This window comes from Choloepus didactylus, chromosome 12, assembly GCF_015220235.1.
Source record: "Choloepus didactylus isolate mChoDid1 chromosome 12, mChoDid1.pri, whole genome shotgun sequence".
NCBI classification, from domain to species: domain Eukaryota; kingdom Metazoa; phylum Chordata; class Mammalia; order Pilosa; family Megalonychidae; genus Choloepus; species Choloepus didactylus.
Window position 1 is genome coordinate 102,740,234 of NC_051318.1, and position 144,179 is coordinate 102,884,412.

A 144,179-nucleotide genomic window follows, 5' to 3' on the forward strand; every position below is an offset into this window, starting at 1 on the left:
ACTCCTTTGAATTCTTAGGTCATAATTTTAGTTTTTTCTGTTCCTCATTCACTGTCAAAGTGTCAGCCTACTCACTATTACCAACAAAGTACCAACGTACTTTTCAGGTGCTTCTAATCTGATGCAGACACAGGAACAAGATATCTGAGATCATAAAATCATATATAAAACAAGAGTAAATAGGCCTGGAGGGAAGCCTGATAACCTCCCACATTATTAATATACATGAGCTTTGAGAATGATCCAGAAGAAGTGAGGGAAGCTAGAAAGAAAATTGAATGAATCATTGGACTTGATTCTTGAAAGAGTCTCCTTTGAACAGGCAAGTTAAAAAAGCATAAGATTATTGTTCTTTAACTGAGGTATATTTCACACATAATAAAATGCATGGATCTTCAGTGTACAATTTAGTAACTTTTGACAAATGTATAAACCAAGACACAGAGCATTTTCATCACCCTTGAAAGTTCCTTCATGTCGCTGTCTAGCCAATGCCCTGTTGATTCCCCCCACCCATGCACATCCCGTGGCAATCATTGTTTCTGATTTCTACTACTATAGATTCATTTGCCTGTCCTTGAATTTTACAAAAAATGGAATGATACAGTATGGTTCTTCAATGTCTGACTTCTTTTGTTCAATATAATGTTTTTGAGATTCAAATTGTTGCATGTATTAGTGGTTTGTCCCTCTCTCCCTCCCTTCCTTCCTTCCTTCCTTCCTTCTTTCCTTCCTTCCTTCCTTCCTTCTTTCCTTCCTTCCTTCCTTCCTTCTTTCTTTCCTTCCTCCTTTCCCCCTCCCTCCCTCTCGTCCTTCCTTCCTTCCTTCCTTCCTTCCTTCCTTCCTTCCCTTCCTCCCTCCCTCCCTCTCATCCTTCCTCTTTCTTTTGGAGACTTTCTTCCTGGAGCTCTCCAGTGTCCTATTTCAATCAAGTACTATGCACAGTTATCCTGGTACTTACCTTCTCTGGATATTGGGAATTCATTTTATTTCTCTCCTATGTTGAGCTCTTCTTCTATCTTGGTTTACTCCCTCATTTTCATAAAGAACATTATCCAGCAACTTCTTGAGAAAAAGAAGTAAAATAGAAAGCAAAAATATTTGATACCTTTGTGTCTTGATGCATAGTTCAATTTAGTATAGAATACTTCATTGGAAAACATTTGCCCCTATATTTTGAAAGGGTTGTTCCCTTGTCTTATTGACTTTAGAACTGCAGTTGGGAATCCAACTCTGAATCTAAAGCTGCTCCAACACGGATTTTTTGCCAGCTTCCTTGTTTTGAGCCCTTAACCCTTATCCCCACTCTCTGTGGAATTTGGTGCAGCCAGTTGCTCAGCCTTCCTTGGTGTTCTCTGAAGCAAATCAGCTTCTTCCAATTGGCATTCCTTTCCTCAGGCACTTAGGTTCCGCCTTCTCTACTTTCCTAAGTCAATTCCCATTCCTCCATCCAGGAGCACGAAAATACGCACCCACCAGAGTGGTATGAGACTGAATGGGCACTGACTGTAAACAACCAATTTATCATATCAGTGTGGACTAGTGAGTACAAACGAATAACTGCCCTGCCTCTATCCAATTTCTATAATCCAGATTCTTATGATGTCTCTTTTTTATTGTTTTCTCTTTTCCATTCTTCTTGTTCTTAGGTGTTTACACCTTTTAGTTTTTCTCTAATTCATTTTGGTGGGTTGTCAGTATGGGTAGAAATAAACCCATGTGTTCAAAAGCTATGGTTAGCACTGACATAAAGGTAGACATATAGACCAACAGACTGTAACTGAGAATTCAGAAATAAATCCATACGTTTATGGCCAACTGATTTTTGACAGGGTGCCAAGTATATCAATTGGGGAAAAGAACAGTCTCTTCAACAAACGGTACTGGAAAAACTGCATACCCGCTTGCAAAAGAATGAAGTTGGGCCCCCACCTCACACCATATGCAAAAATTAAATCGATAAAGGACCTAAAACATAAGAGCTATAACCATAGGACTCCTAGAAGAAAACATAGAGGCAACTTTCTTAACCTTGGATTTGGTTGTGATTTCTTGGATATGACACCAAAAGCACAAGCAACAAAAGAAAAATAAGATAAAATGGACTTCATCAACATTTAAAACTTTTATACATCAAAGGACACTATTGAGAAATTGGGAAAGACAGTCTACAGATGGAAGAAAATAACTGCTAACCAAATATCTGATAAGGATTTAATATCCCGAATATGTAAAGAACTGCTACAACTCAACAACAACAAGACAAACAACCCAATTTAAAAATGGGCAAAAGACTTGAATAGACATTTCTCCAAAGAAGACATACAAATGCCAATAGGCACATGAAAAGGTATTCAGCATCACTAGTCATCAGGGAAATGCAAGTCAAAATCACAATGAGATACCACCTCAAGCCCACTGTATGGCTATTAATAAAAAACAGAAAATAATAAGTGTTGTCAAGGATGTAGAGAAATAGGTACATTTACACACTGTTAGTGCCACAGTAAAATGGTGTAGCCACTGTGTAAATCAGTCTGGCAGTCCCTCAGAAATTTGAAAATAGAAATACCACATGGCCCCGCACTCCCACTTTCTTGATAGATCCAAAAGAACTGGAAGAAGGAACTCAAACAGATATTTGTTTGCCAGTGTTTATAGCACCATTATTCACAATAGCCAAAAGATGGAAGCGTCCGTCAACAGATGAATGGATAAACAAAATGTGGCGTATACACACAATGGAATATTACTCAACCATAAAAATGAATGAAGTTTTGATGTGTGCCATGACATGGATGAACCTTAAATATATGTTGAGTGAAATAGGCCAGGCATGAAAAGACAAATATTGCATATTTGTTTATATGAAATACCTAGAAAAAGCAAATTTCATAGAGAGAGATTAATTATAGGTTACCATAGGATGGGGATGGAGGAAAGGGTAAAGGAGAGGGAATTATTGCTTAATTGGTGCAGACTCTCTGAGATGATGAAAAATTTGGGGTAATAGATTTTGGTGATGGTAGCCCAATATTGTGAATGCAGCTGTTCTAGTTTGCTAATGCTGCCAGAATGCAAAACACCAGAGATGGATTGGCTTTATAAAAGGGGTTTATTTGGTTACACAGTTACAGTCTTAAGGCCATAAAGTGTCCAAGGTAACACATCAACAATCGGGTACCTTCACTGGAGGATGGCCAATGGTGTCCAGAAAACCTCTGTTAGCTGGGAAGGCACATGGCTGGCGTCTGCTCCAAAGTTCTGGTTTTAAAATGGCTTTCTCCCAGGACGTTCCTCTCTAGCAAGCTTGCTCCTCTTCAAAACGTCACTCACAGCTGCACTGAGTTCCTTCTCTTTGAGTCAGCACGTTTATATGGCTCCACTGATCAAGGCCCACACTGAATGGGTGGGGCCACGCCTCCATGGAAATATCCCATCAGTTATCATCTACAGTTGGGTGGGGCGCATCTCCATGCAAACAACCTAATCCAAACGTTCCAACTTAATCCCCACTATTATGTCTGCCCCGCAAGATTGCATCAAAGAATATGGCTTTTTCTGGGGGACATAATACATTCAAACTAGCACAAGCCCTAATAATCAGAAATGCAAATGGTGGTGCTGATGTCTGGGACAAATTTCGGCAAGTTATTTCTTTAATATCGTAGAACACTTCAAGTATAAATAATATATAGCCTTGCAGCTACTTCTGCATGGATATGCAGCTCCGCATGCTGATTTCAGAACCCAGCTTATTCCAGCTGGTTCTAGTTCCCACTCCCTGTCCTCTGTTCTTGTCTGCTGTCGTTGGCCCATTCCCATCATCTCCAGAGACACCACCTCAGGGGGCTCCAAGTTCACCCCAAACTCACAATCATTCCTTAGTCCTGTCATGAAAATTTCTTGCCAGCTTTGCTTTTTAAAAAATACTTTCAGACATTGTGCTTTGCCAAGCCTGTGTAACTTCTACATAAAATTAAAAAACAGTTGTGTAACTTCTACATAAAATTATAGACAAACACCCCATCCTCTCAAACTCTAGAAAATACTCAAATTCCCTGAAATTACTTAAAAATTGTTTTAAATGGGGGGGAGGGTCCTCCTTTTTCACTTGAATTGATTTTTATCAAAAATTTTACTTAAAAAAATCATGAGAGTTAAGCCAAGTAAGAGAATTTTGGCTAGTTATCCTGGCCCCCTAAACGTGTCCTACATAATACCCATGAATTACTCACAATGTCATAAACTGGAAAAGAACACCCCAAGTGAAAAACGGTGGTACAGGTCTAGAGCATTTTCTTTCCCTTCTTCAGAAGCCTCCTTTAGCGTTAAACCATGTTTTAAATATGTGAAATTTAAGTTAAAAGTAATCATTAATGCCTATATAAAAAAGTATATAGTGCCTATATAATAAAAAGATTTTTATTCGTAGGATTTTCAACAATCCTTACTATGAATATCACCTTAAGAATACTCAGAATCAATTGGTTTTTAAAAAGTTAGCTCAAGCAACAACAGCTTTGTCAGAATGACATTTTTACAACTGTGAGTGAGGAGCCCACCATTGTAAGTTCCTGCTGCTTCTCATATTTTAGGAAGGACTTTTTCCTGTTCTATCCAAGATTTGAAATTGAAATTGTTTTGGTGAGATACAGAAATCAAAGTTTAATTTCATGTATGACGTTGCCATGTTGCTGGGTAAGAAGACGAGCACAAAAGCAACCAAGGATCACCTTGTGTGTCCTTTAATAGTGAATGATCAGCAACAGCCAAAGTCCAGCCAACAGAAAACATTGCTCTGCTTTGATTTGCTTGAACCAGATGTTCCAACTGGAAAACATACGCTGTGGGGATTGCGCTAGGGGAGGACAACATCTGGACTTGGCGGTGATAGAGTGGAAACATCTGGCGGCTCCCTGGTAGCAGAACTATGTGGCTCTTACACTACGGAGAGCTGTGTATCCCATGGTTTGTGCCTTGTTTTCCTAGTAAACAAAGCCCATTTTCATCTGATGAGCTTTAAAAAATATTTTATACTCCAAGAACTCTCCAAAGGAATTATACATATTTATCACAGGATGTCATAGTAATAAAATGTTGACTGTTAATAAAAATATCCATAAGCACTAAACAATTGTCTCTCTTTATCACCTTTGTTTATTTTCTTTAGAATAGTTTTACTTATTTATTTGGCTCTTTCAACCCATCTCATAACTCAGTGGCATTAATTATCTTCACAATGTTGAATTACCTTCACCACTGTGACCAAAACATTTCATCACCCCAAACACAGATTCAGAACCCATTAACCAGTAACTCCCCAGTCTCCCTCCCCAGCCTCTAATCCACTTTCTGTCTCTATGTATTTGCCTAGTCTAGATATTTCATGTAAGTGGGATCATACAATATTTGTCCTTCTCTGCTTTAATGAATATAATAAAGCATAATGTTTCCAAAGTCCATCCACATTGGAGCATGTATCAGCACTTTATTCCTTTTCATGACTGAACAGTATTCCTTTGCATGTATATACCACATTTTGTCTATCCATCTATCTGTTGATGGACATTTGGGTTGTTTCCACCTTTTGGTAAATAATGCAGTGATGAACACTGGTGTACAAGTATCTGCATCCCTCTTTTCTATCCCTTTGGATATATATCTAGAAGAGGAATTGCCAGTACCATTTTCTTTTTAATAGAAATATTTTATCAGATTTTGAATGCAGGTTTGTGTTTAATTTACTGTCTACATCCATCCCCCCCCCACCTCCCCAAATAGAAGACAAATAGCTACAAAATGATTTATTGTATGTACTATGGGAACTCTGGTGCCAAATCCTGGCTTCCATACACTGAGTGAGTGCTCTTGGTTGAAAAAGTTACTTAATTTCTTTGTGCCCCACTTTCTCCATCTGTAAAATGAGGCTCTTAGTGGGACCTGCCTTCTTGAGTTGATGTGAGAATTGAATGAGTTAACAGAATAAACACATTATTCTGTTGTTATAATCTTGCAGCAGACCTTTTTCATGTAGATAATCTATAGATTATGAAGTTTTTACCCTTCGTTTCAGTACCCAATGTGATGGGAAATCCCGAGTTGCCTTGTGGTCCAATGGAAATGACATGGTTTGGGAGTGAGAAGATATGTGAGCCCTTCCTCTGCTGGAGGTGGCTGTGTGTAACCTGGAGCAAGTCCTTACCCTCTCAGCCTCCTCCATGGTGCAAATTAAATGAGATGCCTGAGCTGCCTTATCTAATAGCACTCAGGCTGGCAATTAGAATGGTTCTTGATTATTGAAAAAAAATGCTTGTCACAAACTGTAGCGGGAAACAAAATTCTTACAATAACTAAAATAAAGGCACAATGCCCATCAGTTCCGAAAGACTGGTTAAACCTATTTTGAAGACTATAAATTATAATTTTAGGCCAGTTTGACACCCGAAGGCCTCTGATTTCTGCTTCCTCTGAGCCAGGGTCCCAGTCTTCAGGAATTAGTCACTCAAGTTATATAAATCAGTGAAGTGAAACAATAGGGAGTGCTAGAATTTGTGGAAAACTGGATTATATGGCTGCCGTCAGAAAAGGATTCAAATTCAAAAATATTTAAACCATGTGCCTTTCCAAAAGTCATCTGCAGGCTGAAGTGTACCTGCAGGCAGCCAGAGTACAACTTTTGTTTTTTTAAAATGGTACCCTCACCAAATGAGGTTTACATCAACTCGTGCTCAGACTTTTCCTATGCTGTATTATGCAGGTCTTTGCTAATCTTCTCTTACTAATTCCCTATGTATTTATTCAGGTTTGGCTTTTCTCTCCGTTTGCATCTAGCAACGGTGCTAAAGCCACCAGCAGTAAAGCCCTATTAAGGGATGTGGTTAGCTGCTTCTAGGAACTCATTAAAGCTATGCTGGATGGAGCAACAGCTGGTATTCAACATTCCTACAACAGGTATTTATAGCGAGCCTATTCTGAGCATAAGGAAGCATCCCAATGGCGTCTAGGGCAGGTGTTTCCGTTTTTTACCCCTAACTACCCAAGAGGACTTGCGTTTAACAGATCAAGTCATCAACTTCCTTTCTTACTCCCTTGGATAAACTGGTGCCTTCCATTTATCAGGAGCAAAACGTCTTTTCCTTGCTACCTCTAAGCAAAATCATTGCAAATCTGCTTCGAGTCCTGCTGTTTCTAAGCTTGCTATGAAGTTGTTCTGGATTCTGTTCAAATCAACTCAGCCAGGACATATGCATCACCAGGACAAAAGGCTGCCTTTCCTCCTGGAGTTTGCTTTCAAAATGACCACCGGTGACTCTGCTGGACGTTAAATGTATACACAGAACTTGAATTGCACTAGAAAAACAGACAAAACATACAGTGCTGATTTCATGATGGCAAAACGTATAAATTGTCTTGACATCACTTTAGTTGCACTTCCATTATTATTATTTTTTATTCCATCCTGGAACTCCTCACCTTACAGTTGAAGAAACTGAAGACTGTGGGGTGATGGCCGCACAGAGGCCAAGCTCCTGGGCCGACAAGCCTGTCCAGGGAAGCTCCAGGCCTCCTCCTCTGTGCACTGAATGGCGATCACCAAATGCTGGGCCATGAGGAAGTGTCTTAGGAGCATTTTAAATATGAATACCTTGTTAATTATGAGATGCTCATTCAGCAGAATAGTTTTCCTGTTCAAGCTAATAAATTTGATTGAGTGAAAACTCTTCGCCTGGCACTACCCTATCCACTCGGTTCATGAAAGATTCAAAGGTAGTTCGCTCTCTCCTAGGGCTCACAGTTCCTTGAAAAGACAAACATGTTAAACAACAACAACAATTACTACAATGCAATCAGTGCTGTCACAGAGGTCCTTAATCTTGGGAGGGGGCACAGGATGCTTGTCTTCCCTGCCAGGGGAGATCAGAGAGCCTGAGGTGCCCCCCACATGGACAAAGCATGGAAGGGTGACTGTGCATCGGGAACAGCACATACAAAGTCCAAGAGAGGAGAAAGGGTGTGGCTCATTTAATGAACAGAAAGTGGTGCATGCAGAGTGTGGGATGTTTTTGTCAGGGTGGGAGATGGGCTGGATCTTGAAGGGCTTGTGCACCATGCTAAGAAGTCCAGATGATTTCTGCAGAGAGTGGCATGGTCAGATACGCATCTTTAAAAGAAAGCTCTGTCTGCTGTGTGAGGGATGGATTGGGGGAGAGCAAGACAGAAGGAGAGGACTGTTAGAAAGTTAATGAAATCGTTCGGGCAAGAGATGATCAGGCAGCGCAATGGGGATGGAGCATGCAGGGATAAAACTACTGGAACTTGATGACTTACTGGATGCAGAGACTGGTGAAGGAAAGAAGTTCAAAGTGACTCCTACGTTCCTGACTTGGGGGATTGGTTGTGTGGTGGTGTGTTGCCTCAATATATGTAGTTCGGGGAGAAAAAAGGATCCAGGTTGGAATATCCATTTTGAAACGAGAAGAAGCACAGTCAAGAGCTCCCTCCATTAACTCCATTTTTTGCTATGAAGTTGGAAGCAAGAACATCTATTAAGAGAACAAGGCACATCATAAGAGTCTCCCCTGAATGCCTCTTTGTTGCTCAGATGTGGCCCTCTCTCTCTAGCTAAGCCACCTCAGCAGGTGAACTTACTGTCCTCCCCTGTACATGAGACCTGACTCCCAGGGGTGTAAATCTCCCTGGCAACACAGGATATGACTCCCGGGGATGAATCTGGATGAGACCTTATGGGATTGAGAACATCTTTTTGACCAAAAGGGGGATGCAAAATGAAATGAAATAAAGTTTCAGTGGCTGAGAGATTCCAAATGGAGTCAAGAGATCACTCTAGAGGGCACTCTTACGCACTATATAGATAACTCTTTTTAGATTTTAATGTATTGGAATAGCTAGAAGTAGATACCTAAAACTATCAAACTGCAACCCAGTAGCCTTGAGTCTTGAAAACTATTGTATAACAATGTATCTTACAAGGGGTGACAGTGTGATTGTGAAAGCCTTGTGGATCATACTTCCTTTATCCAGTGTACAGACAGATGAGCAGAAATATGGGGACAAAAACAAAATGAAAAATAGGGAGGGATGGGGGGATGATTTGGGTGTTTTTTTTTACTTTTATTTTTTATTTCTATTTTCACTTTTTGGGGTGATGAATGCACAACTATATGATGGTACTGTGAACAGTTGATTGTACACCATGGATGACTGTATGATATGTATCTCAACAAAAAAAGAGTACAAGGCACATCACCTGATGAACAGAAGGGCAAATGGTGGTGTATACAGACAATGGAATACTGAGCTGCTACAAGAAGGAATGGAGTTGTGAGGCATGCAACTCGGTGAATGGACCTTGAGGACAGTATGTTGTGTGAAATAAACCAGAAATGAAAAGACAAACATTATAACACCTCACTAATACACACTCTGAAAATTGAATCTGAGAGCACAGGTTATCAGAGAAAGGCTTATGGTAAAGGTTCCTAGACTGTAAGCTCTTACAGCAGTTACATCAAACCCTGAGTTGTAATGGTTATTTCTAAATTCTGAGATGCTGAGCTTTTTGTGTATAAACTGGCTGGTCCTTGGAACTTCAGGTATCTGTGTGATACCTGAGACTCACAGCCAGAGTTTGGCAGCTATGAATGTCAGCCTTACCCCATGCAGCAAATGTTGAAGAAGCTGAAAAAGAGATCAGATTTCATTTAGAGATATGAAAAAAATGGACTTGGTTAGGACTAAGGTACATCAGACTAAAGGGTAAAGGATGATAATGACGGTGTTTTAAAACTTCAACTTCTGTGTGGGACCAAAGGAAGAGATGTTTATTTGGTGCAAAATCTATATTGTCTGTAGCATACTATATAATTTAACTGGTATGGTCAGTTTATTCAAACAGCATGCTTATATGGAACTTTGAATAGGGAGTGAAATCTGGTTGGTTTGTAAAGGTTAGTGTGAAGTCCCAATACATTCCAGAGTAATTTGGGCAGAGAATAAAAATGTATTTGCAAAGCCCCCTTGAGGGACTGGGGGAAAATGCAGAAATATTAAACTTCCCCACCTGGGGAATTACTGATATTCTCATCAGCACTGGGGACTACCAATTTAGAAGGCTGGGCCCTCGTTCTTGGGACTTGCCCGTATGATGCTTGTTACTGCTAAGGAGAGGCTAAGCCTACTTATGATTGTGCCTAAGTGTCAGCCCCAGAGAACTCCTTTTGCTGCTCAGATGCGGCCTCTCTCTCTAAACCAACTCTGCAAATAAACTCATTACCCACCCCATTATGTGGGGCATAACTCCTACGGGTATAAGTCTCCTGGGCAATGTGGGACATGACTCCAGGGATGAGCCTGGCCCTGGCATTGTGGGATTGAGAAAACCTTCTTGACCAAAAGGGGGAAGAGAAATGAAACAAAGTAAAGTTTCAGTGGCTGAGAGATTTCAAATGGAGTTGAGAGGTCATTCTGGAGGTTATTTTTATGCATTATAGGTATCCCTGCTTAGTTTTTAGTGTGTTAGAATAGCTAGAAGGAAATACCTGAAACTTGAACTGTAATCCACCAGCCTTGATTCTTGAAGACGATTGTATAACTACATAGCTGACACAGTGTGACCATGTGATTGTGAAAACTTGTGGCTTACACTCCCTTTATCCAGTATATGGACAGATGAGTAGAAAAATGGAGACAAAAATTAAATGAATAATAGGTGTTCGTTCTTGTATTTTTATTCTTATTTTAATTTTTCTTGGCATAATGAAAACATTCAAAAAATTGATTGTGGTGATAAATGCACAAGTATATGATAGTACTGTGAACAACAGATTGTACACTGTGGATGACTGTAGGGTGTGTGAATATATCTCAATGAAGTTGAATAAAGAAAAAAAGAGTACAAGGCTATTATCAGGGCTGGGGGTTGTGGGTGGAGGTTTACTGGTTAGGACAGAAACAGTAAACAAATAAATATATAAAATTTCTGATTGTTCCCATTTCTCTTCATGTTTCTCCCCTCTGTCATCTCTGATCATTGCCCAATACTTTATTTCTTTTCCCATCTTTCTGGCTAGTTTCTGTTAGCTTTATGTTTTTTTTAATCAAATAAAATAGAAAGATCCCCCCCAAAAAAATAAAAAATAAAAAATAAAAAATAAAAAGGGCCAATGTGTAAACTGAAATGGAAGTTGAGCCCAGGGAGAAGCAAAATGGTAGCCAAGTGGCCTGAGAGCTCGGAGGATGGCTGGGCCAGACACTGGACCCTTCACTAAAACAATCCCATGTAATGCTACCAACAGTCCTGCAAGAAGGTATTATTTTTATTTTAAAAATGAGAAAATGGAAGTCCACCGTGGTTAAGTAACAGGTACAGACACAAAATGGGATGTGGTAGAACCAGGATTCCAAAGACAAGGAATTTCCCACCAGAATGCACTGCTTGAGATACAAAGAGGCACGGGATCTGATCCTTCCTCTCAGATCTCACACACTATTGGAAAAACGGGCACATGATAACTATAAAGGAGATGAATGCTAAACAGGTTTATGAGCAAAGTACGGTGGGAATACAGGCTTGTAAAAGTTCCCAGGCAGCTGTGTATTTACGGCAGGCAGGGAGGGAGAACAAGGAATTACAAAGGCAAAATATTAATAAATCCTCATGATGACACAATGAGTATCCTTCACTGCCCCCTTATTTTTAAAATATGTATCCAACATTTATGATTTAGAATGAGAAATTTCTTAAGTTTATATTGAGTTGGATATTATGAGCCTTATTTGCTGATTTTAAAAGTAGAGAAAGAGTTTGAATTGTACATTTAAAGTGAACTGCTTCTGAAATACCAATTGTTTTACATTTCATGTAAGGAATGGGGGGAAATAAGACTATAAATTAGATACAGATATATAGATATAAATATATGACTTATTTTTGCATAAAGAAACACTGGAAGGACAAATCAGTCTGAGGTGAAGGTGTGAGGGATGGGATAGAGAGGATAGAGATGTAAGCAAGAGCTTTCTTTTTATACAGTTTTAATTTTTGAAATAAGCAACCCTAAAACGGAAACCAGATTGAAATAAGTTAACCAAACTGTGTATCAAATCGGTAAGATAACCACAGAGTGATAAGAATTATGAATGACTTTTTGAACATAGCACTGATTATACATCTTAGTGCTATATATTCTGAGGGCAAAAAGAATTTCAAAGACATCTTGAACTTTATTCTGTACCTTTACTTTCAGAAGTAATTGCAGCATTTTGATTTTGAGACTATTGTGTGTATATTGTAGCATAAAGCATTTAATTAAATATTTTCATATTAGGAAGCAAGATTTTGAGTGTAAGAAAACAGGTATACAAATGTCAAATTATAGAAGCCAAGAAAAAAGTTGTAATGTTAAATCTGAATTAAAATATCACTAGGTGCTCATGATTTTTAAAAATATATTTCTTAGTGTTGGCCTTTGAAAAGGCCATAAGCAGTGGCAGAGAAACACAAGTTGAGGCTAGAACATCTTAATATGCCCAAAATCAAGAAAGCTCTGAAACACTAACAGGGACGTGTCAAAAGGACACAGATGCCAGTTTGAAGATGCTCCCACTGGCCAAATTCAAACAATCTGGACATCAAAAGAAATAACTGATTGTAAAATATTAATTTTTTTAAAAAAATTCCATGAGTGAATGAAGAGAGAAATTATAACACCACCTCCTTACTCTGAAATTTGGTAATTAAATGGGAAGAATTAAGCATTTACTTTTCCTTGTGAGAAGGAACCATAATTCGTTCTCAGTTGATGATGGGAAACTCTACAGAAGAATGCAGTTAATAAATGTGGAAAGAATAATAGAAACCAAAAATCACCTCTTTGTGACCCTCAATAAATTAGTTGATTCAGGCAAGGATTATAAATGCATGCTAAGACCATTAGGTAAAATGTGGAGGATCAAGATAGTCACACAAGGAAATGTATTACCCATGGATTACTTACTAATTGCAAAGGAAAACAGATTGTTGAGAACTGTGAAGGAGCTGAGATTCCACCCTGCTAGCAAGCTGACAAATTAGGCTGCCACAGCTTCATGAATGTCAGTGAAAAAATCCCAGATCCCTGGCTCGGTGACAGTTTATCATACACAGTAAGAGCTGTACCCAGAGCAGTAGCAATTTTTGCACTGGTTCTCCAAAACCCACAAGGCAATGCAAAGAGGACCAGATAGCACCTGCACACACAGTGGATTGGATAACAGGAGAGGAATCCTGAGATTAGAGAACCCTAATCTTTTATAATTGGTAGTAAAAGCATGCCAGCCCTTGGCTCCAGAGACAGACACCACCTCTACCTTCAAAAGATGGTCCAGAAAATAAAGGTTGGTGCCTTGCTTGCAAGAAAGCAAGAGACCCATGGAGAATGGTCTTTCAACACCTGTACCCTTACAGTGCAGAGATCTGGCAATTGTCACCTTGCTCAAAGGTTCAAAGCAAGCATCACTACCAATGGGACAGTTGTGCCTCCCACGTGATGCAACACGTGGGAAGTACACAAACTCTCTAGAAAATGTTCTTGTCAAAAGCCTTCAAATGGAATCCAATCAAGGCTTTTGACATCACTTCTGAGTTACAAGAAGTATGGGAATAGAGGAACAAGTTAGCACCACCAGGCAACAAACAGATACATCTACATTCTATTAGACAACTGGCATAGTCAATTTAAAAAGTCAGTGTTGTGTGGGATGATGTAGAATAAAAGAAGGCATAATCAAATGCCATGCTTGGATCTTGGAGTCTCGATCAGGAAAAAAAAGGCACTATCAAAGTCATTTGGGGGACAGTTGGGGAAATTTGAACACGGACTGGGTATTAGATTATTTTAGGGAACTTTTCTTAGGTGTAGTAATAACATTATGGTTTTGTAGAAGAATGCCCTTATTCTTAGAAGATACACTTTGAAATGCCATGTATGTTTGTATTTTCAAATTGTTCAGCAACTGAATTACATGAAATTGTTTATATTGAGCCATTTTTCATTCCAGTTTCATATTTTCAACCTAGTAGGTAAATAAAACAAACATAGCAAAATGTTAACAGTTGTTGAATTTGGTGGCAGATGAGTGTCATGGTGCTATTCTTTCAATTATTCTAATTCTTTGAAATGTATCTTAATAAAATTTTTTAAAAAAATTAACGATACCAGCTTGATATCAAAACTCACCAGAGTAAATCCTGCCTTTGTGCAAATGATGCCAAAGGAAGGAAGGTTTTTGTTGGGGCTGGGTGTGCTGGGGAAGCTTTATCCTATCCATATTCCCCTCCCCATCAGCCTCCCCCGCCTTCTGCCACCCCTATGAGCATAAACCCTACCCAAGAACAGTGTGCAAACCTGTCAGCACAAGCCTGCTTAGTAAAAGCCTCCTAAGCACTAGATTTTGGCTCCAAAGCCCCACCCATCAGATGCTATGTGACTGGGCGAGGTGTTTGATTCCTCCAAGGACTCTGTATTAAGCAGATCTGAGGAATGAAGAGGAAAAGGGAGTATACGATGACTTCCAGATTTCTGGCCAGACTGACACCTCAGGAAGAGGAGGTGCAAGCTCTCTGAGGGCTTGGGCCAAAGGACTCAAGGAGAAGAAACTTTTACTAGAAGTGCTATGGGGACTCAGAGTCATCCAATTTTAATATCGACAGAATGGGACTTCTTTTTGTACCCCACAAGCTGATGAAGAGAAAAAGAGCAAGTATGTTTGTTTTTCAGATGTTCCACAATGAGCACATATCACTTTCTCTTTTAAAGAAAAACGTATTCTTAAATTTGTAGAACTTGATGTAGAACTTGGAAACAACAAAAGCTCATACAAGCCAAGGAGTGTAATTATGAGCTGAAAATTGGGTTTATAAGTTTATACATTTGAACTTATAAAATAAATGTACTACAATCGATTTATAAGAATAAAATGCTACCTGGGTGTGTTTTGGCAGCAGCTGAGGGAGAAACAAACAAACAAAAAAACGAGAATCCATGGTGAGTGACAGTAGCAGGAAAGGCTGGATCAGGGGCACCAGGCCTGGCAGCAGAGGTGGCATCCGGAGAAGGTGGGCTGTGAGGGACAACCGCAGCTGGAGTGCCAGGAAAAGCTGTACACAGGGCAGGACAGCTGGGGGTACGTGCCATCCAGGATCCCCCAAGGAAGGGGAAAAAGCCAAGAGGGAGAGGTCAGAGATCCAGGAACAAAGTCTACTAATAACAGCCATAGATTGCGCCTCGATTCTAATTTCAGGCATTAAAAATAGATTCTCTCTGATCCTCACCAAAAAAAAAGAAAGAAAAAAAAATCTGTGAGGTAGGGTTGCTATTGCTATATTTAGTTTTTTGTTTTGTCAAGGGAAAAATAAATAAAAGGCAAAGGCATTTCAATAGTACAGGAGGACTTATAATAAAAAGCAATTGTTCCTTGCTTACTATTTCCCAGCCTCAATCCTATTTGCCAGGGACAACCCTTTTAACCTTTGTGATTTTTAATTCTCATGCTGATGGTCTCCGATTGTGTAAATATGATCAAGCTGCTTTTTTATGACGTTACTTACCGATTCTTGCTCTGACAGATAAGAATTCAGCTTGCTTGATATCAACCCCACCCACCACACACATGATGCTATTTTTAGTTCTATTGTTCTCTTTTACAACTTTAATATCCTTAAGCATTTGTTTTCAGTTCTATCAAATACTTAACAGCACCTCTTGGCTCTCTATTTTGTGAGGAGGGTATTTGCGCTCCTACTTCTTGATTTCCCACCTCTACTTCTACCACCCAACTTTTAAAAGCTATACTTCAACTCTTTTAGATTACCATGATTGAAAACATTTTAAAGTATTATATAGTTTGTCTTGAGGTTGAGTCTGACAGCAATCAATTAACAACATTGACACTGTTATGTTTATAAAAACTTTCATTCACAGCAGCCAAGCAGTGTGCTGTGATTAGTTTTCCTTCTCTGTGCCACTCAGTTACTCAAAATCATCATTAGTTTGCTGCATATTTGTACCCATGCCTTTCTTTGTTGTTTTGTGTTTTGTTTTTCTCGGCATTTTCTTTTCTTGTTGGGAAAGGAAATCTGCACCACCTTACCCATTTTATCTATTGCTTAGAAACCATTTTTCTCTTTGGAGCCCACCGATTTCCTGTTGAAACTTGATTCATATTTGTACTATGACTTACATTATGACTTTTCTTCTAGAGTCCTTTGTTTTTTCAGTAATTTTTATTCGCTTTTCCTATTTTCATTCATTCTTTGCCTGTAAGTATATTTTCAAAGATCCTAAAATTTTCTTTGAAATCCCCTTCTTTCCTAGAGCACCTTTGCTTGCTCAAATATGAGCTAGGGCTAAGTCACCCACACAGCTGGAATCCTGGGTCACATCTACTGTTTTACTGATAGAGTGCATGCTCAAATAACACCCCAAAAAACGGTGTGTGGCAGGTAAAATTTTGAGTCGTTGTATGTCTAACAATGTTTTTATTTTGCCCTTACAGGTAGACTGGGAATAGATTTCCTATGTTGAAAATCAATTTTCTCTGGTCACTGTAGTTATTATTCCACTGTTTTCTAATGTAGCTGACAAGAACTCTAATGCCAGGATGATTCTTGTTTCTTGTAGGGGTCTGTCTCTTTCTTCCCCCACTCCTGGAAAGCTTTAGGAGCTTCTCTGTATTTGTTATTCCAAAACTTCCAAATGATGTGTGCCCTTTTCCAATCCTCGTAGTCAACATTCAGAAGGCCCTTTTTATGTGAAAGTGTGTGTCTTCCTTTAGTTCTAGAAAATTCTTTTGTGTTATTTCTTTGGTATCTTTCTTCCCTCAGTCTTTGTTTCCTAATTCCTACTAACCTTTTATTGGACCCTTTCTGATTTGATCCTCTGTGTGTGTTCTTTTTTTTTATATGCTCATATTTTACATATTTTTGCTTTAAGTTTTAGGAAATTTCCTCTAATTCATCTTACACTCTTTCATTGAATATTTCATTTCCAAGGGTCCCTTCCCATTTTATGATCCTTTTTTTATATAGCATCCTGTTCTTATTTAGTAGATCCAATATAAGTGCACATCTCTTTCACGATATATAGTTTTGTAGGGTTCTGTCTTTAACCCTTCTTCTAGTCCCTGAATTATATGTTTCCCCTGGGGTCAATTTTCCTCTGCTAATCTTTAGCATACTGTAGGCTTTTCTAAACTGTTTGGTGATTCTTAGTTGCCAGGTCATATGTAAGAATAAGACACGAGAAAGGCTGAGCAGGAGCTCTGAGCATGAGTGGAGCTTGTTGGCTGGCAGGATCCATTTTAGGGTGAGAAGTCAAAGATCTGCTCCTCTTGCTGGGGCTTCACAAAGGCCAGAATGGAAATAGCTTTGAGCTGGAGTACCAACTGTTCTAGTTTGTTAATGCTGCCCTTTTGCAAAACACCAGAAATGGATTGGCTTTTATAAAGGGGGTTTATTTGGTTACAAAGTCACAGTCTTAAGGCCATAAAATGTTCAAGGTAAGGCATCAACAAAGGGTACCTTCACTGGAGAAAGGCCATTGGCATCCCCTCTGTTAGCTGGGAAGGCAGTGGCTGGTGTCTGCTTGCTCCCAGGTTGTGTTTCAAAATGGCCTTCTCCAAAATGTCTGTGTCAGCTTCCAACGGCCATCTTCAAAGTATCTGTTTCAGCTGCAGCTCCTCTTCAAATGTCACTCTCAGTTGCTCTGAGGTCCTTCTGTCGGTGAACTCCTTTATACGACTCCAGTGATCCAATTAACACCACCCTGAATGAGTGGGGTAACACCTCCATGGAAATTATCCAATCAAATGTTTCACTCACAGTTGATTGAGTCACATCTCCATGGAAACACTCAAAGGGTTCCAATCTAATCAACACTAAAACCTCTGCCTCTACAAGACTGCATTAAAGAATACGGCTTTTTCTAGGGGACAGAATATATACAAACTGGCACACAAACGATGGCTCCGGCTGGTCTAGTTTTCCCAGAAAGATCCTTAAATGTCTTTAGAAACGTCCCCTCTGGATCATTTGTTGGTTGGTTTTGTTTTTGGCTGAGGTTCTTGGCACCAGAGTGGAAGATGACTGTGTCATATACAGATCTTGGCTGCCTTTGGTCTTCTCTTCACTTTTGTCCTCCAGCAACTTCTTGAATCCTCTACCGCTGCAAGGTTCTCCCGCACGGCTATAGTGTCTTCCATTTAGTGTTCTTCCATGCACTGTGTCTTCCAGGAATTTACTTAAATCACTCATCCTCTGGTTCTCTAAACTGTTTTTTGGTATTATGCTTTTATATTCATTCCTTTCATCTTATTTTAATTGGGTCTTGAGAGGGAGAGGAAATAAATGTGTGCCCAAGTTTCCATCTGGAACTGGTAGCTTGGATAGGTCTTGTTTTTCCCAGTTTGCATTTTGAGCACAGAGGCTCGGGATGATTAAGTGACTTGCCTAAGATCACACAGCTAGAAACGGAAGGGAAGGGCCTGGATAAAACCTGTGTTCTTTCAACTCTGCCAAACTTCTTGTTGCTCAAACCATGACTCAACTGGTTTGGCCTGGAGTCACAAGGCTTTACATAATAGTGTAAGTTTGAAATGCCCTGTCCTTCATGTATAAGAATGACCCAGAAACCCAAACTAAAAAGTGTGCAGTATCATTGAACAGTTACATATCAAGAATAAAATGAGAAGTCATCAAAGTCATAAAACAGCAGTTATATATTCTGTGGGTCAGGTTGGGGTGGAGTAGAAATTGAGGAGATAAAATGGCGAGGATGGGCTGGATTATCATTTGGATGGCAGTGGCGGGAGCTTGGCAGTGAGTGTTGCCAGCTCTCTACACCCACTTAGATGGAGGTCAGACCAGGGAGCACTAATCCCCAAAAGTGGTGCAAACTCTGGAGCAGTGGGGTGAAGAGTAGAGACCACTGGAAAAGGAGAGTGCCCCATCCCCTTGGGGCCTCTCTCTTATACATATTCAATACTTACTGAATACTTATTGACTACACCAGACACTGCAAGAGACTCCAGAGACCCTTTTGCCTCCAGCCAGGGTAGCATCCCCAAAAGATGAGGATCCCTTCATTGGTGGAGATCTCCAGAAGTTAAAATCCCACCACATCTCATAGGAACACACCCCATGAATAACAGTTTAAGGTTTGGAGCTTTACATAGAATTATTCCAGTTCAACCACAAATAGTTTAAGGACTTTCGAACAATTACCCAATAAATCTCTTCAAGCTCCTATTCTACACCAAATACTGGGGCTAGGACTTAGGGACATCGTGCTGAAGAATGGGAGATTATTTCTAATGCAGTTTGATGTTTATCCACCAAAGGCAAGGTTGAAGCATCTACTTATCTCTTTCTGAGAGGCAGAGGCCAAATGAACTTAACTTCGAATGCAGAGACCCACTCTTGGTTAGATCCTCAGTGAACTAGGAGCTAGGTGGACAGTGAATGTTTTATACGCTGGTATTAGTTCACTGCAATATTAATTCAGGCGCATGATCCATTATAGAACATAATAGAAAATGTTTCTGTTCATAGTGATTTTCTTTATTCTTCACCTTCCCCATAGGGGGTTTGGCCTCAGTTTGAAGCAATAGGGAAATTCACTGTGAAATGTGGAATAAATCAGCCTGTACCCTCTGTTCTCAAAGGTTGGCATGCAAGCCTGTGAACTTGAAAAGAGAACAAAGCTTTCTGGTATGATAAACAAAGACAATGGAAATTGAAAAGCCGGGTTTCCTCTTCTTTGCATCAGCACATACCATATGTCAGAAAGCTCTGAATAATCTACCCCTCCCATTCCTGAAAGTTAGTTATTATCAAAGCATTTCCAAAAGGAGACATATTTTACTGTCCATTAAAAATGGTACAAATGAGGTAGCAATGCATCAGATAGAAGAGAAACTTGTAACACTACAATGTTTGCATTTGTGATGTTTTCCCCCATCTAATTCCACTCTCTTGGATGGTCGTTCCAGGAGGCTGACATCCTGATAAACTAGAAAAGGAAGATGGAAAACGTAGTCTAAAAGGCAGAGGCGGGTGTGGCGGTTATAGAGGTCGCTGTGAAAAGAAAGGAAGGTGCAGCCAGTCAGCCTGGGCAGATAAGTAATTAGTTTGGTTCCAAGGCTGGAAGGAAGGGAGTGCACACAGGGCTCCAGATGACAGACTCCCAAAAAAGGCACCCCGCCTTCAGGTTCTTCTGTTTAGCCCTTACTTCCAAACAAAGCAAGCGGCAAGACCAGTCCTGACATCTCAGCAAGCAGCAGAAAGCTTTCTTCCTCTGGGAAAACCTAGGAGAGGCTTCTCTCTACACCTTCTTGGGCAAAAGGACCAACCTTTCTCTGGAAGCACCTCTAGTTTCTGCTCCTGCAAAGGCTGTGATGGCAGAGTGCAAAGAGGATGGCCAATTTAGAATAAATAAAAAAGAGTTAACACTCTCCCTGGCCTGAACCCCAAATTCCTCTGCTGTGAGATTCGGCTGGAAGATTGATGAGGAAAACCAGCAAACCAGAAAACATTTTTCAATTAAAAACGTTTGAACTGTAAAATCAGAATCTAGCCTACTTGCTTTCCATATACCTGAGATTAATGCATGCATTTTCTGAATAAAATGGTAGTTATTTTTATAAACATGAATACACTGGTTGCCACATGACACCATGTGGGGGACCCCGACATCATGATGCCAGGTGGTTTTCCGACCAGCACCCACTACCCATTTTCCAGCTGACGCCTTCTCAGCAGACAATAGCTTCCTTTCCAAGATCCTTACTATTTGCTCAGAACAGTGATGGATGTATGGTTAGGTCTTCATTTGACTCACTACCTCAATAACCAGCTTCTTATCTCACTTCCCCAAAGCAGAATTATGTCACATAATTTAGTGTCAAGTCACCTGAGCTCTTCATTGTATTCAAAAACCTTCACTAAAGTATCACCCAACTCTGGCCCTAAAGTTCTTCTGGAATATCTTATGGTTTTATCATGTCTAGGTAGTTTAGTACCTAGATAGTCGTAATTAACTTAATTAGCCAAATATGAAAGCTGTTCATTCTTCTCTCTGAGTCAAATTCTTATGTGTTTGTAGTTTAATAAATTAAAATTCAGAGTTGTGTTACCGAGTTAACTACTCCAGCCCCGATTTTGAGTTGGATTTCTCCATCAAGTTGGGAACTGCCAACGCAAGTCAAAGCATTTCATGGTCAAAAGACACATCTTGTCACCTTTCATATCCACCTGCGAGACCAAGCCCTACTTTACTCTTGTTTAAATTTTATTGTCGTTACGAATAATAAACCAATAGAAAAGGCTGATAAAGGAAAATGTTCGGGATCAATAACTTCTTTCTTGTGAAATAAAACACGTGCCCAGGCACACGTGCTCCTCTGAGCTACTTCCTCTTTACCTTCTGTCCCACTGCACAGAGAGTTGTGCAAAAATAATCCACAGAAAGATGTGGACAAGGGACCCGGCTGTGTAGTGTTCCAGGCTGATTCCTGGCTTAGATAACCAGCTTCTCCACACTAAGTGTACTCGTGGTTTCGTCCTCTTCGTTTGACCCGAAATATCCAGGGAGGTCGAGCATTCTCTGTTCAGCCTCAGTGAGGCCAAAGGATGTATTGTCATAGAAGGCGAACTCGGGGTGTGCCGGGAAGCTCTGGCACTTGCCTTTTCTGCACTGAGAAGGGCTCGGAGGACTGACCCTCTGGCAGTTATCGTTGGGGGAGGTGGGGGGAGGGTGCTTCCTTGAAACACTCCTGTGACTGGGGGACGGTCCCCTCCGAGACCTGGGGGGCTCCGTTCTCTCAGTTCCTGCCACGAACCGTGCCTGACGATCCCCCAGGTCTGGTTTCCTCGCAGGCTGCCCCGAGGTGTGGGATTTAGGGAGGGGGCTCAGAGGACCACTGGCGCCCCCTGCTCCTTGGAAAGGCTCCAGCTTCTCGGGAAGCAAGTGGGCGCCCCGACTCTGGGGTCTCCATCGGCCTTCGGCCTGGTCCCAGGTCCGAGCCCTGGAGCCGTAGGCGGGTGCCTGCCGCGGCGTGAGAGTGGACATGCTCCTCTCCCTGAACGGCCGGGCCTGCTTGGCTTCGTGGAAACTAGCTGTCCTCCTGAAGCGGGAGCCCCCGGGGTGGCCCCTCTCCGACTGCGCCCCTCTGCTGCCCACGTGCTCCACCTGCCACTTGCGGACCAGGGTCTGGCTGGGGCTCACCGCACAGCTGGCAGGAGAGGCGTTAAGATCCAGCCTGGAGGGAGGCCCTTCTCCAGCGCCGACCGCAGGCTGGTCCAGAAACGGGGATCTGATGCGGAACCTGCGGGCCGCAGCCTCCTCCGGGCTCTCCGCGCCCAAGGCGGGGCAGGCGGCGGCGCCGACGGCCGTGTCTGCCAGGGGGCTCTGCGACACGCGGTACACCTTGGTGGTTTCCGTCAGCCCCCTCCGCTTCATCTCCTTCAGCTGCTGCTGGGCCAGGCGGTAGCTGAACAGAGGGGGGATGATCCTCTGCGCGCTGGACGGGAGGCTCTCGCTGCCGGAGGCGTCGTCCTCGGGAGCCGCCGGCGCGCCCCGGCTGCCGGTCAGGGGGATGCCCGCCTCCCCCGGGCTCCCCGAGGGCCCGTCGCCCCCGTCCGGGAAGCTGCCGGCCTGCTCGCTGCGTTCGCAGATGTCCTCCTCGTCCGAGTTCTTGCGGAAGCTGGGGGAGCGGGTGGAGCTGTGCCGGGCGGGGGTGCTGCACCCGGGGGTGCGGCCGAGCTTCCTCCGCAGCGTGATGAGCACGGTGGCCGCGATGATGACCAGGCACAGGGATATGCCGGTGACCGTCACGATGTTGTTGGACGTGGTGGGACCCTGGGGCTGCAGAGGAGACGGGCTGGAGGGCTGGAAAGCTACAAAACAAAAATGCAGAGAGCAAGTGAACTCCCCAGGATTGTTTCCTCTCAGTGGTTTTAAGGTATCCGAGGGGCTTGGTCTAATTATCTAGCACTGAAAGAAGGAAAGAAGCAAGGACTAGAATTTCTGGTTTTACGCATTGTGACGGTGAGCCTGATGCGTCAACTTGGCTGGGCCATTGTATCCAGTTGTTGAATCAAACGCTAATCTTGGTGTTGCTGGGAAGGTATTTTGTGGGTGAGGTGGTTAATGTCTACAACTAGTTGACTTTAAATAAAGGAGATGACCCTGCAGAATGTGGGTGGGCCTCACCCCATCAGCTGAAGGCCTTAAGAGCAAAGAGAAGAAGAAATTTGGCCTCAAGACTACAGCATGCAATCCTGACTCGGTTTCCAGCCTATCAACCTGCCCTGCAGATTTCAGACTCTAGACAGCTACATCAACTCCTGCCTGAATTTCCAGTCTGCCCACCTGCCCTACAGATTTTGTGCTTGCAGTCCCCACAATCATGAGAGCCAGGTCCTTAAACTAAATGACGAAATAAATCACCATAGATAAAGACATAATTTATATGTATAAGCTATTGATTCTGTCTCTCTGGGGAACACTAAGTGATACACACAAGTATTTCTGTTGGCAGCTGAAGCCAAACAACATCATCAAATAAACACGGCCGAGATCAAGATGCAAGGAAGGGAGGCAACTCAACCTACAATCCAGGCTGCTGCTTGCTCAATGTTTTCGCCTGCTGAAACATGTCTGAAATTTTCTACATGGAAGCTGCGTGTAGAAAATTTCAAGATAGAAATCAAGATTTTCTGTTAAGTAACATGTAACATGGGATCTCTGTAGTTGAATTTATCTTTGAGATGTACAATGGAAAATTCTCACCAAGTACAAAAATTAACATGTACAATAACTTTGGTAGTCTGTGCCTAAATTTGCACATCTCAAGAGAAATTAAGAGACGAAAATAAGGCATGTGGCAGTATAATGCACTTCTCCCTTCTAATATCCAGAAACTGGCTTTCCCAAGGTGCCTCTGCTGTCTGCTCTTTCTCAGTGCTGTCCACTCCCCTTCCTAAATTTATTGTCCTTCCATGTAGGGTTGATTTTTCCTCTTCCCTCCTCTCTCAAACTGGTTTGTCCCACAGTCATCAAAAGGTTTCATCGAGATGCAGAAACCACCTGGGCCTCAGCCTGTATTGTCACCGTAACCCCTTGTTTTAGCTTCCCAGGCTGCTTAAAGCAAATACCATGAAATGGTTTGGCCCCAATATGGTAATTTATTAGCTTACAGTTTTGAGGCTGAGAAAATGCCCAAATCAAGGCATCATCAGGCAATGCTTTCTTTCCAAAGACTGACTGCCGGTGATTCTTGGCTGCTCTGTCACATGGTAATGCACATAGTAGCATCTGCTGGTCTCACCCTTCTCTTCCAGGTTTCATTGATTTCAGCTTTTTGCTTCTGTGGCTCTCTCTCTCTCTCTTTATTCATTCCATTTATACAGGACTCCAGTAATAGGATTAAGACTCATCCTGAATGAGGTGGGTCACACCTTAGTTGAAGGAGCCTCACCAAAAGGTCCTACTTACCATGGTTCACACCCACAGGAATGGAGATTAATCTTAAGAATGTGTTTTTCTTTTTCTAGGGTGCATACAGCTTCAAACCACCACACCCCTGGAAGCCTAAGTCCAACTAATCCCAACAGGCCTCACCTCTCTCTCCTCCTTGGTCGCTGACCTCAATTCAAGCCCTTCCCATCACCTGTGCTGTCTCCCCCAACTCAATCTTATCAACACGCAGTTTGATGCTTCATCTCCTGGACCCATTGCTCTTCTCTCTCCTTTCTGCTGTACCCAGTGAGACATGTGATAACCACACTTCTCGACATCTTTTACTTTTCCACAAAACTCTCCCTTGCCCCTTGTATTCCCTAAGGCCTGGATGTCTTACAGAACCCAGCTTCCCTTCCACCCTCTCAGGTGGAAACTCCAACAGGGCCAGGAAAAGGGTGCATTCCTCAATATCATCATTCCTGGTTGTCATTTTCAGCCAATACTCCTTCACCTCCATGTAAAACTTCTACTCCTTTGATGTAGATCACCTACCCCCCTTCAACAGTCATTTCTCAACCTCCTGATCTCCAGCCATCACTCTAGCACCTCCATCCCAGCCTTCCTCACCGTCTGCTGGCTGCTACCATCCTGGGTGACTTCGGAGTCCACTGGAGTGGTCCATCCAACATGCTGTACCTTTTCATTGTCTGCAGCTGCTCCTCTTGTGAAACCTTAAACTTCACAGCCCACTCCCTGGCTCTTCCTGCCCCTCTCACTCACCGGTTATTCCACCTCACTGAAACTTCTGATTCTACAGCCCCTCTCATCTCTCCCCATCTGCTGGCAACCTCCTGGCCTCACTTCTTTCCCTAACCAATCTAGACCCTCTTTTTCCAATATCCTCCACTTTCTTGACGTTGAATACTGAGCTCTACCTCTTTCCCTGCTCTGCAGCCCAAGTCCAACCCTAGATGAATGCAGACATCTGAGTTCTCAGCTGCTGCCCCTAAACCCTGAGCATTAGTAGAGCAACAATAGTCTGCCCCTACAGACTCCCAGCATCTAGCCTCATCCTAGGCCTCAGGGCCGTCCAGCAATTCTTCCATGGATCCCTAAGCAACTCTATCTTCCATTCCCTACAACCTCTGCTTCAAAGTTCCACCACTCTCCTCAGTCCCCCTACTCAATGCCCTTCCTCGTGAGACTCCCAGGTCACACGCACACAAATAGAAGCCGTCAGGCAAGTACACCCCAGGTTTCTTCTGCCATCCTTTCCCCCTCCCCTCCATAAACTTACCAGCAGGCACAGCTTTAATTACCTCTCTCTGTATGGAATCAGTGGAAAAGGTGAGTCCACCAACAGAGAGATGCTCCTTCAGCCACCCTTCATCAGGTGGATCTTTCCTCTGTACCAATCATCTCTGGGCTTCTTCTCTTTGTAGCTCCTTTCCTTCAGCATAGAAACATGCTCAAGCTTTTATCTCTTTCAAAAGACCCTTCTCCCATCCTCTCACTACCACCAAACCTTGCACTTTCTCTTCCCAACCAAGCTCAGAGAAAGAGGGATCTGCATTTGCTGACCTACTGCATCCACACTGTCACTTCTGTCTCCTGCAACCCGCCCCCAGGATTCCAATGAAATGGCTCCTGCTGTGGTCTGGGTATTTCAGTCTTTACATTTCTTGACCTCTGCAGCACTGGCTACCATTAGACACTTCTTGCTACTCAACCTTGGTTTCAATGGTAATGATCACTTCTGTATTTTAGCGTTCTGGTGGGGGCTTACTCTCTGCCTCCCTGACATAGCAATCTGTTTCTTCTGGCTTCTACTACCGTGTCCAAATTTCCTTTGCTTATAAGGACACCAGTTATACCAGATTAAGGCCCACCCAGTTTAATTTGGTTTAATTGGGCCTCATCTTGATAGGATCTTCGGAGATCCTGTTTACAAATGAGTCCACAGCCATGGGACCAGGAGTTAGGACTTAGGCAAGTCTTGTGGAGTACCTGATTCAATCCCTAATACCTCCATTCATTGCCTGTACTGCTCCCTTTGCCAAAACTCCCTTTCTCACCAAGTTCACAAGGCAGGTCTTGTGGAGTACATGATTCAATCCCTAATACCTCCATTCATTGCCTGTACTGCTACCCTTGCCCAAACTCCCTTTCTCACCAAGTTCACCCAGATGACACCTACTCAGCTCTCGAACGTCAGCTTGAATATCACCTCCTCCAAGGATGGTGATGCTTCCAGCATGGGTTATCACCCTGCAAACTGCCACAGAAGGCTGGGGATACCCTTACCATTTGGGGCCCTATATTGTACTGTGTACTAGGCCTGTAGATGTGTCTGTCTAGCTACTATATTATAAGCTCCTTCGAGACAAAGACATGTCTTATCTAAATATTCTCAACCTCAGCCAAGTGACTTGTGCATAGCTGGTACTTGACAAACATCAGGTTTAATTAATTGATGGATTCATTGGTTATTAAAAAGCAAAATGATCCATATTCCACAACAGCAATGGACTCTTCCTCCTCACTTGTCAAACAAGTAAGACCGAGTTAATACAGAACTACACTCAGACCTTGGCATTAAAAGGTTTGTTTAAAGCCAAACTAAACTCTAAACTCCCTATCAGGTGGAAAGAGTAGCATCATGAAAGCCTTGTTTCTTGATTTATCTCTTCGGTCACCTGCAGGGACTGTGGATGGCCTTTGGCAGCAGCACCACTAAAGCACATTACAAACTCTCTTCGCTCAGCTGTGTTACTTTTGAACCCTGGCTTCCTTCAAAACCTCTGCTGGAGCAAAGCCCCAAAGCTGCTGGCCTTGCCCATCTCTGCCTCATCTAGTCTTACCTCCTTTACCTCCTGATGCTCCACAGCCTGCAGACAGATATTTACATTCCCAAGGAGTGGAAAAAGAGGTGGAATAGGAAAAAGAGAAAACCTGGAAGAAATGACAGCTTTCATCTACATAAGCATTCATCTGAGACCACGTATAGGGGTGTCTGTGGCATTCACCCTGCTTGATAATTTATAACATACACATTTCTTGTTCCTGCCCTGTATTAAAGAATTAAAAGGCCAGAACATGAAACAATACATTTCCTCAAAAATTACTGCTATTTCTGGGTTGCTGATCCTTCTAGAAAGGCAAAGTATTAAAGAGTCAGATTGAGTCCCCCTGTTAACTAGCTTCCTTATCTTGGGCATGTCGCTTAACCTCTCAAACACCCAGCGTCCCCATCCTTCATGTGGTGATAACGGCATACTACTTCACATATGTGTAAACTCTCAAGTTATGAACCCAGCATAACAATAACTACCTTGTAGACTTCTCGTAAGGTTTAAATGGGATAACATATTAAAGTGTCAATAAAGGATATTACTGTCACTTTTAAAAGTACAGTAGAAGCCAGTGGCAACTGATTGTTAAATGTGAGTGTTACAGAACTCAGGATGGAATATCTCAACACAATATGCCATCCCAGGCTTGAGGAGACATGGTATATTTGAAGGAACTGATATACAAGAGAGGAGTTAGAGAAAGGGAAGGGGAGACAGAAAAGAGAGCCTTAGAACACAGTAGAAGATATCAGTGAAGGAAAGATGGATTTAGGGTGGGATCCACTGTCAATGAAAGAAGAGAGGGCAGGCTTAGGGCTGGGAGGCACAGTCTGGGTCTGAGGCTGCAATAGGAAAAAGAGAGACGAGAGAACGATGTTCTCAGGGTGTTGGAATGAAGGGAAAAAGGCCTGTGACGTTGGCTGGAAAGAGGAAAAAGTGAGAAGGATTTTCTAAGGTCTCAGGTGGAAAGCCAGCTGAGACATTGCCAGTGCCTGTGGTTTTGGCTGAAAGGTGCTGTGAGATCAAAATCTAGAGAAGTAGCTAAGTCCTCCAGATCCCTAAAGGACAAGGAACTAGGGGTGATCTTTCAACCTGGAACTGGAGAGTGGATAAAAGCAGGACTTGCCAGTAGCACTTTATCTAAGGGTCAGGACCAGAACAAAAGCCAGCAACTAAGGGAGGGGCTGGGTAGTGTATCAGGAGTGAGACGATGTGTAGAAAGAGCAAAGATCATTTATTATTGTAACTGGTGGTAGATAAATGGGATTCGGCTCCATGAGCAGAAGGATACCCAACTGAGCCATGTGAGCGCCATGTTCACAGACCACTGACATCAAATACTCATTGAGCACCTACTGCGCTGAGTCCCAAAGGTGCCTGGAGGATGAGGAGAGGCCCGTCCCCAGGAGGTGGCAGGAAGAAATCTCCCACTTCCTCCCAGGTAGGGGTGGCGAAGAATAAACCTGGGGCCATCCAGAGGATAAGACAATGTGCCTAGCCCCACTGTGACAAATCACAGTGTCTGTGCAGTACCTTGGGCTTCTCTGGAATGATGGGGAAAAAAATTAAAGAAAATGTAAAATTTTCCACAATTTGGCTTGGGGGAACCAATGGAGGGAAAAATAACAAAAAAAAAAAAAAAAAGGGAGAAGAAATGATCATCTCCCCCATTTTTATATTTTTAAAAATTATTTAATATGTCTGAATCTTTAACTTAGATATACTTCCCTGTCAACTCCCGATCTTTGTCTTATAATTCTCCTGTCACCACATTAGCAGTGTCCTCCCAGTTACTCCCAGTCTTGGATGCAGTGAACAAGCACAGGTTTGTTCCAGGCAATAACAGTAATGGAGGGTTATATGGCTTCCTGGAGAAGAAACTCCCGAAGGAAGGAAGAAGACCTACCAGTGCACTCCTCCAGGGAACACAGGGAGGTCTCCAGGGACGCTCCAGGGCAGCCAGGTCTGGAGGGGAAGGACATGAGGCACACTCGGTGACGCTCCCTGACGCCATCCCCACACGAGGTGCTGCACTGGCTCCATGGCTGCCATGGTCCCCAAGTTTCTGCAAAGACATACATCATGCTTTTAATGCTACTTCATTTGAGAATCAATATTTAACTGCACCCAAATGAAGAAGCAAAACTCAAATCTCACCCCCCAAGATGGTGAAAACTGGAAAAAGTGTCACTTCTCAGCTGGGTAAACTACAAAATCATAACCTTTCTAGAACCCATCAGAAAACCGAGGCCACAAAGCAACCAACTAGTCTGAAATCTAAGGTAAGACAGGCTCCTCCAAGGAAAGACAGGACATAAACACTTGCTTTCCTGGGGCAGATGCTAGGGACTATCCAAGCTGGTGAGAAGAATTTAGCTAAAATTCTTCAAGAATTGCTAAAAGGCTAGTGTGGACTAGCATGAGAATACAGAAACCCTGGGAGCCAAAGTCACATGGAAAATTTGTACCCACTCCCACGCTCTTCTCCACAGATCTCACCAAATGCTCATAGAAAGGACTGAGGGGAAGGTCCAAGCCCAGAGAAAGCCTTCCTCATGGTGGAGGCATGAGAAAGGAAGGAGTGGCATTGTTGGAGAGACCCAAAACTTCACCCAGATTCTTCTCCCCATGTTTCTCTATAAAACAAAAGCCTTAAACCATTGGGGGAAGGCAGCCAACCCTGCCACCCTAAGAGCTTAGGTGAAGACCCATTGATGCTGGGAATGGAAAAAGAAAAAACTCTCCACCCTTTGGAAAGAGCAGGAAAATATCCTGGGTCGAGGTCATTAGAGATCTTCTACCACTGGGGAGGGGTAGGATCACAAGGAGGGGTCGTATCTGAAGCCCAGGGGCACAGCACTAGCCTAAGACTGAGGCTGAACCAGAACAACAGAGAAATCTCTCCCACTCCCTACCACCAGGCTAGCACACACCAAGTATTAAATAACAACAATGTACTGTGAGAGGTGAGAATCCCTCTGATGTGCATGACCAAGCCTTAAGGTGAAGGTGGAACAGAAACACTGGAAAAACCCTCTGGCAATCCTTCCCCTACACTAAAAACAAAGAATAGAAAAATTTGAAATCTTTGGTACACTGAGGGAAGCCATAACAACAGCAAATCAAAACCCAGTTTCACTCCAGACTTAGGCCCCATACTAAATGCCTAGCAAAAGTAAGGTGTGCACATTTCCAAGCATAAATACCATTCACCTCAGTGTCTATGGGCCTAGTAAGATGTTCCACTTTCAACCAAAAGTTACAAGACACACAAAGAAGCAAATAAAAACAAAACAGTACCAAGAGAAAAAGTCATCAAGGAAACCAGAGTAAGACATGACCCAATACTTGGAACCATCAGAGAGGGAATTTAAAATAACTGTGATTATTTATGTTAATCATATGTTAAAGGTTTTAGTGGGAAAAAAGTGAACAATCATGAACAGATGTAAAATTTCAGCAGAGTTAGAAACTAAAAAGAATCAAATGGAAATGCTAGAATTAAAAAATATGATAATAAAGATGAAGAATGTCTTCTACAGGCTCATCTGTAGACTCAGCTCAGCTGAGGAAAGAAACAGACTTGAATAGAGGTCAATCGAAATCACCAAAACCAAAACACAAAGAGGAAAAAAGTGCAAATAAAACATAACACTCAAGAGTTGTGGGGCAACATTGAAAAGTCTAGCATACTTGTAATTGGAATTCCAGAGAAGAGAGAATGTGACAGAAGAAATATTTGAGGAGATAATGTTCAAGAATTTTCTAAAATTATGGAAGACACCAAACCACAGATGCAAGATGCTCAGAAAACACAAACCAGGGGAAATACAAAACAAACATAAAAACTTAGGCATGCTACGTATTCAAACTGCTGAAAAACAAAACCAAACAAAATCTTGAAGGTTACTGGAAGGCAGGAGTGTGTGGAAGCATATCACATACCTAAAAATAAAGATCAGAATTACAGCAGACTTCTCATTAGGAACTATGCAAGCCAGATCACGATGCAAGATGTGACAGTGGAGTACTGAAAGAAAAAATCTGTCAACCCAGAATTCTATATCCAGTGAAAGTATCTTTTAAAAATGAAGGTGAAATAAACACTTTCAGACAAACAAAACCTGAGAGAATTCATTACCAGAAGACCTACACCTCAAGAAATGTTAAAGAGAAATCCTTCAGAAAGAGACAACATGATACCAGAGAAAAAATTTTGGATATATACAAAGAAATGAAGAGTGCTGGAAATGGCATAAATAAAGGTAGATATATAATTTAATTGTTCTTATTTTTAAATGCTCTAAAATATAACTGACAGTCTAAAGCAAAATAGTAGCAATGGATTATGTGTTTATGGCCTATATAGAAGTAAAATGGATGACTACAATCATAAAAAGAATGGAATTGAGGTGAATTGGGAATGTACTGTTAAAAGGTCATTGCACTATGTGTGAAGAAATATATTATTTGAAAGTAGACTGAGAGTAATTAAAGATCTATATTGCAAACTCTTGGATGACCACTAAAAAAATGTTTAAAGTGTAAATAAAAAACCTATAGTGGAGATGAAGTAGATCACAAAAAAAGTCAATTAATCTAGGAGAAGGCAGAAAAAAGATGAAAAAGAGAAAAAGAACAGATGGAACAAATATATAACTAGCAAGATGGTAGATTTTAATCCAACCATATAATTATTACATTAAATGTAAATAATCTAAACACACCAACTAAAAGACAGAGATTGTCAGATTAGGTTAGAAAAGAAAGATCCAACTATATGCTGTTTAAAAGAAACCCAATTTAAATATAAAGACATAAATAGGTTAAAAGTAAAAAGATGGAAGAAGATATACCTTACAAACCTAATCAAAAGAAAGCTGAAGTGCCTCACACATAGGGGACTGGTGGTTTGATGGGCTGAGCCCTCTACCATGGGATTTCCCTTGGCAAGACTGTTGCTGCAAAGGAGAGGCTAGGCCAGCCTATAATTCTACCTAAGAGCCTCCTCCTGAATACCTTTGTTGCTCAGATGTGGCCCTCTCTCTCTAGCTAAGCCAACTTGGCAGGTGAAATCACTTCCCTCCCCCCATGTGGGATCTGACACCCAGGGGAGTCCATCTCCCTGGCAACATGGAATATGACTCCCGGGGAGGAATGCAGACCTGGCATCATGGGATGGAGAACATCTTGACCAAAATGGGGATGTGAAAGGAAATGAAATAAGCTTCAGTGGCAGAGAAATTCCAAAAGGAGCCAAGAGATCACTCTGGGGGGGGCACTCTTACCTTTTTTAGGTTCTAATGAATTGGAATAGCTAGCAGTAAATACCTGAAACTATCAAACTACAACCCAGAACCCTTGAATCTTGAAGATGATTGCATAAAAATGTAGCTAATGAGGGGTGACAATGTGATTGGGAAAGCCATAAGGAACACACTCCCCTTTGTCCAGTGTATGGATGGATGAGTAGAAAAATGGGGGCAAAAAAAAAGCACCCAGTGTTTTTTTCTACTTTAATTGTCCTTTTTCACTTTAATTTTTATTCTTATAATTTTTTTGTGTGTGTGATAATGAAAATGTCAAAAATTAATTTTGGTGATGAACGCACAACTATATAATGGTACTGTGAACAATTCAATGTACGCTTTGTATGACCTGCATGGTATGTGAATATATCTCAATAAAATTGAATTAAATAAAAAAAAGACATGGGGTGAATCCCCTAGCAAGCCCACACTGTACACATGGTGTGACCAAGAAATAAACCTCTGCTATTATCAGCTATTAAGATAAAAAAAAAAAAAAAAAAGAAAAGAAGGTATAAAAATTCATGACATGTAAAAGTCCAGAGTAAGAAGAATTCCTTCCACTCATGCTGCCATCAACCAGGTTCCCCCCCAAAAAAAAACAACAACAAAGAAGCAGCTGAAGTGCCTATATTAGTATCAGACAAAGTGGGCTGCAGAACAAGAAATATTACGAGGGATAAAGAGGTACATTACATAATGATAAAGTGGTCAATTCAATAAGAAGCCTTAATAATCTTAAATGGGGATGTACCTAACACCGGAGCTTCAAAATAGAACAGTCATTATTGACTTGTAAATGCTAACCTCTCCTCCAGGTGACATGTACTCACTGCCAGATAGAATAACTGAATAGTCCCCTATAAAGACCTACCCTAAGTCCCTGCTCTATCAGTGTGCATCAAACCCAAAGACCTATCAGGTAATACTAACACTAGGCACCTCTGCCTAAAAGTCTCTTCACATCCCACATTCTCTACAGACAAAAGCTCATAATGCAGTCAAAGGTATACAAAGCACTACATAAACACAAGGTGAACATGAACGGCAGATGTGTTCTCAGATGAGACGAGTGGTGCAATATTAGGGGTGAGTCATGGAATATGGGTTCTTTACAGCAATGAAAAGCCTCTAGAGATTTTCACAAGAGTGGGAACATTACAGACCAATATCCTGGAGCAACATCAACTGAGGTGTGGTAATTATGTTCCATCCAGAGGTCCAACTGGATACAATATTGGTTCTGTACCTCCCAGATCATCCTGCAGCTCCTCATATGGCAGAACAATGAGCAGGCTTTGTCTTAAAGGTTTCTAAGCTGTTCAGATACTAAGCCCCTGTGCTTGCAAAGCTTCGGGAGTCTCAGATTAAAGTCTTCTGAGATAAAGTGCTGTGATTTATTTTTGAAAAATCTATTTGGAATCCCACTATTGTGAAACCTAAATTGAAAATTTAAGTCCATATATAGTTTATCTTTCCCTTGTGCTCATATTTAAGACCACAAAAGACAGAATCACAAAAAAGTTAAAGAAACCTTTTGTTATTCTTTCCTAACTCTCTTTGACTTTATGAAAATACAATTTATTTAAGTACATAATGTTATTTGTCATAGACTAAAACCAAGAATTTCATTAGTGGGGATCAGAAAAAATTAGTTTTATAAAAGCATGATTCTTAATGTCAAAAATCTCATTTAAAAATGTTAAGTGCCTTTTCCCTTGGAAATAAAATCATGACTGGGTACAATAATCAATAATAAAAAACATTTTAACTATGTTTCTATACCTTTCTATTTCCAAATCAAATTAAATCACTGTAATTCTATAGGAAAAAAATTCTACAGGAAATTACTCAGATGAAAAATTTAATCAGTCAAATTTTAAAATGCCTTATGTAACTCTATCCAATCCCTACAGCTCTCTGCTAATAACTTTGAGGAAAATACTTGGCTAAATGGGAACTCATTAACTATAGTTCATTTATTAGAAATGAAGAGCAAGACAACCAATATGCCAAAAAGTCTTACTTCATGAATGAAAGAGCTTTTTGTTTTGTTTCGTCCTGTTCAGATGTCCATGCACGTGATCATACCCTACAACAAACCTGTTTGGCCAGACTAGATACCTTTCAGTCCACTGTAGAGAAATATTAATTTTGGTTGAGCACAACTTGTCTGGAATGTGAAAGGGGAGATTTTTCCCACCCCTAAGACAATCTGAAGGAATAACAGCCTATGAAATATTCAGGTCTGCAAGACAGTTTACATAAGAGACCAAGATACCTAAACAAAACATGCTCATAAGAAAACTCTGTAGACACGAACAAGTAGCTAAAAGTAGTAGTGGGAGCAAAGGCATCTGGGACACAGCTCTAATTTTCTTTTCACAGAATAAGGCCCACTTACATTGAACAAATCATGCTTCTGCCTGGGCCAGTGGTCTCCAAAGTGGGTTATGTGTCTTTCAAGAGGTGTGAAGTCACAAGATGCACCATTGAGATGAGGAAGGAAAACACTAGAACCTTTTTTAATCTAAAAGTTTTATATCATTTAGGATTGACTACTGGTTGTATGGGAGGCAGTCTAGAATAGTGGGAAAAGCAGACTCTGGAACCAGCCTACCTGGGTTTATGTCCTGGCTCTACTACATAAACACTGTTGACCTTGGGCAAGTTACTTTACATGCAAGTTATCTTCACATGCCTGTTATTTCCTCACCTTTTAGAGGTATCAGGTAAAAATGGGTAAATGCTCATAAAGCAATTAGGCCAGTGCCTGGTGCCCACTAATTACTGTGTACACATTAGCTGTTCTTACTTCGTCAGATGGTCACATGCTGCATCCATGTCCTAAAGGAATGCCAAAGGAAGGGTGGAAGGGTTTACTGGTTCACTATGTGGATGGTATTACTAGTTCATGCACCTGCAGAGACCTGTGGTGTGTCATAGTGACCAAGGGTCTGATTAGATTTGATTTTTAAATTATATTTTACTGTTTTAAGTAAACTCACAAAACGAGTTTTACTTTCTAAATGGCTTAAAAAGACACTGGGGGAAAAAGGAACAACACAGATTGAGGATAATACTATTACTGCAAGCACCTGCAAACAAGAAAACGACTGCATACTATTCTTGATAAAGGCTCTTGTTATGTCACATAACAAAGTAAAAATAAGACCATCTAATAGGAGAAACAAGCAGATGGCCAAAAATTTAAATGTCAAGACAACTGTGGAATATGGATTTATACCTTCCATCATTAATTCTCAAGTTCACCTCAAGTGCATATTTTCCCTTGAGATATAGGGTCCATAATCCTTTATCTGAAGCCCTGGGGGCAGACATGCTCAGAATTTCAATTTTTTTTTGATTTTTGAAAGTTATTTCAGTGCCTGTGCCATACACAACTAACATCCCCCCAATGGAAACTCAAGCAGCAGCCCCTAATCAAATTAACCTTTCTGCAGAGAAAAATATAAATATTCATACTAAGTAGGATAAATAAAGGCCATAAATAGTCATTTCTGGCAACATCCCTTATGTACTTGCCGTAAATTGTTATGTATATAATATCTTAAGGTCTTAAGACATATGTATAAAAAGAGACAAACACATAAACCAAATCATTCCATTTTTGAAAAGAATAAATAAGAAATTCAGCTAGTCAGTGACACATACAAATCATGGTGGGTTCAGTGACGTCCCTGAATTGTGCCATTTGACAAGACGGCCTTTACTGGTCAGCGTTATCGATCTCAATGGAAAATGAGAAGAAGAGAACTCAGTTGAGTCATAAATTTATATACTGAAAGCCCAGGAAGGCACTGAGGTTCCTGTCACTAGTATAAATTTCATTTGTCCACCAAACGGAGGCAAAGCCAATGCTTGTCTGCCACCACAGAGAACCTGGGGTCTCCAGGAGCTTTGAGCTCCTCCAGATGATCTCTTTGCTCCTTTCAGCTCTGCTGTTTGGGTTGTGTCCAGTTGCTGCTGCATGGCTGCATGGGTAGCTCCTGACCACCCTCAACCTGGGCACACAGAGAATGACTCTTCACTCTGTCTTTTCTAGTATCTTCCCTTGCTGTTGCCTCAGAAGCTGCTCTGAAAAAAAATCCAGTCTTCAGACATTGTAAGGAAGAATCTGTGGAAAGCCTACAGCTTAGAGAACCAGCAGGGCGGACCTCCTGCCCCCAAAGGCCTTTAATCAAACGGCCTAAACTTCTTTACTTCCCTTGGCTAGTTTCTATTACATTAAGTCAATTTGAATTTTTCCTCCTTAACGAGGATCTTCTTTTGAAAAGACAAACACATCTTGGATGATAAGATTAGTTCAATCAAATTCTTTTCCTACTAATACTTAGCTGAGACTAGCTGTATCTAAATTTTCAATTCAGTAAGCATATTTTGAGCACCTATTAATGTGCCAGGCATACTAAGTGGGCCAAATAAAGACCATAAATATCTTCAAGGCAATGTAAGACAGGATTTGCCACCAATCTGTGGGGGAGAAAGACATTAAATAATGACAGAAGTGATACATGCCTTGATAAAGGAACTACAGGATGTTCTGCCAGCTTACAGCAAAAGAATTCGCCCTGTCTGGGGGCTGAGGAAGGGTCACCAAGTGGAGACTTGGGGGATGAGTTGATGTTAACTGGGTGAAGCTGGGAGGAGAACGTTCCAGGCCTAAACCCAGAAATGATGACTGTGAGCTGGGCAGCCAACAATGGAGGGCCTGGGACTCAAGGAAAGGTAGTGGATTCTCACCCTCCTGTCAAAGGAGTTGGCTGAAAGATTTTCAGCAGAGGAACAGCCCTGACCTGGCCTGCATTTCAATCAGTCCCTCTGGCTGCAGTGACAGAACAAAGTGGACAGAGGGGAACCAAGCAGGGATCTGTTACAAGAGTCCAGGTAAGGGATGATGAAGGCTTAAACCAAGTGGTGTCAGTGGACCTGGAGAACAAGTGGAGAGCCTGTGACAACAAGGAGACAATCTATAGGATGCAGCAATCTACTGTTTTATAGGAGGTGAAGGAGAAGAGGAAGACTCCTGAGCTTCTGGTTTGAACAGTGACGGAATCATAAATTGAGGAGGAGGTTTGGGGGCAAGATGATGAGCCTAATGCCAGACACGATGCTTTTGAGGCACTGGGGAGACACCCGGGGGGCACGGCTATGCACAGGCACTTGGATGCAGGGGAAGGTCTGGGGAGGGACGCTGACCCGGAGTCGTCGGTCACTGGGTCCAGGGGTGTAAACGAGATGAACTACCAGGTGTGCGAAGAGTAAGGAGAGAAGAGGATTCTAGAAGGCCAACACTTAAGGCATGAGACGAGGAGATGGAACTGGCAGGAGACCATGAAGGGACGGCCAGAGAGGTAGGATGTTAACAAGGTAAGAACGGTTTCACAGAGTCAAGACATGACTATGCCTAGAAGGGAAAGTGGTCAGTGAAGATGAGGACCGAAAAGGGTCCCTGGGTTTTGGGACCTGGAAGGCACCGATGGCTGCCTTAGTGAGAACATTTTCAGGGGATGGATATGAGGTGGATGGGCTTGGAATGGGTTAAGTGAATGTGAGATGAGGAAAAAGTGTAAGCAACTCTTTCAAAAAAACTGGAAAGAAAGAAGGTGATACCTGGAGGAGAACATGGGCTAGAAAGAGAGTTTTCATTTTGTTTTTAGATAAGAGAATGAAGAACACATCAGTGCTGATGGGAATGGTCCAGTATTTGGACAGAGGAGAGCGAGGGGGTAATGATTAACAGGTTCCGAAAATGAGCACAGGGGCTTGGGATCCATGGGGGGTGGGGGTGGGGATGTTGACCTTAAATTGGAGGGGTAACATCTGCCCCATCACGACAGGAGGGGAAGAGGAGAGGAGCCGCCCCATGCCTGCAGAGTTGCACGTATTTGGCTGGGAGGGTGAGGGAGTCCCCATCCAGTGGTTTCCAGGAGGCAAGGCCAACTCAGAGTTAAACAGGAGGCAGGGAGTGAGGTCTGAAAGAGCTGTTGAGAGGAGCGGGAGCACGAGCTGCCCAGGACACCATGTCAGGGTGCACGGAGGGCTGAGCTGGGGGTGGAGGCACGGGTCTGCCTGGGTGGGACCTTCTTCAGTGGCCTCAGCAGCTTGGGAGGAGCAGGGTAGCAGACGGATGGCTGGACTGATGCAGTCCTGGGCTCTGGCCCGGCAGGTGTACCAGAAGGACAGCGGGGCAGCGGGGTTTAGGATCTCGGTAGGAGAGTGAGTGGAGGGATGGACCATGGAAGCCAAGCTGGACCGAGAGGTAAGGGCAGGCAGGGAAGTGGCCAATGGCTGGGGAGAGTGTCACGTGGATAAATTCGGAGCAGGGAATGCTTGGAGTTACAGAAAAAGACAGTCAGAGGCTTGGGGCATAAGGGGGCCCTGGGCTTAGTGGGGCTGACAAAAGCAGTGGAAGGTAAAACAGGCATGCAAGGGAACCAGACAATCTTGGGTCAAATTAAACCATTTGTTAAGACCAGGTTGACACCCAGGAAAAGGTAAAGAAAAGCAAACAGGAGCCCAGGAGATGGATGAAGTTACAATAACCCCACTTCTTTGTGATTTGGTAGGGCATACACATGCAGAACCTGAAGATGTTTTTAGAAATCTTGTTTGAAATCTCACTGAAGAGGCTCAATTCCTGTAATGAATGAATGAAGCGGGAAGAGACATGCTCAGCTAGAGGAAGCCAGAGGTTACTAAATCCAAGGAGGCCAAGCTTCCATTTGGGATTTAACTTTAAATTTCAATTGTACTTGCCATGGACTTGCCATATGATGTGATAATACAATTTTTAAAATCTAATGTAATAATAGCTTCCTTTTACTGACTACTTCCTATATACCAGGCCCTATCTGTTAAGAATGTTACATGTTTTATCTCATTCAATCCCTACAACTCTCTGAGGTGGGTACTTTTATTACCTACATTTTACTGGGGAAAAGTGAGAACCAGAGAAGTTAAGCAACCAGCCAGCATGGTCTCTTTACCAGGACTCTTAATTTTGACATAAAGGTGATAATGTCAATTGGGACATTTAAGAGGGGGTGAACCATACAAATGACGGTACGGTTCAGAGAAAATTAAGTTCATCTAAATTCTAAATAATAATTTTGATTACAAAAAGGCATCAATTTGATAATTTTTTCTTAAAAAAACTCAGTACCAACCTATAGTTCTCTGAATTAGCATGCACTCCTTCTCCTTTGCAGAAAAATGGTTTCTGCTTGAAACGCCAAAGTCAAAGCAGTATTTATTCTTCCCCATGTCAAACAAAGTACAGTTAAAGACAGTTCTCCTCTCTCCCAGGTTCAGGCTGTTTTCAGCCAGCCGAACGGTCCTCTCCTCGGGACGTCTGGGAGCCTCCTTGAAGACAGCAATCACCCCTTGGACAAAGACGCACGGAGGAGGCCGCACCGTCACCTCCACCACAGACTCGCACGTGAGTTCTGGTACCATCTCCAGTCTGTACCCAAATTTCTGGGCCAGGTCGATGGGGCCTGCTGAAGTAATAACCGAGTCTCGGCCAAGCAGCTTCAGCACCACGGTGACATAGGCTTCTGGCCCCACAGGTGCACAGCCGAATTCGACCCATTGGCTCTGAGAGAGCTCTGTCCTTTTGCTGGCTCTTATTTGCACGGGCTGTCCCTGGTGCGTTTTGGCCTCGGGAAGGCTGTTGGTGAAGATGACATCTACCAAGATGTCGGGTTTGTCCACTGGGAAGGGGCAGAGTGGCTGACGGGTGGAAAAGCTCACCTGAAAGGTGCCCTCCGCAGCCTGGGACGTCCGATTTAGGTCGACATGAAAGGTGGGCCACTCTGCCTTCAGAAGGGCACTTTTCTCCCACCGGGGGACTGGAGTGCTGTTGTCCGCTGCTTCTGGAGTCATCGTGAACCAGTAGTTACCAGCCTCCTTGAAGTAGAAGCACTCGAACTCGAGTGTTCCCTGTGACTGGTTGGTGAGGAGGGACTTGATAGTAACCGTCTGGTTGGTGTTGGCCTCCAACAGCAGGATAGAAACATTCCTCAATGTTCCGTTGGCACCACTGAAGTACTGGAAAGCCACAGACACTGTTTTGTTGCTTAGTGCTACATGGCCTGGCTCTCCCAAGAGGAGATACTCAGCTTCTCCGAGAACTGAAAGGAAATGGTCAGAATTGTTTTTTTTTTTTTTTAAAGAGTATTTAAACAGTGCTATTGGTTAACATGGATGAAAATGGTATTTTAAACACAAGAGAAGTTTGAACTGGGCCAAGGGGGATGTAAAGCGGTGGTGAGTGCGGATGTTGGGAGCTGGGCACTGAAACTTCCCATCCTAAAGTGGCTATGCTCCTTCATCTTCATCTCTCATGCTTATATTTAAAACAATGAATTCATTATAAATACACCGGGTTCACAAGAACAAGGGTAACAACTAACAGGTCTCAGGATAAAAATCCAACACCTCGCATTTCTTGTTTTAATCATTATCTAGTCTTCAGGTATTTGGGGGGAAATGGATATACAGTGAAGTGAGAGCAAGCTTGATTTTAAATGATACAATGCAAACTGCTCTAGGGCTCTTAAAATGTTAAGATGTAAAATTTACTTCAAAGCTATCATTTCCTGATATTCAAGAAAAATACTTGGGAATTTGTACCAGCAAAGGAACCAGTGCCCATGGGTTTGCAAGGGGAAGTAATTTTTGGGTGGGAAAGCAATGCTGGCACTTTGTTCTACATATACATATTGGAGAGTGAACATTTATGAAATAACTAGTCATGTCCTTGGTACTTTTAAAGACATTAGAGTAACTGGAATTGGCCTATATAGCAGGCCTCCCAAGAATCATTCCATTGGATCAATCATATCTTTTTAAAAAGATTACCCATCAGAGCAGCTGAAGTGAAAAGTTGAAAGAACACAAGACACACAAGAATCCTTGTTTCTATTTTGAACCCTATCCAAAGACAGAATTTGGCAAGACAATCATTAGCTGGCTAGGGTAAAAAACAATTCTAGATTTAAGGCACTGCCGGGGGTGTGAGGCATTTTATATTACTTTTTTTTTTTAAGAGCTAAAAACACATTTAGCATGAAATTTGAATCACTCATGAAGAACCCCAGAAGCACCTTAAGAGAATCTGGGGTTGCCAGGATCACAGTTTAAAAGGTACTTCATGAAGGGACAGCAACTTTAACACATTTATAAACCCCACATTTATGTTTCTTTATTGATACCAACATTAGATAAACTCTATACTCACCATAATCACAGAGTACCACCAACAGTAGATTTGAAAAGTCTTTCAACATTTGTTTCATTCTGATCAGCAAAATCCCAGGTCTTTGGTCTCCTCATGTCCTTTCTCACATCCAAATCACAATTTTTTTTTTTTTTTCAGGAACACCTGAAATTAGGAACCTCAGTAACAACAGCTGTTTCATGTGATTCTTATGACAGGAATCATGAAATGATAAAACCATTCTAAAGAGTTAAAGTTCCTAGGGTATACTGAAAGGAAAATGGGGAGGAAAGTAATTTTCTCTGGGGAAATAATCTGTAGTCATTGACATCCCTCTCACTGCGTTATAGCTCACCTGCTAAGAGCATCCAAGTATATTCAGCACCCAAAAGATGAACTTTGCAAAACACCAAGTCTCTTATCTTTATGGCACATCCTTAAGTGTAGAGTTTGTTATTTGCTTAATTTCATGGAAGTTAATAGCCCATCTGGATAATGTATTTTCACATTACTTATCTGGTCAATTTACTACATTCTGCCAAACTTCCATGTCGCATTGCGCCATGTAGACCAAAACCCTCCTTGCCTTGCTTCCACAAATGTGCTTATTAAAATCTCTCTTGCAAAATTGATGAGTATTTGGACTGCCTCATATTTTGATGCCTAGGAGCTACATGAAAACCAACCAGCCTTAAAAAAAGAAAAAATCCTCAGAGCATTACACTTCAATGTGAACTCTGTGTGGCCCTGCTTCCCTGCTTTAGGGCAAGCTAAAGAGGAAACAGATAAATAAAAATTATCACCCTTTATCAGTCTTCCAATACCTGTTGTTGCTAGCATGCATAAGGGGACAGATGATTCAGGCAGCGCTCTTCCAGACAGCCTAGTAGGGTGCCCTGTGGTTCAGAGTGATTTGTGATGAGTGATCTGTTATAACACTTCGCTGTAACAGACTAGAGAATGAGGTGATGGACATTTAAGGGCCAGATTTTTTTTCACATTCAAGTCTTGTAAACTAGGGACTAATAAACATAACCAAATATATATTTTCTTAATATTTACTTTCCCTTCACTGTCCACAATTAATATATTTTAATAAGTACATTTATTTTCCAAATATATGTATGTTACATCCTTTCGGGTAAGAACAGAAATTAATGCTAACTGAAATAACCCAAACTTCAATGACAAGGAAACTGGTGTGTTTCCATTAGCTTTCCTTTGATAAGAGTTAATTGCACAAAGGAAACACTACTTCCTGAAAGGAAAGCAAAGATCTGAAGTTAATTATGCTGATTGTTAGTGCTACCCGCCCCGCCCCCCCCCCAACACCCAAAGGGGGAAAAAATCAGTTTGCTGGAATTGGCTGCAGATTTGAACGACTCCTTTCCTTGAACATGGATAGGGAAAGGTGAGGCCCTTGCAGAAAGCATCATCATATCTGAGGCAAGTGTGGAGACTTAGGGCAATTAAAATGTTTTCTTTACAGTCACTGATACTCAGTAACCAAAATAAAGGGAAGCAAAAGATCCCAAAAGGTGAATTTGCTTCTCCCAAATTGCTTGCTTCCCCATGACAGTCATTTTTTAAAGCCCCAAAACACAACTGATGGTGTGATCATAACACATTTTTCTTCTCTATGAAAATGCCCAGCAGCATGTAGAGTTGTGTGATCATCTACATTTAGAGTACTTGATAAACTGAAAGAAAATTGAATTATAAAATAAACCAGACTGCCACCTGTAAATCTTAATATGGATTTTTAAAAAATGTTTTCAGGCTTCAGAATTAAATACTGAATTTTTACTAGCTTAACCACCAATTTGAAGATGTTAAAAGAGCACCCCAGAATGGAATGGAATGCTGGGTAAGGAGCATTCCACCCCCACCCCCAGAAGATTGCATGCCTCTTTAATTTTCTTTTCTTTTCTTTCTTTTTTTAAACTTGTTTTACCTTGCTTGCTTATTTTCTTCCCATTGGTTGTGCCCAATACCACAACTGGCCATTTATGATGTCTGGCTTGAGAATTGTTTTAAGAAGGTAAGAACTTAGGCATACTTTAAGCGCATTCAAAAATACTCCTGTATAGCATTCATATACATTAACATTTACAGAAAAATTCTAAATGCATCAACTGAGGGGGAGAGGAGGAGGGGCGGGAATATTCTCAATGGCCAACGGCATCGCGCCAAGCTCCTGACCCTAATTTTTGCTGAAACCAGCTAAGATAAATGCTTCTGTAATCCTCAGTGTCTTTCACAGCTGCAGAAATAAATGAATCACTCCGATGTCCATGGGACCAATGACTTGTCAAGGAACAAAAGTTTAAAAAGTTAAAAGAAGCAAAGCGATTTTCTCCCTTGTAACAAACATGCACATGCTCGTGGGTGTATAATACTAATATTTATTAGGAGAAAATTCCTAATCCCAAAGCAGCTCATGTAAGCAGGCTTATGTATAATTCAGTCGAGTCTGCTCCGCCCTGATCGCCAGGGCGCCGCGCGCACCCGCCACCTCTTCCCGGTTCTGGAAAGGCCCAGAGGTCAAGTTCAGGCTTGGAAATCAAGCCTTGCCCCTGTCGTCAGCATAAAGATATCTCAAAATAAGGATCGTTGTTGAAATGCTTACTTGTCACACTGCTTGCATGCTCCCCCGCCCTCCACTCGTAGGAAGGATTTAGTTTTAGAAAGCAGCCAACATTCTGAAAAGCTTAGTATCCCAAGACGCGATTTTTCAAGTTTCCAGAGTCCCAGTAATTTTGTCCCAACGCCCAGCTTCGGGCAGTTTCACTCCCTCGGCAACACCTGCGCGAGGGGAACGCCCGACTCAGAGCGCAGTTGGGATTCCCTGGAGAGGAGACAGATGGCTTTTTAAAGCGTGTCCCCTGGAGAAGGAGGCGGCGCAGCAGGGAGCGAGGGCGCTGGGCTGGGTGCTTCCAGGGTCCGCCTGCCTCCAGCTGGTGCTTTCAGGCTGCGGGGAGGCGGCGGGCTCCGGAGCCAGTGCCCGAGTCCGACGGCGCCGCCCCCGAGGGACCCCGGCGCACACGCGCTCCCGCAGAGCCGCGGAGGGGGTCCTCTTACCTCTCGGGTCTGCCGGAGCGTGCGGGCCTCACCGGCCGCGGGACAGGGCGCCGAGCATCCCGCGGTGCCGGGACTGCACGCCCTGGCCCCGCCTGGCGCCCCTCCCACAGACCCGCCCCCGACAGCGTGGGGAGGGCGGCACCGGAGGGCGGGGGGATTGGGGACGCCTGGCGAGGTCCGCCGGCCCGCCCCTTCTGGCCAGCGCAGCCTCTGCCCCTGCCCCAGCTCGCCGCTGCTGGACTGGAAGCCGGGCGGGAAGCCTGCGGGGCTGTCGAGGGCCCTGCGAGGACGGGGCGCAACCCCAGTATAGGCAGATCGTTCCCCAAAACACACACATACTTCCGCAGCCGGTACCCGGGGCTTTAGGGTGAGCCAACAGTGTCTCCTGACATTTCATATTCAATCACTTCTCCTTGCAGTGTCATTTTTCTTTCTTTCTGAAAGACTACCAGAGTAAGTCACTGACATGGCATAACGTGTGGGCTCCCCCTTCCCCCCAATTTGGTTTCCCAAATATCATTTAAGAATTTCAAAAGTAAACAGTTCAGATAAAGTCCATCTTCATTTTCCTTCCCCTGGAGCCTTTATTGGATATTTAATTTCAATTAAAAATAACTAAACATTAAAAAAAAAACCCAAACCCCCACAAAAAAAAAAAAAAAAAAAAAAAAAACTAGTCTCCAAGTGTTGTCTTTTTTTAAAGGAAAACAGGATTGGAGAGAAGCTGTTTAACAGTTGCATTTGTTTTGAGTACACTGTAATGCATAATAATTTGCTATTTGCCTTGCTTTTACACAAAATACACCATTAAGCAGACAACTAATTTTCGGTTCTAGAATCAGAGCACCGTTGTGGCTTGCTGGGACGGGATGACTGGAAGAGACCCGAGGAACTTTCTGGGGTGACAGATACCTTGTATTGGTTGGAGTGTGAGTTACATGTGCTTTTACAGTAGTCAAAATTCATCCTACTAAGATCTGTGCATTTCACTATATTATTTTGCCTCAGTTTTTAAAACTTTAAAAAATATACCATTTGCAGGCCCTTGAATCTATCACTTCATCTCTTAAAGGCTGGCACAATTATTCATTTACATGATAACAGAAGTACCTATCTTGTCAAATAATTCATACTCGTAGTACTAATTAAATCCATCCAAAGTTTCAAATACAGCTTTAAGGTTATCATCCAATTTTCCAGCAGAATTTAATTGGGAAAGCTATGTTTTCAGTTTTATAATCATGAAATTATTCATCGACTCAAGTTGTGATTCCTTTTCAAATACTTGCCCAATTCCCTGGCATTTTCAGTTCTGACGGCAAAAGCTCACTGGAAAGAGCAGGCTTTGGAGTTAAAGAAATCTGAATTTAAACTCCAGTCTTGCCTCTGTAAACTTGTGCAAATTACTTAATCTCTCCTTCTCTCCACTGTAAAAGGCACTACAATAATTACATTGAAGTTTTGTGATAAAGTGACAACATATAGAAAGCAACTTGCACCCCACTTTTCCCAGAAAGCCACTCTTGGTGGGTAGGAGAACCTAAGTCTAGGTCCTTGTGGCTGGATCAATTTGGTCAGTTTTTAAAAAACAGCTTTGAGTTGCTTGGTGATTTTTGTCTAAATTAGAGTCCTTGCCAAACTATATTACTCTCTTTACTGGGCAGTTAAGATACAGTTTAACCTTTTCTAAAAGAAGGGAAATGAAAGATGAAGGGAAAAAATAAAGCTTTTAAAAGAACAGTGGTATGTCTTGTCAGTATTGAATTAAAACTAAGATGGCTGGCAAGATATCTTCAATTCTCTTTTTGGGTTACTGGTATAGTGATCTTGTGCAAACTGTAAAATTTATACACTATCTCTCTCAATAACTCGTTCATACAAATGGGGAAATCTCTCATTTCCCTAGGTAATACCCTGAGATAAAAGCTGTAACTAATACGTGATGATTAGAACATGAATGACCCTATTTTCACACTGTGATGCAACAGCTTATAATAATAAGACCTTAGAGGTGTGTACAACTTGCCTTTTCTGGAGTGCTTCCCGCATCATGGATATGTCCCACATCATGGAATTTGAATAAGACAGCGTGGATCTCAGACAAGCTGAGCTAGGACAAATCTGGCTGAGAAGCCTTTTGGGAAGAGGGGAAAGGACACAGATTTAGGTTTGCCTGTCAACACATGTTGTAATCCCCAAGCCACTCCATTCACTTAATACTGAACTAGGAATCTACCACGTACAATCACTGATCTAGGCCAGTGAGAATTCACAAGAAGTGCTATACGAAAAGTTCTTGAGCTTAAAGGAATCCATTTTCTCTATTTTCTGTAGCAAGAAAACAATTAGAGGACAAGACAAAATGTAGTCAAGTTTATGGGACAGATAGTAACTCATACAGAAGTTTATAAATAGGAGAGATGCGGGCCCAGAACAGAGACTTTCCAGAGCAGGTGGGACAGGGTGGTGTAGGGGTGAGGCACGTGAGTGAGGAGGAATAATGAAGGAAGTTTGGACAGACAGAAAGCTGTGTCCCAGGGGCGCGAAGGGACACAGCTCCTGCTCTTCCCTTGACCAATATGTGCTTCTAACGCCTTCTAGGTTACCAGGCTCCTCTCCCACAAAGCCTTCCCAGGTCCTTCCATCAGAACCAAAGGCTCCTTCCTCTGTTCCCCGCGGCATAATCCTTGTGCCCCTGCCATGGCACTCACTTCGTTGGTCTTTGATTAAGGTTGCTCACACGTCTACTTCCCCGACTAGGCAGCCCTCTTCTTAAGGGCAGTGCCCCACAAAGTTCCTCACACAAAGGTGACATGTATTCAAAACGATGTTTAACTGAATTGAGTTACGGGCATTAAGGCAGGATAAAATGGAGACAAGTTATAAATGTCTATACTTCGGAGTTCATTCACTGAGCAAATATTTACTGTGTGCCAGCCTCTCTTCTAGGCTGAGGATATATCCATGAGCAAACCAGATATAAATCTCTGCCCTTGTGCAGCTTACACTCTATATTCATCATGGGGGATGAGATTAGCAATAAGCTTACAGAAAAAAGAAAAAAGACATGCACATTTAAATAGTAGCAGAAAAAAGAAAAAAGACATGCACATTTAGTGTCAATAATATAATTATTAAAACTTTTATGAAAATATACTGTTGATAGTCTTCAATATATATTATATTCACTATAGTTGTAATATATCCATACACACATATCCCTCTATAGCGATGTAACTGCAAGACTATAGATACTGAATTTTATTGGCAATTTAAGAAATTTTCAAGGATAATTTTGAGCACAGACTCGATTTTGTCTCTAAAAGCACAGTCCTTATAACCTAATGACCTTGTAAGTTGTGACTCTACTGTACCAAAATGAAGACTGAGACTGCTGGGCTAAGGAGATCCAACTTAAGTATTTGAGTGTGAGAATGATGCTCAGTGATGAGTCCGTGTTCTGGTCAGATTAGTCTGCTACCAGGGAACAAGAGATAGCACGTTCACATGAAAACACATGGGCAATTAACAGTGGACTTCACATCAAGAGTTTTTTGAAACTTCAGGAACCATTCCCATTCTTTTAAAATAACCCAAACAGGAAGGGCTTGATGTTATAAATATTTATAATCAATTCTGGATTAAAAAGTCTAAAAGAAGAAATCTTAACATACTGGCTTATTCTGACTTTAAGGTTTATCATTTTCATATATATATTTTTAAAAGTACTTAAAAAGAACACCAAGTTCGGAAAAATCGTTTTTTAATTTTGCAATAAGTTTACTATATATATATACATTAATACCAATCATTCAACCCTGAAAACAATCTTCACTTATATAATGTAAAAAAATTTTTTTTCTTGACAATAAGTGACTAGAAATATTCCATTACCATAAAGCTAGAAATAGATTTTTTGCTCCTCAGAGCAAGGTTAGGAGACCAAAAGTAATCATTATACCAGTGGAAAGCACCAAGACAAAACTTTTTTGCACTTAGGGCCTGATTGGTTGTGGTTAAATATGACCTCTACCAATAGTAAGACTAGAATAACAGCTTATTTGGAAAAAAAAAAAAAGATAATAATACATACAGAGGTCTAGAAACAATGAAGAATGCCCACTTGAAACATAAAACAATAAACCCAATCATACTTTTTTTTAACTAATGTGACATTTTCAAAATATATTCATGTCACTTTTCTTCCTCTTTAATTCACTTTATGCAATTATGATTGTGCCATTTCCGTTAATCTGTTGTCACACTAAAGCAAATCCAGTAAGTTATGTGGATTTGCTGTAACTATTACATCAGAGCTAGATCCTCTAGTTCCATCTTAATTGCAATTCATTCCAATTGGTGAAACAGATTATTTACTTATCTTTGTAATTTTTAAAAACCTGAGACAGATGAGATAGTGTGTGAAGTGTGTGTCTGTGTGTCTGTGCGTGTGTGAGACAGAAGAGTGACATATACAAGTTGTTTACACAATGGCCCAGCTAATCCCTGACAGGACTAGGCAGCCAGACACTCAATTAGACCCAAACAAACCTGAGGCTGTTCACTGGGGGAATTAATGGATCGATCATGCCACCGAAGAATCAGTGACAGGTTTGGAAAACAAAGCCTAAAGTTGGATATACAGCCATGCTGGAAGTCACCAGGCAGTGACAGTGGCTTTCCAGGCGGGGTTCAGGACTGACTGTGGCTGCCCCTGGAGGGATTCCCTGGGTTGGCAGCTGAGGATCCCTGGACCCTCCCCAAGGGGCCCTCTGCCTCCCTCTGGGAGAACGTGACAGGGATCCCAGAGCCTCAGCCCAGGTGTCTCTCCTCCGAGTCCCCATGTTTCTCTCAATGCAGGCCCCTGCAGAGGCATGGCACATCGAAGAACCATCACCACCCTCTCTTCCAACTCAGTCTGAGATGGGCGTCCCTTTCTGTGCCCATGGGGGTCCCTGAGTTTGAGGCAATGCCAGCAAACTGTATGCCATTTAGCAGTGACATATGGAGTCAGGCACGCCACTCTAAATCTCAAGCAGTCGAAATTCAGTATTAGACGTTCTTGTTATCTCAATAACACTTTTTAACAAAACAGTTTCTCCACATAACTTACAATATGCAGGGCCAAGAACAAAAGAAAAATTTGCTGAAATGTGATAGAAAGATTTTTTAAAGCTCAGTGCTGAAATTCCTTAAAGGAAGTAAGAAGAAACATTTCTTTTCTGTTTTCTGTTTCCTTGCCCTTGGCTTTGAGGTAAAAGAGCACTAAGGATCTGAGGTTTCTGTTAAGCCAGTTAAAGGTGCCTCCTGCCCAGGGACCCATCGCAATCTCAGAGAATGCCTGGGCTGTCTACCCCCCAAACTTGAAATCATGCATCTGGGCATGTCTACACAGCTCTTAATTCAGTGTCCAAATCCACAGCATTTTTGAAACAAATGGTATGGTTGCATTCTTTAAATGCCAGCCATGAAATCATCACTTAAAAAAAAAGAAATTAGTCATATTATACGTTCATAATCAAATAAAATTCTCTCCTTATTAAAAGGTACTTTATTTGGTCTGTTGAAGACATGCCTATGACTGTTTCTGAAAGCCCTTAGGAGGAGCCTGACACTGCATTACGCAGTTTGTTATTTGTTCCCATGTTCTCAGGTTCTCATAAGGACAACTTTTTTCCTGAAGATCCCCCAAATGGGCTCATTAGATACAGGGAAAAACTTCATTTAGAATTCAGGGAATTTCTGTTGCATGAAAAACACTGGTCTAACTGCCCAAACATGCAACTTCTCTTTATCTGACCCCAAGAAATAAATTCCCTTTTATACAAATGGTCAGATTTGAGGATCAAATTAAAATTCACTGTTTCAAGTTAAACTCTGAGGGTTCTACACAATTATGACATGATTTTAAATTCATACTGGCATTCAATTTTTTGTATTTTCCTATTTTTATCCTAAATAAGCTTCGTGGACCATAATATTTAGGAAGAAATTAAGAATTTTATATTATACTTTGAAATTCCAATGAATTCTCAGTTTATCAGGATTTATCTCTTAGCTTAATGCCATACAACTTCTACATGATACAAGTATATGGATAAAAAGTATTTCAAATACAAAGTCCTTAGCTCTGTGTCATAAATAGATTTGGATAAAACCGCAAGCCTTCCACTGAGTCATCTCGGCAAAGATGGCCCATCTTCTCTGCAAGAAGCAACCTAAGAATAAAAGGGGGAAAAAATCAATCAGCTATCCCATTCAGAAATACACAAACAAATTGTAATGAAGCATAAGGACCTTATTTACCGTTCTTTGGCCAGCAGGACAGACATTCCCACAAGCTTGGCAAACTCTTCTGATGTTAAGGATCCCTTTTCTGAAACCTAGGAGAAAGGGACAGCAGAAAAAAAATGTGATAATTTAGGACATCTGGGTACTAACCTATGGAGAATGCCTACCATATTCCTAGGAAATAATTTTCTGGATTTTCTTCTAAAGTCCACAGAATATTCATGATTGAACTAAATCTTCTTCACTAACATTTAATTTAGAAGAGCTGGTAGCTATAGAACAAATATAGTAGAAGGTAAAATATCAAGATGATATTTTATCAGTAACAAAGGCACTCTACTAAAGCGTTAAAAGAACTAGTCTCTATTCTGAAAAGAAACGTGTAACAAAATTTAATTGAATGCATATTACATGCTCCAATGAAGAGACATTACATACAGGTTTAGTTTAAAATATGTGGTAGAAATATCTACGATCTTGGTGTTTTCATCCGGTTTAAAATAAGATGTATAATAATGTGAGTTATTCAAATTATACGGGCTCACCACAGAAACTGTGAAGGCAGTAATATTTCAAGTATCCTAATGAGTAACACAGCAGTTTGGCCCATAAAATCTGTCTAAACTACAATTGCTTTTCATATTTTTTGAAGCAATTCTTTCATGAAACAACTTGCGATGTTTTATAATGTTGCTTATGTAGTTACTACTGAAAGAAAAAGTTCAATTAAGTGTAACATTCTAATTAAAGTTAAAATCTTGTTCTCAACACTAAGCTTCAACTGAAGCTTATTTATTCCTCACTAACTAATTCTCCTTATATATATGATTTTTATGAGTGTCAATAAACATGAGTTTCAAAAGAGCTTTTAAAGTATAATTTTGAAAGCTATTTATTGTTAATGATTAACTGTTTTTAACTGGGTCTGAAACATTACATTTCACTACAGTCAAATTCAAAAGGAAATCCTGTTTCTCAAGTTTCCATACACGAGTCTTCACAGCAAGCGCTAATGACTGAAGGAAGCTGGGTCCACGTACTGTCTCTAGGGCTGAGGCCACCATTTCCTCCTCCTTGTGGGACTGAAGCTCAAGTACCATGACGCCACTGTCAAAAACTCGGAGCCTGAAAACCACAGATGGGAGAACAAAGCAATGACCTACCTATGATTGTCAGTCACTAAGCAGGAGCCAACACTTTTTACTTTCTTTTATGCCCAGGTATGAGGGCAATAGTAACACAAAAATAACATTTAAAACATTAATGACCACCAGCAACTATGGCATAACTAAAACTCATGCATAAAAATAGTTAATAAAATTGTAAACTAGAATCTACATGTTAAAATACGTCTGGCTACATTTTTTTGTCCCTCAGGATAAGAAAAATGCAATTTACAGCTCAACAGTCACACTTCTAAGTCTCCAGAGACTGAACACAAAATGTCCAGAAGAAGAAGGGCTGGTTATTCTGACCTCATGGAACGAGTCCACATTCTTGTCTCATGCCCCAAATTGACAGTCTGACTCCTGGATCCCTTATGACACACACAGCCCTGATAAAGATGGAAGCTGAGATGACAGAGGGTGCTTCTGGTGCCAGATGCATTCTGAGCACAGCATATAATTTCACAAGGGCAATATTTTGGCTCTCCACGCAGTATGGCAGATGTGGCAGGGCTCTCCTGTCTACCCTACGCAAACATCCTGTGAAGGTTCCTTTACCTGAGAGGTAATTTCAGTGCTTCTAGCATCTTGCATGCATTCACTAAATCTTCTGGTGAGAGCAACTAATGGGGAAAAAAATTCAGTTTCCATTATAAATTAATAGATCAATGCTATATAATTATAATGATCACCAAAACAGGAGAGGAAGTAAAAAAATGACAATTTATCAAGGATTTTAGATGACTTAATCACTAGAAGTCACAAGAGTTAACAAAGGAGTAATGAATGTCCATTAATTAAAGAGAAATAAAACAAGTTACATATACAATTTTAAATTTTAAAAAAGTAAAAAAAGTTATAATATAATAATATACTTTTGACCAAGTAGATCCAAAATAGTATCAACTCAACCTACACTCAATATAAAAAGTTACTGAGATACTTTACACTTTTCTGTTTTTTTCTCTTTTTGGCACGAAGTCTTCTAAATCTGGTTGTAAATTCAGCACATCTCAACTAGGCTTAGCCACGGTTCACAATTCAAGTTCTCACTCACGCAGGACGCAAGTGTGCCACCTTTAAAGTTTGGCACAGTGAGGTGGTGACAAGCAGGCCTCGGAGTCACACAGATTCTAGATGTACATCTTAGCTTTGCCCTTTATTAGCTTCTGGACCCTTGAGCAAATTACTTAACCTTTCTGCTCTTTGGTTTCCTCATCTTTAAAAAGGGAATAATAATACCCACCTCCTAGTGTTACTGGGAGGATTAAACGAGACAACATACACAATGACTTTCACACGGTGCCTGGCATAGTTACAACGATGACAGTGATTTTATCTTGGAATTTTAACAGTTTGCATTTGTTTCTGCTTTCCTGATTGCCAGGCATTTTTGCAAAAGCACTTTAACTCTGTTAAGGAAGGTTGTATTGTTGTCTTCATTTTAGATATGATGAAATGGCTCAGAGATCAAAGAACTTGCCCATGTTCGCTCAGTTAGGAACAGATAAAATAGGGCTCAAACCCAGGTGTTTTTACCCGAAGATGGGGCTATTTGCAACTCCACCACACCAAGGCTATCCTAGACTGCCTCACCTCCACATTAACATCTCAACTCCTTAAGCCCTGTGACTAGCTGGGTGCTCGATTAGGTGTTGGGGAGGGAAAGTGAAGTGGGTTGAGATGGCCTTCCGTCCTTGGATGCTGCTGGAGGAGGAGGATCTCAGGCTGCAAGAACACAGGATGGAAGAAATTTGATCTCCTAACCTTTCAGAAATAAATTAGCTGAACAAAAGTCTCTGAATCTAGTAACAGAAAATACATGCATAATAATCCACCTTTGATATCTTAACACTCACACATGTGTATGTATGTGTTTTATTTGATCATTTGGATGAATGAGTTACATAACACAGTCATTCCAACAATCATTTTTAGGTAAAAACTACTATCTAGATACATTGGAAAACAGAGATACATCATACAAGAATCCTTCCTTTAAGAAGCTAACAGCTTCTTAAGGGAAATAAGACAACATATACATGAATAACTCTACTCCTGGTAAAAAGGCAGAGGAGAACAAGAGAGCCCAATACAGTGCCATGGGCATTCAAAGGACAGAAAGAGCATTTCTAGCCAGCCAGGCTTTGTGAAGGGGGTGGTGCCTCAGCCATACCTTAAAGGGCCCTAAGATCTGGACACTTAGAGAGCAAAAGGACAGTCCAGGCAGAAGGGATTATATAAATAAAGGCACAGATATAGTAAAGTACAGGATCAACACAGAATTAATTAAAACAGGAATAATTCAGCTGTGTTGGCTGAAACACAGGGAGTCACAAAGAAAGTTTAGAAGCATAGTCTGCAGGACAATCATTGAGGGTAATGAGGGCTAGATTATTCTAGCCCTCAACTGAATTTCCCATGTGGCTAGTGCAGACCCACTGAGAGTGTTTGAGACTTTAGGCAGATCTATCTGACAGTGATATAAAACTCAGTGGAGAAGGGAGAAAATGAAAGTAGGAATACCATGTAAAAGGCCACTTTTCTCATTCAGGGAAAGGGAATATTTCTGTGCCTGAATCTGCGTGGTGGGCAAAGAGGGAAGGGGCAAGAGCGTATCACAGACATGTCAGGTAGGAACTGCTTTCTAACAGGTGGCACGATGAGAGATGTGCGTCTACCCCAGCTGCCTCGTTTTGAGCCCAGGTGACTGGAAGGATCAGAAGAGCAAAATGAGGGAGGGAAATGGGCTCACAAGCAGAGCAGGCCTGGAGAAGAATGAGCAACCCAGATGGAGTGGTGGCAGGGCGCTCAAGACAGCTGCTGGGGCGGTCTGGTATGAGGACTATGAGCCATGGCTCCAAACTCCGGTCGACTGCTGGTTCCCGGTATGGCCTTGGTCAAGTTATTTAATCTTCCTGAGCCCCAATTTCCTCATCCCCAAATTAACCCCAAATGGGGACCATAAAATTAGCCACCTCACGGAGTTACTGGGAAGGTAAGTGAGCCAAGAGGAGCAGAGTGCTCAGTAGCGTGCCTGGTGGAGTGTGAGTCCTCTGCAATGGCAGTTAGGACACCTTTTCAAACAGGCATCCAGAGCAGGGGCTCAGCTTCTGGGACTGGAGTGAGGGATGGAAAGATGTGTGTGAGTCACTTGCACGGAGGTGGCTGCTGACACCACAGCACTACACCTGACCATGATTTCAGAATGCGGAGGCTGAGATATCTGGGTGTGGTGGGCAATGGTATTGAAGGGCAGCTGCTGCCCATACACAGCCAAAGGGGTAGGGTGGTCTCCCTCTGTATTTCACAAGGCAGGCTGGATCCAGCCAGGTTAATTCCTTTTGCAATTAACTATCACATTGAAAGGGCCTCAGGCACCACCTGATCTCTCACAACACACACCGAATATTTGAGTTGAAAGATATCACCCAATCCAAACTCAGAAAACTGAGTCCCAGAAAGGTTGAGTACACTGCTCAAAGTCACCTAGCAAATCACTGGCAAAACCAGGAACAGACTCTACCTTCTGGATCCCAGAGCCATATTCTTTTCACCGGGTCACACTGATTCTCAAAACAGGTTTGATGTTCACAACTCTTCCTCAAATTGTATTCACTGCAGGAGAACTTGTATTATATTGAGAAAGTCTATATTTAGTTAACAGAACATCTAAACATTCTATTCTTACTTCCATTCCTCGAGCACGGTTTACTAAACAGTACACCTCCGTCAGAGACATTATTCCTCCTCGTTCCTGTTAAAATATAGAATAAAAAAGTATTATATTATAATTAATACCAGTTAGCATTTCTTAACAGAAATCAGTAAATTATTTAAGCTTTTAAACACTATAATTACACTCTATTTACATTTATATATTTACACACAGGAAAACCTAGTCAGGTACCACAGGGCATTTCAAATTCAACATTTAATGTTATTATTACTGCTTTAATATTCACTTATATGATCAAAATGAAAAGAGGGGCACTGTGTCATGTTGCAGAATGTATATTTAAAGATTTTTAAGTTATTCCAGCTAGTAAATAAAGATGAAATTATAGAATGAAATAAGAATATCATCCTTCTGCCACCCCTAATGAAACAACAGGCTAGGTAATGATAGTTCGTGGCTGCTAACATCACAAAACAAGAGAAGCATTATGTACCTCCTGATGAAAGCACACAACACTGTTTATGAAATATTCTTGCCAGAAAATAAAAAAGGAATCTCTAGATAAAGCTTCCAGTTCACAGAGAATACACAGGAAGACAGCATGTTACCACCACAGGGATACAACCAGCAAAAGTCAAATGAGGAGAAACTCTACACGATAAACAACTTGTTTCTTTAATAAACTGCAAAGGGCAAAAAGAGAGGTGGAGAAAGGGGGAACCTAGGGATTTAAAAACAAAAAACTCAAGACAAATCAATCACCTGCAATGTACTCTGATTTGAATAACCCAATTGCAAGAGACAATTTAAACATTACCTGGATATTTGATGATATTATTTTTTATTTTTTTTGGTGTGAAATGGGATTATGGTGATGTTTAAGAGTCTTTCTCTTTTATAATTACATACCACAATATTTACAGATAAAGTAATGTGATGCCTGGGATTTGCTTTAAAATGATTATGAGTGAAGGGCTGGTTTACAGAAGAAGCCAGGTAAATGGATATGTGTGGAACCATTATACCATTCTATTTTGGTATATGTTTGAAATATTTTATAATTTAAAATTATAAAGTACTATAATTTAGTACTTTAATAAAGTTTTGATTGCCTGAATAATATTAGACTAGAATACAAATTTATAATATGAAATTACTAATTACTAAATAGTGTACTATATGTTAGAGAATATGTGGGAATATAGAAAGAGATAATATATTTCCTTTGGAAATAAGAAATAAAAAAACTTCCTTTCAAATAGATTTAGAAAGCTATACCTATCTGAAATGGAAGTTGAAAACAATTTAGAAGGTTGCTGACAAAGAATCATCACTAAGCACAGTGACTTAATTTATCTGAAAGAAAAAGTAACAGGATGGTTGAAGAGTAAGAAAGGAGTTACGCTCTTAAGATTTCTGATGACAGTGAGAGTTTCACACAGGTTTAGGTTTGGCGTTTACCTCTAAAGGTGCCTGTAGTATTCCAACCAGCTGTTTGGCCAGCTGCATGTGGTACTGTGTGCCTGAGCCGTAGGTTTCCCTGGTAACTGGATTAGCTATTCCCATGCTTAGCAAGTAGGATTTAAACCTGATAGTCTATAATGAGAGGAGAAAATATACAAAAATACTATCTAGAATTAGCACCCCTCCCCAACATTCCAAATCTTTCAACAATAAATTCAATAACACACAATCATTTATTTAACCATCTCTTCTACTAGGTTTCCATACTGTGAACTACAAGAACAGAGCTCCTTGAATAAATTTAGATCTTCTTGTTCTCCTATCTTGGTATCTCATACTCTTTTTATCTCACAAGTCGGGCCAGAGGAGATTAAGATAACAACTATGGTATATTTAATGCCAACCAAATGATACAACCTAAAACTTAGAAAAGAAAATGGCTGTGGCCAGAGTGTAGACAGATTTAATGAATCAGGTATGATATCATTTCAATACCTCTTGTTTCCTATACACCAAGAGAAGATACTGAGATAACCTTCATTCCTACTAGAACTAACCAAGTTTTCATGGTCAACACTTTCTTTTAATTCTTTCATTTATCCTCAAGTCCTAAAAGAAAGCACTACGCTAAGAAAGAAAAAAGAAAAACTGATAAACCATCAAAACACCATTGCATTATTTGTGTAATTTGGTTTCTACTGCTTTAAAAAAGGCAACCTATTTACCTCATCTTCTGTGATGTCACCTTGTTTGTCTTTAATTTTATTAGCAATTGATTTTGATAACTCCACCATTTCCTTAGCCTGTCAAGAAAATAGCAAAAGACCAAAAGGAAATAATGTCCCCAAAGGGTCTGGTAACAAAGTATATTTTCAAAACTGCATCATAGTTTGTATGAATTAAACAGGCATAAATGGCATATACCTTGATCATTAGCTTGCTGAGGTCCTCAAAGGCCTGAAATGAGAAACAAATATTTGTTGGAATCTGTCTAAAGGGTTAAAATGTTTCAATGCATTGAAGCACTCCTTTTCTATTTTCTTCACTATAATAAAAACTTATGAAATTTTCTTACCAGTATCAAACTTATTTATATAAATATTTACACAAAAAAATATATCTACCTCACTCTAAGAATTCAGTTTAGTTAAAAGAAACCATAAATTTTCCAAAACAAACCGCAAAATCTTTTCAAATTTTCAATGAGAAAATAGCTATTATTGATTAAACAAACAAAAGGTGACATCAGTTATAGTTCAGAAAATATTATTTATTGTTCTTTGACAAACAAGCAAGAAAATTTTTCATTGTTTTTTTCCAAAATCATTTCCTGATAGGAAGTTAGGAATCAAAGGCATTGTAAAGCTTTCCTGTTGAAAGAGGCAGTATGCAGCTGGCAGGAATACTTCTCTGGGCATAATAACTTTGGTTTTAATAGCAGGTGTGATATAACTGAAGCAGAAAACCTCAGCCTTTGAATATGAACAGATTATACTTGTAGCTTTGGGTTATAGTGGATATCACAAAAGAAAAACATTCAAATATCACTGAAAAGTATCTAACTAAAACTCATGAATTGTTTAAGTCACTACAATGAATAACCACTTCAAAGGCTTCCCTTCAAACTAAATCAGACATATTTACAATAAATTATTTCAAGTGATCAAAAATATACTTTCAGATTTATATCTAATTGATGTGCATAAATGTTATTTTTAAAAGTCAATTAAGAAACTTGTCATTAATTGAAAAATTTTTCCATCTACCTAGAATAGTGGTCAACAGGCTTTGATCGGCTTATGCCCATCTTAATAACATGCAGGAAGGTATCCTCCATCTGCAAAAGGATTTTGCTAAAAGAATAGACTGCTGTGTAAGGTTCTTATGGCCAACTCACTAAGGCTAATACAGAAAACAAAGGGGAATGTGCACACACCTAACAGGAATTTCCTCAGATAAACAAAAGGCTTAAACACTGGATTCTTATCAGCCACAAACAGCAGATGCAGGAAACCTTTTGTGGGAAACTCTGGGCACCAGCTCTCAAACTAAGTCATTTCTAACATTTAAATTGAAAGCAAATCACACACCAACCTAGTTTTCAAAAATAAACACACAAACCTTTCACACATTTGGATTTTTACTTCTAATATATAAGGTACTAGTATATATTTTTATACCTATATAAAGAAAACCAATAAGACAACTTTAACAAATTTATATGGTAAATCATTTTATTATATTATATTTTCATAGGAAAATTATGCCAAAAGAATAGTGAAGTCACATATAATACACCAAATAAACCTTGTTTCTTATAAATGTAGTCAATAAAAAATATAGATATTTTAGTGCCTTAGAAGAATTATCTACAAAGTATTTTAAGTAATTATAAAACACAAAAGCTTCCTCAGTTTTATTCCTATTATTATTCATAAAATTTGGAATTAGCCAAAGGTCGAAAAACTACCTACAATAAAAATTAAAGCAATATGGGTGCAAATGCAAAATACAGTTATCCTTTCCACATCGCAGGGGTTAGGGGTACAGCGCCCTTGGGATTTGGAAAATCTGCATAAAATTTTTTTGGCCCTCCCTTCATACCAGGAAGAAATCTGAATTTTTTTGTTTTATGGGGTGTTTACAGTATCTTATTGTAAAATTTGTTATATATGTATATGTTTTATGCATTTCTGAGTTTCTAAACTTTTTCTGTGTTGTCTGCAGCTTCTGCAAAATTCCCAAAGAATTGCCGTTTAATTTCTTATGCTGACCCATGATATATATATATATATTTTGAAACCACAATGGGGAAAGTTGAGATATGGAAGGGATAACTGTAGATGCACATACCCACTCTTGTGTTTTATCTACCAGTTTATAGAACATTTTATCTCTCTATGATGTCCACAGTCAAATTTCCACTCCAATTTTGAGAAAAATGGCATCTGACATGCATTATTTCTCACTTTGTCATTACTTTGGTTACTAGCTTCAGTAACTATTAACAAGCTCTTGAATTTTCTGTTTTAGTAATCTTGATTCAGTGCCTTTGCATATGCTGTTCCCTCTGCCTGCTCATCTTTCAGGTCTTGACTTTGGTGTTATTTTGCTAACGAACCTTCCCTGACCCCAGTGGAAGTTAGGGCCATTTTATGTGTTCCCGTGGTACCCTGTATTTCCCTCTACCATTGCATTTCTTGCACTGTAGATAATTCGTGTTTGCCTGCCTTGGTCTAGCATGTCACTACAGCATCCGAAGCATCTGGGGCAAGGCCTGGCATAGAATAGAGAGCAAGGACTACCTGCCTGCTGAATACCTCAAAGACCCACATGATGAGAGTACAATGCTTGTGTAGAATCCTTTGAGCTATGTGATTCCATGAAAATTAGATGGAAATAGAATAATGTATTTCATAAATTAATAAAAACATTAATTTGAATGTAATACTAGGTTAGTAATACAAAATTAGCCGCCTGCTTCATGCCCTCTCCAGAAGTATCAACACAGAAAGGATGACAATGAAAGTCACTGAAAGAATACAGTGCTAACACCTTCTCCCTGAGATGGGGAGTGCCATGGTGTGATGAATTGGGCACATGCCTATAAAGCAGGATCCCTGAGTCTTCATCACCCTGGCTGCAAATCTAATCACTAGCTCTGAGACAAATACCTCTGTGGATAGTAAGAACTCTTCTAATGCCAAACTGTTGCAATTTTATGGCTTTCTGTGGCTCCTGGATGTGAAATTTCCTAACTGGCATAGCATTTTGCTTCCCATGCTTTCTCAGTTCAAACATCGATATAATCCACAATTGACTGATTGGCGGAATTATAATTAAAGGCATGTAACTCTCTCAAAAATACTAAGTAGACAGTCAGATACAGCTCTTCTAAGGATTTCTGTCTGTTTTGTTGCCTCTCATATCCCAGTGCCTGGAACAGTATGCTCAATAACTATTTGATGGACAACAACATGAGTCTGGAGCTGCAAGGGCCCGGGCTTTTTCCTCAACCTCTCCAGACCTCAACTCCCTCAACTGCAAAATGAGGGTTACTTCGTTTCCAGGTGTTCTCTCAAGATTCCTCACAACTCCTAAATTCTAACCACAGGTTGAGCCAGGGAGACATCAATTAATTAACAATACTACTAATTTAATTAAAAGATCTTTCAGTTTTAATTTTAGAAACAGGGCACCCAGGAAATGTCAAAAGCTGGATTGCTGAAGAGAAATTAAGTTCTTTATGATAACAATAGCTAATTTATTGAAAACCTACTATACCTGGCTCTGCATTAGGTATTTTACATACTTTATGTTTTATTGTCGCAACAACCTGGAAAGGCAGGTATAATCACATTTACTTAATTGAAAAGAAAACTGAGACTAAAAGAAGTTAAGCAATTTTTCAAAAAGGGATTCTGGAAAGATGGTGGCTGTGACAACATAGTTTTTAAATCTTTCCAAATCCCAATATAAAAACAGGGTAAATGGATCGCAAAACCAGGCAGGACATCTAGATCATGAAATCAAAAACTCATAGACAGCATATAATACTTCAGAACTAAGTGGCAAGATGCCTAGAAAATCCCATGATACAAGTAGATAGGGGCAAACCACCAAGAGACACAAGCCCCACACAACTGCAGCATCTACACAAGGGAAAGAAAAGGGGAGCAATAGGGCGACTGACAGCCCTGAGAATAAGAGAACCCACAGAGCCAGAGGTATTCACTGGCAGGTGCAGCAGGCGAATTTGAGGACAGCACCTAAAACTGGGAGGTATTTGCCAACTCTAATAGTGGGTGGGTAGCAAGGGATCCTCAGGAGGGCTGAAAGGGCTAAGCTGTCTAGACCTTATAAACTCTCGAAACTGACCCACCAGGCTTTCCTTCCAGGCCAGGAACCCACAGCGGGGAGAAACTACTGCATCAAAAATAGAGTGGTCCTATATAACTACTTTTTAAATCATACCTTGAAAGATATGTTATATTTTACAATACAGAAATAACTGCAACTGTGGAATTGTAACCCATAACAGTCTTTGAAATTTGCTCTCTACTTGTTAAATTGCACTTGGAAAGTTATCACTTCTATGTATATCTGTTATATTCTACAATACAAAATATGATTTAAAAAAAAAATTGAGCAGGTAAAGTTAAGAGGAAGGAAAAAGAAGGTCCAGATAAAAATAAGATGCAAACAGAGCCAGGAAATCACAGAAAGCAAGACACCATCTTTCTTAATGCCATATAAAAACAGCAGAACAGGGAGCTTGGTGAAGTTAAAAAAAAAAAAAAAAAAAGCTTCCCTGAACTTGGCTTCCCTCTAAAAGTTCAGGAAAACTAATTTCACATAAAAATTAGCAAAAGCAAAGTAACGAGATCAAATCCCAAAGTTATTAGAAGAAAAAAGAAAATGAGGAGCAGAATAACATTCTACAGACAATAAAAGCCTGCTAGAAAGACATACCCATAGATCAGATGAAAACTTAAGCCTCTATTTCAAAATGAGTTTTAAAATGTTAAAAAAATTAGACAAGTTTTCAAAGGACAATACAAACCAGAAACAAGGTGACAGGATTCAGGAAAGAATTTAAAATAAAAGAAAAAAATCATTTTAGAAATAAAGACCACACTAGACAGAACAAAAGAGTGAAGATAAGACCGTAAGAGAAAAGAGATGGTGAAAAAGAGGAAAAATTTCTAAATAAAAAGTGAAACAGAGAGAGAGATAAAAAGAATTTGAAAGAAAGTCACAGATTGTGAAGACAGGTTGTGAAGCTGCAACATACAGCTAACAGGGGTCCCTGAAGAAGAAACTCAAAGCACTTACTGAAAAGTGTAATAGAGAGAAACGTCTCTGAAACAAACAAACAAAAATAACTATAGACTAAAAAATCACATTGTGTATCTGAGTATAACAGCCTAGAATGACTAACACAGAGACACATTCTAGTAAAATTACTGGACTTTAAAGAAAAAGAGTAAGTAAAGAAAACACTTTGGACATCTAGGCAAAAACAGCAAGTGACTTATAAGGGATCCAGCTGCCAATATGCAAAAATACACAGGCCCAAGCATGTACAACTGTACCATAGTTGTGCTTTCAGCAAAACCTAGACCATGGGCTCTTAATTGGTCAATGCCTTAGTTCCTCAACAAGTCTATATTTGGAACTAATGGGCCTACAATAGGTATTCAGTAACTATTTGCAATCTAGCTTTATTTGACATGTTTTTGAAATTCTATGATAAATTCTATTTACAAACTATTATAAAAACTGAAGAATTACTTTATAGCATCTTTTTATAAAAATCAAAGACCATTTTTGTATAAACATGGAAAAACCAATGATATGTTTAGCTGTATTAACTAACTATAAAATCTAATGCATGAAAGGTTTTCTGAACTAGAGTTCTTTTTCCTTTACTTGAATTTTCTCATAAATGACATATGAACTGTACAAAACAGTACAAACTCAGGGATGCCTTGAGATGCTTTGAGCCAATCTTACTGTCCGTGTCTGATTCCTGAGTGAGATCAACAGCATAAAATCATGTGGTGTCTGGCCAGGGTTGATGGCCACAGAACAGTGTTTTTCTCTCAGCTAAGTTAATCAAACTTCCAAAAGAATTACACAGAGGAACTTGAACCCATTGGGAATATCCTCCAATCAAGTCCTTCTAGACTTTAAAATTTACAAACAACATTCTTTAATATTTCCTAACATCACAGAAAACAAATTGGCCTTTCTTTTTTATTCCTTTTTATAAAAATGCTTTTAAAACATGTTTTGGTTAAATTATGCCAATCTGAGATGGACCCAATAAATACAATAAGAGACTGTGATTTCAGGAAAACTAAATATATTCCAATTACAAAACGGAATTAGTCACCAGCTGTATCCAAAAGAATAAACACAAATGACTGAAAAAGATGGCTGATCAGAATCTGTGTAACATTTACCTCAGAAATATTTTTGTCAGTTTCTTTTCTTTTTTCTTCCAGTTTCCTTTCAATACCTACAATTCCTACAGCCCTTATTCTTCCTGGCTGAAAAACAAAAGTAGAAATAAGAAATACAAAAGAGGAAGGAAACAAAATCTTTTGTAACCCAACCCACTGTGTTATCAATGGCGGGAAAGGACCCACAAAGAAGCAAAGAAAAACAACAGACCATTACATCTAGATTCCTTTCAAAACACCTCTTTGTCAGTCTCCTACTGTACATAATGATCTTCAAATCATTAAAGAAAAACTGAACATACAATAAATGGCATATTTTACCCTGTATTTTAGAAACAAATTAAATATTCAATTCATTTTTGTACCTTGGCAAATGATTCTGTATCAGATTTTTAATAGGGTATCAAACGTGCAAAAAACTGTAGTTAAAATACTGGCACTTGACAGTTACTATATACGCTATAGTCACACATTTGAGTGCCTTTGCATAGTTAGTGATTAATTTACACGGGCCTGGAAAATGGTGCCCAGCAGTGTTGTCTCTCACATGTTGCTCTGGTTGTGAAGAACAGAAAGCAGTGCCTGGAATCTAACATCTACCACCCTCAGAACTGGGAAGAAGACTGGCAAGTCTGCTAAGCAGTCTTCTATGTTTACCAAATATCCACTGTCTATAGAGCACTAAATTAGATGCTATGAAAATAAAATTTTAAGAAGGATAACTATTTTGCTTCTGGCAAGTTCTATAACCAGAGTCTTTTCCTTAATAAAGAAGGCAAAAAAAAAATAATAATAATAAAAGTAAAAAAAAAAATAATAATAATAATACACAGTTGAAAATACTTTGTATTCGCAAACTAAAAATACCTGGTGTCCTCTACTTGTTTGTACCGACTGGGAAACTGGCATATTCTCCCATCTTCTCTGTGTCATTTCCTCTGATAAACGCCTGTAAAACTGTTATGTACATACATACACTTTAAGTGAGTCGGGTTGCAGCATCCTTGTACAAATCATTACTTTAAACTTCTTCAGTTCAAAGGTCTGTTCAGTCATTTGCAACAAGTTTAGAATTCTCAGGGACATCAAAGGAAATCAAAGGAAGTTCTTTTCTTGGATCAACTTCAGACAGCACAAAGGAAAAAAGAAGAAAAGAAGGAACTGACCTTCTATATAAAGTGGGCTATTCTCACCAAAAAGATGAGTGATAAGGAAATAAATGGATTTTAAATAATCCTGCATATGTGGATTGTTTCAATCCTGCATATGTGGATTGTTTCAATCCAAACACAGTGCCAAGAAAAATATACAACCATTTTCCAAGAAGGAAGCTGAGAATAATTTGTCTAGTTAAAATTCGAAGGCAGAAATTAGGGCCAAAACGTGCCTACACTCACAAAAGGATAAAATATATTTTTCAAGTACAGTGAGAATGACTTCAGTCAGGAACTTGTATTTGTTTAGTGCCTACTGTGTGAGGAGCACTGGGTGAAGAGCTATAGCTAAAAAAATAATTTATTATATTACGGGGAGATAAATACAATAGTAAAGGCCTTAAGAACACTTGTATAGAGACCTATCAGTCAGAACAAATAAATTATTATTGTGTGGGATAAGAACTTAAATGACTAAGTCTGAGGAGAGTTAATCAACACAGACTGCCTCATTTAAGGCTGGTGACCTTTCAGACACTGAGGAAATTTAATTTCACTGCATTATACTCCGTCCCTTTAGCCAAATTATACCACTGAAAACTGTATGACAGCTGCAGAAGACAATTTGGCAGTTCCTCAAAATATTAAGTATAGAATTACCATAAGAACTGACCATCCCACTTCTAGGTATATACCTAAAAGAACTGAAAACAGGGACTCAAATAGATATTTTCACACCAATATTCACAGTGGCATTATCCACAATTGCCAAAAAATGGAAACAACCTAAGTGTCCAACCAATGAATGGATAAACAAAATGTGGTATATACATGCAAGAAAATATTAATGAGCGCTAAAAAGAAATAAAGTTCTGATATATGTGATAACATGGACGAACCTTGAAGACATCATGTTGAGTGAAATAAGCCAGACACAAAAGGACAAATATCATATGACCTCACTAACATAAAATAATTAGAATAAGCAAACTCATATAGAGTCAGAATCTAGAAGATAGGTTACAGGGTGGGAGCCAGGAATGGTGAGTTAAAGCTTAAAATGTACAGGGTTTCTATCTGGGAAAATGGAAAAGTCTTGGTAATAGATGGTGATGATGGTAGCACAACACGATGAATGTAATTAACAGCACTGAATCACATATTTTAATGTGGCTAAGAGGGGAAATTATACATGTATATATGATACTAAAGTAAAAAACTAAAACACAGTGAACCCTAAGTTAAACATAGACTATAGTTAACAGTAAAATAAAAGTGTGCTTTCATCAATAGTAACAAATGTACCACACCAATGCAAGGTGTTAATAATAGGGTGGTATGTGAGAATCCTGTATTTTATGCATGATTTTTCTTTAACCCACAACTTTTTTAATTAAAAAGGAATAAGTACATAAACTTTCTGACTAGAGTGGTCTCGTGGCAGAACCCAGCATACTTCCAGCCTCTGCTACTTTTTTGTGACCACACCTTCCTGCTTCCATCCTGACTGGAACCTAAACTTCATATTCTCCACTCTCTGATGAGGCTTAAGATGTCATAAAATTTTTATTGTAAAAATATGATGAAAAGACTTCCGGGGAAAATGGCAGAGTAGGGAGCTCCAGGACTCAGTCCTTCCACCAAAACAACTACTGAACAGGGAGGAACTCTGTGAAACAATGACTTTGAAACTCTAGAGGCCAGAAGAACACGGATACATCATCCAGGGAAAAGTGGGAGGAAGAGACACATAAACTATGGTAAAGAACGGTAAATGGCTCTACCCACAGTGACTACTGGGCTAAATCCTCACTCTCACAGCAGACCATGGCAGAGTCCCGTCCCTGGCTAGCTGCTGGTAACAGAAAGGGATGTCGAAGTACTTTCCCCCAAGAACAGAGGGTCAGTGTGGCTGATTGCTGATTACCATTTTTGATTAGCAAATTTGGATACTGGGTGCTGGCTCTAAAGGCAGCCACTATTCCAACCCAGCCCTGACAAAGGTGGCAGCAGCCATTCTTTCAACCCTCTCCAGACAGGTGCACAGGCAGTGGAGATTCAGACATGGCTCTTCCTCAGGGCTGCAGGACACAGTTGGTAGTAGGGCTGCATTTGCTGGACAGGCAAGAAAAGCTCAGTTTTGGGGAGCCATCAGAGAAGTTTTTGGAGCCTTTCCTGATCCCCTACCCAGGGAACTTTGGAAGTGGTCTGCACCCCCTTCCAAAGGGGTCCCTGGCTCTATCTTGTCTGCGAAAGACTGACTTAGGAAAGTACCTTCGACGTGCCTTCCTCCCAGAATTTGCCCTCCAGGCAAAAGCTTGAAACAACAAAAGGAGTATAAGAAACTATAGAGGCAGATAATCTGGAGCAAAGGCTTACCAGCTTTCAATACCCTGTAGAGGGAGGTCTGTCTCCTGGGAAACTAAACTCCTGTAAACAGGAGAATTCCAAAAACCTAACGAGCAAAAGCCCAGGACAAGACAGGGAAATCCCTGCACACTGCATTCATCTTGGGCAGACCTTCCGGATAGTTCAGCTGAAACTCAAGAAGATCTCTGTCTTTTCACCAACTGGTTACAAAATCAAGAAAGACATCCCAGGGAGTACATTCCAGACTTAACATTTCAAAGTAATAAAATGTACAATGTGCCACAAAAGAGTACAAGCCAAAAAAAGATACAGGAAATGATGGCCCATCCAAAGGGAGAATAAAAATACAGAAAACAACAATGAAGATGAGTATGTGGATATGCTGAACAACGCCTTTAAAAAAAATCTTAAAACTGCTTAGGGAGATGAAGGAAAGTACAGAGAAAGAACTAAAGGATATCAGAAAAACAATGAGTGAAAAATATGACTTTAAGTAAAGAGACAGAAATTTTTAAAAAGCCAAACAGAACTACCAGAGGTGAAGACCACAATAGCTGAAATGAAAAATACCCAGGAGGGTTTCAAGAGGAGAAGGGAGCTGGCAGAAGAAAGAATCAATGAACTTGAAGACAAGCCACCTGAAATGAGACAGGTGGAGGAGCAGAAAGAAAAAAGAAATATTAAAAACAAAAACAGCCTTACACAACCCTGGGACATCATCAAGTGTACCAGTATACGCATCACGGGAGTCCCAGAAGGAGAAGAAAAAGAGTAAGGGTAGAAGGAATATTCAAAGAAATAATGACACAAAACTTCCCAAACTTAGCAAAAGACGTGAATATATACATCCAAGAAATATATAGAATACCAAAAAAGGATAAGCATGAAGAAAATTACAACCTGTCATATAGTGATTACATTATCAAATGCAAAAGACAAGGACAGATTTCTGAAAGCTGTAAAGAGAAAAGCAATGTGTTATGTACAAGGGAATCTCAAATAGAATAACTTCCAATTTCTCATCAGACACCATGGAGGCAAGAAGGCAATTGGTTGAAGAACTTAAGTACTGAAGGAAAACCACCAAGGAGCAGCCAAGAATTTTATATCTAGCGAGGCTGTCTTTCAAAATGAGATTAAGATGTCTGCAAGATGGCAGTTAGGAGAGACAGGGCAAAAAAATACCTCTGTTGAAAATACTAGATAAAAGCCAGAAAGTCACCCAGAACACCAGTTCCAGTGATGCACCAGCTGGACAAGTTCTGCTAAATCCACAGGGACCATGCACTTGGTGAAACCAGGAGTCTGCGTTCTGAAATGAGTAAGCCTGCTGAATATCTGGCAGCCACACTGTTGTGTGAGGAAACTGTGGGTTGGCATTTGGAGTTGGACTAGTTCTTTTTTAAAAACCCAAAAGCGGCTGCGGATACGGCAGCGAGGACTGTGCAGGGAAGCGTGGCAGGAATGGCATCTCCACAACCTGTGAGCATGCCTCAATATCTGACGTAGACGATAGCCTTTCATGCACATGCTGCTAACTGTCTCGGAGCTAGGAAGGCAGAGGTTAGCCAAAAGGGGAAAACAACCCACGCCCCTTACAGCCATCTTCCCGGTGGGCTGGGAATACTCCTGCCCAGTGCCAGTGCCACAGCCCAGAGCTGCGCCAAAAAAAACCATACAACGGGAAGTGTTTCCAGCAACCTGTGCACATGCCACAATATCTGGCGTGAACAATAGCCTTTCACGCACCTACAGCTAATTGTCCCAGAGCTAGGAAGGCAGAGCAGTGTGAAAAGGGGGAAATTAACACGCCCCATTCAGCCATCCTTACAGCAGGCTGGGAACGCCCCTATGTGGCCTGGCGGCCCAGAACAACCCTCGAGGGTCGGTGAGCACTTGTGATGTAGCACAGCCTTCCCTCAGCAGAGGCCGTAGAAGGGTATGGCTTGACAGAGGGACCCATTTGGAAATCCCAGGGACCATACGCCAATACCAAGGACTTGTGGGACAGTGGCAGAGACAATCTGTGGTGAGACCGAACTGAAGGTTTAGACTCTTGGAACAGCCTTAAATCTCTGATTGTTAAAGCTGCCCTCACTCCCTAACCACTCAGACACACACCCCATATTCAGGGCAGACACCACCAACTACACATGCAAAATTGGTGCACCAATTGGACCCCACAAGAATCAGACCCCCACACACCACAAAGACAGAGTTGGGGAGAACTGGCTTGAGGGGAAGAGGTGGCTCGCAGATGCCACCTGCTAGTTAGTTAGAGAAAGTGTACACCACCAAGCCGTAGATCTGACAAATTAGAGAGAAGTCTTTGAATTAGCCAACATATCCTAAAAGAACCCTATCAAGTTAAGCAAATGCCAAGAGGCCAAAAAAAGAAAATTTTAAAGCATATGAAAAAAACAGACGATATGGATAACCCAAACCCAAACACCCAAATCAAAAGATCAGAGGAGATGCAGTACTTGGAGCAATTAATAAAAGAACTAAAGACAAACGAGACCATGGCACAAGATATAAAAGACATGAAGAACCTAGAAGAGCATAAAGAAGAAACTGCAAGAGTAAATAAAAAAATAGAAGATCTTATGGAAATAAAAGAAACTGTCAACCAAATTAAAAAGATTCTGGATACCCACTCATAGTATAAGCTTAGAGGAAGCTGAACAATGAATCAGAGACCTGGAGTACAACAAAATGGAAAATGATAGAACAAAAGAAAGAATGGGGAAAAAAATAAAAAAAATTGAAATGGACCTCAGGGATATGATAGACAAAACGTCCAAATATAAGACTCATTCGTGTCCCAGAAGGGAAAGAGAAGGGTAAAGGTCTACTAAGAGTATTCAAAGAAATTGTTGGGGAAAATTTCCTAAACCTTCTACATAACATACACAAAGCATAAATGCTCAGCGAACTCCAAATAGAATAAATCCAAATAAACCCACTCCAAGACATATTCTCATCAGACTCTCAAATACTGAAGAGAAGGAGCAAGTTCTGAAAGCAGCAAGAGAAAAGCAATTCACCACATACAAAGGAAAAAACATAAGACTAAGTAGTGACTACTCTGCACCCACCATGGGGGCGAGAAGGAAGTGGCATGACATACTTAAAATTCTGAGAGAGAAAAATTTCCAACCAAGAATTCTTTATCCAGCAAAACTCTCCTTCAAATTTGAGGGAGAGCTTACATTTTTCACAAACAAATGCTGAGAGATTTTGCTAATAAAAGGACCTGCCCTACTTGAGATACTTACTAAAGGGAGCCCTACCGACAGGGAGACAAAGAAAGGAGAGAGAGATATGGAGAAAGGTTCCATAATATTAGATGAAGATGCATTTTTTAAGCCATATAGTGACCACTGAAATATAAGTTTGGCTTTATTATCATCACAGTCATCATAAGATACAACCCTATATTAAATTTTTAATTCCGTATTTCAGAGAGGAATAAACAGACATTGCAGAATGGTGACAGTATGAAGGAGAAAACATTCCTGGTATCACATCCTATTCCATGCTACCATTTCTTTCACTCTATTTCAAAGGATAACTCAGGTTTATGGTATGGCATTCTTTCTGAAACACTAGAAGTCAGAAGATGAAGATACTTGCCTCAGTTTTCTGACTTGCTGATTGTAAATGTGGTCATCTCACTTAACTTGTAAGATGACTGTTAGTTTCCTAACTGATAAAACAGGAATTAGACTAAGAATAATTAAAAACTATTAAATTTAAGTCTGAAAATAGAGACTTCTTTTGAAAATCCAAAGGAATACTCTCATACTTTTCGAGAGCATTGAAAAATGTGTATTCTCAATTATGTTTTATTGGTTGGTGTAGACTAGATGCCATTGTCTGGAGATAGGCATGGGATATATAGAGCAAAGGCATATAGGGAGCAGTGTTGGTGAAAATGTCTATTTATATGTGGAGAGACATCTGTTATTGTAGTCAATGAACCACTAAATTTAAGTGGCAATTATTAACTTATATTTCATACACTGAAACAAAAGAACATTATTTGTGGACCCAAGATTTGCTATTTATTGCATAGTTAATGGAAAATACTGAACCATTTTAGCTTCTGAGTTCAGATAGAGGGTTTGGCAAAAAAAAAAAAAAAAAAAAAATCTATTTACTCACTGATCCCTAAGCTTATACAGTTCACAGTGAGAATTCCTATAAACAAAATTATCTCAATGCATTTAGTTCCCTGGTTCAGATAAAAATAATTTGAATAGCAAGGGTTATGTGTAGGCATGTTTGTAAACATACAAAGGAGGAATAAGGGGAAGTATTATCTGTATTCAGATTTATTCTGCAACCTATGTATGGTGAGAATAGTGCAAAAATATCCTCATCTGTAAAATTTATAACACGGCCACTATTTTTGTGATATCAAATAAGACGACTATAAATACATGAAAATTAAATACTACTCTGAAACTAAAATAATAGAGGGGCATACAGGGGAAAAATAAACCTATTGCAAACTAACTACAGTTAGTAGTATTTTAACGTTCTTTCATAAACAGTAACAAATGTACTATACCAATACTATAAGTCAACAATGGACGGGGGGTAGTTAGGGGTATGGGAGGATTTGAGTTTCCTTTTTTTTTGTCTGTATTTCTTTTCTGGACTAATGAAAATGTTCTAAAAATTGAGAAAAAAATTAATTGTGGTGATGGATGAACAGCTGTATGGTGGTTCTGAGGGCAACTGATTGCACACTTTGGATCTTTGGATAATTATATGGTATGCGAACAATCACAGTAAATAAAAAATTAAAAAAAAATGAGATTAAGACAGTCTCAGATAAACAAAAGCTGAAGGAATTCATTATTATCAGACTGGACCTACAAGCAATGCCAAAGGCAATTCTTCAGACTAAAAGGAAAGGACACTAGACAGTGTTCAAAGCTGCACAGAGAAAAAAAGGCCTGGGGTAAAGGTAACTATTTGGGTAATTATGAATGCCATTATTATTGTATTGTTTGATATGTAACTCCACTTCTTACAGGTGCTACAATGCAAATGCATAAAAAGTAATGTTAAATCTAGGCTTGTGGACATACAATGTACAAACATGTAAGTGGTGACAAGTACAAAAAAATGGTGGGAGGACAAAGTCGTATAGGAAAAGTATAGGTGTATGATATTGAAGTTAAGGATGTTAAATTAATATTTAGGGTGTTAAATGTTATCCCCATGGTAACTACAAGGAAAACAGATGAAAAATGTATCCAGATAGAAATGAGAAGGCACTCAATATGGTACAACACAAAAAAGTAAATAAATATAAAAGAAGTCTTAAATGGAAGTGAGGAGCAAAAAGGCAGACTTACAAAGGATAAATAGCAAAATGGCAGAAGAAAGTCCTGTATTATCAGTAGTGACTTTAAATATAAATGGATTAAACACTCCAGTCAAAAGGTAGAGATTGGCAGAAGAGATAAAAAAAAACCATGACCCAACTATATGCTGCTTGCAAGAGACTCATCTTAAATTCAAAGATACATGTAGGCTAAGGGTGAAAGGACAGAAAAAAAAAAAAAACATGCAAGTAGTAACCAAAAGAGAGCTGAGGTGGCTATAATAATATTACATAAAATAGACTTTAAGTAAAAAACAGTTACGTGGGACAAAGATGGTCATAATATACTAATAAAGGGGGCAATGCAACAGGAAGATGTAAAATTTATAAAAATATATGCACCTAACAGAAGTGTCGCAGGATATATGAAGCAAATACTGACATATTTAAAGGGAGAAACTGATGGTTCTACATTAATAAAAAGAGGCACCACTCTCAATAATGGACAGAACATTTAGTCAGAAGATCAATAAGGAAGTACAGGTCTTGAATGATACACTAATCAACCAGACCTAATATTTATATAGAACACTGCATCCAATGAAAAGGGAAAAAGCATTCTTCTCGAGTGCACAGGATCATTCCCCAGGATAGACCATATGTTGGGTCACAAAACAAGTCTCAATAAATGCAAAAATGATGAAATCATAGAATGTATACTCTTGGACCACAACTGTAAAAATTTACTAATATGTGGAAATTAAATAACATACTCTTAAAATAACCAGTGAGTTAAAGAGGAAGTCAGAAGCAAAATTAGGAAATAACTTGAGGCTAATGAAAATACAACATACCAAAACTTGTGGGATGCAGTGAAGGCAAGGCTGAGATGGAAATTTATAGCTCTAAATGCTTATATTAAAAAAAAAGAAAGACTTCAAATCAGAAACCTAACCACAAAACTGGAAGAACAAGAAAAAGATCCCAAAGGGAGCAGACGGAAGGAAACAACAAAGATTAGAGCAGAGATAAATTAAATAGAAAACAAAACAACAATAGAATCAACAAAACCAAAAATTGGTTCCTTGAAAAAAATCAATAAAATCGAAAAACCTTTAGCTAGACTGACAAAGGAAAAGAGAGGATACAAATAAATCAGAAATCAAAAGGGAGACATTACTACTGATCTTGCTGAAATAAAAAGGACTATAAGAGGACACAATGAACAACTGTATGCCAATAAATTAGGTAACAGATGAAATATACAAATTCTTGAAATACACAAACTACCTACACTGACTCAAGAAGAAACAGATGATCTCCACAAACCAACTACTTGTAAGGAGATCGAATCAGTCATCCAAAACCTCCCAACAAAGAAATCCCAGGACCAGAGAGCTTCACAGAGAAATTCTACCAATCATTCCAAGAACACTTAACTCCAATTCTGCTCAAAGCTATCCAAAAAATTGAAGTTGAAGGAATACTACCTAACTTGTTCTACAAGAAAAACATCATTCTCATAAAAAAGCCAGATAAAGATACTACAAGAAAAGAAAATTACAGATCAGTACCTCTTATGAATATAGATGCAAAAATCTACAACAAAATACTAGCAAACCGAATCCAACAGCATATTAAAAGAATTATATATCATGATCTGGTGGGATTTATCCCTGGTATTCAAGGGTGGTTCAACATAAAATCCATTAATGTAAAACAATACATTAACAAAATGAAGGGAAAAAAGATGATTTTCTCAATTGATGCAGAACAGGCATTTGACAAAACCCAGCACTCCTTAACAAAAACACTTAGACACTAAGAATAGAGGGAAACCTCCTCAACATGATGAAGAGCATAGATGAAAAGCCCACAGCTAACATCCTACTTAATGGTGAAAGACTGAAAACTTTCACTCTCAGATCAGGAACAAGACAAGGATGTCCACTGTCACCACTTGTTATTCAAACTTTGCACTGGAAGTTCTTGCTTTAAAAAGAAATAAAAGGCATCCAAATTCGAAAGGAAGAAGTAAAACTTTTCCTATTTGAAGATGGTATGATCCTATATACAGAAAACCCTGAAAAATCCACAACAAAGCTACTATAGCTAGTAAATGAATTCAGCCAAGTGGCAGATTACAAGATCAACACCCAAAAATAAGTAGTGTTTTTATACACAAGCAATGAACAATCAGAAGAGGAAATCAAGAGAAACATTCCATTTAAAATGGTAACTGTGCCAGTTTGAATGTATTACGTCCCCCAAAACACCATTATCTTTGATGCACTCTCATGTGGGTAGACATATTAGTGTTGATTAGATTGTAATTCTTTGATTGTTTCCATGGAGATGTGACCCACCCAACTGTAGATGATAACTTTGATTAGATAATTTCCATGGAGGCATGGCCCCACCCATTCAGCATGGGCCTTGATTAGTTCACTGGGGCCCTATAAAGGCTCAGACAGAAGAAGTGAGCTTGCTACTGCCAAGAGGGACACTCTGAAGAACGCACAAAGCTGAGACAGGAATGTCCTAGGAGAAAGCCATTTGGAAACCAGAACTCTGGAACAGACACCAGCCTCGTGCCTTCCCAGCTAACAGAGGTTTTCCGGATGCCACTGGCCATCCTCCAGTGAAGGTATGCAATTGGTGACGCCTTATCTTGGACACTTTATGGCCTTAAACCTGTAACACTGTAACCAAATAAACCCCCTTTATAAAAGCCGATCCATTTCTGGTGTTTTGTGAAAACACAGCATTAGCAAACTGGAACAGTAACTAAAAGAATTAAATACCTAGAAATAAATCTAACACAGATGTAAAAGACTTGTATACAGAAAACTACAAAACACTGCTAAATGAAATTAAAGACCTAAATAAATGGAAGGCTATTCCGTGTTCATGGATTAAATATCATTAAGATGTCAATATTGCCCAAAGCAATTTGTAGATTCCATGTGATTCCAATCAAAATTCCACAACCCTCTTTGCAGAAATGGAAAAGCCAATCATCATATTTATATGGAAGGGTGAGGGGCATTAAAAAGCTAAAGTCATCTTGAAAAAGAAGAATGAAGTTGGAGTATTCACACTTCCTGATCTTAAAACTTACTACAACGTCACAAATCAAAACAGCATGGTAGTGGCACAAGGGCAGACATATAGACCAATGGAATAAAATTTGAAGCTCTGAAATCAATCTTCATATTTATGGCCAACTGACTTTTGACAAGAGTGCCAAGTTCACTCAGTTAGGAAAGAATAGCCTCTTCAACAAATACTGCAGGGAAAATTGGAATTCCGTTTGCAAGAAAAAGGAGGACTCCCTACCTCACACCACACCATATACCAAAATCAACTAAAAGTGGATCAAAGGCCTTAATATCAGAGCTAGAGCTATCAAATTCCTGTAAGAAAACACAGGGAAGCATCTTCAGGTCCTTGTATTAGGCAATGGTTTCTCAGACTTTATACCCAAATAACAAGCAACCAAAGAAAAAAATAGACAAACGGCATCACATGAACATTTAAAACTTTCGTTCCTCAAAGGACTTTATCATAAAAGTAAAATGACAACCTACATGATGAGAGAAAATTTTTGGGAACCACATGTCTAATAAAGGATATAAAGAAATTCTTCAATTTAACAAAAAACAGACAACCAACCAATTAAAAAAGGGGTAAAAGACTTGAACAGACATCTCTCCAAAGAAGATATACAAATGCCCAAAAAAAAGCACATGAAAAGATGCTCAGCATCATTTGCCATTAGGCAAATGCAACTCAAAACTACAATGAGATACCACTGTGCACCTATTAGAATGGCTGCTATTTTAAAAAATGGAAAGTAAGTATTGGAGATGATGTGGAGAAATAGGAACACTCATTCATTGCTGGTGGCAATGTAAAATGGTGCAGCTGCTGAGGAAGACAGTTTGGTGGTTCTTCAGAAAGCTAAGTATGGAACTACCATATGTCCAAGAAATCCCACTACTAGGTATATACCCAAAAGAAAAGCAGGGACTAGAACAGGTATTTGCACACCAATGTTCACAGCAGCATTATTCATAATTGACAAAGATGAATGCTACCCAAGTGTCCATCAACTGATGAACAGATAAATTAAATGTGGTATACACATACAATGGAATATTATTCAGTCATAAAAAGGAATGAAGTCCTGATATATGCGACAAAATGGATGAACCCTGAAGACATCATGTTGAGTAAAATAAGGCAGACAGAAAACGACAAATCTAGTATGATCTCATTGTTTTGAAACAGCATAAGCAAACCCATGGGGTCAGAATCTAGAATACAGGTTACTAGGGGATGGGGTGGGGATAGGGAATGGGAAGTTAAGGCTTACAATATACAGGGTTCTATTGGAATGATGGAAATGTTTTGGTAATGGACGGTGGTGATGGTAGCACAACATTGTGAACGCAATTAACGGCACTCAAATATATATCTGAATATTATTAAAAGGGGAAATGTTAGATTTGGTAACAGAAAAAAAATTCAAAGAAAAAAAATCCATGGAACTATATTACCAAAGCAGTGAATCCCAAGTTAATCCATGGACTTTAATTAATAGTACAATTATTAAAATGTGCTATCAATTGTAACAGATGTTCCACACCAATGCCAGGTGTTAGTGGTGGAGTGGTATGTAGGAAATCTGTATTGTATGCATGACTGTTCTGTAAACCCACAAATTCTCTAATTAAAAAATACATATAGAACAAAACCTGGTATACTGTATGATATTGTCTTCTATCATGTTAACAGACAACAAAAAATACTCACACACATTCCTAAGTCCAGTTTTATTCATAAAGAAACTTACCTCAATCTGGCCATGTTCTTTGAAGGAGAGTTTGATATAGGAATTCTTACTACTTTGGAATGGACCAGGTTCTTTGTTAGGAGGTGCTGGGTGAAGATGAACCACTATTTTGGCACTAAAGAAAGAACAAATGTAATGTATTTTGTTGCCTCTTAAAAATCATTAATTCTATTATTATAAATTATAATATACTACATATCACCTTTAAAGTTCTGGTAGAAACAAAGACCATCCTGAAGAGCATCTGTTTAAAAACAGTATTAATTAAAAAAAATCTCTACATAACACAAGTTATGAACCAAAAAGTTTCAAGTTACTAGCTCTATGGATTAAATTAAAATGTGGTTTTAGAAAATAAGTTCAAAGTAAACTAAAATTTTGGGTGGTGTGTAATTAGGGTTTTCCATCCACTGAGTCATTGCCAGAGGTTATAAAGGGGCCTATAATTTCTGCCAAATAATACTACCAGTCACTTTGAAAACAAAATGTGAAAACTTATCTGTGTTTAAATGGCTAGCTGACACTTCATTAAATTTCCATCCAAAACTAACATTCTACAGTGTCATTTGCTGGAAAATTCACTAAGTCAACAGTATGATTTAGAAAGATAACCAATAGCAAAAGCAATTCTCAAAATGCTGCTGCTCTTGGAAAACAAAGGACCTTATCTTTATGACTACTATTATCTCTCATGCTATTAAAAATGCCACCATATTTATTCAGCTTTATAAATGTTTTCTTCCCTTTTTCCCACATATTCAATATACAGCACTCTATAAAGATTAGAGAAATTATGAAACTCATAATAAAAATAGTCTGAATACCTAGTTTACTGCATTTTATGATCACATTATAAATACACCTATTACTAAGTTCTACTTTTTGTTGTTTAGGCCCACATGGTTGTCTAAGTGTCACTATAAAACTGAAACCACAGGTTTTAGGCTTTTTCAGTGTAACGAATGCTTTGGCTAGTGAACTCTGGCCAGCCTTGTAAGGACTCTTCCTCCATTACTTTGTGGTAAACATTAGTAAGGGAGGTAAGTAAACTAGCTGCATAAGGACTCTATGAAATAAATCATCCAGTAAAGCAAAAAAAAAAAAAAAACAACTAGGATAGGGTCACACAATCTGTAGAGCTAAATAATCTAAGCCCTACTATCAGATTCTGCCAAAGAAGTCCAATGAAATGCTAAATGATACAGAAATAACATTCAAAAATTCCAGAGTAAGCATTAAAGGATCCATGCCAGTTTTTTCTTACATTCATTTATTGGATCATTCAATTACCATATTTTATCAAATTTAAAATCCACCAAATGAAAGAAGCATCTCAGTTCAGAGATGTTAGAAGGTGAAAAAATACGTATGTTGCAGAATCAATGAGATATGGTAATTGTTTGGGGAGGCAGGGTTGGAAACTAAAGAGAAGTCTGAGAAAAGTTAATCTGGCATAGTATTAAATTCTTCCTCACTGGAGATATTTTAAAAAATAAGACATCAAGGTGAAGATAAATATTTAAAGTATTTTTATTATAGAGCTTAGATTTCCTAGCAATACAGCAGAGAAAAATTCAAATGATTGGAACAGCTTTAAATTTTACTTTCTGTAACTTAAAAAGGTAGAGAAAAGTAACATGGCAGAAAACATAAATTAAAGGAACCACTTTCTCTAAAAATCTATTGCTTATTAATCTTTTCAAAATGTTGGTTAGTTTCTTTTATGTCAAACAAGCAATCTTTTACGGTAGTTTTAACATTAAAATTCAGGCCTGCATTGCATTTCCAGTGAAGTATGATCTTTAACTTCTATTAAAGTGTACAATTACGCTAAACCTAAAGAAGAGCTTATATGGGAAAAAAATTCCATACCAGCAATATTTGTTCATAAATCTCCCTCAATGACATGCACTTCAAATATAAGCCAAAATTTGGGGTACACTTGAATAAACAAAAATACGTGAGACTATGGCTTTAAACAAGGTGCCTACCGCACCTGGTTTGCTGGGAACAGTCCCATTTTACACTTGTTGCCCCAATATTCATATAATATTCATATATTTTATATAGATAATATTCACATATATTATTCATATAATATTATATTATTCATATAATCCAATCCTCATATTATTCTTATTCATGTCCCAGCTTGGACAATAACTATTATGATAACTAACGCTGATACCTGAAAATGTCAAAGTTGAGAAATTAACTTAATGATAAATTAGAAACTATTTTTCTTAGATGGGTGATTTCTGGTTTTATATACTGAACAACAGGTACACAGATGTGAAAGCAGGTGTCTGGAAATATATACAATGATAGCTAGACCATATTTATTTATAACAACACGAGAATATATTACAGCAAACCTCAGTATTTTATTCATTCTTTAAGAATGACTTCATACCCCAATGAATCTAATGTATGAAGACACCTTCTTAAGGTATTTTCTTCCTGATCACTGACTATTATTTATAAAGCCCCAAAACATTAAAATAGATTCATTCCCACATATGGAGTCATGGCATAGCAATAAGTCAGCTAAGTTAAGTTTGACCAGAAATATTTTGTAAGTGTGACTAAAGATTATAATATATAGACCTTACCTTTTCCCAATGCCAGCTGCCTGTTCTTCAATGAACACAATTTGGGAAAGAGGAAAGGCCATGCAGCATTCCTAGGATGAAATCAGTAGAAAACAAGATTTATAAGACTTGTCAGAAGTTCCTGTTTCACCACATTTAATACAGTGTTTTATAACTATAAAGTACTTAATAATGAAAATAATTAAGGAAAAATTAAATAAAACAATACCATGATGGCACTTTGCTGTGTGGAAGATCATTAAAGGTTTAGAAGTCGTAACTACCTTTGTTTTCATAGTGGGTGTATTTTAAAAAAAATATTTATATGAAAACTTTATAATGCAATATTAACCTACAGAAAAAAAAATAAGCAGATAAATCAAAACAGTGTTAAGGAGTATTATAGGGGTGATTTTTCTTCTTTATTATTGTACTTCACCCATACACATACACACAATTAATTTTTAAAAGAAAATATTGAGATAGCTTCTCTTTATTAGTAAATCTAATTTTAAAAATTATTTTACATGACTGGCATGTAATAGGTATAAGGGCTTGTCCAAATTTGCCTCTTTACATGGCAATCCAAAAATTATACTAAGATTAATTAATTTATACCACATGGCTTAAGGATAACCCACTCCATCCTAAAAAAAGACTTTTTTCCTGAATGTATATTTCTTTGTAAAGAATTAAACAACATTAACAGTCTAAGACAAGCATTCTCAATGGGGGTAACAGCACCCTCAAGGGGGCAAAAATTGGTTCTTGGGATGAAAAAAGGCCTTAAATGGTTAGTGGCCCTTTCAAAGGGCCACAGTACAGCACATACATCTGTGGTATTAAATTTTCATGGGAATGGGGGGTAATTAGGAAAATTAAAATACAGAAGAGATAGCCTATCTTAGTGGCAACAATGAATTACAGATATATATGTATACATATATACATATACATACATAAACACTTTCAAATTAAAGCTTTTGTAATAAAAATATCAGTTCTATATACACATAACTTGCTCTCCTTTTTTAGAAATTAGAAAGTGTTTTTTCTTTTCTTGCTGATTGACTTAAAGGCACTTCTCCCTAATATGTGGGTAAATGCATGCACTTCATAGCAGACATATCCACTTGACTCTACCAACAACCTGAGAGAAAGGGTTGTTTTGAAAATGTAAAGTCATTTTTAAGGAACCCTCACAAATGATGGGAGAATTACTCCCATATTACATGCAGAACATTTGGGTTTAGCATAGGGTTTGACTGGTGTTTAAAAACATGATTCTCCAATCCAGTAGCTACAAAGACTTTTCTGGAGCTGAATGAGGGACAACACCCTACCTACCCTATCTGCCTTCCATTCTAAGAGATCAAATGGGACATACGACATTCTGAAAATAAAAACATATTGCATCTATTTGTAGTTTGGCCAGAAAGGAAAATAGAAAGAAAGAAAATACTTAGTGATTTAAAACTTAGAACACATGCAAAAAGACCATATCTTACATGGTTTTTCAGATCTCTCCATATTAGTCGGTGTGTACTGAGAAGGAGGGCCCCAGCATCAAATTTTATCTAGAAAGATAAGATCACCACAAAATATTAATAACATGTTACTGAATGCTGCCCAGATTTTCCTTCTCATGAACTATATAACACTGTTAATCATATGACTCAATATGATTAAGTTTATTACAAATTAAAGAGAAGCAAATCACAATGTAAAGAGAAGCAATGCTATACACTTCATAAATGTAAGCTACCCCAACTTGATAGGATTAAGAAAAAACTGGAAACAACCTAGACATGCATTAACAGAGGAGTGGTTAAATAAAGTATACCTCCATACTATGAAATCCATGCAGAGGTTAAAAAGAATAATGAGATAGAGCTGGATGGACTATCACAGAACTCCAAGACAATACCGGGAAAAAAGTAATTTGCATATAATGTGTTTGTATAATATACATGCATACATATATACATATTCATATATATCCCCCCAAACTACATGTGAATGATGTTATACATATGCATCTATACATAACTAATAGAAAAAAGGTCTAACAGGAACACACAGTGATTTGTTAACAATGATTATCTCAGAAAAAGAATGAGGAAACAGGAGGAAGGAAAGCAAAGGGAGCAAAGGGCATTTTTTTCATTCTGTACACTCCAGTATTGACTGAACTTTCTTACAGTGTGGTTGGATTCATGTGTAACACCTGTATAAATTTTTTTTTTTTTGGCTTTTATAAAGGGGATTTATTAGGTTACACATTTACAGTTCTAAGGCCACAAAAGTGTTCAAACTAAGACATCAACAAGAGGATACCTTCATTGAAGAAATGCCAATGGCATCCTGAACAAGTCTGACAGCTGGGAAGGCACATGGTTGGCATCTGCTGGTCCTTTGCTCCTGGGTTGTACTGCTTTCAGCTTCTGATTCCAGTGGCTTTCTCTCTAAGCATCTGTGGGTTCTCACTTAGCATCTCCAGGGCAAACTCTGGGTTTCACCTCTTGGCTTAGCATAGTCAAACGTCTTTCTGTTTGCATCTCTAGGCGTCTGGGTGTGTGTCGTCTCACCTCCATCCGAAACACCTCCGTCAGCTAGGAAGGCATGTGGCTGGCGTCTGCTGGTCCTTTGCTCCTGGATTCTGGTTAAAATGGCTTTCTCCAAAATGTCTCTGGGCTTCTGTCTCTCTTAGATTCTCTCTCTAAGCTCCTGTGCATCCTTGCTTGTTCTCCCAGGGCGTTTCTCTCTGAGCATGAGGATCACTTTTCTTCCAGTTTGCAATGACATATTCATTGTTTCTGTCTAAGACCTCATCGGAAGTATCTTTAGAGTCCATATTTCTACCAACAGTCTCTTCAAAGCAATCTAGACCTTTCCTATCAACTCCTCACAACTCTTCCAGAATCTTCCCCTTAACCATTTAAAAAGCCATTCCAACATGTTTGGTTTTTGCAAACTCAGAAGCACCCTACTTCTGTTACCAAAATCTGTTCTGGTTTACTAAAGCTGCCGTTACGCAAAATACCAGAAATGGACTGGCTTTTATATAGGGGGTTTATTAGGTTACAAATTTACAGTTCTAAGGCCATGAAAGTATCCAAACTAAGGCATCAAGAAAAGGATTCCTTCACCAAAGAAAAGCCAATGGCATCCAGAACACCTCCGTCAGCTGGGAAGGCATATGGCTGGTGTCTGCTGGTCGTTTGCTCCTAGATTCTGGTTTCAAAATGGCTTTCTCCAAAATGTCTCTGGGCTTCTGTCTCAGATTCTCTCTCTAAGCTTCTGTGCATTCTTGCTTGTTCCCCCAGGGTGTTTTTCTCTAAGCATCTGGGGATCCTCTCTTAGCTTCTCCAGGGCAAACTCTGGGCTGCATCTCTTAGCTTAGCGTCTCCAAATGTCTTTCTGTCTGCATCTCCAAGCATCTCTCCACAATCCGCAAAACGTCTCTGCCTTTTATCCTCTCAGAGAGGATGTCAGTAAACTAAATAAATGGGCAGGGTCATGACTTCATGGAAATAATCTAATCAAAAGGTCCAACCAACAATAGGTCTGCTCCCACAAGACTGCATTAAAGAATGTGGCTTTTTATGGGGTACATAACAGATTCAAACCAGCACAATTCCCTTAAATTTTATTATCTAGAATAAGCAAATTCATAGAGACATCAAGTAGATCAGAGGTTTCCAGGGGATGGAGGGAGGGGGAAATGGAGAGGTCCTGCTTAATGGGTACTGAATTTCTGGGAGTAGTAATGGATGGTGGCGATGGTAGCACAAAATTGTGAATTGAATTAATGCTACTGATTGTACACCTAAAAAGGGTTAAAGTGGGAAATTTCGTGTTATATATGTTATCACAATAAAATTTTTGTTTGCAAGGCCTTCTACTGTCTCTGAACCTTTGCTATTTCTTTCTTCACCCATAATTCAATTTGACATAATTCAACATAATTCAGTTTCTTCCATGTCCTAAGTGTTGTACCCTTTTTGTTGTTATTAACAGTAATAATGGCAGAAGCTAATAATGTATTGAATACTTACTGCGTGACTGTCTAGGAGCTGTACATACACTCTTATATTCCTCCAATATAAGTTCAATTATTAACATCCATTTTACAGATGAGGAAACTGAGGCTCAAAAACCTGAAAACTCCCCAAGCCTTAGAGTAAATAAGCAAGAGTCAAGACCAAATCTGCCTAACTTTGAAACCCTGTCTTAAGCATTGTGGTGGTTAATTTTACGTGTCAACTTGGCTAGGTTATGGTATTCAGTTTGGTCTGACAAGCACTGTCCTGATTATTACTGTGAAGGTATTTTGTAGGTGGATTTACATCATTAGTCAGTTGGTTGCACCCTCCTGTGAATACATCCACAATCAACAAAGGCGATTGCCCTCAGCAATGAGGGGAGTCTTGGGATCTAATCAGTTGGAGGTTTAAAGCAGGAACTGAAGAGTTCAGCAGTAAGAAAGAACAATGTCTGCCTCTTCTTCAACCAGGCAGCTCCTCTTGGGGAAAACAACTTCATCTTCACCCGAGTTTCCAGCTTGTGGTCTGTCCTATGGAACTCGGATTCACCAATTCCCAATATGAGCCAATTCCTGTAATTAAACTCTTTCCTACTTTTCATCTTATATCTCGAGTTACCCGAACCCGCGCCTCTTGCCGTGTCCTGGCCAGCATGGGTGGTTTCCTGGTGGGCTCCGGCTACAGCCCGGCCTCTGTGCAGATGTTCGTAGCCCCCGGGCTGGACAGCCCGAGCGCACCCGGGAAGGGCTGGGGCAGATCGGCAGCTGGTGGAGCCCTTCCTACAGGATACTCCTCAGACCTTGACCCAGATGCTTCAAGTCGGGCTTCCTGTTGTTTGTCTACTAGAAGGGAAGGTTCTTACTGGGAGGGAATGAAGTCAATTTGGTTTGTTTGTAAAGCATGGGGGGTGGGGGTCCTATATGAATTGATTTCTCTACTGATTGAAGTTTTCCCTTAACATCTTCATTAAATAAGTGGAACTGGAGAGAGATGGGGGAAGGGCAGGCTTGATGAAAGATCCCCCAACCCCAGATGAATTTGGCCCAGGGCAGTGAGACAGAGGTCGGTGGGGCCCTGGGTACCTCGTTCATAACTCCAGCCTGGCCAAAGGAAGAGCTCCCCCTCAAGCCCTAGACACTGCACTGTCTTGTCCCACCCCAAATGACCGAAACGGGGCTCTGCTCTGTTAGGCGGAGGTGGTGTGGAGAACAGAGCAGCTAAGGGCCAGGCAAACTGGAGCTCTAGGCTAGACTCTGGAATACATTAAACCCTCTCCCTGCTTCCCTTCCCTCCCACAGGGTGCTGGAAACCTTCTGCCTTGTATAATTTTTAAAAATAATTTTTAAATAATAAGAAAACCAAGAAATAGATACAAATATGTGCAAGAATAATTATATAAGGAGATTCAATATATGACTGGGTAGCCAGGTAGGAAAAAAATAAAGTTGGATTTATACATAACTTGTTGCTCCAAAATTAATTCTAGATGGATTTAATATTTAATTTCAGAGTTGGTATAATGTGAGGAAAAAAAATGTGCACTTAAAATCAATGAAATATGGTATAGTCTCCTGAACAAAGTGAAAAAAGTGAGGTTTTAAACAGCATGCATTGTATGTTACAAATGTGTATTTTAAAAAGGAAAAGACAATGTATTTCACACAAGTGCCTACTGCATACATATGCACAGCTTTCTAGAATGATACCGTAATTTTCTCTAAAGGGGAACTGGGTGACTAGGAGACAAGGGTAGGAGGGAAACTTTTAATTTTATATTCTTTGGGGTTGTTTGAATTTTGTGTCAGAGGACTGCTTCACCTACTCAATATATAAACTTACAAATGCTTTTTTAAAGCTATAGTACCATCACAAAGTATGCCAGCTAGGTCTTCAGGGCCAAACCTTTAATCCTTGCTATTTGTTATTATGCATGGGAAATTATATAAACAAGCAAATTTTAGAGTTGGAACCCAAGAGATTAATAAGTCAAACCCTTTCATTCTGTTAAAAGCAAGAAATATAGTGCAAGCTTCTCTTAACTCTACTAGAAAGTGGAATTTGACATAAGGCAGGACTTGCTTGTATCTTTCTCAGGAGTAATTAGTTATTTCAAAAGATACATGGCTGGTCCCATTTGTAAGGCTGCATCACAACAAACTCTAAATAATAACAGAATTATTTTGCGTTTAAAGTAATATGGTTTAAAATAGTTTTTCAAACAAATAACCAATTAGAGCATTACCTCAGCAAAAATAACCATAAATTTAATTATGTATACCACTGATACAATATATTACAAGATACCCATGATACTATAGAAAAAAGTAGGTTTCAAAAAGTACATATAGAGAGGACTGTAGGTAGAAGGCAGAGTAGGAGCTTCAGGAATCAGTCCGGCTACTGAAACAACTACTGAACTGGCAGGAACTGGCTGAACCAACCACTTTGAAACCCCGAGGTCTAGTGGAACACTGTGCAGCCTCCGAAGAGAAGCAAGACAAAGAGTCTTGTAAATTGCAAGAAATAGTGGCGAGTTCTACCCTCTGTGCAATGGTGACCACTCCCCTGCCCCCAGCCTCACCCCAGCAGCTGTGGGGACTGAAGCTCCTGCTCCTGGCTCAGCTTATTGGTGCCAAGGTGGGACATAAAGGGCTAGTCCTCCAAACTCCAGGGATGGGTAGTCTGATCCCAGGTCTCTACCTTTGATTAGCTATTTCAGATTGCTGAAGACCAGTTCTGAGGGACCCACTGGTTCAAAGCCCCTGGGGAAAGGCAGCTGAGGAATCTAAAAGACAGTAACCTTCCTCAAAACTACAGAAAACAGTAAAAGAGCTGCATTCGCTGGGTGAGTGCTGAAGTAAGAAAACACAGCTTCAAAAGCCATAGATCTTGGTTCCCTTGCTGAACCCCACCCCCTCCACAACACACAGTGGAATCACCTTGTGCTCCCATTGTGGTCACTGGCCCTGTTCCTGAGGGAGCAGAGGGGCCCGTGTGCATCCTGGGGTGCATGTCTGTCAGTGCCAGTCTATCAGGTGGAAGTCTGAGAGACTGAGCCAGGGAAAAAGTCTTGGGCTGGCCCTCCCAGAGTTTACCTGGAGAGCAGGAATGCCCCTTGCAGATAGCTGGGACAGTGCAAAAATCAATTAAGTTGCAAAGACTTAGGGCAAAGGCCTACCTGTATTAGAAACCCAGGAGGGGGAGGAGGTCTATTCCAAAAGTAGAGGAGGTGTTCCTTCAAATTCCTGTGGACTGTAAAGGGGAATACCTGGGACCTGCAGTGAGAGAAATCTCCATGCAGGCTCAGATAAGGCACTTCCCATTTGCCTCACACTGATATGCTTGACAGGAGGGCTAAGTTCTGACAAAGCAGAGTCAGTTTTGAAAGAAAGTTAGAGGTGCTTTTTGCCTTGGTTTGTTTGATCTCACTGGTTCCTGGCATGCAAGAAAATATCTGTCAAATCACAAGTTGGATACAAATTTAAGTTATGGTCCAGGAAATAAATCCCAGAGTTAACACTTTAAAATATTAAAAGGCACTGTGTGCAACAAAAGATTTACAAGGCCAACAAAGAAATAGGAAATGATGGCCCATCCCACAAGATGAAAATGCAGAAACCATCAATGAAGAGGATCAGACTTCGGACTTACATGACAGAGAATTCTAAGTAATGATCCTTGATATGGTCAAGGAGATAAAGGAAAACATGGAGAAAGAACTAAAGGCTATGAGGAAAACAATGAATGAATAACATGGGAGTCTCTCCAAAGATATAATGACACAGAAGAACACAATAACTGAAATGAAAAATTCCCTAGATGCACAGTTTCAACAGCAGATTGGAGTTAGCAGAGGAAAGAATCAGTGAACTCAAAGAGAAGACAACTGAAATGATTCAGGCTAAGGAACAGAAAAATAAAAGAATAAAAAAAGAGTGAACAGAGCCCAAGAGACCAGAGGGACACCATCAAACATACCATTATGGGTGTCCCAGAAGGAAAACAAAGAGAGAAAAGGGCAGAAGGAATATTCAAAGAAATAATGGCAGAACTTCCCAATTAATGACATGAACACGCACATTCAAGAAGGCCAACGAATGTCAAACAGTATAAATTCAAAGAAAACCAAGCTCAAACTCATAGTAAGCAAATTGTCCAATGCCACAGATGAGAGTTCTGAAAGCAGCAAGAGAAAAGCAACAAGTTAAGTACAAGGGAGTCCCAATAAAATTAAGTGCCAATTTCTCATCAGAAAACCATGGAGGCAAGAAGGTAGTGGTACAAAATGTTTAAAGAGCTGCAAGAATACAACTGTTAACCAAGATTTTTTTATCTGGCAAGATATTCTTTCCAAAATGAGGGGAAGATTAAGACATTTGCAGATAAACAAAAGCTGAGAGAATCTGTTACCACTAGACCTCTCCTACAAGCAACACTAAAGGAAGCTTTCTGGACTGAAAGGAAAGGACACTAGACAGTGGATCAAAGCAGCATAAAGAAATAAAGACCTCTGGTAAAGGCAACCGTTTGGGTAACTATAAATTCCAGGACTACTGCATTATACTGTATTGTTATATAACTTCACTTCTTTCTTCATATAACTACTAAAATGCAAATGCACAGAAAATTGATGGTTTTGGAGAGACAATGATAATTTGTATAATACACACATGATAATACATACATAATTTGTAACAAGCAAAAATAAAAAAGCAGGGGGATAGAGAGGATTAGGTACAGTGTATGTGTGTATTATTGTAAATAGGTTGGTGTGAGGGTTTGGAGTTGTATGTAACCTAGAAGAAACATGTTCTTAAAATAAATCCATTCCTGTGGGCATGAATAGGAACTTTTGATAAAGTTACTTCAGTTAAGGTGTAGCCTACCTCAAACAGGATGGGACTTAATCCTATTACCGGAGTCATTTACAAGCAGAATGAAATTTACAGAGATAGAGAAAATTATAGAGGGAGCAGCCAGAAGCTGAACATGAACGGAACCCAGAAGAGAAGGAAGAGACCGGATAACGTCTCCATGTGTCTTGCCATGTGAGAAGCACCAAGAACCACCAGCAGCCAGCCCCAGAATGCCACATCTTTGGGGAGAAAGCATCATCTTCATGATGCCTTGATTTGGACTTTTTCTGAGCAAGTAATTTCCCGTTGTTTAAGCCAACCCAATTCAAAGTGTTTGCTTTCTTGCACTTAATGAGATTGCACAAAAGAATGTTCTTGTCCACGGGAAAGGTATATGTGAATTATATTGTTTGTTCAAAGATATGTGCAGCTTGCTTTCATATGTTCAGAGGACAGAGCAATAGATGATGGATGATAGATAGGGAGGGAAAGAAAGAAATGGTGGTGTGACAGGATGTTAAAGGTGGTGGATGGGGTATCGGGGGAGGGGGGGTCGGGGTATGATGGAATTCTATGTATGGGGTTTGTACTGTTTTTGCAACTCTTCCTGTAAGATTAAATTTATTTGAAAATAAAATTTATTAAATTAAAAAAAAAACAAAAAAAAACAAAACAAAAAAAAACAAAACAAAGTGTTTGCTTTAATTTTGCCTAGGAAATTAAAACAGCCAGCATCAAATCAAATGTGACTGTTACAGATTCAGAATTTAAAATTTTAACCCCATGGTAACCACACACAGACACAAAAATCTGAAAAGTATATTTGGAAAGAAATGAGAGGGGTCTCAAAATGGTACAATACAAAAAGCTAAATAATTACGGAACTAGGAATTATCAGGAGAATTGAGGGTTGACAAAGTTATTAGACTTACAAGGACTAAACAGCAAAATGGCAAAACAAAGTCCTTCATTATAAGTAGTTCCTTTAAATGTAAATGGATTAAAATCTCCAGTCAAAAGGTAGAAATTGGCAGAGTGGATAAAATGACCCAACTATATGCTGTTTACAAAGACATAAGTAGGTTGAAAGTGAAAGGATAGAAAAATATATACAATGCAAGTAGCAACCCAAGAGACCTCGGGAAGTTATACTAATATCAGATAAAATAGACTTTAAGTCAAAAACAGTTGCAAAGGACATACACTGAAAAGGGGTCAATTCAATAAGAAGACAATAATTACAAATATATATGCACCTAACAACAGAGACCCTAAATACACGAAGGAAATATTGACAGATTTGGAGGGAGAAACAGTTCAACATTAACAGGAGATTTCAACATACCACTTTCAAAAATGAATAAAACATCCAGACATTAGAACATGGAAAAAGAAGAATTGAACAACACTATAAACTAGACCCAACAGACATTTACTGAACACTTCACCCAACAGCAGAATACATATTTTTCTCTGGTGCACATGGACTTTTCTCCGGGATAAACTATATGACAGGTCACAAAACAAGTCTCAATAAATTTGAAAACACAGAAATCATACAATGTATTTCTACAGTGAAATCACACAATGTATCTTTTCCATTCACAATGGAATGAAGCTAGAAACCAATAACAGAGGATGAAAAATTCACTGATCTGTTGAGACTAAACAATGTACTCTTAAACAAGAGAAGAAATCAAAAGGGAAATTAGGAAATAATCTTGAAGCAAATGAAAACGAAAACACAGCATACCAAAACTTATGGGATGCAGCAAAGGTAGTGCTGAGAGAGAAATTTATCTCTAAATGCTTACATTAAAAAAGAAGAAAGATCTCAAGTAAGAAATCTTACCTCGAAACTAGAGAATGTAAGGAAAAAAAGTGCAAAGTGAGCAGAAGGAAGGAAATAAAGATTATAATGGAGATAAATGAGATAAAAAAGACAAAAATACAGAGAATCAATAAAACCAAAAGTTAGTTTTTGGAAAAGAGCAATATAATCAACTAATCTTTAGCTAGACTGATAAAGAAAAACACAGAGAGGATAGAAACAATAAAAAGGCAGACAATACTACCAACCCCACAGAAATAAAAAGGACTATAAGGGAGGATCTAACATGGTGGCATAGAGAGGCGTGGAAGCTAAGTAGTCCCCCTGGAACAACTGAAAAAACCAGAAACAACTAGTAAATAATCCGGAATAACTGCAGGGGGACAAACATGACTGTCCACGCATCATACAACAACCTGAATTGGGAGGAATGCCTGAGATCACAGCATAAAATCTGTAAGTAAAAACTGCGGATCCAAATTGGGAGACCAGTCCCCCACAGCCTGAGCTACAAAGCCTTGTGGTGCCAGAGAGAAGCTCTCTCACAGTGAGCGAATATAGCTCAGCTGAGCTCCAACTGGGGTTTTAATTAGTGAGTGTGAACTGCTCACTACGAGTAGACAGAGGCTTTGGGTGACGACTAACCTTGGAAAGCCGGAGGGTCTCCTCGGACTAGCTCTGTTCCTTTTTTGACTCAGTGGAGAAAGCCTCAGCCATTTTCAGTTCCCAGTTCTGTGACCCAGACAAGGGTGTGGCACAGGCAGAGAGAGACCACTGAAATGCTAATGACCTCCCCCTAGGGCGTCTATCTTCTCTAAGAGGAAAGGGGTGGGGCCCAGCTCTACTACCTGCCTTTCACTCAGAACTTACACCAGTCAAGAATTATAGGCTAACAGGTGCCACCTGCTAGGCAGAAAAGCACAGTGACCGGAGGCATCAGAGGGTGTACCAATAAAAGACACACCCTCAGGGAAACCAGATACTGAATATTTCTTCCTTCTGGGACCTTAGCCCATTCTGGTCTGGGGAGGCCTGACTGGGGTAACCAAGGAAACCATGCCTAGACAACAGAAAACTACAACCTACACCAAGAAAAATGAGGTTATGGCCCGGTCAGGGGAACAAACTTGCAGTTCAACTCTGATGCAGGAATTGAAAAAACTAATAATAAGTGAAATCAAAAAGTTTAGGGAAGATATGGCAAAAGAGATGAACCATATAATGAAAACACAGAATGCACATAAGGTAGAAATAGAAAGTTCAAAAAACCAACTGGTGCAATCTATGGAAATGAAAGGCACAACACAAGAGATGAAAGACACACTGGGAACATACAACAGCAGATCTCAAGAGGCAGAAGAAAACACTCAGGAACTGGAGAACAAGGCACCTGAAAACCTACACACAAAAGAACAGATAGAGAAAAGAATGGAAAAATACGAGCAACGTGTCCGGGAACTTAAAGACAAAATGAAAAGCAAGAATTTATGTGTCACTAGTGTCCCAGAAGGAGAAGAGAAGGGAAAAGGAACAGAAGCAATAATGGAGAAAATAATCAATGAAAATTTCCCATCTCTTATGAAAGACATAAAATTATGGATCCAAGAAGCACAGAGTACCCCAAACAGAATAGATCTGAATAGGCCTATGCCAAGACACTTAATAATCAGATTCTCAAACATCAAAGATAGAGAATCCCAAAACGAGAAACGATCTATCCAAGAAGCACAGCGTACCCCAAACAGAATAGATCTGAATAGGCCTATGCCAAGACACTTAATAATCAGATTCTCAAACATCAAAGATAGAGAATCCCAAAACGAGAAACGATCTATCACATACAAAGGGAGCTTGATAAGATCATGTGTGGATTTCTCAATAGAAACAATGGAGGCAAGAAGGAAGTGGGGTGATATATTTAAGATACTGAAAGAGAAAAACCACCAACCAAGAATCCTATATCCAGCAAAACTATCCTTCAGATATGAGGGAAAGCTTAAAATATTCTCTGACAAACAGACAATGACCGAGTTTGTGAACAGGAAACCTGCTCTACAGGAAGCAATAAAGGAAGCACTGCAGACAGACAGGAAAAGACAGGAGTGAGAGGTTTGGAAAACAATTTTGGGAGATAGTAGCACAGCAATGTAAGTACACTGAACAAAACTGACTGTGAATATGGTTGAAAGATGAAGGCTGGGATCATGTGTGACACCAGAACAAAAGACTGGGACCGTGTAACTCAGGGAAACCTAGGATGCTCAACGATTGTAATAAAAGGTACAAATATGTTTTTACATGAGGTAGAACAAATGAATGTCAACATTGCAAGGTGTTAAAAATAGGGTGGGATTGGGGGGAAAATACAATCAATGCAAACTAGAGGCTAGAATTAACAGAAACATTGTATTATGCTTCCTTTAATGTAACAAAAGCAATATACCAAAGCTAAATGCTTATGGGGGGTGGGGGAATAGGGGAAGGGTATGGGACTTCAGGCATTAGTGATGTTGTCTGACCCTTTATTCTACTTTAGGTTAATGCTATCTTTCCTTTTGTCACCTTCTAGCTATCAAGTTTTTGTTTGTTTTTCTCTCTTTCTCTTGTCTTTTTCTTTTGCCTCTCTGCCTTCTTTGACTCTTCCTCCATCTTTGTGGAAGAAATGTCCTTATATAGAGAGTGGCGATGGTGCTCAATACATAAATATGTGACTATACGGGGAACCAACGATTGTTTACTTAGGACGGAATGTATAGTGTTTGAACAATACCATCTTAAAAGAAATGGGCTGATGAAGAAACCTTGAGGGCACTACATTGAGTGAAATAAGACAGACACATAAAGGCAAATATTGCAGGGTCTCACTGATAGGAACTAATTATAATATGTAAACTCATAGACATGAAATATAAGTTACCAGGATATAGAATGAGGCTAAAGAATGGGGAGTGGTTGCTTATTATGAGCAGAATGTTCAACTAGGGTGAACTTAAATATTTGGAAATGGACAGGGGTGATGGTAGCATGTAATAAGAATAACTAAAAGTGCTAAAAGGTGTGTGACAGTGGTGGAAAGGGTAAGCTCAGAGTCACGCATGTCACCAGAAGGAAAGTTGGAGGTTAAAAGATGGGAATGTATAAAATAGTGAATCTTGTGATGGACAATGTCCATGATTAACTATACAAATATTAGAAATCTCTCCCACAAACTAGAACAAATGCATGTCACTATAACTAGGGGTTAATAATAGAGAGGCATATAGGAAAAAAATATATACCTATTGCAAACAATATACTACAGTTAGTAATATTTTAAGATTATTTCATCAACAGTAACAAATGTACTATACCAAAACTATGAATCAATAATGGAGGGGGGGCGTGGTTAGGGGTATGGGAGGTTATGATGTGAGTTTCCTTTTTTTTTTGTCTTTGGTTCTTTTCTGGAGTAGTGAAATTGTTCTAAAAATTGAAAAAAAAATAATTGTATTGATGGATGCACATCTATATGGTGGTGCTGTGGGCAACTGATTGTACACTTTGGATCTTTGGATAGTTGTATGGTATCTGAACAATCTCAATAAAAATAAATACATTAAAAAAAGGACTATAAGAAGATACTATGAGCAACTGCAAGCCAACAAATTGCATAACCTAGATGAAATGGACAAATTCTGAAAAACACACAAACTAGACAGTCTCAAGGAGAAATAGAAGATCTCAAAAACCAGTATCTAGTAAAGATTGAATTAGTAATAAAAAACCTCCTAACAAAGAAAAGTCCAAGACCAGATGGCTTCACAAGTGAATTTGACCAAATATTCCAAAAAAAATTGAAGAGGAGGGAACATTCCCTAACTCATCCTAAGACACCAACATCATGCTCATACCAAAGCTAGATAAAGATATCAAAAGAAAAGTATTACAGACCAATATTCCTTATGAATATAGATGCAAAAATCCTCAACAAAATACAAGCAAACCAAATCCAACAGCAAAGCAAAATACTTATATGTCATGGGGATCAAGTGGGAATCATCCTAGGTATGCAAGTGGTGGTTTAACAGAAGAAAATCAATTAATTTAATATACCACATTAACAGAACAAGGGGAAAAACATGATTATCTCAATTGGTACAGAAAAGACATTTGGCAAAATACAGCATCCTTTCTTGACAAAAACACTTAGAAATCTAGGAATAGAAGGAAACTTCCTCAACATGATAAAGGGTATCTATGAAAAACCCATAGCTAATATTATATTCAATGGTGAAAGACTGAAAGCCTTCCTTATAAGATCAGGAACAAGACAAGGATGCTCTCTGTCACCAGTGTTATTCAACATTGTATTGGAAGCTCTAGCTAGAGCAATTAGGCAAGAGAAGGAAATAAAAGGCATCCAAATTGGAAAGGAAGAAGTAAAACCTTCCCTATTTGCAGATGACATGATTCTATATATAGAAAAACCTGAAAAATCCATAATAAAACTACTAGAACTAAAAAACAAATTAAGTAAAGTGGTGGGGTACAAAGTCAACATGCAAAAATCAGTAGTGTTTCTATATTCTAGAAAGAACAATCTGAAGAAGAAATCAAGAAAAAAATTCCATTTATAATCAACTAAAGGAATAAAATATATAGGAATAAATCTAACCAAGGATGTAAAGGAGTTAAATATAGAAAAGTGTAGGACATTACTAAAAGAAATCAAAGTAGACTTAAATAAATGCAAAGACATTCTGTGTTCAGGGACTGGAAGATTAAATATTAAGATGTCCATTCTACTCAAAGCAATTTATAGATTCAACTTAATCCCAAACAAAATTGCAACAGCCTTCTTTGCAAAAATAGGAAAGCCAATTATCAAATCTATATGGGACGCTAAGGCACCCCAAATCACCAAAACCATCTTGAAAAAGAAGAATGAAGTTGGAGTACTCACACTTCTTGATCTGAAAACCTATGACAAAGCCACAGAAATCAAAACAGCATGGTACTAGCAAAAGGACAACAGGACCAATGGAATTGAATTGAGATTTCAGAAACCAACCCTCACATTTTTGGCCCACTGAGTTCTGACAAAGTGTCAGGTCCACTTAATGGGGAAAGAATAATCTCCTCAACAAATGGTGCTGGGAAAACTGGATGTCATAAGCAAACGACTAAAAGTGAACCCCTACCTCACATCATATACAAAAATCAAAATCAACTAAAAATCAACTAAAAATGGATCACTGACCTAACTATAAGAACCGGAACTATAAAACTTCTAGAAAAAAATGTAGAGAAGCACCTTCAGGACCCTGTGTTAGGCAATGGTTTCTTAGACTTGACAACCAAAGCATAAGCAACAAAAGAAAAAAAAATTAGATAAGTAAGATTTCATCAAAATTAAAAATGTTTGGGCATTAAAGGAGTTTATTACGAAAGTAAAAAGACAAACTACTCAATGGGAGAAAATACCTGGAAACCACATATCCAATAAAGGTTTAATATCCCGAACATATAAAGAAGTCTCACAACTCAACAATGAAAAGACAAATAATTCATTCAAAAACTGACTTGAACAGACATCATGGTCAAAAAACACATAAAAATGATGATCAACATCACCAGCTATTAGTGAAATGCAAATCAAAACCACGAGGTACCATTTCACATCCACTAGAATGGCTAATAAAAACAAATGGAAAATTACAATTTTTAGAGAGGACTTGAAGAAACAGAAACACTCATTAATTGCTGGTGGGAATGTAAAATGGTAAAGCCACTGTGGAAGACAGTGGTGGTTCCTCAGAAATTACCATATGAACCGGAAATCCCACTTTTAGGTATATACCCAAAAGATTGAAAGCGGGGACTTGAACAGCTATTTGCACACTGTGCTGGTTTGGATGTATTGTGTCCCCACAAATGCCATTATCTTTGAGGCAGTCTTGTGTGGGCAGGAAATGTATTGGTGTTGACTGGGTTGGATTGGACGTTTGGATTGCACGCTTTATGGTCTTAAGACTGTAACTGTGTAATCAAATAAACCCCCTTTTATAAAAGCCAACTGTGGTGAGATCTTTCACTGGATAATTTCCATGGAGGTGTGGCCCCGCCATTCAGCATGGGCCTTGATTAGTTTACTGGAGCCCTATATAAGCTCAGACAGAAGGATCGAGCTCGCTACAGCCAAGAGGGACACTTTGAAGAACACACAGGAGTTGAGAGAGGAACTGCAGTTTACAGAGACATTTTGGAGATGGCCTTTGAAAGCAGACTTTTGCTCTGGAGAAGCTAAGAGAGGACAAATGCCCCAAGAGCAATTGAGAATGACATTTTGCAGAGAAGCTGAAGCCTAGAGAGGAATGTCTTGGGAGAAAGCCATTTTGAAACCAGGACTCCAGAGCAGACACCAGCCACGCGCCTTCCCAGCTAACAGAGGTTTTCTGGACACCATTGGCCATCCTCCAGTGAAGACACCTGATTGTTGATGGGTTATCTTGGACACTTTATGGCCTTAAGACCATAACTGTGTAATCGAATAAACCTCCTTATATAAAAGCCGATCCATTTCTGGTGTTTTGCATTCCAGCAGCATTAGCAAACTAGAACACACACCAATGTTAAAGCTGGAAGCGACTCAAGTGTCCATCAACAGGTGAATGGATAAACAAAATGTTATATACACAATGGAGTATCATTCAGCCATAAAAAGGAATAAAGTCCTGATATATGCGACAATATAGATGAACCTTGAAGACATCATGTTGAGTGAAATAAGCCAGACACAAATGGAAAAATATTGTATGACCCTCACTGATATGCAAACTCATAGAGTCATAATCTAGAATATCCATTACCAAGGGACAGGGTCGGGGTAGGGAATAGGAGTTAATGCTTAAACTGTACATAGTTTTTATTTGGGACAATGGAAAAGTTCTGATAATGGATGGTGGTGATGGTAGCACAACACTGTGATAGTAATTAACAGCATCGAATTAGATATTTGAATGTGGTTAAAAGAGGAAATTTTACGTTGTATTTATGTTACTAGAATAAAAATTTTAAGAAAAACATAGGACTGTACACACAACCCTATTGTAAATAATACACTATAGTTAATAGTATAATTATAAAAATATTCTTACATGAATTGTAACTAATATACCACACTAATGCTAGGTGTTAATAATAGAGTATTACATGGGAACTCTGTATTTTATGCATAATAGTTCTGTAAACCTACAACTTCTCTATTTAAAAAAGTATATAGGGAATGATTACACACACACATATGCAATCACACACAGAATATGCCAAAAGTAACTCTTCATAGATAGGATTATTATTTCAAGTCTCTTATTTTGTCTTATCCATATTTAACAGTTTTATTATTTGTCTAATAAAACAAAAAGTTAAAGAAATGTGTTCCAGGCATATGTAACTTCATGTTAACTCCGAAAGGTATACAAATAATTTTTGTCTAATTAAGTACACAGAAACATTTGGCAAAAACCCTTGTATAAAAAATAACCAACACACTTCTTTGACATCAATTTTTAAAAAGTGTTTTTTAAGAGTAAGGTATTACTAATGGTATTATTAAAACTAAGGTTATTACCAGTGTTTTAATATTAGTACTTATTAAATAATAACTTGGTTAATAAGCTTTAATGATATGAGACTCACTAAACCATCTAGCTTAAATATACTCTGTGAGAGATTATTCTACCAAAGTCCTTCCTCACCTCAGGAAAGACCTCAGTAAAGTTTCATGTTTTCTTCTTAGTCAGGAAAAACATGTACATACTTCCAGAACTTACTTAAGGGTAGTTTCAAATGTTTTGGTTAATTTTATTTATGCAAAACAAAATAATTGACTTTAAGATGTATTTTAAACATCTTTTTTTTTTTGCCAGTGAATAAAATTTCCCTTTTCCAAAAGGAAGTATTTTATTAACATGAGAGTACATGACACTACATTAGAGAATAAGAGTTCTGATTAAGAAACTTTGCATTTTATCTCACTGAAATCTAAGCATAAAGATGTAAATTTAAAGCTGAAGCCAGAGTATATGTTCCACATCTATGCCAAGTAGAGCGCAGAAGTAACAGGTTGCCATTGTAAGTGAAGAATTGTGTAACAGTTACCTTCAAGTATTCCAATGGATTATGATCTAACCCTGAGAGCAAGTTTAGGCTGGTTAGCTTCTACCACTCAGAGCTAGAAAAATTTTAACAACCTAAAGTCTGATCTATCTTAGGCACTCACTGAACAAGCTATTGCCCTATATTTTTACTTAATATGTTTCTGTATAAAAATAATGCATGCTCATTCGTATTGAAAATTTGGAAACTATTTAAAGAAAAGTCTAAAAAGAAAATGAAAGTAGGCACATAAAAGATGCTCAACATCATTGGTCATTACGTAAATGCAAATCAAAATCACAATGAAATAACCACTTCACATCCACTACTAGAATAGTATTAGTTTTTAAAAATGAAAAATAACGTGTTGGTTAGAATTCAGAGAAACAGGAACTCATGTATCGTTGGTGGCACCATAAAATGCCACCAACAGCTTGTGCAGCAAACAGTTTGGTGGTTCCTCAGGAAGTTTAAACATAGAACTACCCTATGACCCAGCAAGCCTCCCGCCAGGTGTATACTCAGAAGAACTGAAAGCAGGAACGTGAATAGACATTTGCACACCAAGGTTCATCAGCAGCATTGATCACAATATCCAAAAGGTGAAAACAACCCAAGTGTCCATTAACAGATAAATGGATAAACAAAATGTGGCACATACATACAACAGAATATTATTCAGCCATGAAAAGGAAAGAAGTTCTGATACATGCAACAACTTGCATGAACCTTAAAGGCATCAGGTTGAGTGAAATAAGCCAGAAACAAAAGGACAAATATTGTTAAGACTTCACTTACATGAAACACTTAAAATAAGCAAATTCAGAGAAAGAAAGTGGATCTCAGGTTACCAGCAGCTTGGATGGGGCTGGAGGTGGGGAGAAATGGGGAGTTATTGTTTAATAGGTGTGGAGTTACTATTCAGGGTGATGAAAAAGTTTTGGTAATGGATGGTGGTGTTGATAGCACAACACTGTTATTGTAACTAATATCACTGACTTGTACACATGAAAGTGATTAAAATGGGAAATTCTGCATTACATATTTGTTATCAATTTTTTAAAAAAAGAAAGAAAATGAAATAACTTATAATCATACCAGCCAGAGTATAAGTTTACACTCTAGCCTTTTAAGGTATATCCCTCCAATTTCTATGTGTATAAACACACACACACACACACACACACACACACACACAAAGGGACTATGATATTTATAGTTTTATATTTTATAATATGCTTCTTTTCACTTCACAGTCTATCCTTAGCAATTCCTCATGACAATGAGGGCATGTCATAAATCAGCCAAACCCTATGGTGGACATTCAGACTGTTTCCAAATTTTCCCTATTAGAAATAATGCTGAGATAAGCGTCCTTGTATGTAATATTTTTATGCATCTGTGATTATTTGTCAGGGTACATTCCTAAAAGGGAAATCACTGGCTGAAGGAGAACAAACATTTTCTAAATCTTTTGGTATATACTGCCAACTTGCCACTCTACACCACTGACCACTGCTAGCCTTCCTACATTTTTTTAAATTAGCTGAGGCTATAGATGCTTCTGTAATTGGCACAAAGGACCTGTCTACACTGCTTACAAAAACAACACATTACACAGTCATAATGGGCACAGAATATTGTGCCTACATAAACAAGCAAAGCATGCATCTACTCACGAGAGGTACTGGGTGGCGGGAAGAGCACCACCCGTGGAGTCTGGTTTGGAATTCTAGCTCCAGCAATTACTAGTCGTGTGACCTTGGACAAGTCACAATTTCTCCACTATAAACAGAGGGTCTCAGCTCCCTCATCTTTGGGAGGATTAGCTATATTAACATTTTACAGGGTCTGACACTGGTAATTGCTTTATTTTGATGTGATGCAGCACAGCAAACAAAGAACAGCCTTGGGGAGTCTGATCAATAGACTCAAATTCTGTCTCTCCTGATAACTGACTCTGTGGGTCTTAGGCAAGTCATTTAACTGACTTTAAAACAGTCACCTCATATACCTGTTGAGAGTATTATATGAGATCCACTGAAGCCCCTGGCACATTGTAGGTGTTTGCATTAATTTTTGGGGGTAAAAAAGACCCCATGTTTTACATGCACAGTGAGCAAGCAGATACAAGGATGAGTAAAGAACACTCTCTGCCCTCCAGAAGCCTCCAAGTGGTCTAGAAGACAGCCCTGGGAAAGGGCTGGGCTGCAATGCTAGGAAGAGAGGCTGAGCCATCTGGGCTGCAGTCCCTAGAGGGGGGGAGCCAGGGAAGGATTTTGAACCAGGATTGACTCAGCAGACCTCCTGGAGTTGTCAACAGCATGAGAGGTCTGGCAGATGAAGGGAACCAGGACCCAGCGCTTTCCCCAGGAATCAAATCTGGCACTCAGTAACTGACTGTTTAAGTAGGGTTCAGCCCTGGGACCACCATGTTTAAACCTGTTTAGTTCAGTGATGAGAGGGCTGTTCTTAGACCTGCACTCCAACTTTAAGACACCTCCCATCCCAATTTTAGAACAGTTAAGAATTCCTGACTAGATCAAAGCTTCTCAAAGATTTCCCCCCTACTTTTTCCTTACACTTCGGACTCCAATATCCACTTGTCTGCTAAAACAAGCAGCAAGATTTTTGAAGGAGAAACTACTAGTTCAACACTGTTTTTTCATAGGCATGTACTAATGGTTGGGATTTTGTATTGTTTTAAATACATCACAGTGCTGTCTGTCAACAAAAGTGTTCCTAACTTGAATATTGGAATTACACAGGAAAAAAACATGACTTCCAAGGAGCTCCAGCAGGGAGAGGCATTGGAGGGGTCTTTGAAGACTCCTATCATTGTCGGAATTCAATTTTTCTTAGAGTAGGGGCATAATCAAAACCACTGGAAGGAGGGGAGGTTAATTAAGTTTCCCATTTAAAACAGTTACAAAGGTGTAAATGTGGTTAAAAGGAACAGAAAACCCACACATTTAGCTTGTCACTCCAACCAGAAGATGCAAGACCCAATTTGAGATAGTTATTAAAAATGCTGTGGCTGTAAACAGAATAAGTCCAAGCAAATGATTTAAGCAAAAGACCTTGCCTCAATAATGGGGGCAGCACAGTGTGTGGAAAATGTCCTAAGGGAATCGGGGTTACCTGGGTTTGGTTTCCGATGTGCCTCTTGATAGCAGGGGGCCCTCCACTGCCTAGGAGGAAGTCTAAAGCTTCTGTAAGCATCTACCAGGAGGAGCTATGGGTACAGGGGGAAGTTTCAGTAACGAAAGTGCAAAGGAGGAGAGGTAAGTGATTAAAAACCTCTGGATGCTCATGGGTAAATAAGTGTAAACAACTTTTTTCTAACATGTTATCACAACAACAAAGAAAATGATTTAAAACGTGCTCTTCTTTCCAGCTTGTACCTCTCACCCAGAACAGGAAGATATTTTCTGGTGTCACCAAGTATCCACAAAGTGTTACAGCCAGTATTTCCCCTCTCCGTGTGCAAACGCATCTCCTGAAGTTTATGTTTGTATTACTTAAAGTAATGGCCTGGCCTACCGCATCACTTTACAAAACAAGCACTCAGAACTCCTTTCTAAAGTTTTGAGCACAAAAACCAAGGCACTTTGTGAGGAAAGTACTGCTGCCTTTTTCAGAAATCCATTCAAAGCAATCCCTCACTCCTCGGCCCAGGCCAGATTTTCCAACGCCTCCGGCTCCCGTCAATTTCCAAGCTAAAGCCGCCTCTGGATCAGGGGATTTAGGATCGGGGAACTTTCCTAACAAAGCGGCGGAACGGGCCTGCCCCAGTCGCTGTGCTCCATACCCAGCCTCAGTCGGCCTTGGGAACTGACGCCTGCGACTCCAAGGTCGCGACCGGTCCCCACACACGAAAGCCTGGCGCCCGCCTTCTCCCGAGGGCGCAGCGGGCGCAGGGGGAGCCGCCGCCATCGGCGCAGGCAGGGGACCGACCCCGAGGGGAGAAGGCGCCGCGGGCCCCGGGCGGCCGAGGACGAGGCCTGGACATGGGCAAGGCCGGCCGCGCGGCCGCCCCGGAGTCGCTTCCGCCGGCGCCAGGCGAGGCCCTACCTTCTCCTCGCCGTCGTAGATGCGTACCCCGCGCTGCTGGATCACCAGGGTCTCGGTGATCTCCAGGAGGCCGCTGGTCCACACGAAGCGGTCCATGGCCGCCGCCGGCCCGCCCCCAGCGCGCGCCCGCTCGCCGGCGCTCCCCGGCCCAGAGCCCCCAGCCCCGAGCCGAGCGCCGGCAGCCTGCGGCGCCCCCTGGCGGCCGGCGGGGCAGAGGCGGGCGGGGAGGGAGCGGGACCTGGGGCGAGCGGGGAATGCCCTCTGGCGGTCTGGCCACCACCGACTTTGACCTTGATGGCTCGGGGACATGCACCGCATTCTGCACGCAGGTGGGTTACAAACTCGGGGCTTGCACAAAGGACTTTGAGAGACCCTAGACCACAGCTGGGCTTCCTTATTGGGCATTATTCCTGCATTATTTGCGGCAGGTTTCTTGGCAGTGCCCAGCACGCTGTCTTGTTCCTTAATGGCTGTAAATACTGGCTTTTAAAAAATGAGTATGTATGACACGAATGATTTTTTTTTACAGCAGCAGTCAGTATGTAAATAATGCCTTGTGTGCCTCTTTTTTCCCCCTAAAGACTATTTTCACTTAAACATTTCCAGCTGCTAACACAGACCTCATGAATTACACTGGGGAATGTTTCAGTACATAGATATCCCATAATTTGCCTATTGGTTGGTCTAACACAAATCAGTCCATGGCCTCCACTACCACCTTCTGGGGGCCCCCTCCACTTGCCCTTACCCTTCATTTTATATTTTGCATTATAAACGGAGAGTTCTATTTATACTTGTTTCCCTTTAGCATTATTTTCTCAGAGGGCCTTCCCAAAATAAACTTACTACTTTAAAAGGTGCTTTACTTTCCCACAGCTAAATCAAATACCATAGAATGGGTTGGCTTCACCAACTGAAATTTTTTGGCTCAGGGTTATGAGGCTAGGGAAAGTTCAAAATTTAGGTGTCAGCATGGGGATGCTTTCTTTCCGAAGTCTGGGGTGTCCTGAACCTGCCGCTGGAGATCTTTGGTCCTTGCCTTTTCTGACACGTGGCAATGCACATGGTGGTATACTCTCCTTTCTCCCTGGTTCCACTGATTTCCAGCTTCTGGCTGCTCCCGTGATTTCTCTTCTTGTGTCCAATTTACTCTGCTTATAAGACTTCACCTATGTCAGATTAATGCCCACCCTCATTCAGTAAGGACACACCTTAACTAATAACATCTTCAAAGGCCCTGTTTACAAATGGGTTCATACCCACATGACCAGAGGGGTGGGATCTGAATATTCCTTTTGTGGGAGACATGGTTCAATCCCCAACAAAGTATGTGAAAAAATTTTAGACTGAATACCGCAAACTGGGAATACAGTGCCACCAACAAGTTGGCTTTTCGCAGGACAGGTAGCTCTGGCTACATTAGAATTGATTATTTTTGTTAATATTTGTTACTTGAAAATTATTTTATTTTTCTTTTTTCACTTGGTGATGACACTATTTCTCCATAACTTTTAATCAAAAGAAAATTTGTTATTCTGAAGAGTAGTTTAAAATGTATAAAAGTTGGGCAGCCTCCACTAAAGAGCATAAAAATATTCATTTAGACCAGATTAACACAAGGTACCTTGGTAATATACATTTAAATTTTATCATCATTTTGTGGCAGCCCAGCTGGGCCTCTCCTCAATGGCTCATAACAAACCTGCTTTAGACATCCGGAAGGGCTGCCACCAGAGAATCTCTCCTGTTTGTAAGTTCCACTAAATGTCTACTTCTGAGCCTGGCGTGTTTTTTGGTCTTGTGACAGCATGAGTTTGTGCTCTGCGTGAAATTGGTATGGGCCCTAACAATTGGCGAACCAGCCAGGAGACAGAGACACTACCAGCAGCAGATACTCAGCGAGGACAATCCTGGGTTGGCCTGAATCGTCCATAAGAAGAGGGGTGGCTCCCGTCCTGTATGGCTGGAGACTGCTGCAACAATGTGGCGAAGATTAACTCCGGCAGGGTTGCTGTTTTGCAACAGATATAAAGACAACTAAATCTTAGTAAAAAGATTTACTCCACATTGGCAATCTATGGAGGAACTGCAAGATGCTTTGCAGGGCCTGGGGATAAAACATGCTACATTTGAAGAATTTTGCAGGCCCTGGTAATGAAACTTTTACAATAGGGATGAAAGAAACCATCATGCACAACTCTTCTAATCATTTTTATGGACCCCTTGTGTACATTTTGAGTCTTCTAATGGGACTCCTGATTCTTTTGCCCTTGTATTTTAAAATTCTTTTGCCTTTGTATTTGAAAATTGTTTAATGAATCATAGGCACACCTGAGCATTCCCATATCATTGAGCTCACCCTCAGTATCTTAATTTTCTTTTGGTATGGTAGGAGTATATTGGAAGGAATGAAGTTATTTCAGGATATTTTCCCATTGTTTTGCTTTGTTTTGTATGGAAATGTTTTTTTATTTGGTAAAGTAAATTAAAAAAAAAATAAAATTGCTTAAGCATTAACATCTTTCTTTCACAAATAACATTAAATCTTTGTCAAAGAAAGTATACTTTCAAGGAATGAATAGAACCAACTTAAACTGGAACTTAAAAATAATTTTTCAAAATGCAATAAGAAGTCTATCTTCTTCAGGTCAAAAATTTTTGTGTCCCACCTCCACACAGAAGAGTAAATCTTCAATACTAATTAAAATTTTTGTATGTAAAGATTTTTATACCTCTGACAGATAGAGAATTATAAATATAAATGTACAATCATTTGTTTTTATCACCCATTTCTTTCTAATAATACATACAGATACTCTCACTCATGTCCATTTACATCTGGGATGCAAAACAGTAGAATCAACAGATGTTAAGTAGCAATTTTATTCATATGGCTATTTATTCCAGACTGTCTTAGATGCAAATGACAGAAACACATTGCAAACTTACTGTAACCCAAAAGGTAATTACTGTGTTTGAATAACTGGGATTTCCAAGACTTTTTCAGCTCTAGGTATAGCTGGATAAAGGCAGGGTGTCAAATGATATCTTTAGGGTGTTACTGTTTGCTCACTCACTCTCCACATCTGTGTATGTGTGTGTATTCGTGCATATGCATATATGCATACATAATCACACTTTTCATATGAATTTTATCTTTCTTTTGACAATAATATTGAAACAAATATCCAAATGACTTATCATTTAATATAGTTACTTAAGGAGACTAATACATAGAATGAAAGAATGAAACATTTTTGTAATTTTTCTTTCAGAATTTCCTTCTGGTAGTGTTGATTAGAGCCACTTAATTAGAGAAGGAAAATGCTGCCTTCATTTTCTATTCATGGGACGTTCACTGGTTCTGATCTGACACGCTATTACCTAGGTGCACTTGTGATTTTTAGTCTGCTTAGCATCTGAGTTCCGTGTAAGGTATGGATTTCCCAGCTTTCCTAGCCATAGTGGGGAGCACCTAATGGGGGATAAAAGCGCCAGACGCTGCCTTCCTAGACTCCCTTGCTGCTAGGGCGTGGTCAAGAGAGGCAGATTCCACCAATCAGATTCAGCCTTGGAAGCAGAATCCAGGGACTCAGGAAGCTAGGAACCCGGTAACTTTCATTCATATTGAGTTCCTAGGGCAGCTGTGCCAATGGGGTAAGGGTGGTGTCAATGTTCAGAACCAGTGGTGTGTTGGTTGTCAACCTGAGAGTCATTTGCATGGAGGTGGTGGTGCGTATGTCCTCACTCGATGACGTGTTCCATGTGGCTGTGGACATCAATCCCATCCGTGATTCACAGAACCTAGCTCTCAATCTGTTCCAGTTTGCTAATGCTGCCATTTTGCAAAACACCAGAAATGGACTGGCTTTTATAAAGGGCATTTATTTGGTTACAGTTACAGTCTTAAGGCCATAAAGTGTCCAAGAAGGCATCAACAATAGGGTCCCTTCACTGCAGAAAGGCCAATGGCATCCGAAAAACCTCTGTTAGCTGGGAAGGTACGTGGCTGGCGTCTGCTGATCCCAGGTTGTGTTCCAGTTCCATTCTCACCTTCTGTGCATTCTTCAAAGTGTCTATCTTGGCAGCACCTCCTTCTGTCTGTGAACACTTTTATAGGACTCCAGTTAAGACTCATCCTGGATGGGTGGGGTAACACTTACATGGAAATTATCCAATCTAAGGCCTTGACCACAGTTGATTGAGTCACATCTCTATGCTAACACTCAGTCCAAAGGTTCCAACCTAATCAACACTAATTACATCTGCCCCCCATAAGATTGCATTAAGGAACATGGTGTTTGGGGGGACATAATACATCCAAACCAGCACACCATCCATTCTTGAAATCTTGCAATCTACACAAATGATCACACATTCCATCCCTGTATAAATCAACCTCAGCTGGTTTCTCTTACTTGCAAATAAGCCCCATGATGGCCCTCCCTTCCTCTGTGTTTTCTCTCCTGTAGTCCTACATTAACATAAATCTTATATTAATCTTTTGCCTCTGTTGCTTGAATCTTCTGGTGTTAGCTGGAAACAAAGTCAAGGAGAAGAGGCTGGGAGTCGAGGGTGTGTGACCTTACTGAGCCTGGGGGGCACAGGAAGCCCTGTTGGAGGCCCATCCTCAGTCAGGTCAGCTGATGGTCAGTGCATCGGGTGCAAGCTGCCAGCCACAGGGACACACTCCTGTTTCACTGCTGCTCCCACAACTCTGGTCCAGTCACACATCACCTGGATTACGGCAATATTTCCTAGTATCTACCTGCTTCTGCCCTTGTTCCCCTTTTTCTCAAAACAGTGACCCCATTCAAACATGCGTCAGATCATGTTAGTTGTGCCTCCCCATTCCTCTCAGATCAAAGTCTTTGAGTATTTTGTTGAGAATTTTTGCATCTATATTCATTAGGGAGATTGGCCCATAGTTTTCTTTTCCTGTAAGCATCTTTATCTGGTTTTGGTATTACAGTTATGTTAACTTCATAAAATGAGTTAGACAGTATTCCTTTTTCTTCAATATTTTGGAAGAGTTTGAGCAGGAATAGTGTCAGAACTTTTTGGAAAGATTGGTAAAATTCCCCTGTGAAACCATCTGGTCCTGGGCTTTTATTTATAGGAAGCTTTTTGACGACTGCTTGAATCTCTTTACTTATGATTGGTTTGCTGAGGTCTTCTATTTCTTCTTGGGTCAGTCTAGGCTGTTCATGTGGTTCCAGGATATTATCCATTTCCTCTAAATTGTGAAGTTTGTTGGCATACAGTTGTTCATAGTGTTCTTGTATGATTATTAAAATTTCTTCGGGATCCACAGTAATGTACCCCTCTCGTTTATGATTTTGTCTGACATGAACAGACGTTTGCACAATGTTCATAGTAGCATTATTCACAATTGCCAAGAAATGGAAACATCCAAGTGTCCTTCAACAGACAAGCAGATACAAAATGTGGTGTATACGTATGATGGAATACTATGCAGCAGCAGAAGGAATTTGGTCCTGAAACATACGACAACCTGGATGAACCCTGAAGACATAATGCTGAGTGAAATAAGTGAGACACAAAAGGAGCAATATTGTACATTGCCACTAATGTAAACTCCCTCAACAATGTAAAATAAGTGTCTTATAATGCAGAATACAGGGGCCCTGGAGATGGACAGAAGCTAGGAAAGGGGGAATGATAACCTAATACGTACAATCATGATATTGAGGGTGACCTAAAGGGTATAGGAATGGATAGGGGTGATGATTGTTTGTTACTGGGATTATAAGTATCAGTGCTGCATTGAAAACAAACATGACTGAAAAGTGGTTGTTTAAAGGCATGTATTCTAAAGATTAGCACAACAAATATAAATGTTTGCATGATAAACTTCTAAGGTATTATCATACCGGTACAAAGAGTTAACAACAGGAGGGCAGGGCAAGATGGTGGAGTGGTGAGGTGTAGATTTTAGTTACTCCTCCAGGGAAGTAGGTAGAAAGCCAGAAACTGAATGGATCAGACACCGGAGAGCAATTTGACTTTGGGCATACTTCATACAACATTCACGAATGTGTGGAACACCTGAGATCAGCCAAATCTGTAAGTTCTCACAGCCAGGGGACTTGTGCCCCTCCCTGCCAGGTTCAGTCTCATGGGAGGAGGGGCCATCAGTGCTGGAAATGAGGAGGGAGAACTGCAGTTGCAGCTCTTATTGAAAACTCGGACTGCTGATCCAAACTCCAAACATAGGTAGACTGAGACCAGACACCGGAGAATCCGGGAGCAGTCAGCCTGGCAGAGAGAAGATAGGTCTAGCAAAAACAGCAAAAAAAAAAAAAAAAAAAAAATAAAATTAAAAAAAGAAAAAATTAAAAAAATAAAAAAAAATAAAAACATCCCAAAATAAAAACAGAGACTTCTTGGACTTCTGGTGAACAGAGAATGGAGAAGGGCAGGGCTCAGAGTCAGGCTCATATTCAAATCCAGAGTGCAAGTTTCCTTCTCTGAGGAGCCAGTTTCTCTGCTTTCTTGATTGTTTGTTAATGGCCCTTGTCTCTTAGCATTTCTATAGCCCATTAGATCTTCAAGGGGGGCCCTTCTTCTTTTTTTTTTTTTTTAAATCTTTTTCTCTTTTTCTAAAACAATTACTCTGAGAAGCCCATTACAGAAAGCCTCATAGACTTGCAATTTGGGCCCAGACAAGAGCAGAGCTAAGAGAGCTCTGAGACACAAAGTAATAAGTCCACTGGCTGAGAAAATTTGCTAAACACCACCAAGAAAAGGGGGGTGTCCCCTTACAGCCATCTTCCCAGTGGGTTGGGAACACTTCTGCCCAGTGCCAGCACCACACCCCAGAGCTGCCCCAAACAACCCAGTGTGACAGGGAAGTGTTTCCAACAACACACACACACACACCACAATATCAGGCATGGGCAACAGCCTTTCCCGCACCCTCAGCTAATTGTCCAGGAGCTGGGAAGGTGGAGCTGTGTGAAAAGGGGGAAATTAACATGCCCCATTCAGCCATCCTTTCAGCAGACTGGGAACGCCCCTAGGAGCCCTGCAGCCCAGAACCTCCCTTGGGGGATGGTGCCCACCTGTGACATAGCACAGTCATCCCTCAGCAGAGGACCTGGGAGTGCATGGCTCGGAAGACAGACACACTCACAAGTCCCAGGGACCATACGCCAATACCAAGGACCTGTAGGTCAGCAGCAGACACAAACTGTGGCAAGACTGAACTGAAGGATTAGACTATTGCAACAGCTTTAAATCTCCAGGAACACCTGGGAGATTTGATTATTAAAGCCACCCCCACCCTTGCTAACTGCTCAGACACACGCCCCATATGCAGGGCAGGCAACACCAACTACACACGCAAGCTCGGTGCACCAATTGGACCCCACAAAACTCACATCCCCACTCACCACAAAGACAAAGTAGGGAAGAACTGGCTTGAGGGGAATAGGTGGCTCAAGGATGCCATCTGCTGGTTAGTTAGAGAAAGTGTACTCCATGAAGATGTAGATCTGACAAATTAGAGATAAGGACTTGAATCACTCTACATATCCTAAAAGAACCCTATCAAGTTAAGCAAATGCCAAGAGGCCAAAAACAACAGAAAATTTTAAACCATATGAAAAAACCAGCTGATATGGATAACCCAAGCCCAAACACCCAAATGAAAAGATCAGAGGAGACAAAGTACTTGGAGCAATTAATCAAAGAACTAAATACGAACAACGAGAGCATGGCTGTTCTAGTTTGGTAATGCTGGTGGAATGCAAAACACCAGAGATGGATTGGCTTTTATAAAAGGGGGTTTATTTGGTTCCACAGAGTGTTAAGGCCATAAAATGTCCAAGGTAACATATCAGCAATCTAGTACCTTCACTGGAGGATGGCCTATGGGATCGAGAAAACCTCTCTTAGCTGGGAAGGCATGTGGCTGGCATCTGCTCCAAAGTTCTGGTTTCAAAATGCCTTTCTCCCAGGACATTCCTCTCTAGGCTGCAGTTCCTCAAAAATGTCACCCTTAGTTGCACTTAGGATATTTGTCCTCTCTCAGCTTCTCCAGAGCAAGAGTCTGCTTTGAACAGCCATCTTCAAAATGTCTCTCATTTGCAGCTCCTGTGCTTTCTTCAAAGTGTCCCTCTTGGCTGTAGCTCCTCTTCAAAATGTCACTCACAGCTGCACCACACTGAGGTCCCTCTGCCCATCAGCTCATTTATATGGCTCCACTGATCAACTTGGACCCACCCCGAATGGGCGGAGCAACACCTAAATGGAAATTATCCAATCAGAGTCATCACCCACAGTTGGGTGGGGTGCATTCCAAAGAAACACTCAAAGAATTACAATCTAATCAACACTGATAATGTCTGCCCACACAAAATGACATCAAAGATAATGGCATTTGGAGGGCACAATGTATTCAAACTGGCACAATGGCACAGGACATAAAGGACATGAAGAAGACCTTGGAAGAGCATAAAGAAGAAATTGCAACAGTAAATAAAAAAATAGACAATCTTATGGAAATAAAAGAAACTGTTGACCAAATTAAAAAGATTCTGGATACTCATAGACTAGAGGAAGCTGAACATCGAATCAGTTACCTAGAAGATGACAGAACAGAAAATGAAAGAACAAAAGAAAGAATGGGAAAAAGTCAAAATAATTGAAATGGACCTCAGGGATATCATAGATAATATAAAACATCCAAATACAAGACTCATTGTTGTTCCAGAAGGGGAAGAGAAGGGTAAAGGTCTAGGAAGAGTATTCAAAGAAATTATTGGGGAAAACTTCCCAAAACTTCTAAACACCATAAATACACAAATCATAAATGCCTAGTGAACTCAAAATAGAATAAATCCAAATAAACCCACTCCGAGACATATTTTGATCAGACTGTCAAATACAGAAGAGAAGGAGCAAGTTCTGAGAGCAGCAAGAGCAAAGCAATTCACCACATAGAAAGGAAACAGCATAAGACTAAGTAGTGACTACTTAGTGGCCACCATGGAGGCAAGAAGGCAGTGGCATGACATATTTAAAATTCTGAGAGAGAAAAATTGCCAACCAAGAATTCTTTATCCAGCAAAACTCTCCTTCAAATTTGAGGAAGAGCTTAAATTTTTCACAGACAAATGCTGAGAGAATTTGCTAACAAGAGACCAGCCCTACTTGAGATACTAAAGGGAGCCCTACTGACAGAGAAACAAAGAAAAGAGAGAGAGAGATGGAGAAAGGTTCAGTACTAAAGAGATTCGCTATGTGTACATTAAAGGACATTACGAGACAGAGGGAAAAAATATATCTGACAAACATAAACCAAAGGATAAGATGGCTGATTCAAGAAATGCCTTCAAAGTAATAACATTGAATGTAAATGGATTAAACTCCCCAATCAAAAGATACAGATTGGCAGAATGGATGAAAAAAAAAAAAAAGAACCATCACTTTGTAGCATACAAGAGACTCTTCTTAGACACAGGGACACAAAGAAATTGAAAGTGAAAGGACGGAAAAAATATTTCATGCAAGCCACAGCCAAAAGAAAGCAGGAGTAGCGATATTAATGTCAGATAAAATAGACTTTAAATGCAGGAATGAGAGACAGAGAAGGCCACTACATACTAATAAAAGGGGCAATTCACCAAGAATAAATAATCACAAATGTTTATGCACCCAATCAAGGTGGCACAAAATACATGAGACAAACACTGGCAAAATTAAAGGAAGCAATTGATGTTTCCACAATAATTGTGGGAGACTTCAACACATCACTTTCTCCTATAGATAGATCAACCAGACAAAAGACCAATAAGGAAACTGAAAACCTAAACAATCTGATAAATGAATTGGATTTAAAGACATATACAGAACATTACATCCTAAGTCACCAGGATACACATTGTTCTAGTGCTCACGGAACTTTCTTCAGAATAGATCATATGCTGGGACATAAAACAAGTCTTAATAAATCTAAAAAAATGAAATTATTCAAAGCACATTCTCTGACCACAATGGAATACAATTAGAAGTTAATAACCATCAGAGACTTAGAAAATTCACAAATACCTGGAGATTAAACACACTCCTAAACAATCAGTGGGTTAAAGAAGAAATAGCAAGAGAAATTGCTAAATATATAGAGACCAATGAAAAGGAGAATACAACATACCAAAACCTATGGGACACAGCAAAAGTGGTACTGAGGGGGAAATTTATAGCACTAAATGCATACATTATAAAGGAAGAAAAAGCTAAAATCAAAGAACTAATGGATCAACTGATAAGGATGCCCGCTGTCACCACTGTTATTCAACATTGTGCTGGAAGTGCTAGCCAGGGCAATCTGGCAAGACAAAGAAATAAAAGGCATCCAAATTGGAAAAGAAGAAGTAAAACTGTCATTGTTTGCAGATGATATGATCTTATATCTGGAAAACCCTGAGAAATTGATGATACAGTTACTAGAGCTAATAAACAAATTTAGCAAAGTAGTGGGATAAAAGATTAATGCACATAAGTCAGTAATGTTTCTATATGCTAGAAATGAGCAAATTGAAGAGACACTCAAGAAAAAGATACCATTTTCAATAGCAACTAAAAAAATAATGTACCTAGGAATAAACTTAACCAAAGATGTAAAAGACCTATACAAAGAAAACTACATAACTCTATTAAAATAAACAGAAAGGGACCTTAAAAGATGGAAAAATATTCCATGTTCATGGATAGGAAGGCTAAATGTCATTAAGATGTCAATTCTACCCAAACTCATCTACAGATTCAATGCAATCCCAATCAAAATTCCAACAACCTACTTTGCAGACTTGGAAAAGCTAATTATCAAATTTAATTGGAAAGGGAAGATGCCTGAAATTGCTAAAAAACTCTTAAAAAAGAAAAACAAAGTGGGAGGACTTACATTCCTTGACTCTTAAGCTTATTATAAAGCCACAGTTGTCAAAACAGCATGGTACTGGCAAAAAGACAGCCATACTGATCAGTGGAACTGAATTGAGAATTCATAGATAGATCCCCAGATCTATGGCTGACTGATCTTTGATAAAGCCCCCAAAGCCACTGAACTGGGACATAATAGTCTTTTCAACAAATGGGGCTGGGAGAGTTGGATATCCATATCCAAAAGAATGAAAGAGGACCCCTACCTCACACCTTACACAAAAATAAACTCAAAGTGCATCAAAGATCTCAATATAAAAGACAGTACCATAAAACTCCTAGAAGATAATGTAGGGAAACATCTTCAAGACCTTGTATTAGGTAGCCACTTCCAAGACTTTACACCCAAAACATAAGCAGCAAAAGAAAAAATAGATAAATGGGAACTCCTCAAGCTTAGAAGTTTCTGTACCTCAAAGGAATTTGTCAAAAAGGTGAAGAGGCAGTCAACTCAATGGCAAAAAAGTTTTCAAAACCATGTATCTGACAAAAGACTGATATCTTGCATATATAAAGAAATCCTACAACTCAATGTCAATAGTACAGACAGCCCAATTATAAAATGGGCAAAAGTTATGCAAAGACAGTTCCCTGAAGAGGAAATACAAATGGCCAAGAAACACATGAAAAAATGTTCAGCTTCACTAGCTATTAGAGAGATGCAAATTAAGACCACAATGAGATACCATTTCACACCAATTAGAATGGCTACCATTAAACAAACAGGAAACTACAAATGCTGGTGAGGATGTGGATAAATTGGAACTCTTATTCATTGTTGGTGGGACTGTATAATGGTTCAGCTACTCTGGAAGTCAGTCTGAGATTTCCTCAGAAAACTAGATACAGAGTTACCCTTCGATCCATCAATTGCACTTCTCGGTATATACCTGGAAGATCTGAAAGCAGTGACACAAACAGATATCTGCACGCCAATGTTCATAGCAGCATTATTCACAATTGCCAAGAGATGGATACACACGATGGAATGCTACACAGCTGTAAGAACGAACGATGTTCTGAAACATATGACAACATGGATGAACCTTGAAGACATAATGCTGAGTGAAATAAACCACACAGAAAACGAGAATTATATGCTACCACTAATGTGAAAATTGAAAAATGTAAAACAAATGGTTTGTAATGTAGAATGTAGGGGAACTAGTGATAGAGAGCAATTAAGGAAGGGGGAATAATAACCCAATAATAACAGATAAGCTATCTTGGGTAAATTTAATGTTCTGGGAATGCCCAGGAATGACTATGGTCTGTTAATTTCTGATGGGTGCAGTAGGAACAAGTTCACAGAAATGTTGCTATATTAGGTTATTTTCTTGGGGTAGAGCAGGAACATGTTGGAAATAAAGTAGTTATCTTAGGTTAGTTGTCTTTTTCTTACTCCCTCGTTATGGTTTGTTTCTAATTTTTTTATTGTAATGTTTTATTTTTTTTATTTTTTTGATATAGTTGATTTAAAGAAAAAGTTAATTAAAAATAATTTTAAAAATATGCAGAGCCCCCTTGGGGAGCTGGTGGAGAATGCAGGGGTGTTGGGCTTCCCCACCTTGATGGTTGCTGATGTGCTCACAGACATAGGGGACTGGTGGTTTGATGGGCTGAGCCCTCTACCACAGGACTTGCCCTTGGGAAGGCTGTTGCTGCAAAGGAGAGGCTAGGCCTCCCTATAATTGTGCCTGAGAGCCTCCTCCTGAATGCCTCTTTGTTGCTCAGATGTGGCCCTCTCTCTCTAGCTAAGCCAACTTGGCAGGTGAAATCACTGCCCTCTCCTCTATGTGGGATCTGACACCCAGGTGAGTGAATCTCCCTGGCAATGTAGATTATGGCTCCCGGGGAGGATTCTAGACCTGGCATCATGGGATTGAGAACATCTTCTTGACCAAAAGGGGGGTTGCGAAATGAAATAAGCTTCAGTGGCAGAGAGATTCCAAAAGGAGCTGAGAGGTCACTCTGGTGGGCACTCTTATGCACAATATAGACAACCCTTTTTATGTTCTAATGAATTGGAATAGCTAGCAGTAAATACCCGAAACTCTCAAACTACAACCCAGAACCAATGAATCTTGAAGATGACTGTATAAAAATGTAGCTTATGAGGAGTGACAATGTGATTGGGAAAGCCATATGGACCACACTCCCCTTTGTCTAGTTTATGGATGGATGAGTAGAAAAATGGGGGGAAAAAAAAAGCACCCAGTGTTCTTTTTCACTTTAATTGTTCTTTTTCACTTTAATTTTTTATTCTTATTACTTTGTGTGTGGTAATGAAAATGTCAAAAATTAATTTTGGTGATGAATGCACAACTATATAATGGTACTGTAAACAATTAAATGTATGCTTTGTTTTGTATGACTGCATGGTACATGAATATATCTCAATAAAAATGAATTATTAAAATAAAAGTTAACAACAGAGTGGTATATGGAAAAACTACCCATTACATATTATAGAGTATATTTAATAGGAATATGTTACCAGTACTACACAATGCTATGAATGAATAGGGGCTGAAAAGAGCTTAGGGTTGTTTTGTATTATGATAGTTGTTTAAAATTGAGAGTGATGATGATTGTACAACCAAGTGCAGATAATGTACTGCTTGTTTACCTTGGCAAGAATATATGCTATGTGGAATCAGGAAGCCCCTAGTTAATAAGTCAAGCCCTAGATCTTGAGGCTTGCTCTTGTGAAACTTATGGCTATAAAAGGGAGGCTAAACCTTCCTATAATTAAGCCTATGAGGAATCTCCAGAGAACCTCTTTTGTTGCTCAGATGTGGTCTTTCTCAAAGCCCACCTCAGCAAATAAATTCATTAATTAACCTTCCCTCATGTGGGACATGGCTCCCAGAGGACTGATTCTTCCTGATGACATGGGACATGACTCCAAGGAATAAGCCTGGCCTTGGCATCAAGGGATTGAAAATGTCTTCTTGACCAAAAGGGGGGGGAAAAGGTAACAAAATAAGGTTACAGTGGCTAAGAGATTTTGGGGGAGTTGAGAGGCTATCCTGGAGATTACTCTTATATAATCCATGGCTAGATGTCCCAAATGGCCACAATATGCCAAGCCTTAAACAATAGTAGTCCCAAAATACATAGGTCCCTATGTGAAATTCTATAAATGTTTCACTCACTAAGTTTTATCTCTCAGAAACTTAAATCCACCAGTGTTCCTATGCCAAATAAATCCTAAAACCCAGAAGCAACAGCCTCTTTAAGAACAACAATCAGAAGCAGCCCCATTCCCCATAATGTTGATACCCCTTTTCATTATGAAAAACTTAGGGTGCTCACTGCCTAGACATGCCAGAAGTTCAAGAAAGTGATCAATCAAGAGAAAGGGGTAGTAACAGACAAGATAGGATTTAACAAAGGATTACAAATATTGAATTTTTATATAAATTTCTTTCATATGCTAGGGTATTAGAATAGCTGGAAGGAAATAACTGAAATGTGGAACTGTAACCCATAACAGTCTTTGAAATTTGCTCTATAGCTATTCATTAAATTGTACTTTGAAAATCATCACTGTTCTGTATATATATTACATTTCACAATAAGGAAAGAAATGAAACCGTGGAACTGTAACCCATAATATTGTTTGAAATTTGCTCCCTAAAAACTTGTTAAATTGTAATTTGAAAGTTATTACTGTTTTCTATATATGTTAAATTGCACAATAAAAAATCAATTAAAAAATAGTGTGACTCAAATGATTAAGATTGAAATCTCAGTCTTAGAAAAATTCCCCTGATTGAGAATGCAATCTGAATAAAGGCTGTATATTTACTGTGACTTAGACTGGAAGTAACTCTTATCTCACATCCAGCTGCAACTGGAGAAACTGGAGATCCCAGGCTTGGTAATGCATTCGTTAGTTATTACTTTGTAAACCTATTCCTTTTACCTTAAATACTCCTTTAATAAATATATGTAACAATTAAAAAAAATTCTCTATGAGGTCTAAGGTCCAACATTGTTTTTCCTTCCAAAAAATTCATATTGTATGTTTGAAGCCCCAAGAAGCTAGGGCAGGATAGGAAGCTGATGCTGTCTACCTTATTGGGGTACCCCTGGCCCCCACCCACTTCAGGAGACAAGCTGTGCCCTCCTGGACCCTCAGAGCATTGGGCACTTCCATGGGGCAGGAAGGGAGGGGGCGGGAGGGCATGTCTAGGGTGGGGATGGAGCTGACGGCTGGGGGTGGCGAGGCCCCTTCACGTTCCCAGCAGCTTGACCTTCCTCAGAGCCTGGACCGAGAGCAGGGGAGAGGGCGTGTGATGAACGGGTGTGGACTTGTCAAATAAAATATTATTAAAGGAAAAAATAATCTCTCAAAAATAAATGCACAGCCCAGGTGAGGGTGGGAGCATGTCGGTGTATGGCTTCCTTCCCCAGTATCACAAAAATAAAATTCCAGAGATGTAGTAAGGACCCTGTGGTTTCTGCCAGCTAAGTGCCCACAACCACCCACTGCCACAATGGCCCTGAGGGGAGCAGGTGGGAGCTACTTCATCCTGCCTGTGCCAGCCCACGGGAGGACCCCAGTCAGGAAGGGAAGGAAGGAAACAGAGAGAGGGGACAGTGGGGTGGGGGGTGGGGGGAAGCCACTGTGTGGAGCGCTGGAATAACCACTGCAGACATCCCCTGGAGAAGAGGAGGACGGGGTGTCCCAGGCAGAGAGTCTCCCGGAAGAGGAGATACTCAGCGTCCCTTCACCAGGGAGAGAAGCAACCCGAGCAGCCTCCTGGGGGACTAGAGGAGCCCATCAGCCCTGCAGCCCCTGCCCACTCCCAGCCTGGGCCACCACCATCTACCCAGGAGGGCTGTGGGAGGTGAGGGCACAGGAGCCTTAGAGGACAAGAACCCAGGCTCAGAGGCTTGGGCAAGAACATGCCCAGGTCTGGGGAAGGAGGCAGGACACGGGGTTCAGTATGGAGGGTGCTCAGAGCCCCTCACCCTCACCTCTGAAGCCCAGAGCACCTGCCAGCCCCACCTGCTCAGGACTGCACTGGGCCAAGTCCACAGGTGCCCAGGCATGGAGCCGAGGGTCCTGAGGTCAGGACAGGCCAGGCTGATGGTTCATGTGGAGGGGATGGAAGGAGGACAGGGTAGAAGCCTAAGGGAGCTGGAGAGGACTGACAGGAACTCCATTAGAACTGACATTGCTCCACCCTGAGCCAGCCTCACAGGAAACCCAGAGATACAGTCTCCACTTTCTCCCTGGAGCCAGAGAAAAATTGGCCCCTGAAATGGTATTTTATTCTTATTTTTTTGTCAGAGGAAATTCTCTGTGCAACCTGTTTTGTGGGAGAGCCCTGAAACCCCTTCCCCTCTTCCACTTCCTTGGATGGTCATAGGGGACGGGATGGGAGAGGGCATTTCTCGGCAGGGGAAGAGAAGGGAGAGACCCCAAACCTCTGTAAGCCTCAGGCCCAGGAGGGGAGCTAACTGGTGTATGACAAGTAGCCTCCCCATTATTAGTTAGGGTTCTCTAGAGAAACACAATCAATGAGAGTTATCTATGAATATAAGATTTATAAAAGTGTCTCACACAACTATGGGTATGCACGAGTCCAAATTCCATAGGGCAGGCAGCAAACTGTCAACTCCAGTGAAGATGTCTGATGAACTCCTCAGAAAACGAACTGGCAACTTCGACGATCCCCTCAGGAAATGCTTCACTGGTCAGCTGAAGAAGAAATGAAGGTCCTCTAACTGTCTTGTTTAAAAGTTTTCAACTGACTGGATTAAATCCAGCCAACTGCATTCTCTCACTGTGGAAGACACACCCTTCACTGATGTCATCAGTCACAGCTGCAGCCAACTGACTGATGATTTAATAAACCAGCCTGTTGGTTTATTAACCAGCCACAAATGTCCTCAAAGCAAAGGTTAGGCCAGTGCTTGCTTGACCAGACAGTGTACACCATCACCTGGCCAAGTTGACACAGGAACCTACCCATCACACCCCATGTCTCTAACACGCAGCTCTCACCCACTATTCCAAATAAGGGCCTGTCACAGGAATTCAATATGTTCCCCAGCCATCACAGAAGATGCCTTTTAGTCAGCCCTCCTCTGGATTCATTGCCAACACCTTTCCACGGGAGCATACCTGAGCCTTGTTGCTGCTCACTAAGTGTTCCTTTGGTCCTGCTGACCTTGGGGTCTCTTCCAAATGCATCAGATTGTGGCTGAACCCCTTGCCTAAGGTAGATTTGAATAAACAGACTCTGTTCTCATTTGAATTCAATCTATTTCTCCCTATCCAACTCCATTCTCCTAGAAACAGAGGAAAAGATGGACAAAGGCAGGAGAGGGGAGTAGGGCACTAGGGGAAACATACCAGTCCCGTCTCTGCAGCCACTGTGGTGGATGAGCAGACACATGGCAGCTGGTGTCTGCAGTCCCTTCCTCTAGTCTCCCAGATGGTTCTTCATAACCTTTGAAAGTTGAAGGCTCTTGCATACTTTAGAATTGATGTTTTTCAAGACTATGGAGGTTTGCCACAGCTTTGCCCATCTCCATCCTCTGGTGCCAGATGTCATGTAGATCAGTGTGCTGCACTTGCCCAGCAGACAGATTTTATTGTTTGGCTCCAAGCTACAGCTGTGCATCCAGCACCTGCCAATCTCTGGCATCACCTTTTTGTGCTCTGTGGAGCCTGTGGTCCTTGTAGTCCACGGAAGGTCTAGTGAGCACAGCCTGACCTCTTGATGTGGTTTTATCTTTCAGTCACTGCCTCTGCTGCCCACCAAATGTGGTGGGAGGCATCTCTTTTCACTTGTTGCTTTTTGGATTCAAAATCAGAAGCTCTAGAGCCCTGACCACAGGCTGCATTGGAATGTCTTCTGGATGGAGTCCAAGTGAGGATTTCCTTTGATTTGTGCAGGTGTTGAGGTCACTGTTCCCTGAGGAAAGAGGGGGGGGTGGTCTTCCTCTCCATGAAACGAGGGGCTTTGCAGGCACGTAGCTTGGGCTCCAGGCCTACTGACCTCATCTCTGGCCCTCCATAGGTGACTTGTTTTCTGTGTACTTCTCAGTAGTCTTAGCATATCGATTGGAGATGTCGACTGATGTGGCTCAGTCTCGGCAGAGATGCTATGCTGTCTCTTGTTGCCTGGGGAAGGACTGGGGCCATTTTCATTTTTTTTCTCTTCCACATCGTCTTGTTGTTCAGTTGTTAGAGTTCTTTATATACTCTAGAAAGTAAACTCTTATCAGATATACCATTTACAGTTATTTTCTCCAGCACTGTAGCTTGTCTTCTCACATTTTGATACTCTCTGGAAGTATAAATGTTTTAGTTTGGATCAAGTACCATTTAGCTACATTTTTTGTGACTTGTGGTTTTGATATCACATCCATTGTTTAATACAAGGTCATTGAGATTTATTTCTACATTTTCCTCTAAGAGTTTTTTTGATGAAGGTCTTATATTCAGTCAACAATCTATTTTGAGTTAATTTTTGTTCAAAGCTTAAAGGAGCTATCCTCATTTTTTGCATGCACACATGCTGTTGTCCCATTGAATGAACTTGGAATCCTTTCAAATAACAATTACTTATAGATGTCTGAGTTGATCTCTAGGCTGTCAATTCTATTCCTTTGGACTATATGCTTGTCCTTAGGCCAGTGCAATATTGTAAGATTACAATAGCTTTGTAGAAAGTTTTGAAATATGGAGGTGTGAGTTCTCCTAGTTGCTCCTTTTGAAAAATGGTCTTATCTATGCAGAGTCTCTTGCAATTTCATATGAATTTGAAGATTTGCTTTTCGAATTCTTAAAAACAATGCTTTTGAGAAATTTGAGATGGTGTTGAGTAAGTAGATTGCTCTATGTTCTATACACATTACACCATAAGAAGTCTTTCCACCCATGAACACCATTTGTCCTTCAGTTTATATACTGGTGAGTGGGGGTTGGTGAGTGGGTCTGGGAAAAAAAAAAACCTGTTTTGTTTCTATAAACCTGCAATGAACAGTCCAGAAAGGAAATTAAGGAAGCAATTGCATGTACAGTATCATCTGGAAGAATAAAGTCCTAGGGGATAAATTTTGCCAAGGAGATTAAAGACCTGTATCCAGTCTCTAGAGTTCCACCCAGGTGGTGTGCAGAGCGGCCACGTGGCAGCAAGGGCCCACAGGCCCCTCCTCTTGTCTCCCAGTCGTCTCCCACCCTTTAAACCTGAAGCCATTTCTCTAGGTTGGTGGCAATGTTTTTGAAGGCCCTGGAGGTCCCAGACATTTTCCTCACTTGGACCCCATGAAGACCCCGCCACGGCAGTCTGCAGACCTCCACCCTCCACTGAACGAAGTCCTCCTGGCCCGGTGTCCCACGCATGCAGAGCAGCCTGTAGCTCCCCGTCAGGTCCCACTCATAGCCCAGTGCATCGAGCACTCGGCAGATCTCACCCAGCATCTCCTGTGGATCCAGGGAGCTCATCATCTTCATCCCTAACTTAAAATACCTTGAGCGTGGCTGATCCTCCTGACAGAATCTCTCCTTTTGGTATTTCCTCTCCCCTCGCTCTTGCTTCCCCCTGGCACATCCCAAGCAAGCACCCCTGCAGATGCATTGCAAGAACTTCCTCATAGCCCCTCGCCTGCCCTGCTTGTCACCACAAGGGGAGGCTGGCCGTGCCTCACAGGGAACATTCTGCTGCTCACCTAAGTGGCGCTGCCCCACAGAAACAGAGTTTCCCCAGGGAACACCTCGGGGGGAACTGGTCCTTTCAGGGTGGCCCTCCCCACTGCAGCTGCTGTGGGCAGAGGGTGAGGCCACAGGGCCGAGCTGGGGGCCTGTGCTGGGCTGGGGCCCTTCCGAGGGATTCTCCCTGGGGCTGAGCCCTGATGCCGGGCTGGGCTGCACCGTGTCCGTCAGGGGTTCCTGGGGCAGGGGGAGCGGGAACAGGCCTTCCATAGATGCAGCAGTGGTTCTGAAGGCTCCTGCCTCTGCTACGTTTGGTCTTTCACTGACCTCATGAATGACGGCCTGCTCCAGCCTGATCCTCTCTACAGGATGGAGAGCGCACGGCTGACCGCTTCTGGGGGAGACAGTGGTGGGCTTCCCCCCGTCCTGGCCTGGAAGGGGGCTGGCAGGAATATTGGCTGTGCTCCAGGCCTTCCTCCTGGACTCGAACTGCATGTCCTCCTGTCCATTTTTCAGGAAGCAATATGAGGGGAGGATCACGGGCTCACTGTATCTGTGCTGCATGTGCTCAGCAGACACACCTTGATGTTCCTCGTGGTTGGGGGATGGAGAGCGACTGCACTTCTGAACAGGTGAGGGCTGGGGCTGCAGGGTGAGGGCAGAGTCCTCCTGCCCCTGACTGCCCAATAGCAGATATGTGCCCATGATCTCGTCATACTGTTCTTCGCTTAGGGATTCCCTAATTTTGTCGGTAGTGTACTCCATTGACAGCAGCTGTGCAGTGCGCCGCACATCTTCGCAATCTGGGAGGGGCTCCACATAGGGCGTTAATGCTTTTTCATAGCCCAAATTTACCCAACGGTCAGTGATTAGGTTCTGGAGGGTGGCTCTCTTACTGGCATCTACCATAAGACATTTTTTTATGAGGATTACACAGTCCACAGAAAGGTATGAGGGGACACAGAACTGCCAAGTCAGTACCTTATCCCGCAGGTCACGGAAGCTGTTGGCATCAAAGGGCTCATCCCCGCTCACCATAGTGTAGAGTATCACCCCCAAGCTCCACACATCAATGGCAGGGCTGTCATACTTCTTTCCCTGGAGTATTTCAGGGGCAGTATAAAGGACACTGCCACACAAGGTTTTCAGCATCTGGCTGCTGGTGAATGGGCTGCTTAACCTGAAATCTGCTAGTCTGAGATTCCCGTTGGCATCCAGGAACAGGTTTTCTGTTTTTAGGTCCCGGTGGGCAATACATTATTTTGTGGCAGCAATACATGGCCGATAGTGTTTGCCTAAATTTGGATCAGGCTTCCTGCTCTCCCAGAGGGCCTTGGTCCACTATGTATTCAAAGAGCTCTCCTCCTCTAGCGTACTCCATGAAGAGGTACAGCGACTTGTCATTCTCAATGACTTCAAATAATTAGATTACATTTGGGGGTTTTAAGGTCTTTAACATGCTCATCTCTTGGGAAAGCAAGCGGAGGACGGTGGAGTCAGCTTTGTTTTTCTGGATGATTTTTACAGTGACCTCATAGCTGGTGAGCAGGTGTGCCAGTTTAACTTCAGAAAAGGCACCCTTTCCAATGGTCATCAGGGACTGATAATTCCCAACATGGGTCTCCTCCTCAGCACACATGGCTGAAAGAGCCTGCAGCATGGTGAGCTACTGCCTGGCTGGAGACCCGGTAGCTCTAGGTAGACTTTCAGATGGGAAGAGGTGGTGACAAGTTGGTCAAAGTCACCAAAAACACAACACTTCCAAAGTCTACCAGGTGAACTGATAAGCAAAACCAAATGGAAGAGAAAAAAAAGAACAAAATTAAAAAAAATAAAAATAGAACAGAAAAAAACAGAATTGAAAAAGGAAAAGGAAATTATTTTTAAAATAAACAAAAGAAAAAACAAAAAGGGAAAGAATTTTAAAAATAACAAAAAGGAAAAGCAAAAGAAAATGTGAAGAAAAATAAGTAATGGAAAAATAAAAAAAGATGGAAAGAATAAGAGGAACAAAAAGACTAAGGAAAACAAACAAACAAAAAAACAAAATAAACAAAAAACCCACAAGAACAAGATATAAACGAGCTATGGTTAGTCCTAGTGCCACAGGTCACCAAAAGCAGCTTCCTGGGTGAGCGGACCACGAACCAAAGATGCAGGGCCTTATATAGGGGCTCAGAGGCCTCTAACAGTGGCTCCTTGTGAGGACATCATAACCAGCCAAGCCAGTCTGTGGATCAACCACAGTGGCTCCTCCTTACTTTTCGGTCTCAAAAACCCTTTACACTTTATTTTTGTTAATGAGCATAAGCTTTATTACATCAAGTAATAAATAAATACAAAGATCCAAAGAGTTTTAGTCATTTTTTCCCAGACATTTTGATCAACTTGCAGGAAACACAGAACAGAAATCTACATACAGTCTCAGTATGAAAATTTTCAGGGATCATTGTTACCTATGGTAGGATGCTCTTTCTCCTGTATTTATAATGTGTGAACTTTTTAATTGACTTCAAAACACTAATAGTTATGCATATGCTTAAGCAAAGAAGAAGCTCTATTAAGGAGACTCTACATTGTATTGCAAAACTGGAACCAGCTACTAAGTAAAGTAAGTAAAGTATGCTGTCAGTATTTACTAAAAACAGAATCATTCAAGTTATATTAGCCTGTGAAACGGAACAAGGAACAATTTAGGTAACCCAGGGCCTGTAACCAAATTTTAAAAGAAACTGTTGTAACTAAATCTTGCAAGAAACTCCACTCTCATGAAATTTATAAGACCCCTCCCCTTGGCACTCCTCTCTCTCTCTCTCTGCACAGAATGGTGGAACACTGCACTTTCCCAACCCACTGCCATCTGGAAAAATCGTCCCGTGTAGTGCAAGCCCCTAACTAAACTTATGGGTAACTCCATGCCAGGTGTGTTCTCTGGTCTTGGGTTTAATCTGGGTTGGCAGATTTGGTGTGCCAGCTGGGAGACCAAGGAACTGCCAGCGGTAATGGGGGGAATCCCTGAGACGTCCATGTGGGGAGAGTGGCAGTCTTTCTGGACAAGAGGGGGACACCGAGGGAGCCCCCACTCAGCAGCTGGGGGTAATGTGAGGATGCTGCCATGCTGGTGGAAGGGGCCTGGACACTTCCAGCCACGTTGAGGTGGGTGGCGGGCATGTGTGCTTTCAAGTCAGTTTGTCAAACATCCCCAGAGGCCACAGGGTGCAGGGCATGCCTATAAAAGACCTACAGTAAATCTGAAGTTGATGCAAAGTCCTGAAGAACACACTAGCAAAAAAATCCAATGGCATATTTAAATACTTATATAACAGGGCCAAGGAAGATTTAACCCAAGAATGCAAGAATGGTTAAATATAAAAAATTAACCATTAATGACCCATTATAAAGCTTTAAGGATTAAAACTCTATGGTAGTGGTGAAACACCAGACAAGGAGAAAATTGGGAAAAGAAAGAGAGCAAGAATATACAGTCAACAGTCAAATAATCTTTGAAATGCACCAAAGGCAATTCAAGGGAGGAAGTATAGTTTTTAAAACAAATGCTGCTAGAAAATGCAACACAAAATGTAAAAAAATGGAATTTGAACATAGACTTTACAACTTTCACAAAAATTTGCTCAAAAACTATCATAAATACAGAATCAAAAAAGAACACAACCTGTACCACACAAATCATGGGAGAAAATTTAGGTGACTTTGAATATGGCAATAACATTTTATACCAAATACCAAAAGCATGATTTGTGTTTTTTAAAAAAAGATAAATTTGACTTTATTAAAATAAAAAAAAGAAAAATCTTTGTTCTGCAAGAGACACTCTTAAGAAATGAAAAGATAATCTATAGCCTGGGATGAAATATGTGCATAAGTTTTCTATAAACTAGAAATTCCTCTAATGAAAATTTTTGAAAATACTCTATAAAAAGCAAAGTAACATGTAATATTAGTTCAAGAACAAAAACAGATGTAATCCATGAATTGCTGCAGAAAATCCTTTTGAGAAAATCCAATACATTTTCCATGATTAAAAGCAAACAAACAAAGCAAAGAATGCACAGCAAGCATCATACTCAATGGTGAAAGAATAAATGCTTTCATGATAAGATCAGGGATAAATCAAAGATGCCTACTTTCATCACTGCTCTTCATCATTGTCTTGGATGTTCTGACCAGAGCAATTTGGCAAGAAAAAGAAAGGAAAGTCGTCCAGACTGGAAAGGAAGAATCAAATGCTATATGCAGATGACATGATTTATATATTAAAAACCCACCACAAGAAAGAGGGAAACTTATTCATTGTTGGTGGGAATGTAGAAAGGTACAACCACTCTGAAAGACAGTGTGGAGATTCCTCAGGAAGCTAAGTGTAGATTTGCCACATGACCCAGCTATTCCATTGCTAGGTATATACTCACAGGAACTGAAAGTTAAGACACAAATGGTCATTTGTTAACCAATGTTATTGTGGCATTACTCAAGATTACCAAGAGATGGAAACAGCCCAACTGTCCATCACTGGACAAGTGGGTAAACAAACTGTGGTATATACACATGATGGAATATTATGCAGCTGTAAGACAGAACAAAGACATGGAATATAATAGTGTGGATGAACCCTGAGGACATTATGTTGAACAAAGTTAGCCAGAAACAAAAGGACAAATACTGTATGGTCTCACTAATATGAACTAACATTAGTGAGCAAACTTTGAGACTTAAAAGCTGATAACACATGCTACCAGGAGATAAAAAAAGGGTAGAGATCAGGCATTTGAGGCTGAAAGACTACAGAATGTTCAGCAGAATTGATTGTATAGATCCAGAAATAGCATAATACAGTGTGATGGTAGCACAATATTAGAAGTACACTGAACAAAGACATCTGTGAGAAAAGCTGAAATTAGCTGGGATAGGGGAATGTGTGACACCAGAAGTAAACATAGATGATAAAGACTGGGATTGCATAACTTGGCAAAAACTGGAATGGCCAACGACTGTCACTAAATGTACAAATATAAACATGTTTTTTACATGTGGTAGGACAAATGTATGTTAACCCATGCAGTGTGTTGAAAAGTGATGGTATTTGGGAAAAAACATGATCAAAGCAAACTGGAGTCTATGGTTAACAGTAACTTTGCAATATGCTTCCATTAAATGTAACAAAGGCAATATACCAAAGCTAAATGTGCCTGAGAGGGGGATATAAGGAAAGGATATGAGATTCTTGTAAGTAGTGTTGTCTTCTGTTGTTACTATCATGCTGTATTTATGACATTTTAGTTTTCTTTCTATTATCTTTTTTGTTCACTAAAAAAAACTGTTTTTGTAAAAACCCTCCATAATTCACAAAAATGCAATTAGTTATAATAAAAAATGTCACCAAAGTTGCACAAAAATCTGTTATTTCTATACTATAACAGCAAATAATCTTAAAGGGAAATGAATAAAAACTACTTCTTTTACAATAGCATAAGAAAGAACAAAATAATTAGGAAGAAATCTAATGAAAGTGGTGCAACCTTTGTAACCTGAAAACTGTAAAATATTGCTGAGATACATTAAAGGAAGGGGTCATTCAGAAGACATTTTAGGAAGCTAACATGAATGAAAACATATTTACTACCATTACTGGTTCATGAGAAATTTTTAAACATTACAATTATGCCTACTGAACACATGATTAGCAAAAATAAGAAAATTTAAAAATATTTTTGAGAAGTTAATTTTCACTAAGTGCAAGAAATTAACATTACCATAAACACAGGATTTGTAATAAATACAATTATAAACTTAAAATAATGTTTTATTTCAAATTTCACTTAGTTCTCAATATTTCAATAAATTTCAACTAACTTAATGTTGCAGAAAAAATGCCATTAACAATTAACAGTAGTAAATGAAGAAATATAAAAATGTCCTCACTGTGGGAGGACAAATGAATGTCCACCATGCAGAGTGTTGAAAAAGGGATGGTATTTGGGAAACAAAATAATCAAAGCAAACAGGACTCTATGGTCAACAGTAACATTGTAATGTGCTTTAATTAAATGTAACCAAGGCAATATACCAAAGCTAAATGTGTATGAGAGGGGGAAATAAGGGATGGCTATGGGATTCTTGCTAGTGGTGCTGTTTTCTGTCCTTACTATTACATTGTATTGTACGACATTTTATTTTTCTTTTTATTATCTTTATTATTCACCAAAGATAAAAAACACAACTTTTTCATAGTAATCAGTATGTTTAAGTGCTGACTCTGGCGATAAATGCACAACTCTATGATGATAACGTGAACAACTGATTGTACATGGTGGATAACTGTAAGTTATGTGAATATAAATATAAAATTTTAGGAAAAAATATAAATGGGGTAAAAGTGCTGGAGAAAACATGGAGAGAGATATGTACCTATTTAATGTTGATGAGTAGGCAGAATGGTGTAGACTTTCTAGAGGTCACTGCGGTGGTGCCACAAAAAGCTAAGTTTGTGGGGCCATAAGGTCCTGCAACCTCATTATGGGGTATGTACTTGGAAGATCGGAGAGCAGAGACACGAATGGACATTTGCACATAGATGTTTATGGAGGCAGTATTCACGATTTGCAGTGGGTTGAGGTGGCCTAAGGGTACACTGACTGAGGAACAGAATGGTGAACTGTGGTGTATGCATACAATGGAATATTGAGCAACTGTGAGAAGGAGTGAAGTTGTGAGACAGGTAACAAGGTGAATGGCAACTGTAGGCAGCATTTGGGTGAAGTAAGCCAGAAAGAAAGTCAAACACTATAATGCATCACCAATATGGACTAACTACAATGTACAAACTCAGAATTGAATCTCAAGGCACAGCCTAACAGTGAAACAATTATTGTAATGGTCCCTAGACTGTAAGTTCTTACAACAGTCAAATCTACTCGTGAATTGTAATGGCTATCTCCAAACTCTGAGCTGTTGATCCCTTAGTGTATAACCTGATTGGTCTCTGAAATATTGGGTATCTCTGTGACACATGAAACTCAGAGCTAGAGCTTGGCAGATATGAATACCAGTATTAATGCATACAGCAACTGTTAAGGAAAAAAGCTGAAAAAGAGCCCAGACTTCAATTAGAGATATGAATGAAGCAGATCTGGTTAAGACTAGGGCAAATAGGGCCAAAGGGTAAAGGTTGAAACTGTGTGTGAAAACTTCAACTTCCATGTGAGACCAAGGGAAGAGATGTTTACTTGGTGTAGGATCTATATTTTCTAAACTATATAACTTCTTTTTTTTTTTAATCATCATTTTATTGAGATATATTCACATACCACGCAGTCATACAAAACAAATTGTACTTTCGATTGTTTACAGTACCATTACATAGTTGTACATTCATCACCTAAATCAATCCCTGACACCTTCATTAGCACACACACACAAATAACAGAATAATAATTAGAGTGAAAAGAGCAATTGAAGTAAAAAAGAACACTGGGTACCTTTGTCTGTTTGTTTCCTTCCCCTACTTTTCTACACATCCATCCATAAACTAGACAAAGTGGAGTTTGGTCCTTATGGCATTCCCAATCCCATTGTCACCCCTCATACGCTACATTTTTATACAACTGTCTTCGAGATTCATGGGTTCTGGGTTGTAGTTTGAATAGTTTCAGGTATCCACCACCAGCTACCCCAATTCTTTAGAACCTAAAAAGGGTTGTCTCTAAAGTGTGCGTAAGAGTGCCCACCAGAGTGATCTCTCGGCTCATTTTGGAATCTCTCTGCCACTGAAGCTTATTTCATTCCTTTCACATCCCCCTTTTGGTCAAGAAGATGTTCTCCGTCCCACGATGCCGGGTCTACATTCCTCCCCGGGAGTCATATTCACGTTGCCAGGGAGATTCACTCCCTGGGTGTCTGATCCCACGTAGGGGGGAGGGCAGTGATTTCACCTTTCAAGTTGGCTTAGCCAGAGAGAGAGGGCCACATCTGAGCAACAAAGAGGCATTCAGGAGGAGACTCTTTAGGCACAAATATAGGGAGGCCTAGCCTCTCCTTTGCAAGCAACCGTCTTCCCAAGGGTAAAACTTATGGTAGAGGGCTCAACCCATCAAACCGCCAGTCCCCTATGTCTGTGGTCATGTTAGCAACCATGGAGGTGGGGTAGGCGAATACCCCTGCATTCTCCACAGGCTCCTCAAGGAGGCACTACATCTTTTTTTTTTTTTCCTTGTTTTCTCTTTTCTTTTGTTTTTTTTTTTAACTTTCCCTTCTTTTTAAATCAACTGTATGAAAAAAAAAGTTAAAAAGAAAACAAACATACAATAAAAGAACATTTCAAAGAGACCATAACAAGGGAGTAAGAAAAAGACAGCTAACCTAAGATAACTGCCTAACTTCCAACATGTTCCTACTTTACCCCAAGAAAGTTACATAATATAGCAACATTTCTGTGAACTTGTTCCTACTATATCCATCAGAAATTAACAGACCATAGTCATTTCTGGGCATCCCCAGAACGTTAATAGCTTATCTGTTCTTCTTGGATTATTGTTCCCCCTCCTTCCTTAATGCTCTCTACTGCTAGTTCCCCTACATTCTACATTATAAACCATTTGTTTTACATTTTTCAAAGTTCACATTAGTGGTAGCATATAATATTTCTCTTTTTGTGCCTGGCTTATTTCGCTCAGCATTATGTCTTCAAGGTTCATCCATGTTGTCATATGTTTCACCAGATCGTTCCTTCTTACTGCCGACGTAGTATTCCATCGTGTGTATATACCACATTTTATTTATCCACTCATCTGTTGAAGGACAATTGGGTTGTTTCCATCCTCTTGGCAATTGTGAATAATGCTGCTATGAACATTGGCGTGCAGATATCTGTTCGTGTCACTGCTTTCCGATCTTCCGGGTATATACCGAGAAGTGCAATCGCTGGATCGAATGGTAGCTCTATATCTAGTTTTCTAAGGAACTGCCAGACTGACTTCCAGAGTGGCTGAACCATTATACAGTCCCACCAACAATGAATAAGAGTTCCAATTTCTCCACATCCCCTCCAGCATTTGTAGTTTCCTGTTTGTTTAATGGCAGCCATTCTAACCGGTGTTAGATGGTATCTCATTGTGGTCTTAATTTGCATCCCTCTAATAGCTAGTGAAGCTGAACATTTTTTTCATGTGTTCTTGGCCATTTGTATTTCCTCTTCAGAGAACTGTCTTTTCATATCTTTTGCCCATTTTATAATTGGGCTGTCTGTACTATTGTCATTGAGTTGTAGGATTTCTTGTATATGCAAGATATCAGTCTTTTGTCAGATACATGGTTTCCAAAAATTTTTTCCCATTGAGTTGGCTGCCTCTTACCTTTTTGAGAAATTCCTTTGAGGTGCAGAAACTTCTAAGCTTGAGGAGTTCCCATTTATCTATTTTCTCTTTTGTTGCTTGTGCTTTGGGTGTAAAGTCTAGGAAGTGGCCGCCTAATACAAGGTCTTGAAGATGTTTTCCTACACTATCTTCTAGGAGTTTTATGGTACTTTCTTTTATATTGAGATCTTTGGTCCATTTTGAGTTAATTTTTATGTAGGGAGTGAGGTAGGGGTCCTCTTTCATTCTTTTGGATATGGATATCCAACTCTCCCAGCCCCATTTGTTGAAAAGACCATTATGGCTCAGTTCAGTGACTTTGGGGGGCCTTATCAAAGATCAGTCGGCCATAGATCTGAGGGTCTATCTCTGAATTCTCAATTCGATTCCATTGATCTATATGTCTATCTTTGTGAGTACCATGCTGTTTGGCAACTGTGGCTTTAGTAAGCTTCAAAGTCAGGGAGTGTAAGTCCTCCCACTTCATTTTTCTTTTTTAGAGTGTCTTTAGCAATTCGAGGCATCTTCCCTTTCCAAATAAATTTGATAACTAGCTTTTCCAAGTCTGCAAAGTAGGTTGTTGGAATTTTGATTGGGATTGCATTGAATCTGTAGATGAGTTTGGGTAGAATTGACATCTTAATGACATTTAGCCTTCCTATCCATGAACATGGAATATTTTTTCCATCTTTTAAGGTCCCCTTCTATTTCTTTTAGTAGAGTTATGTAGTTTTCTTTGTATAGGTCTTTTACATCTTTGGTTAAGTTTATTCCTAGGTACTTGATTTTTTTAGTTGCTATTGAAAATGGTATCTTTTTCTTGAGTGTCTCTTCAGTTTGTTCATTTCTAGCATATAGAAACATTACTGACTTATGTGCATTAACCTGTATCCCGCTACTTTGCTAAATTGTTTATTAGCTCTAGTAGCTGTATCGTCGATTTCTCAGGGTTTTCTAGATATAAGATCATATCATCTGCAAACAATGACAGTTTTACTTCTTCTTTTCCAATGGATGCCTTTTATTTCTTTGTCTTGCCGGATTGCCCTGGCTAGCACTTCCAGCACAATGTTGAATAACAGTGGTGACAGCGGGCATCCTTGTCTTGTTCCTGATCTTAGAGGGAAGGCTTTCAGTCTCTCACCATTGAGTACTATGCTGGCTGTGGGTTTTTCATATATGCTCTTTATCATGTTGAGGAAGTTTCCTTCAATTCCTACCTTTTGAAGTGTTTTTATCAAAAACGGATGTTGGATTTTGTCAAATGCTTTTTCAGCATCTATTGAGATGATCAATTGATTTTTCCCTTTCGAGTTTTTAATGTGTTGTAATACATTGATTGTTTTTCTTATGTTGAACCATCCTTGCATGCCTGGAATGAACCCCACTTGGTCACAGTATATGATTTTTCTAATGTGTCTTTGGATTCGATTTGCAAGTATTTTGTTGAGGATTTTTGCATCTATATTCATTAGGGAGATTGGCCGGTAGTTTTCCTTTTTTGTAGCATCTTTGCCTGGTTTTGGTATTAGATTGATGTTAGCTTCATAAAATGAGTCAGGTAGTGTTCCATTTTCTTCAATGTTTTGAAAGAGTTTGAGTAAGATTGGTGTCAGTTCTTTCTGGAAAGTTTGGTAGAATTCCCCTGTGAAGCCATCTGGCCCTGGGCATTTATTTGTGGGAAGATTTTTGATGACTGATTGGATCTCTTTGCTTGTGATGGGTTGGTTGAGGTCTTCTATTTCTTCTCTGGTCAGTCTAGGTTGTTCATATGCTTCCAGGAAATTGTCCATTTCTTCTACATTATCCAGTTGTTGCCATACAGTTGTTCATAATATCCTCTTAAAATTTTTTTAATTTCTGGATCTGCAGTTATGTCACCTTTTTCATTCATTATTTGTTTATATGGGTCTTCTCTCTTTTTGATTTTGTCAGTCTAGCTAGGGGCTTGTCAATCTTGTTGATCTTCTCAAAGAACCAACTTTTGGTGATATGTATCCTCTCTATTGTTTTTTGTTCTCTATGTCATTTATTTCTGCTTTAATCCTTGTTATTTCTTTTCTTCTACTTGGTTTAGGATTGGTTTGCTGTTCATTTTCTAGCTTCTTCAGTTGATCCATTAGTTCTTTGATTTTGGCTCTTTCTTCCTTTTTAATATATGCGTTTAGTGCTATAAATTTCCCCCTTAGCACTGCTTTTGCTGCATCCCATAGGTTTTGGTATGTTGTGTTCTCATTTTCATTCTCTATATATTTAGCAATTTCTCTTGCTATTTCTTCTTTAACCCACTGATTGTTTAGGAGTGTGTTGTTTAACCTCCAGGTATTTGTGAATTTCTAAGTCTCTGATGGTTATTGACTTCTAATTGTATTCCATTGTGGTCAGAGAATGTGCTTTGAATAATTTCAATCTTTTTAAATTTATTGAGGCTTGTTTTATGTCCCAGCATATGATCTATTCTGGAGAAAGTTCCATGAGCACTAGAAAAGTATGTGATCCTGGTGATTTGGGGTGTAATGTCCTGTATATGTCTGTTAAATCTAATTCATTTATCAGATTGTTTAGGTTTTCAATTTCCTTATTGGTCTTCTGTCTGGTTGATCTATCTATAGGAGAGAGTGATGTGTTGAAGTCTCCCACAATTATTGTGGAAACATCAATTGCTTCCTTTAGTTTTGCCAGTGTTTCTCATGTATTTTGTGGCACCTTGATTGGGTACATAGACGTTTAAGATTGTTATTTCTTCTGCTGAATTGCCCCTTTTATTAGTATGTAGTGGCCTTCTTTGTCTCTCAAAACATCCCTGCATTGAAGTCTATTTTATCTGAGATTAATATTGCTACACCTGCTTCTTTTGGCTGTAGCTTGCATGAAATATTTTTTCCATCCTTTCACTTTCAGTTTCTTTGTGTCCCTGTGTCTAAGATGAGTCTCTGTATGCAACATATTGATGGTTCATTTTTTTTGATCCATTCTGCAAATCTATATCTTTTAATTGGGGAGTTTAATCCATTTACATTCAACGTTAAAACCGTGAAGGCATTTCTTGAATCGGCCATCTTATCCTTTGGTTTATGTTGCCATATTTTTCCCTCTCTCTATTAATATCCTTTATTGTACCCATACCGAATCTCTTTAGTACTGAATCTTTCTCCAAGTCTCTCTGTCCTGTCTTTGTTCTCTGTCTGTAGGGCCCCTTTAGTATCTCCAGTAGGGCAGGTCTCTTGTTAGCAAATTCTCTCAGCATTTGTTTGTCTGTGAAAAATTTAAGCTCTCCCTCAAATTTGAAGGAGAGCTTTGCTGGATAAAGTATTCTTGGCTGGAAATTTTTCTCACTCAGAATTTTAAATATATCGTGCCACTGCCTTCTTGCCTCCATGGTGGCTGAATAGTCACTACTTAGTCTATGCTGTTTCCTTTGTATGTGGTGAATTGCTTTTCTCTTGCTGCTTTCAGAACTTGCTCCTTCTCTTCTGTGTTTGACAGTGTGATCAGTATATGTCTCGGAGTGGGTTTATTTGGATTTATTCTATTTGGAGTTCGCTGAGCATTTATGATTTGTGTATTTATGTTGTTTAGAAGATTTGGGAAGTTTCCCCAACAATTTCTTTGAATACTCTTCCTAGACCTTTACCCTTTTCTTCCCCTTCTGGGACACCAACGAGTATTATATTTGGACGTTTCATATTATCTATCATATCCCTGAGGTCCATTTCGATTTTTCAATTTTTTTTCCATTCTTTCTTTTATGCTTTCATTTTCCATTCTGTCATCTTCCAGGTCACTGATTCGTTGTTCAACTTCCTCTAGTCTTGTACTATGAGTGTCCAGAATCTTTTTAATTGGTCAACAGTTTCTTAATTTCCATAAGATCATCCATTTTTTTATTTAGTCTGCAATGTCTTCTTTATGCTCTTCTAGAGTCTTCTTGATTTCCTTCATATCCCGTACTGTGGTCTCATTGTTCATCTTTAGTTCTTTGAGTAGCTGCTCTAGGTGCTGTGTCTCTTCTGGACTTTTGATTTGGGTGCTTGGGCTTGGGTTATCCATATCGTCTGGTTTTTTCATATGCTTTATAATTTTCTGTTGTTTTTGGCCTCGTGGCATTTGCTGAACTTGATAGGGTTCTTTTAGGGTTTGTAGACCTATTGAAGTCCTTATCTCTAATTTCTCAGATCTACAGCTTCGTGGAGTACACTTTCTCTAACTAACCAGCAGGTGGCGTCCACGAGCCACCTGTTCTCCACAAGCCAGTTCTCCCTTGCTTAGCCTTTTTGGTGAGTGGGGGAGTGAGTCTTGTGGGGCCCAATTGGTTACCAAGCTTGCGTGTGTAGTTGGTGTTGCCTGCCCTGTATGTGGGCGTGTTTCTGGGCAGTCGGGGAGGGGGGGTGGCCCTAACAATCAAATCTCCCTGATGGTCCTAGAGTTTTAACGCTGCTGCAATAGTCTAATCCTTCAGTTCAGTCCTGCCACAGTTTGTCTCTGCCACTGACCCACAAGTCCTTGGTATTGGCGTATGGCTCCTGAGACTTGCAAGTGGGCCCCTCTTCCAGGCCGTGCACCCCGGGTCCTCTGTTGAGGGATGACTGTGCTATGTCACAGGTGAGTGCCGTCCCCCCAGGGCAGTTCTGGGCTGCTGGGCTGTGTAGGGAGGATCCCCGTCTGCTCAAATGATGGCTGAATGGGGCTTTGTTAATTCACACTGCTCCACCTTCCCAGCTCTGGGACAATCTGCTGAGGTTGCAGGGAAGGCTAATGTCCACGCCCAGTTTTGTGGTGTGTGCCTGTTATTTGAAGCACTTCCGTCACACTGGGTTGTCTGGGGCAGCTCTGGGCTATGGGGCTGCGATGGGCAGGAGTGTTTCCTGTCCACCAGGATGGTGGCTGTGAGCGGACACCCCCCTTTTCTTGGGAAGTTGTGTTGTTTAGTGAATTTTCTCAGCCACTGGATTTGCCTTTTGTCTCAGAGCTCTTCTTAGTTCTGCTCTTGACTTGACGTGCCCAAATTGCAATTCTTTGAAGCTTTCTGTATTGGGCTTCTTAGAGTAATTGTTTTAGAAAAAGTAAAAAAGGATTTAAAAAAAAAAAAAAAAAAAAAGGGCCCTCCTCAGAGATCTAATGGGTTATTGAAATGCTAATAGACACAGCAACCAGGGCCATTAAGGAAAGGTCCACAGGGCAGAGAGATCAGCTTTTTCGGGATTTGCATATGCCGCCTCAAGGGCCTGAGCTCCTGACTCCCCTTCCCACTTTCTGGTTCACCAGAACTCCAAAAATCCTCCGCTTTTATTTTGGAGTTTTTTTGTGTTGTTTTTTTTCTATGCCTGTCTCCTCTCTGCTGGGCTGGCTGCTCTCAGATTCTCTGGTGTCTGGTCTCCGTCTATCTATGGTTGGAGTTTGGATCAGCAGAATGAGTTTCCGATAAGGGCTGCCACTGCAGTTCTCCCTTCTCCTTCCCGGAGCTGACAGCCCCTCCTCCCACGGGACTGAGCCTGGCAGGGAGGGGCGCGGGTCCCCTGGCCACAAAAACTTACAGATTTCGCTGATCTCAGCAGTTCCACGTTTTCATGAGTGTTGTATGAAGTATGCCCAAAGTCAGATTGCTCTGTGGTGTCCAGTCCACGCAGTTCCTGGCTTTTTACCTACTTTCCTGGAGGAGTAACTAAAACATACAGCTCACCAGTCTGCCATCTTGCCCCGCCTCCTGGTGGACATTCTTATGCACTATATAGATAACCCTTTTTAGGCTTTAATGTATTGGAAGAGCTAGAGGTAAATACCTGAAACTACCAAAGTCCAACCCAGTAACCTTGACCCTTGAAGATGATTGCATAACAATGTAGCTTTCAAGGGGTGATTGTGTGATTGTGAAAGCCTTGTGGATTGCCCACCATTTATCCAATGTATGGATGGATGAGTAGAAAAATGGGGACAAAAACTAAATGAAAAATTGGGTGGGATGGGGCGATGGTTTGGGTATTCTTTTTTACTTTTATTTTTTATTCTTATTCTGATTCTTTCTGGTGTAAGGAAAGTGTTCAAAGATGGATTGGGGTGATGAATGCACAACTATGTGGTGGTGCTGTGAACAGGTGATGGCACGCCATGGATGACTGCACGGTGTGTGAGTATATCTCAATAAAACTTAATTAAAAAAATTAACAGAATGGGCAGGGCAAGATGGTGGAGCTGTGAGCTGTGGAGTTAATCACTCCTCTAGGGAAGATGGTAATTAGCCAGCAACTGCATGAAATAGCATTTCCAGGGTCTCCCGGGACGAGTCACGCGTCAGACAACAGACTGGAATGGGTGGAACGGCTGAGATCCCAAACTTGTAAGTTCCCTGGCCACGGGTCTCATGTCCCTCGCTGCCCAGAATTAACAAATTAATTAATCAGCTTTTGAAGTTGGGGGACTTCAGGGTGCTAGAGAAGAGCTAGGCTCTGGGAAGGGGGGGCACATAGAAGTGGACACCCTTTCCTTGGCACCAACACTTCTTGTTCTTTTTTTCTACATTTTGTCCCTTTTCTTTACTTGCTCTCTGACCCCTTATTGTTTAACATTTCAATAGTCCCCTGGTAAGGGCCAATGAAAAGTGTTGGAGAGTAACTATCAGACAACAGCCTAAAGCAGTAGGCAAGGCTTGGGAGCTGGGGAAGGGCCTTAAAAAGGGATTTCTTTTTTTTCCTTTCCTTTTTCTTCCTCTTTTTTTGTGAAAATACCTATTTCAAGTAGCTCTTTACAGAAAGCTGAGCTCCCAGAAGGGGGGAGCACAAAAAGGGGGCACCCATTAGATGGCTCCAAAAAGGCTTGGTATTTTTTCTACATCTTGTTTCTTTTCCTTTATCACTCTCTGACTCCATAACAGCCCCTTGGAAAGGGTGGAATTAAAGCTCTTGGACAGTAACTATATAGCCTAAAGCACTAGGCAAGGTGTGAGGGCAGGGGAAGAGCCTTAAAAAGGCTCTTTTTTCTTTTTCTTTCTCTCTCCCTTTTGTTTAAAGAAATATATTGTAAGTAGCACTATACAGAAAGCATGAGGTATTTGCAACTGGCCTCTGCAAGAGAGAGCTGAGATATGTCTGACAGAAAAAGCAATGTACCTAGTGGGGGAGACAGTTTCCTGAGGGGGATACCTTCTCCAAGAAAAAGGGGGCATGGTCCAGCTCAATAGGCAGCCCTCCAAGAACTCAGATCCCAGGGTCTGGAAATCAGAAACCACCTTCAGTCAACAAGCCTCCCAGTAATAAGAGAGTCAGCTGGAAAACTAAAGGCCCTGAACCTCTTTACACTGGTGGGGGAGTTGCAGGCTGGCAAATGCCACCTGCTGGACAGGATAGGAAAAACACAGAGTCTAAAGACCTCACAGGAGGGTCTCATCCTCAGGGAAACTCCACAGCCTCCTCCTGAGACCAGGGCCTCTATGGATTGGGGAAAACTGACTGTGTTCAACCATATCTGAGGAGACCATATCACCAAAAGGCTACATATAGGCAGGGCAAGAAACAGAAAACCAAGAGGTGAAAATACTGATCAACAAAATAGAACCTAAGTTAGAGGTCCAGAATAAGTTGAACTGAACCCCAAAGGATAGAGAAAAAAAACAACCAAGAAGAAATCGCTAGTTAAAAAGAGTGAAAATGAGTACCAGAGTAAACTAATCAAGGTAATCAGATGCCTAGACAACTCAATATAATGAGCCGTACTAGGAAACATGAAAATATGGACCAGCCAAAGGAACAACTAACAGTTCAACTGAGATAGAGGATTTGAGACAACTAATTAAAGATTTTCAAACAAATCTCCTAAATGAATTCAAAAAAATCAATTCAATGAATTTAGGGAAGATATGGCAAAAGAGATGAAGGATATAAAGAAGACACTGGATGACCATAAAGAAGAATTCATAACCTTGAAAAAAGAAATGGCAGAACTTAAGGGACTGAAAAGCACAATAGAAGAGATGAAAAACACAATGGAGGGACACAACAGTAGATTTCAACAGGCAGTGGGTAGGATCAGTGAACTGGAAGACAAGACATTTGAATTCATAAACACAAAGGAACAGATAGCAAAAAGAACAGAAAAATATGAGCATGGTGTCAGGGAGATGAATGAGTGAACACAAGAAGTGCACAAATTGTTACGGGTGTCCCAGAAGGAGAAGAGAAGGGAACAGGGGCAGAGAGAATAACAGAAAAAATACTCACTGAAAATTTCCCAACTCTTATGAAAGACAGAAAATTACAGATTCAAGAAGTACAGCATACCCCAAACAGAAAAGATCCCAATAGACCTACTCAAAGAAACTTACTGATAAGATTGTGAATGTCAAAGACAAAGAGAATTCTGAAAGCAGCAAGAAAAAAGCAATCCATCACACACAAGGGAAGCTCGATAAGACTATGTACAGATTCGTTAAGAGAAACCATGAAGGTCAGACAGTGGTATGATATATTTAAGATACCGAAAAAGAAAAACTGCCAATCAAGAATTCTGTATCTGGCAAAAATGTCCTTCAAAAATGAGGAAATAGGGCAAACACCAGCCACTACAGACTACAGGTGGTGGGTCTATGGCTCTTTTCTATAGGAGCTTTTCATCTTTTCTGCATTTGAAATTTTTCAAAATGAAATGCTGGGAGAATAACTGTGTGGGAAAGAGATAGAGAATAAAGATGCTGTGTGTGCACGTGTAGCAGATGGTGTAAAGATGAGGCATGTGGTGTCATACATGGTGCCCACAGAGGGGACAAAATAGAAGTACCCCAGGTGGGACCCTAGCCTGGGTGACAGGGTAGGAAAGAGAAGCAGGTGAGAGCAGAGACTGTGGGGAGAGGACAGCAGATCCAACTGCCTCAGGCCTGAAGGGACCACAGGTACCCTCAGGTCTCTTGGGTGCACTCTTCTGGAGAGACCTTTGTGGCCAGGCTGAGGACACACGTCTTCACCAACCATTCTCTTCAGGCACTGAGGCCTGGCTGTTGCTTCTCTGACACAACATATTCTGTCTTAATCATGAAATCATGTATCTCTATTTACTGGTGACCTCCTTCATCTCCCTTAATAATATTTTACAATTTTGTTCCTTAGAGGTCTTGCATGACTTTGGTTACATTAATCTGTACATATTTGCTATATTTTGAAAGCATATACATTTTCTAGTTTGTGCCATCAAGATACAGAAATACAAATGATTGTATATTATTCTTATCATTTCCTTGTATCCTAATACATTTCCAGTAGATTCTTTTGAGTTCTCCATTTAAAGTAAAATATAATACACAAACAATTTTATTTCTTCCTTCCCAAATCTTATGCCTTTACTTTCTTTTCCTAATCTTTTTTGCTCTACCTAAGGACTGATAATATAATGTTGAATAGACATCTTACAGAGCATCCTATTCTTATATCTTGTCCCTGGCATTAAAGAAAACATGGTCAACGTTCTAGGATTGTGTTTTCTATAGATATTTATCTTTAAATCAGATTCAAGTAGTAACCTTTGTTTCTTAATTTACTAAGAGGTGTTTTTCAAACTAAATTGATGTTCAATTTTATAAAAATGTTTTCTTGAATCTTTTATTGAGTTAAATATATTAGTATTTTTTCCTTTTATAAATGTTTTCACAGTAATAATAACATATTGATTTTCTGCTGTGACATTATCTTTGCCGACCTGAGAGAAATATAGTTGGTTAAGAGGCATTCTACATTTTATGCACTGATAAACTCACTTTGTAATATTTTATTAGCTTTTGAAAGTTTGTTTCCAAACAGTTGGTGGCACCTGCTAGATGGTGTTTGTGGGAAAGAAATAAAGTCATATCCTAGCCATAGCCAACTGAGGTAAAGGTTAACAGGGAAAGGAGAAGAGAGACCTGAATGCCTTAGATGGAAGAGCCTGGTGCAAAAAATAAATGGAGGGATAAAGGTCTTGCCAAGCTTCTCTATAAATCAGGGAAATAAGGAAGAAAGTGCATGTCTGAGGCAATACATATACTCAGAAAATACCAGGAGAATGTTTCTCTTGGCTTGTTTTATTTCATTTTGGTTTTGGATCTAAACATTTGTGGAAATATCTTTCTAATAATTGCTACCCAGTAAGGAAATTTGGCAAAAAATTTGGTGACCACATATGACATAAATATGTCTTTAGAAATAGTTTAGAAAAGTCACAACTACAGACAACAAGAAGCAGCAACAGACACATAGGGAGGGGAGATAAACAGATTCCCACATTATAATAATCAAAATTTTCAGTTTTCAAAAATAATTAGGAGCCATGCAAAGAAATAAGAAGGTATGGCCCATTTTCAGGAAGACTAAGAAGGAACTAACAGACACTGTCTACAAAGAAGCAAAGACACTGGATTTACTAGAAAATTATTAACTTTATCTCTGAAATATTCTAACAAATCTAATGAAATCATAGGCCAAGAAATAAAAGAAACCAGAACATGAATGTTTTACCAAATAGGGAATATCCATAAAGGGAAAGAAATTATAAAAAAACAAAACTCTGGTGCAGAGGAATGCAATAACTGAAATGAACATTTCACTAGGGACCTACAAAAAAAAAAAAAAAGATTACAGCATTCAAAATAAAAGCAAACAAAAGCAATTCAGAATATTTGGAGACAGTGTTATCCAGTGTGAGGCTCAAAAATGAAGGAAGAAAAGTACAGCCTATGAGACATCATCAAGCTTACAAAATTTGCACACACATGTCCAAGAAAAACAGGAAAGAGAAAGAGGCAGACAGAATATGTGGGAAAATGTGGACAAAACACCCCAAATTCAATGGAAGCCAGTATCTATACATTCAAGAAGCCGAAAGAACTTCAAGGATGATCAATTCAACAAATTCAGATGTAATATAATCAAAATGTTACAACACAAAGTCAAAGAGAATTTTGAAGGAAACGAGGGGAGTGACTCATCAGATAACTGGGTTCCCTGATTACATTAGCAGCTGATTTCACAGCAGTAACATACAAAGTAGAATGGCATAAAACTATCAAACAAAAATTTTACATGCAGGAAAAAGAAAATTCTACAATATAAAAGAGGACTTCAAATATTCATAAATAAACAAAGGTGAATGAATGTGGTGCTAGCATTCCTTCCCTACAAGAAATGCCAAAGGAAGTCTTCCAGACTCACAAGGGAAAACACAGGAGAAAAACTAGGGAACCCTGAGTTTGGTAATACCATTTTATACACAACATAAAAAGCGTCAAAAGATTTGTGTAAGAAAACAGAAGTTGGACTTATTATTAAAGCTGTTCTGCAAAAGAAACTGTAAGAAATGGAACATAATATACATACTGGG

The 144,179-nt window shown here is 40.0% G+C and overlaps 3 protein-coding genes across 8 annotated transcripts; all 3 read right to left on the reverse strand.

Annotated features, from left to right (window-relative positions):
- Positions 1-21,329: 21,329 nt before the first annotated feature.
- On the reverse strand, positions 21,330-48,520 carry THSD1 (thrombospondin type 1 domain containing 1). Of its 5 annotated transcripts, none has more exons than XM_037799647.1 (6): positions 48,382-48,520; positions 47,034-47,141; positions 41,948-42,091; positions 39,873-40,838; positions 29,280-29,438; positions 21,330-22,954 (listed from the first exon to the last, which is right to left on the reverse strand). In XM_037799647.1, exons 3-6 carry the CDS (start codon positions 42,003-42,005, stop codon positions 21,576-21,578), a joined length of 2,562 nt encoding a protein of 853 aa, XP_037655575.1. In that variant the 5' UTR covers positions 42,006-42,091; positions 47,034-47,141; positions 48,382-48,520; the 3' UTR covers positions 21,330-21,575. The 5 variants fall into 5 exon arrangements, with proteins under 5 accessions (XP_037655575.1, XP_037655574.1, XP_037655573.1 ...); XM_037799646.1 differs by having other exon boundaries at positions 48,357-48,492; XM_037799645.1 differs by lacking the exon at positions 48,382-48,520 and adding an exon at positions 47,251-47,775.
- Positions 47,915-103,975, reverse strand: VPS36 (vacuolar protein sorting 36 homolog). Of its 2 annotated transcripts, none has more exons than XM_037799651.1 (14): positions 103,833-103,975; positions 82,398-82,466; positions 80,911-80,981; positions 78,299-78,413; positions 65,443-65,532; positions 64,576-64,662; positions 58,532-58,564; positions 58,333-58,410; positions 57,605-57,739; positions 56,156-56,221; positions 53,023-53,087; positions 52,339-52,423; positions 51,314-51,390; positions 47,915-51,225 (listed from the first exon to the last, which is right to left on the reverse strand). In XM_037799651.1, exons 1-14 carry the CDS (start codon positions 103,926-103,928, stop codon positions 51,132-51,134), a joined length of 1,161 nt encoding a protein of 386 aa, XP_037655579.1. In that variant the 5' UTR covers positions 103,929-103,975; the 3' UTR covers positions 47,915-51,131. The 2 variants fall into 2 exon arrangements, with proteins under 2 accessions (XP_037655579.1, XP_037655580.1); XM_037799652.1 differs by having other exon boundaries at positions 103,860-103,943.
- A 19,031-nt stretch (positions 103,976-123,006) lies between these two features.
- LOC119506942 (serine/threonine-protein kinase MARK2-like) lies at positions 123,007-124,515 on the reverse strand. The gene has a single exon (XM_037799944.1). The coding sequence runs from the start codon at positions 124,513-124,515 to the stop codon at positions 123,007-123,009; it is 1,509 nt and encodes a 502-aa protein (XP_037655872.1).
- Positions 124,516-144,179: the final 19,664 nt, after the last annotated feature.

What these genes read in the sequence shown, in the direction of transcription:
- LOC119506942 (XM_037799944.1), bottom strand. Translation starts at nt 124,515, where the DNA reads ATGGTGAGCGGGGATGAGCCCTTTGATGCCAACAGCTTCCGTGACCTG.
- THSD1 (XM_037799647.1), bottom strand. Translation starts at nt 42,005, where the DNA reads ATGAAACAAATGTTGAAAGACTTTTCAAATCTACTGTTGGTGGTACTC. An exon ending in GCTAATTCAGAGAACTATAG is followed by an intron (nt 29,439 to 39,872) that starts GTTGGTACTGAG and finishes ATGTCTTTGCAG; the next exon opens with AAACTTGGGGACCATGGCAG. An exon ending in TTCCCTGGAGGAGTGCACTG is followed by an intron (nt 22,955 to 29,279) that starts GTAGGTCTTCTT and finishes TTTGTTTTGTAG; the next exon opens with CTTTCCAGCCCTCCAGCCCG.
- VPS36 (XM_037799651.1), bottom strand. Translation starts at nt 103,928, where the DNA reads ATGGACCGCTTCGTGTGGACCAGCGGCCTCCTGGAGATCACCGAGACC. An exon ending in AAGAACATGGCCAGATTGAG is followed by an intron (nt 65,533 to 78,298) that starts GTAAGTTTCTTT and finishes TGTACATAACAG; the next exon opens with TTTTACAGGCGTTTATCAGA. An exon ending in GCACTGAAATTACCTCTCAG is followed by an intron (nt 52,424 to 53,022) that starts GTAAAGGAACCT and finishes TGTGGTTTTCAG; the next exon opens with GCTCCGAGTTTTTGACAGTG.